The sequence below is a fragment of the Spinacia oleracea genome, chromosome 4 (assembly GCF_020520425.1).
Source record: "Spinacia oleracea cultivar Varoflay chromosome 4, BTI_SOV_V1, whole genome shotgun sequence".
Taxonomy (NCBI): Eukaryota; Viridiplantae; Streptophyta; class Magnoliopsida; order Caryophyllales; family Amaranthaceae; genus Spinacia; species Spinacia oleracea.
This window is the reverse complement of record NC_079490.1, coordinates 172,210,605-172,354,783: the sequence shown is the minus strand read 5'-3', so window position 1 is coordinate 172,354,783 and position 144,179 is coordinate 172,210,605. Positions and strand designations below refer to the sequence as shown.

General features: G+C 38.2%; 8 protein-coding genes and 1 long non-coding RNA gene across 15 annotated transcripts; 6 read left to right on the top strand and 3 right to left on the bottom strand.

Moving 5' to 3' along the window:
• The first annotated feature begins 5,452 nt into the window (after positions 1 to 5,452).
• Positions 5,453 to 16,535, top strand: LOC110786636 (putative disease resistance protein RGA4). Of its 5 annotated transcripts, none has more exons than XM_056842885.1 (3): positions 5,453 to 5,682; positions 6,374 to 6,680; positions 15,959 to 16,535. In XM_056842885.1, the coding sequence occupies exons 2-3, from the start codon at positions 6,389 to 6,391 to the stop codon at positions 15,964 to 15,966; spliced, it is 300 nt and encodes a 99-aa protein (XP_056698863.1). In that variant the 5' UTR covers positions 5,453 to 5,682; positions 6,374 to 6,388; the 3' UTR covers positions 15,967 to 16,535. The 5 variants fall into 5 exon arrangements, with proteins under 5 accessions (XP_056698863.1, XP_056698862.1, XP_056698864.1 ...); XM_056842884.1 differs by lacking the exon at positions 15,959 to 16,535 and adding an exon at positions 14,647 to 15,499; XM_056842886.1 differs by having other exon boundaries at positions 5,454 to 5,682; positions 15,962 to 16,534.
• Positions 6,799 to 11,287, bottom strand: LOC130472291 (uncharacterized). The gene is made up of 2 exons (XM_056842882.1): positions 10,894 to 11,287; positions 6,799 to 7,428 (listed from the first exon to the last, which is right to left on the bottom strand). The coding sequence occupies exons 1-2, from the start codon at positions 11,068 to 11,070 to the stop codon at positions 6,982 to 6,984; spliced, it is 624 nt and encodes a 207-aa protein (XP_056698860.1). The 5' UTR covers positions 11,071 to 11,287; the 3' UTR covers positions 6,799 to 6,981.
• Positions 16,536 to 61,381: 44,846 nt separating the features above from the next.
• Positions 61,382 to 63,223, top strand: LOC110786593 (uncharacterized). The gene has a single exon (XM_021991145.2). The coding sequence runs from the start codon at positions 61,382 to 61,384 to the stop codon at positions 63,221 to 63,223; it is 1,842 nt and encodes a 613-aa protein (XP_021846837.2).
• An 11,237-nt stretch (positions 63,224 to 74,460) lies between these two features.
• On the bottom strand, positions 74,461 to 80,497 carry LOC110786634 (uncharacterized). 2 transcript variants are annotated; one of them, XM_021991194.2, is made up of 5 exons: positions 79,985 to 80,497; positions 78,575 to 79,027; positions 77,907 to 78,044; positions 75,965 to 76,213; positions 74,461 to 74,983 (listed from the first exon to the last, which is right to left on the bottom strand). In XM_021991194.2, the coding sequence occupies exons 1-5, from the start codon at positions 80,408 to 80,410 to the stop codon at positions 74,861 to 74,863; spliced, it is 1,389 nt and encodes a 462-aa protein (XP_021846886.1). In that variant the 5' UTR covers positions 80,411 to 80,497; the 3' UTR covers positions 74,461 to 74,860. The 2 variants fall into 2 exon arrangements, with proteins under 2 accessions (XP_021846886.1, XP_021846887.1); XM_021991195.2 differs by having other exon boundaries at positions 74,550 to 74,983; positions 75,965 to 76,204.
• A 5,362-nt stretch (positions 80,498 to 85,859) lies between these two features.
• On the top strand, positions 85,860 to 88,718 carry LOC110786592 (uncharacterized). The gene is made up of 2 exons (XM_021991144.2): positions 85,860 to 86,602; positions 88,191 to 88,718. The coding sequence occupies exons 1-2, from the start codon at positions 86,250 to 86,252 to the stop codon at positions 88,447 to 88,449; spliced, it is 612 nt and encodes a 203-aa protein (XP_021846836.1). The 5' UTR covers positions 85,860 to 86,249; the 3' UTR covers positions 88,450 to 88,718.
• Positions 88,719 to 89,294: 576 nt separating this feature from the next.
• On the top strand, positions 89,295 to 91,564 carry LOC110786633 (expansin-A20). The gene is made up of 3 exons (XM_021991193.2): positions 89,295 to 89,810; positions 90,003 to 90,321; positions 91,035 to 91,564. The coding sequence occupies exons 1-3, from the start codon at positions 89,651 to 89,653 to the stop codon at positions 91,345 to 91,347; spliced, it is 792 nt and encodes a 263-aa protein (XP_021846885.1). The 5' UTR covers positions 89,295 to 89,650; the 3' UTR covers positions 91,348 to 91,564.
• An 878-nt stretch (positions 91,565 to 92,442) lies between these two features.
• Positions 92,443 to 99,677, top strand: LOC110786632 (glutamate--tRNA ligase, chloroplastic/mitochondrial). The gene is made up of 13 exons (XM_021991192.2): positions 92,443 to 92,797; positions 92,874 to 92,992; positions 93,626 to 93,747; positions 94,473 to 94,655; positions 95,516 to 95,634; positions 95,801 to 95,849; positions 95,973 to 96,074; positions 96,163 to 96,265; positions 96,374 to 96,437; positions 96,628 to 96,742; positions 97,723 to 97,823; positions 98,725 to 98,881; positions 98,971 to 99,677. The coding sequence occupies exons 1-13, from the start codon at positions 92,535 to 92,537 to the stop codon at positions 99,205 to 99,207; spliced, it is 1,734 nt and encodes a 577-aa protein (XP_021846884.1). The 5' UTR covers positions 92,443 to 92,534; the 3' UTR covers positions 99,208 to 99,677.
• A 1,163-nt stretch (positions 99,678 to 100,840) lies between these two features.
• LOC110786631 (brefeldin A-inhibited guanine nucleotide-exchange protein 1) lies at positions 100,841 to 115,995 on the top strand. Of its 2 annotated transcripts, XM_021991190.2 has the most exons (11): positions 100,841 to 102,158; positions 104,968 to 105,285; positions 107,513 to 107,849; positions 108,837 to 109,259; positions 109,446 to 109,738; positions 111,514 to 111,787; positions 112,243 to 112,745; positions 113,047 to 113,368; positions 113,614 to 113,974; positions 114,276 to 114,952; positions 115,128 to 115,995. In XM_021991190.2, the coding sequence occupies exons 1-11, from the start codon at positions 101,026 to 101,028 to the stop codon at positions 115,743 to 115,745; spliced, it is 5,259 nt and encodes a 1,752-aa protein (XP_021846882.1). In that variant the 5' UTR covers positions 100,841 to 101,025; the 3' UTR covers positions 115,746 to 115,995. The 2 variants fall into 2 exon arrangements, with proteins under 2 accessions (XP_021846882.1, XP_021846883.1); XM_021991191.2 differs by lacking the exon at positions 100,841 to 102,158 and having other exon boundaries at positions 105,108 to 105,285; positions 107,503 to 107,849.
• A 1,803-nt stretch (positions 115,996 to 117,798) lies between these two features.
• LOC110786591 (uncharacterized) lies at positions 117,799 to 119,635 on the bottom strand. Its single transcript, XR_008932361.1, has 4 exons — positions 119,199 to 119,635; positions 119,088 to 119,103; positions 118,916 to 118,990; positions 117,799 to 118,470 (listed from the first exon to the last, which is right to left on the bottom strand). It is a non-coding gene; the product is annotated as an uncharacterized lncRNA (long non-coding RNA).
• Between the last annotated feature and the right edge of the window lie 24,544 nt (positions 119,636 to 144,179).

The window sequence follows — 144,179 nt, the reverse complement described above, 5'->3', positions numbered from 1 at the left end:
TTATTTCATATAATTACTGAAATAAAAAAAAGAGTGACTATATCAAAAGTAAGAGTAATTACAACTCTTGAACAATAATAAGAAAACATTAACTACATGATTAATTATTTTTAGCTACGACATTCTAATTATTTACATCTATTCAATAAAGACACATTAAACTCAAATATTTTTGAACTAAAAAGTACCACTACAAGAAAAATAGGCTTGGGCGACGAGCTAGTAATTAAATTATGGGCGACGAAAATTATACTTGTAGCCCAAAATAGGACAAAAGGCGACAACGTATGGTTCCGTTGCCCAAAGATCTGATTTTGGGCGACAAGAACATTTTCGGTAGCCCAAAACATTTTATGGGCGACAATGTTGAAATCCGTTACCCAATTTTTTTTTTTGGGCCACAAAATTTTATTTTGTTGTCCTTGACCATGTTTTTGCAACAACTTCTCTTCATACCGTTGTCCATTGTAAATTAATGATCCAGCCAACAATTTCTCTTTCGTAAGATACTCGCAGAATTGCAGATATAGTTATTGTTATTGTTATAGTCATATAGTTACTGTCATAATAGTATAGTCATTTTTATTACTAATAACATAGTGTACAAAGAAAGAACATAAAAAGAACATAAAAGAACATAATGATAACATAGTAACTATTAAAAACATATAGTTACTATTATACATGATATAGTATCTCTTAATATTAATGATAGTCATATACGAGCAGGGTTCCAGATATAGTTATTTTTATGATCATATAGTTATTGTGATCATAACATAGTAACTCTTATACTAATAACATAGAGGACAACAAACAACATAAAAATAACATTACAATATACATAAAAAACTATACCAAACATATAGTTACTATAATACAAGATATAGTACCTATAAATATTATTGATGGTCATTTAGTCACAAAGTTGCAGACATAGTTGGTGTGATAATAATATAGTAACTCGATCCATAATATAGTAACTACATCACTAAAAATGTAGAATAAGCATAAAAAACATGCACATAACATAATAAACTAACATATAGTACATATTTCAAACATATAATAACTATATAAAACATACAATAACTATTGAAAAAAATAAACATATGGCAACAAATCATGATAAAATAAACATAATACCTATTTCAAATATATAGTAACTATATAAACCATATAGTAACTGTATAAAACATATAGTGACTACTCCCTCCGTCCCGGAATACTCGACCCGGTTTGACCGGCACAGAGTTTAAGGGACTTGAATTGACTTATTTAATTTAATAGACAGTTGTTGATAATAGGGTATTATTTAAATGTAGTTAGTGGGAGGTGGGTTAAGAGGTGGGGTTGGGGGAGAGTAGGGGTTGAATTTTTAAATATTTTTTGTATGGAGTAGGGGGTAGGTGGGTTAATAGGGGTGGAGTGAGAAATAATATAATATTGTTAGAATATAACCATTTTTAGAAACAGGTCAAGTATTAAGGGACGACCCGATAAGGAAAACAGGTCAAGTATTCCGGGACGGAGGGAGTATTATTATAATATAGTAACTATTGTACACATATAGTAACCATTATAATCATATAGTCACTATCTAAGAAGCGGGCAAAAACATACTCTAAATAACATAGTACATAATGTAATCGTATAGTAACTACTACCTCCGTTCCTAAATGATCTTTACGGTTACTATTTGCACGGTAATTAAGGAATTTTGGTGAACATGTGATGGTGGGGTAACAAATGGAAAATGAGTGGCTATAAATTGTCCAACAATGTGAGTGGGTGAAAACTAATATTAAAGTATTGTGAGTGGGTAAGTTATGGTGTGCCAAATAAGAGTAAAAATGGAATAAAGTAGGAGTGTAAAGAACTTTCAGGAACGGACTAAAACGGAAAGCGTAAAGAACTTTTAGGAACGGAGGTAGTATTATTTATCAAAAAGTCACTATAAACTGTTCATAACATAATAATTATCGATCTTAAACATATAGTTACTGTTTTAAACTTATAATAACTTTCTAAAAAATATAGTAACTATTTTAAACACATACTGTATATAGTTACGTACTGTTTTAAAGTTATAGTAACTTTTTAAAAAATATAGTTACTCTAAAAACTACTACTAACATAAATCGAACGAACATTCCAGTGACTATTAAAAACACTATTTCGCAACATAAATTAAATGTGACTATATCATTTATATATTAACTATGTGAAACACTAACCCTAATTTCAACAAAACAACAAATATTTCAAATCACTCAACAAAATAATAACTATTGTACACATATAGTAACTATTGTACACATATAGTAACCATTAAAATAATATAGTAACTATTGTACACACATAGTAACCATTAAAATGACATAATACCTCTTTAAACCATATAGTTACTGTATTACTCATATAATTACTATTTAAAATCGTGAATTCACTGATCGAATTCGCGAAGTGAAAACGATATTTCGGTAAAACACAAACATTAATTTCTCCAAAACAACACATATTTTCAATTTTAAATAAAAATAGACTTAAAATTCTTTAAAAAACAACAAACCGAGATGTGATCTCTAAAAATTCTTACGAAGATTTGTAGACGAGCGCAAATTCTTCGATTTGATTTCGGCAACGAAGAACCTCTTTCTTAATCTACTACTTCCTCCAATTTTTCCTCATCTAATAAATCTAATTATAAGAATTATAAGGTAATTACGAAGAAAATCGAACAAAACCTAGAAATTTGGGCTAAAATTTGAAAAGCATAGAGAGAAAATGAAGAGAGAGAAATGAAAGAGAAATGAACAGAATGTAGATCTGAAATTTTGAAAAATAAAAAAGTTTAAAACGTATATAAAGTGGATTAGACACAAATCGCATTGAAACTCTACAAAACACATAGTAACTCTTTAAAACACATAGTTACTGTAATACGCATATAGTTACTATATATTTGAAATCATAAAATAACTATCACGTGACAGTTAGACATGTTGCCCATACAAATTACTCCGTTGCCCAGGTTTAGACATGTTAGCGTGGACCAGGTTTATATTAGTGTAAATAAACCTCTTTCGCCTAAATGCTCATTTTTTTGGTTCTACTACAAGGAGTTCCCACTGCCTTCCGCGAGGTAATCTCCCGTGGGAGTTTGCATGGGTACCTCGATGGACAACATTCCTCCCAGTTGAGATTTTTTCCATTCCCAAGGCTCGAACCCGAGACCTTGCTTAAGAAGCAAGAGAACCTTAACCACTCATGCCAACCTCAATTGGTACGCCTAAAGGCTCATATTAGTACTTTTATCCGTTTATGAATTATGACGTTGTTTGGAAACTAATGGATAATTGTTGAATAAGTGGTTAATGTTTCACTCTGTAGTAAACAACTGATATAAATTACTCCTTCTATCATGAAAAGTTGTCCGATTGCAATTGTTTGGATCATACTTTGAAAACAAACTCCGACTGATTTACAAGTGGTATATAATAAACATTGTACACTAGAATAAAAAGTTAAATCAAAATACTTAAAAGTTACCATTATATATGTAAAAGACTAAAAGTTATCTATGTTTTAGGCCTGTTCTTTTTGGCTTAATTTCAGTTTCAGGACTTATTTGGCAGTTCAGTTCAGGAGCGTTCAGTTCAGTTCAGTTCAGGAGCATTAAGTCCAGTTCGGTTTAATTCAGTTTAATTAAATTCAATTTAACTTAATAATAATATTATTATTATTAATATTACTTATATTATTATTTATATTATTGTATTACTTATTATTATATTTATATTATTATATTACTTATTATTTATATTTACATTTATATTATTATATTACTTATTATTATTATTTATAACTAATTATTTATTAATAATTAATATAATTTATTTTTATTTTTATTAATTAGTTACGGATTACTAGTTATTAATTATTTAGTTATTAGTTATTAACTATGAATTATTATTAATATTTATCATTTATTGTAATTATTTAGTAATCAATTACAGATTATTATTATATATTATATAGTTATTAATTAATAATTATTCTTTAGTTATTAGTTAATTATTAATTATTAATTATTAATTATTAATTATTAATTATTAATTATTAATTATTAATTATTAATTATTAATTATTAATTATTAATTATTAATTATTAATTATTAATTATTAATTATTAATTATTAATTATTAATTATTAATTATTAATTATTAATTATTAATTATTAATTATTAATTATTAATTATTATTTATTATTTAATATTTAATATTCATTTTTTATTATTTATTATTTATTATTTAATATTCGTTATTTATTATTTAATATTCGTTATTTATTATTTATTATTTATTATTTATTATTTATTATTTATTATTTATTATTTATTATTTATTATTTATTATTTATTATTTATTATTTATTATTTATTATTTATTATTTATTATTTATTATTTATTATTTATTATTTATTATTTATTATTTATTATTTATTATTTATTATTTATTATTTATTATTTATTATTTATTATTTATTATTTATTATTTATTATTTATTATTTATTATTTATTATTTATTATTTATTATTTATTATTTATTATTTATTATTTATTATTTATTATTTATTTCGGTAATATATTAAGTCCAGTTAAGTTAAGTTCACTTCAGTTCAGTTCAGGAGCATTCAGTTCAGTTCAGCTCTAAAGAACAGGGCCTTAGTGATAAATTTTTTCATTTTATAAAAATAACTTTTTCAAAATCACTAATAATGTATAAAATTAGTCATTCAACCCTTTAAAATGTTTATCGATCGACTTTCTTCATAATATAAAAGTTAATCAAAACATATTACTCCCTCCGTCCCACATTACTTGTTTCCCTTTCTTTTCCGTCAGTCCCATGTTATTTGTTACACTTTTAAATTAGATATGACTCCACAATTATTATATTGTCACTCTTGCCACTATTTTTTTTTAGTCCCACACGCTATCTCATTCGTTTTAAAAATACCTCACTAACTCTATCACATCTAATTTTTTTTAATAAAATAACAACTGATAATCAAACAAGTGAAACAACCACTTATCATCTAAAACTTGTACAAAGATAAGCGTAACGAGTAATGTGAGATAGAGGGAGTAAAAATTATAAAAAAGATAAACTTTTTTTAAAAAATGTAAAAATTAGCACAATTAATTTCCCACAAACTTTTATATAAGACGGTCGAAAAGACCTCTTTGCTCAATTAGTTAAAAAAAAAGTTAAACACTTAAACTAATTAGTTAAGTACTAAAATCAATTAGTTAAGGAATGAAAATAATTAGTTAAGCACTAGAATTAATTAGTTAACTAATATAACCTATTAGTTAAACAATTAAAGTGGTCTTTCCGATAAAGCGGTCTCCAATAGTCGCCGTAAATTTCTTATCCTAGTGTCCACACAAAACACCTCTTGCTAAACAAACACCCCATTAGGGGTTCTCCTCCTCATTCCTTTGCTTCAATTTACATCTTCCCCAATTCTCGTCTGATCGAGTGCAATTGCTTAAAATAATTCGGTAGATCTTATTGTATTTGTGTTTTATTTCTTGTTAGAGATATGAATTACGCTTTCTTACAAGATCTAAAGCTCAAATTTCATAGGATCTAACATGCTGCTTAGATCAGGTACTGTCTCTTTGTTTTCAATTTTTTCTTCTTCTATTGTATAGTCTTCTCTTGAAATTTCGGAAACCGTCTTCGATTCCCCTCTTTTTCGGATCAATTTTCTGTTTTTTGGATGGTGTTCTTCAATTAATTGTTAAATTTCTATATTAGAGATCTTAAAAGATCCAAATTATGGAAGACATGAAAGGTAGAGTAGTCCATCCAAAAAGGGAAATTAGCGTTTTTGCATCAAACCGCTGTTACAAACCACTTGACAGGAGATGACGCATTTGCTTGTTCAGAAATTAGCGTTCTTGATTAATTTTATCATACAGCTAGTAATTTCATATATTATCCTTGCCCATTTTTTGCTAATTAATAATCAATAATCAATCAACCACTCTCTTGTTTTACTCCTAATCCTGATCAATCTAATACAAAAAGTCAGCCTGTCTTTTGGCAATCGTGCACACGAATGATGTACTGCATTGCAAGACTAGAGATTTTTTGAAGTAAATTACTACAAGCTGACGCATTATTATACTAATTAGATGGTGGATCAATGAGTTGCGTTTTCGAAAATTGAATTTCAAGTTGATGTAGGACATTATATATAGTAGGATAAGTGTGGAGGATAATCACCACATTACAACTTAGCTTTCTCATATATACCTTGTTTTCCCATTAATTACTTACCTGCTCATCTCACTAGAAAGTAGAAACCACAATGGCTGAGCTCGGAATCTCAATTGCTGCAAAGCTCATTGAGGTGATCGGGTCTGATGTCATCAAAGAGATTTGTGACATGTGGGGCTACAAGTCTCAACTCGAAAGCCTGAACAACACTGTCTTCACCATCAAGAATGTGCTCCTTGATGCTGATTCCAAGCGGGAGCTTTCCTACGAAGCACGCGGCTACATTCAGGAACTCAAGGCCATTGTTTATGATGCCGATGATTTGTTTGATGAGATCTTCACCCTTGCTGAGTTGAAGCAACTTCGACCCCTGACCAAGCGTGGTAAGCTCTTTGATAAGGTGCATTGCTTTTTCTCTTCTAAAAATCAGGCTGGTCAAGCTTATAAAATGTCTAGACAAGTTAAGGAGATCAGGAAACAGTTGGACGGTATTGTCAGTAACCATCAGAAATTCGGGTTTAGTGTTGACTATAAACCTATTTGTAGGAGGAGGGATGAAACTTGTTCCTACGTGGTTGCAAATGATATTATTGGGAGAGAAAATGATAAAAAAGCTATCATAGATATGTTGTTAGGTCCAAAAAGTGTTCATTTTTTTTTTTTGATAAGGAAATAAAAACCAAGTTAGGCCCTTTGGAAAGGACAACCTAAAGCATCCTTACGGATGATAAGGGAGAAGGAAGGATCAAAAGACGAAAACCATAACGACAAAGAAACACAAGAGCTTCCTTTAGCCGCCATTAAATCAGCCGCTTGATTGGCCTCCCGGTAGCAATGGTTGACCACGAAATCATCGGTGTTGGATAAGTCCGCCATTGAGTCTTCAATGAGACCATTAATCTCCCACGGAATTTGCCAGACACGATTCATGGAATTTATCACCACCAAATTATCTCCCTCGATAATTAAATTTTTGCAGCCCCACGCCAAAGCACTCTTGATGCCTTCTCTTAGTGCCGACGCTTCTGCAAACAGGATAGAGTCTTCTGGATGCAAAGCCTTTGCTCCCGCAAGGATGAGATCACCTTTTTCATCACGAATCACATAACCCAAGCTTGTGGAAGTAGAACCCTGTTTAGCACCATCAAAATTTAGTTTAAAATAACCTGGGGGTGGACAAGACCAAGCCACCTCTTTGACTGTAGAAAGTATTTTCTTAGTTTGTTAGGCAAGAGAGCACTCATGGTCATCTTGGAGGAAAATCTAATATGATTACAAATTAGGTTGTAGTTTTCATTGATGGTAATGCAATTATTACGGAAGACTAACGAATTTCTAGCAAACCAAATATGCCACCAAATTGTAACTATTCTAGATGTTTCCTCCCAACCTAAAGAATTTTTAAACTGAAGTAGGTTATCTAATAAGGAAACATTGGGGCTAGGGGATGGACTAGCCCACCCTTGAATCAGATGGAACTTTCGAGAAAGATCAACACCATAAGGACAATACAGAAAAAGGTGAGCACTATCCTCAGTGTGGTGAGAGCAAAATTGACATTGGAGAGGGACTGTTACATGACTCCGAAATAGTCTCTCTTTAGAAGGGAGAGCATCATTACAGATCTTCCAAAGAAAGTTCTTAATTTTTGGCACTACATTGAGTTTCCAAATCCAACTAAAACATACTTTAGTTTCCGGAGTTAAATCTATGCCTTGAACCAGACAAGCCGCTGTCTTCGTGGAGAAAGAACCACTAGAGTCTGGCCCCCAAAATCTTTTATCCGCAATTATATTAGTAGGAATTGGGATAGAGATTATTTTTTCTACTAAGGGTTGAGGTAAACTTTGATTAAGTTTTTCTTTGTCCCATTGTTTTTCTACTGAAATAAAATCTGCCACCTTTTGGTTATTACTGGAGGAGTAGTTACTGACCAGATTGGCAAGAGGAGAAGGAAAAGCCCAATTATCTTTCCAAAAATCGATAGCTTTACCATCCCCAACTTGCCAACGAATGCCTTTTAAAAGCAAAGGTTTAAGTTTCATGAGATTACGCCACTGCCACGAACAATTTGAGGAGGGCATATACTCATTTAAGGGCACGTTCTTGAGGTATTTTCTTTTAACTAGTTGAACCCACAAGTTTGACGGACAAGAGAGAACTCTCCATAGGAGTTTTAATTGCATAGCTTTGTTATTAACTTCGGCCTTTCTAAAGCCTAAACCACCAAGACATTTAGGTTTGCAAATCCTATCCCAACTTATTAGATTTGGGGATTTAGACGTAGGGTCTTTGTTCTAGAAAAATTGTTTATACACTTTGTCAAGCTTTGAGTTAATCGTACTAGGAAGAGTGAAACTCTGCATTTGGTAGTTAGCTTTAGAGGCTAAGTTGGCTTGAATAAGGACCGTTCTCCCCGCTTGGGAAAGAGAATTCGCCTTCCACTTTGGGATAAAAAAGATGAGAGAGAAAGAGAAAAGAAAACAATAGACAACCAGATAACCTAGTCCAATTTATCTGTTTCTCCGCCGCACTAGTAATAATCTCCATTGTCATTTCCACTTCAAAGAATGCGTTAATTCCTTCAAATACCCAAAATGAGACAAATATCTCACCCTTTAAAGCACGATATGATGGATCCCATCACAAAAAAGGAAATCTTGTATATATGCAATGGTTCACGGGCAAAAATAGCAGACATGGAGCTAAGTTTCTAATTGTCAAATCGCCGATCCACCGCAAAAGTAAGGTGAGATCTTCAGAGATTGTGTCTTTCTTTTATCATAAGCCTAAAATTAGGCAAAATCTCGATTCCATTAGTCTATTACCACTCATAAAAATCCAAAAGTTATTGAGTCTCCTCCTCCTCAAATTACCCACCACTCCACCTCCCTACCTCTCAGATCTGACCTCCCTCCATACCGTCCCTCTTGTCTTATGGCTCCAAGACCTACAAAAAAGGACTATAATCATCTGTTCACCTACTAGTTTGCTTCCGAAGTTGGGTCTGTTTCCTTACTGTGACAAAGTTATCTTGGAAATTGGGTTTATCAAGAGTAGAACCTTGCTCACGCAACAAAGGACAACAGAGAAGGTGATTGTACAAGATTACACTCATAATTTCAAAAGGGTGGTAAGCTTACTCAGTCCAATGGTTCCAATACTCCCCTATAAAAGGGATACTCAGGTATGTCATCAACACCCATCCTTTACCTTACCTCTCTTAAATTTCTGTAAGTTGAGCTTATTTCCAGCTTTAACTTTAGTTATGGCAGAAAAGTCTTTCAAAAATGTTATCCTTTCTGAGCAAGCTAAGATAGGAAGCTCTCCTCCTAATTCTAATATTAGGAATGAGGAGGTTTCTTCTGCTAAGCCTGTTGAGATCCCTCAATCTCCCATTTCCCCTCCTAAGCATGCTTCCCCTAGTAACCCCCCTATGGAAAATGAACTTAGCTTAGATGAGCTCCCTCAAGTCCAACAGGACACTGAGGAACTCTCTAAGTCTTGCCTTTTTGCCAAAGTCCTAGGTGATCCTCTAGACTTAAGGACGATCATGTCAAGGACTAAGGCAGACTGGAGGATGATAAGAGGAGATGTGGAGTACCTAGAAATGGGGAATCACTGGCTCCTCTTGAGATTTTCTAACCACAATGATATGCAGCTTGTTTGGAATGAAAGGCCATGGCATGTCCAAGGAGAGATATTGGTCCTCCAACCTTGGAGGCCCATTTTTGACCCTTATGAGGAGGAGATTAAGATGGTCGACCTATGGATTCGCATCCCGAGGTTCCCGTCGGAGCTGATCAACTTTGAGTCCATTGCCAATTTACTGGCAAGAAATAAAGTTGGCACCCTGGTAAGGCTTGATCAATGCTCCCTATTGCGTAACAAAATTCGTTTTGTAAGAGCTTGTATTACTGTTGACATATCCAAGCCTCTGAAAACTAATGCTCAGATTATGAGGTTTGGTGGACAAGTATTCAGGTACCTCATTTGGTATGAAGATTTCTCAGAGGGTTGTGCCTTTTGTGGTGATGATAACCACTCAATAGAGGCATGCCCTCTCCTCTCAGCTCCTCCTAAAATTGTCAAAATTATATTAGAAAAAGCTCCTGTTTCTGAGAAGAATAGGGCAGGGGAACCTTCTGCTGCTGAGGCTCAAAATGAATTCACAGCCCAGAAAGCATATATGATTCATGCTAAGCCAAAGCACAGAACTCAGGTTCCCACTGTCAATTCTTCTGCTAATTCAAAAGACCCTTTTGAATGGAAGGCGTCAAAGAAAAGAACTCCAGTCGCTCGCCCTCCGGTCCAAAAAGTGTTCATGAAGATATTTGTTTCGTGTCTATTGTGGGAGTGGGAGGGTTGGGAAAAACTGCTCTAGCCCAACTTGTGTACAACAGTAAAAAGGTTCAAAATGAGTTTCCAGAAGAATTAAGGTTGTGGGTTTGTGTTTCTGATCAAGATGGGGAGCGATTTGATGTTAGAGCGATCCTCTGTAAGATTCTAGAATTAGTTTCTGTTAAGCCTGATAATACATCCTCCTTGGAAATGGTGCAAACGCACTTTAAACAAAATTTAGGAGGAAAAAAATACTTGTTCTTGATGATGTATGGAATGAAGACCGCGAGGAATGGCAGAATTTGAGAACATTTTTGAAGTTAGGTCATGGGGGAAGTAGAATTTTAGTAACCACACGTTCTGAAATGACAGCAAAAATTGTCGGAGAAAAGCATACCTATAAGTTAGAAGGTTTATCTCGAGAAAATTCATGGCTCTTGTTTGAATCTGTAGCGTTTGATAAAGAACAAGAATATGTAAACCATCTTCAACTAGTTGAGATTGGGAAAAAAATTGTTGATAAATGTTGTAACATCCCTCTGGCCATAAAGGTGATAGGAAGTCTTCTCTTTGGCCAACTTATAAATAAGTGGCAGTTATTTGAGGAGAGTGGATTGGCTGAAATTGGAGAAGGTGATAATAGAATCATATCTATATTAAAACTTAGTTATCACAATCTTAGACCCTCTTTGAAGAATTGCTTTAGCTATGGTGCGGTGTTTCCTAAGGATTTTAAAATAACAAAAGGTCTTGCGCGCACAAGGTGTACAATAAATTTATTGTACACCAATATAACTTTTACCCATTTTTTTATAACTTTAACCTATTTTAAAGGGTAAATGATTAATTTTATACATTATTATTGATTTTGAAGAAATAAGTTTTACTAAAATGAAAAAAATTATCACTAAAAAATAGATAACTTTTACCTATATAAGCTTAACTTTTAAACATTTTGGGTTAACTTTTATTACGGTATACAATAAATATTGTACACCCTTTATAAATAAGAATTTGTGTTAAAATAATGAGGCAGGATTTGGTTAGCCTTTGGATGGCACAAGAATATATTGTGCCATTGGAAAGAGGTCAAAGCATAGAAGAAGCTGGAGAGGAACATTTTCTGATTTTAGTACGCAGATGTTTCTTTCAAGATATAAGGAAAGATGCTTATGGTAATATCGAATCAGTGAAAATCCATGACTTGATGCACGATGTTGCTCAAGAAATAGGGAGAGAGGAATTGGTGTAGTGACGCCTAATACAACCAAATTGGGAGATAAAGTTCGTCATGTGTATTATGTTGGTGGTAGTTGTCCACAAAGTTCCTTGTTTACGAGTAAGATTCGTTCGTTTATCTTTGGGCCTGTTCAAGAAATTGTGGTGGATAAACAAATAAACAGCTGGATGTGCCTAAGGATGTTGGATTTAAGTTCAGCAGATATTACAAGTTTGGTTGATTCAATATGTAGGCTTCTGCATTTAAGATATCTAAACTTGTATAATAATATAAAATTGGAGGCAATCTCTGATTCTATTACTAAACTACATAATCTGCAGACTTTAATTTTAAGTAATTGCGATAAATTTAGGGATTTGCCAAAAGATTTTAGCAAACTAGTAAAACTTAGGCACTTTGATATATCATATTGTCTTCAGTTAAGTAGTATGCCTTCAGGCATGGAAAAGTTGACTAGTCTTAGTGTGCTACCATTGTTTGTGGTGGGTAAGGGTAAGATAGTTTCAAGTAAGCAACAATATAGTGGAGAGCTCAAAGACCTAGAAGCTCTATCTCTTTTAAAAGGTGGCATTCAGATTAACATCGGTATAAATTACAGCGAAGTCATGAATGACAAAGGAGGAGAATATTTGAAGAACAAGAAGCATCTCACTGAGGTAAACATCCAATTTGATAGAGGTGTTAATGGTGTTAGATCTTTAGACGACTTTGAGGTGTTGGAAAAGCTAGAGCCACATTCAAATCTCAAGGGTTTGATCTTGAATTCTTACAATGGTAGGAAAATTCCAAGGTGGGGAAGAGCAGAGGGTAATTGGTCCATCTCTTTCCCAAATCTTGTCAAGATTGATCTTCTCTATTGTCCTAACTTGGAGCATGTACCATCAATGAGCAAATTGCCTTATCTGAAATTACTGCAATTTGGATCATTATATAAGCTGGAGTACCTGGAGAACAGAAGCAGCATCAACAATGACAGAGAAGAGTTGTCAACATTCTTCCCCTCCCTTGAACATCTGTGTATTCACACTCTCAAAAGCTTGAAAGGATGGTGGAGGGTGGAGGAGTTGGTTGAGGATAATGATGATCATATCTTGAGAAGGGGATTGATTTTTCCACGTCTCTCGAAATTGGAAATCCACTATTGTCATAACCTGTCATCATTTCCTTCTTGTCCAAGCCTTGAAGAAATGGATTTTAGTTGGAACAACAAAACATTACGAGTTGACTGTGCTGGATATTCACAAGATGGTGTCAGAGGAGGGTGAAAATAGATGACGTGAGCTGTCTTAAGTCAATACACTCACTTTGTCTTACTTTCCTTTGTATACAATACAATGGGAAGGTGGAGAATTTATCGGAATTTGGGGAAGAGTTTCAGAGGTGCGCTTCTTCCCTACGAAGCCTTGAAATCCGGTGTTGCTCAAATTTGAGGAGACTTTCTGGAGAAGGAGGAGGGTTGGAGCTTCTCACTTCATTGGAGTCCTTAGACTTAGACTCCAATAATCAATTGAGTTTCTGTGAAGACGGTGTCAATGACAACGACATGCCTTGGAAATCCCTTCATCAGAGTCTCCGTAACCTGCAATTTAGTTATACTGATATGATGAATCTTCCCAAGGGAATACAGTACTTGACCTCCCTTCAAAGCCTCAGCCTTGGTTCTTGTTGGAATGTCACAAACCTGCCTGAATGGATAAGCTGCTTATCATCTCTTCAGTCCCTGTCCATTGAAAAATGCAGTGCCATTAAATCACTTCCAGATTCAATGCGGAACCTCGCCTCCCTTCAGCAACTTGTGATCAAAAGCTGTACAGAGCTAGAAGAAAGATGCAAAGAACCCAATGGGGAGGACTGGCCCAAGATTCAACACATCCCCCACGTTGATATAAGGTGAGTTATTACATTGAGGTGTCCGTCATTTGTTCCATATTGATCGTTCAACGCTGAGTTATTACATTGATGTGTCCGTCATTTGTTCCATATTGATCGTTCAACGGTGAGTTATTACATTGAGGTGTTGTCATTTGTTCCATAAGCTTTTAAGTTCTTCCCTATTTTGAAACAGTCTGTTATGAAGTAGATTATTTCCCCACATTGATTTGAGCAGCTGCACTCCTAAGTCCTATCCATCCATCCTTTCCATTTCCATTTCCATTTCCATTTTGATTTTTCATTTTTTTAATCATAATGTTATATTGCTTTTGATTTCTAGTTTGCATCTCTCTTTCTACAAGAACTTTAAGTTAGCATGTGTTAGTTTTTCTAGTTCGTGTCCATTGGAAGATATAAATTCTTGGGGGGATTCATTGCCTATCTATTTCAGTATTGTAGTCATCCCTATATGAGAAACTTTGTCAAGACTCAAGAGGCTCAAGATACAATTTGTTTGCACTTTAATTTATTTCCGAGCTTTATAAAGTCTATCCAGGCTTTGTTTTTCTTTCAAATCAACAACTTGCCATTTGAATTTAAGTAACCATAGCATGTACTGATACGTAGTGTAATAAATTTAGTCTGATACAACATTTTGTGATCTTTATTTATTTATTTTAAATCTCAAGGTAGAGAGGTCATGGTTGCTGACCTAGTTGTGATGGTCATTTTCTTTCTTCCTGATCATGCTGGCATTGTCAGTTTCAGTATCCATAGTGAGATCGTGAGAGCCCCCAACCTTCAGGTTAAAACTTAGAATACAACTCACTTTTCTGTTCAGTTACTAGGCATTGTCTTCCATTGATCAATTTCAGCCGGTATGTATGCTTGTTCAGATAAACTTTTCTGCCTTTCTGGTGTAATTTGTGTGTATGAGCGGTTGAGTCGGGCACCCGACTGATGAGGAGACTGTAGCTGTGGAGCAGTTACAGCGTTGGATTATAGGAATGGATTTTCCACGTAAAGGTAATTTCTGCCAAATCTTACATTTTCCGATCCGTAGAAATGATTAACAGCATTAGGTGACTAACAACATGGTTTTTGCAATACTCCTGCTGGGATTTCATCACTAATAAGTTCTTAGTTTTCCTAGCAATGCTTTCATCATTGGGACTCTGTGAGTAGTCATGACTCAGTTTTCAAAAGTTTTTCCAACCATGTTGCTGGAGTCAATTTGGCTGGATGAATACCCTGATTGTTGATGTTGAAGGTGAGCAATACTCAGTGCTACTATCTAATATGTCTGCAAATAATAGTAATAGACTGTACTACTCAGTAGCCTCAAGTGACAGCTTGTTTAATCGAGCACTTTGTGATGATAATCCACATGTATGGAGCTTAAATTTGAAAGTTTCCTTGGTTATGATTTGGCTCTGCAGTCACAAATATGGAAGTTGAGATCAAACTTTCATTAGTGTATCATTCAAACTCCTGCAAGAAGGCTGGATAAAAACTCACGTCGCATTTAGCTTGCTAGTCAAGACATGGATAGGTAGAAGAATGCACACCATGAATAGCACTTCTAGTCTAGGGGTTCCGGAATTAAAATGGAGCATACTAATATCCCATGATATAATTAAAGGATGGTTTTGGTTAACTATATTGTTGATTTTTAATTTTTGGCAGAGGGTGTATAATTTGGCGTGAAAAATGGCTATAAAGTTCCAGTGCTCCACTCTTGCAGTGTTAGTAGATTCTTTCTTTCTTCTATATGCATATACATGTTGCCTGTTACATAACTATGCCAGTCTTAGAAAGATGTTTACGAAACCTTATACTTGGTATATATCACTTTCATTAAAAAGTTGATGGAACAAGCTAGATTAGACAGACAAATTATTGCTAGGCTATAACATGCATGTGTCACTGTGTACTAGTGCTATTTTTTGTTTCACAAATTTTCAAAGGTATATCATGCTTTTGCATTTGTTATAAGTTATGGAGCAATTCCAACCCAATGTATTCTTTCCTGATCAATTTATGCTTACCAAGCCCAAATGAAATTTATCTGTGACCTGTGTATTACTTGCTATTTTGAGTTTTAAGGGTTGTCAAAGGTTATCTGCTTTGCATTTCACTACTCCGTAATTTGCTTGTTGACTTTTTGTATATTACTGATATTAATTTACTCTTATTCTGCACAAGGAGAAGGTTAAGAAAATCCATCAACTGACAACTATTTTGGAAAATACAAAGAAGCAGCGCAGGATCAATGTAAGATTGCTGCTCCTGTTTGCATCAGAAGGTTCACTTCATTCACAATCAAAACTATTGTTTATATCTATTAGCTTTTACCTTGATAGAAATTTGAGGACGCAGGCGGAAGTTAATTAATATAACAAAATTGCATTGTGATCATTGATTACATTAATAAGAATTGTACATATTTGCTTTGGTAGAACAAATATTTCTACCCTCATATTTTGTGGGAGCTCTCTTGATTAACCCACCTCTCAACTCATGCACATCTAACATATTTATAGCGGTAGTAACTAGTTTCTAGATTTTTCCACACTTGTTATTTATCTAGATTTTTCTTAACTAGATATTTCTTAAATAAATTCGAGACATTATTTTAGCTAGATTTTTCTACCCACTTTACTACTAGATTTTTGTATAGTACATTCTAGATTTAGATTTTTCTAGATTAACATTTTAACATTGCTGCTAGAAAAATGTAAGATTGCTGCTACTGTTTGCAATGGTTTTTAGTTTTCTATACTTTTCGTACTCTTTTTTCGGCGCTTGGAATGGTTTTAAGTTTTCTATACTTTTCGTACTCTTTTTTCGGCGCAGATGAGACAGATATATTATACGAAGTAGTATTTCATTAGAATAATGTTTCATAAATACATGGTTCTATAAGAGGAGGGAAATATACTGTATGGAGTAATATAAATACTCAAGGAGAAAGCTTATACTATACAAGTACTGATAAGACAAGATAGAAGCCTATTGTACATTGTGTTATTAATGAGGCGTGTATGTTTTTTTTTTTTTTTTTTTTTTTTTGGGGAAGATAAGAGAAGTGCCCTACCGGATCGGAACTCTGCCCGGGTTAGCAGGCTAGATACTTTGAAAATGTGGGGGAATGTTAAGGGAATCCTCCTCAAAGTGCCCCTAGTGGGATTGAACTCCCCACCTTTAGGTTGAAATGTGGCAATCCTTGGCATTGTTTGATACTGATGTGTCGTGATATAGGTTGTATATAACACCAATTCAAGGAAATACAAAACTAAGGTAAAACATAACCCTAGAAAACTTATCAGTATAGTATTGTACCTGCATGCAATTATGCAAATGATAAGTATCAACTATGTGGCCAAACGAAATTAAAAGACCCAGTAATGTATATAATACATATATCAAGCATCTGATACAAAAAAAATAAAATAAAAAATACCATAGCTGCCCTAATTAGTCATGAATGGTTTTCCATTGATGTCAAGGTCGATATTAAACCAGTTAAATGTAACATCTTGGACAGTCGAGCCGCCGACTCAGACTACACCCTCGAACCACCTAGATCGACTACCACTAGACAACTTCTTTACCATACACTTGTTTTATACTAGTCACAGTTACACCCCCGCTGAAGAAGAAACAGTCACTTTTGTGTTGGAAAGAACAGTCGATTTCGACCATGAAGATACACGCGAAGAAGTTGAATGGCAGATAGAGGTAGTTGGCGTGGAGGAATATGGTGATGAGTGTGTCTATGGACTGATCCGAGAAAGCTGTGGACTTGTTCTTGAACAATGTTTAGATGGACGGCGTGAGTCGCTTGAATTTTTTGTCGAGATAGTTCAACAACAGATCATGAGTTCTGAGTCTGGTTCTAATTCTGATTCTGATGATTCCGAGTTTATGGAAGAGGACGAGCACAAGCACGAGGATAAGGACGAAGAGGAGGTTCGTGGAGAAATAAGGGTTCGACTAGAGGCGAGTGGAAATCAGTTTGTTAATGGTTATTCAAGCTATGAGGGTAATTGCTCAATCTGTTTAGATGAGTTTGAGATGTCTCACAACGTGACGAAGCTTACTTGCTCGCATATCTTTCATGAAAATTGCTTGATTTCTTGGATTTTCCATGATCGGAAAGAAACATGTCCGTTATGTCGATCCAAGTTATTAATGTGTTAATTCGTAGAGAAGCAGGGGTGTTCAAAATCCGGTCCGGACCGGATCTGTTGATTCCGGTCCGGTCTTCGGTCCTTTAAATTTGGGTTTTCGGTCCGATCCAAAACCGGAATTTTCCGTCCGGACCGGTTGACCCGGTTTATATTAAATAAATCATTAAAATCATATGTTATTTTATTTTGTGTTCCTACTCTTTAGTCTTCTATGTCCACCTCCACTCCCTTAAAAATGGAAAATTTTCTAAGAAAATAAATAACCTCCACTCCCTTGTACTTGGATGATCTTTTGTTTTTTTCTTAATAGATGGAATATTTTTATGATTTAAATTTCCATTTTAAATCTTGGATGTTCATTATTCCTAAAAACGTTTTATACAAATATAATACCTAGCCAGCTAGCCTGGTTATTGGGGTTAAGGGCGGGTTGTTGCAGGTCAATAACGGGACGGGTTAAATTTTTTTTTTTTAATAAACAAATTAATTCATTGATAAAAAGTCATACGACATCTACAAAAAGATTTAAATCTAACGATTGCATAACAATCGAATTGAATCAAATAAAAATTTCCTTTCACCATAGCTACGATCGTAGTATATCAAACATCCTGTATACCCTATTTTATGTTGCTGTGATTTACAGCCTTCATTGACGAGGGGTCTATAACGCCTGATTCGTCTAATTGTAGTCGAAATATTGACATCCTCTTCGATCCCGCATAAATCTTTACCAATAACCAAATTTTCGAAGAAAATTGGCTATTTCGGCCCTAAAAAACCCTAAAAAGAGAGAAAAAAAGAGAGAGAGAGAGGGGAGAAGCGGCAACGGGACGGGTTAATTGCATGCCACTCAAAATCATTAGAAAGGAAATGTAGATGAAATGTGGGCCGAATATTTGATGTATATAAAGCTATGACGTGTTATGCAAACACTGTCTTAGAAGCAAAATTCGCCCCGACTATGGTGCAATCGTAATAGGCGTTGCCCCCCAAGATTTTACACAGCGATTCGTTTTAACGTGCACTCGAATAAAACGAACTAGGAACTCATAATATGCTGAGAAGAATAGGAGAAGAGAGTTGGAATTTTTCGGTGTCTACAAAAATGATTCCCCAAAACTGATTATAAAGCAAGCAAGGGTTTGTAACCGAAATTAGAATTAAATTGGGCAATTAAACACTTGCAACTGCCAATCAGAATTGATCATGCAATTAACTGCCAATTAAACTGAAAATCAGAATTGATTTGGGAATTAAAACGGAAGCGAAAATCAAGGAACGGAATGGGCTACGTAACTGAACGGTCTCATAATAACTGGACCGTCAGTTACGACATGGCCTAAAAAGGAGGCCCCACCACACGTGCCACAAACCCGAACCGACCGGACGGACGGCGGCGGCGCGCGTGTGGGGATTCCCTTTCTAGCCCAAACCACTAGGGGAAGCACTTCAAAGTATAAACATTCCTTCCCTATATTTAAACAAAAGGAAGAGTTCATTTTCTTCCCATGTGGGACAATCCCCTTTACTTTAAATACTTCCCTTGAAAACCATACATTTAATTTCTATCAATGTGGGACATTTTCACAAATGGTAAAATACTTTCTGCATTATTTCCAACAATCCCCCACAAATGCAAAGACCCATTTTATTTAAAAGAAAAGAAGAAAAAGAATTCTGAGCACTTTTTATGAAGGTTTGATACTTAAATGTTGGTGTCTTTCGATTGAACCAACACATAGTGAAGATTAGGCAATCTCTTTATTGAGAAAGTGAACAAATCTGGAACTATCCCAATCAAGAAATAAAACCCAATAACACATACCATACCTTAGATTATTATGAGTTCCGCGATAGCCAAGCAACAACGTCCATTATACTTGGGATGCTCATGAGTGCTCTAGAAAAACTTTCCCAAGTTTTCCATAGAAGGTGGCCAAACCTTCATACTCAAGTAGGTGATTTCATCAAGTCTATCACATAGACCACCCATATCCTGGGATATGAAACCACTAAGAGTTGTTCCTCAACCTCTCAATATACATGCGGTGAATTCATCAAGTCCTTCTCATTAGGACCACCCAGACCCTGGGATATGAACTTCATTAAAAGCTAAGAAGCTTAACCTCACATAAAATGTACAAGTCATAGAAATGGGAAGTGTACACAAATGAGTCTTTCCATGGCTTCGTTAGACCACAAGAAACCTTGTGTGAACAAGGTCGGGTGTCCACCATGAATTCCTCAACTAACAGGCTTAAGCCCCATTCCCCTCGACGTATCAAGGACTAATCTTCTATTTAGTCCCTTGGTTAAAGGATCTGCTATATTCCTCTCAGATCTCACAAATTCCATAGTAATTACACCACTCTCTATTAGTGTTCTCACAGATTCATGCCTCACATGAATATGTCTCTTTTTGCCATTATAAGCGCTGTTTTTAGCAACACAAATAGCAGCTTGAGAATCACAATATAGAGATACAGGTGGAGCAGGACGCCCCCACAATGGAATATCGGCCAATAAATTTCTCAACCACTCCGCCTCTTGCCCGGCCAAGTCCAATGCAATAAATTCGGACTCCATAGTTGACCGGGCAATACAAGTCTGTTTAGAAGATTTCCAAGAGATAGCTGCTCCACATAAAGTAAAAACATATCCACTAGTGGAACTTACCTCATCATTATCAGATACCCAGTTGCATCACAATAACCTTCTAAAACAGCAGGAAATCCAACATAATGCAAACCCCAATCCATCGTGCCCCTAAGGTACTTTAATAACCTCCTAAAAGCATTCCAATGGTCTCTACCGGGGTTATGGGTATACCGACTAAGTCTACTAACTGCATAGGCTATGTCAGGCCGAGTGTAATTCATGAGAAACATCAAACTCCCAATTATTTTAGCATATTCAGATTGAGACACACTATTGCCTTTATTCTTTTTCAAGTGTATGCTAGCATCATAAGGAGTTTTAACAGGCACAACATCAAAACTGTTAAATTTCTTTAACACTTTTTCCACATAGTGAGATTGAGACAAAGAGAAACCATTACTAGTTTTGGTGACTTTAACACCCAAGATCACATCAGTTTCACCCATATCTTTCATTTCAAATTGAGAGGATAGAAACCTTTTGGTTTCATTAATAGCATCAATATGTGTACCAAAAATCAACATATCATCTACATATAAGCAGACAATAACACAATCAGAACCAAACATTTTTGAGTACACACAAGCATCAGCACGGTTCACAATAAATCCAAAACTTAAAATAGTTTTATGAAACTTTTCGTACCATTGTTTTGGAGCTTGTTTCAAACCATATAAAGACTTCTTTAACTTACAAACTTTATGTTCCTGTCCTGGAACTACAAAACCAGGAGGTTGAACCATATAAATTTCTTCTTCTAAGTCGTCATTCAAGAAAGCAGTTTTTACATCCATTTGATGCACAATTAACTTATAACTTGAAGCTAAAGCAAGTAAAGCACGAATAGTGGCGATCTTAGTTACTGGGGAGTAAGTATAAAAGAAATCAACACCAAATTTTTGTGTGAAACCTTTAATTACAAGTCTTGCTTTGTACCTGTCAACTGCACCATCAGTTTTTCTTTTCCTTTTAAAAATCCATTTACAACCAATGGCTTTACTACCTTTAGGTAATTCAACTAATTCCCATGTATGATTAGACATAATGGACTCTATTTCACTATTAACCGCCTCTTTCCAAAAACTAGCATCAATTGAACTCATGGCCTCATCAAAAGTTTTAGGCTCATCATCAAACAAGTGAAGAAATACAAATAACTCATCTATTTCATCCACATTATTGAGTTCAGACAAAAACACAGTCAAAAAATCAGGACCATAGCTAGTTTCAGTTCGACGCCTTTTACTTTTCCTAGGTTCTACAACATCAGTTTGAACAATAGGAGAAGATGAAGGTATAGAAGAAGAAGAGGGAACAAAAGTAGAAACATCATGTGAAGCATCATGGGAATTGTTATGTGAAACAACATTATTCTTTAAAGGGAAAATATGCTCAAAAAATTCAGCATCTCTAGATTCACACATTGACCTATCACTCAAACACATGAACCTATAAGCTGCACTATTTTCAGCATAACCAACAAACACTGCATCAAAAGTTTTTGGACCAATGTTTTCCCGTTTAAAGGAAGGTAAACCAACTTTAGCTAAACACCCCCACACTTTCAAGTATTTTAGGTTGGGTCCATGACCTTTCCACAATTCATAAGGGGTTTTGTCTAACTTCTTATGGGGTACTTTGTTCAACACATAATTAGCAGAAAGTACGGCCTCCCCCCACATGTTATCAGGTAAGCCAGAACTAATCAACATTGCATTCATCATTTCCTTAAGGGTTCTATTTTTCCTTTCAGCAATGCCGTTTTGTTGAGGAGTATAGGGAGCACTCAATTCATGAATAATTCCATTTTGCTCACAAAGTTCCTTTAAAAAGGTTGTACCATACTCACCACCTCTATCAGACCTAAACCTTTTAATCTTACGGTCTAATTGATTTTCAACTTCTGCCTTATAAATTAAAAACTTTTGTTCTGCCTCATCTTTGGTCCTTAAAAGGTACACTTTGGTATATCTAGAATGGTCATCTACAAAGGTGATATAATACCGTTTGCCGCCTCTGCTTTCGGTATTCTTAAAATCAGCTAAGTCTGAGTGAATTAATTCAAGCAATTCAGTTTGTCTAGAAGTAACTGGTCTAAAGTGAGTTCTAGAATGCTTAGCTTCAACACAAATTTCACACTTATTATGACCATTACTATTCAGATCATGAATTAGAGACATTGTTTGCAAACGTTTTAAAGAGCCATAATTAACATGTCCTAATCTACCATGCCAAAGATCAACAGACTCAAGCAAGTAAGCAGAAGTAATCTTATTCATAACATCAATAACAGATACAGTCTCTAAAATAAACAAACCACCAGATAAATATCCCTTCCCCACAAATTCTCCATTACGAGATAAAACAAGTTTGTCACCCTCAAAAACAAGTTTCACACCAGCTTTGTTTAGGAGAGCACCAGAAATTAAGTTCTTGCGAAGAGAAGGGACATATAGTACATTTTGCAAAGATAAAGATTTTCCAGAATTCAGCTTTAGGAGAATTTTCCCTTTCCCAAGCACCTCAGAACTACTTGAATTTCCCATAAAGACCTGTTCACCTCCCGTAACTTCTTTGAATTCTGCAAACAGTTCCTTATCTGAACAGAAGTGCTTAGTTGCACCTGTATCAACAATCCATTCAGTTTTATTATCAACTAAATTAATTTCAGAAATTACAGCAGCAATAATTTCATTAGTATCTTCTGCAACATGAGCTTGATTCTTGGTTTGATCCGGTTTCTGGCCATTTCCTGCAACATCCTTACGATTGTAGCATTGCCAAGCCTTATGGCCTGACTTACCACAAACATAACAGCCACCAGATCCTTTCTCTGACTTCCCATTTTTCTTGAAGTCTCCACCTTTCTTGCTTTGAACACCAAGTTGTTTTGAATTCTGATTCTTCTTCTTGAAGTTTCTAGAATTCTTGTTTTGTTTATTAAACCTGTCAGATTTTGGGAAAGAAGATTCCACAATGTTAGCTTTAACAGAAAGTGTTAGGTTATGATACATATGACAAAACATAAATCATGCGGAAAACCTTAATGCCAGGAAACATATTATTTACACATAATCATTTAGCATAATTTAGGAGCATACACTTTGTAGCGTGCCCTCCCTAGCTGCGCCCGAACCGAACAAGAACAAGTCTTTAGGACTCCAAATGTCGTCCCTCCGTAGATGTCCACAGTACGTCCGGATCCGCCTCAAGTTAGACCAACTAGAATCGCCCTTAAGGTTACTAGGAATTTCGGCTATTGTGTTTGCAAGTGTATAGCTGATTTTTCTTTCAAAAACTTACCCTTTGAATACTTCAATCGTGTCTATAAATTATGACCCTAGGCACTTATTTATAGAGGTATGGAAAAGGAATTCTAATCCTATTAGGATATTAATTAGTTTAATTAGAATCCTGCTAGAACTCTATTAAATAATCATTATCTAATAGTTTTAGGATTTAATCATATTTCGAATCCCGATTGCTTTAGGATTCCCGCACAAGCATTGCACGAGCACCGTACACCCGCGCAAGCCTTGCGGCCCACGCTAGGCGCACATCGCTCGGCCCACTGCTGCTGTGCTCTCGCGCGCGCGCCCTTGGCCTTGGCTGGGCCTGGCCTTGCGCTGGGCCTGGACGAGGCTTGGCGTGCGATGGTGCGTGTTGGCTCGCTGGGCGATGGCCTGGCTTCGTGCTGGGCCTTCGTCTAGCGGGCCTCGTCCGATGCTAATTCGTACGATACGCTTTCGATTAAATTCCCGAATCCGGAATTCATTTCCGATACGAACAATATTTAATATTTCCGATTCCGGAATTAATTTCCGTTTCGAACAAATATTTAATATATTTGTTTCCGGAATTTATTTTCCGATTCCGATAATATTTCCGATTTTGACAATATTTCCGTTTCCGGCAATATTTCCGATTCCGGCAATATTTCCATTTCCGATAATATTTTCCGATACGTACAATGTTTCCGTTTCCGGCAACATCCACGACTTGGATAATATTTATATTTCCGATACGATCCATATTTCCGTTTCCGGCAATATCATCGTTTCCGGAGTATTCATTTCTTGCTTGTGACGATCTCAGCTCCCACTGAAACCAAGATCCGTCGATTCCGAATATCCATAGATAGAGTATTTAATGCCATTAAATACTTGATCCGTTTACGTACTATTTGTCTGACCCTACGGGTTTAGTCAAGAGTAAGCTGTGGATTAATATCATTAATTCCACTTGAACTGAAGCGGCCTCTAGCTAGGCATTCAGCTCACTTGATCTCACTGAATTATTAACTTGTTAATTAATACTGAACCGCATTTATTAGACTTAAAATTGAATGCATACTTGGACCAAGGGCATTATTTCCTTCAGTCTCCCACTTGTCCTTAGGGACAAGTGTGCATTACCTAATTCCTTTGTCGCTCGATGTTTGCTCTTGAACATAAGGTAAGAGTTGTCATCCTTATTATGTCCAGAGATATTTCTCGGTTTCAGAGTTCAACTGATCAAATAAACAGATAATCATAGCCTATGATTCATCTGAGCACGACCATGCATTTCACAGTTTCTAGCTCTCCGAGTGGCCTTGTACAACTTTTAAGCATCTCATCCCGATTGATGGGAGGACAATCCCAATCTTGCGATCTTGAGATTAGACTTCGTTTGATAGGTGATTACCCGAGCGTTGCCTTTATAGCCTCCTTTTACGGTGCGACGGTTGGTCAACGTCAAAGCAACCAGTTCTCAAACAAGTAATCTCAAATCACTCAGGTATTGAGGATTTAGTGTCTAATAATTTTAATGAAATTTACTTATGACAGATTTTCATCTCTTACGGTAAAGTTTCATAGGTCTGTCCGACACTAGTCTTCCCAAAGTAAGTATCTATGCAAATGATTATGACATTGCCATGTCCACATAGTTTAAGAAACAGAACTACTAGTTATCTTGCATTCTAGTCGTCTAACGTTTTCTATGCGTCCAATTTTATAGAAAACTCCGACCATGGACCATTTTCAACTTTTGACATTCAAGTTCACTTGATAGACATTTCTTAGTCACAGGACTGGTCCTGGCAGTCTATCTTGAATATATCGTCAAATTGAAGGGACTCATCATTTAATAAACCACAAATTAAATGGAAAAATGAATTCTATTCATTTATTGTGAATGATTAACCAATAATGTTTTACAAAGATTTAAACTCTAAAACTTTAAAACATTAAATAAGGACATCAAAGCCATTCTCCAATATGCTTGATTCCCATGCCTGCAGTGTGCGAGTTGTGCTTCGCCTGCGGCAGAGGTTTAGTCAATGGATCTGATATGTTGTCATCAGTTCCAATCTTGCTTATCTCGACTTCTTTTCTTTCAACGAACTCTCGTAGAAGGTGAAATCTACGAAGTACATGCTTGACTCTTTGGTGGTGTCTAGGCTCCTTTGCCTGTGCAATAGCTCCGTTATTATCACAATACAGGGCTATTGGTCCTTTAATGGAGGGGACTACACCTAGTTCACCTATGAACTTCCTTAGCCATATAGCTTCCTTTGCTGCTTCATGTGCAGCAATGTACTCCGCTTCAGTTGCAGAATCTGCAATGGTGCTTTGCTTAGCACTTTTCCAGCTTACTGCACCTCCGTTGAGGCAGAAGACAAACCCAGACTGTGATCTGAAATCATCTTTGTCGGTTTGGAAACTTGCGTCCGTATAGCCTTTAACAATTAATTCATCATCACCACCATAGACCAGGAAGTCATCTTTGTGCCTTTTCAGGTACTTCAGAATATTCTTGGCAGCAGTCCAATGTGCCTTTCCTGGGTCTGACTGGTATCTGCTCGTAGCACTGAGTGCGTACGCAACATTCGGCCGTGTACATATCATATCATACATTATTGAACCAATCAATGATACATATGGAATCCCATTCATTCGTCTACGCTCATCAAGTGTTTTTGGGCACTGAGTCTTGCTTAGAGTCATTCCATGAGACACGGGTAGGTAGCCTCGCTTGGAGTCTGCCATCTTGAACCTATCAAGCACCTTATTGATATAAGTGCTTTGACTAAGTCCAATCATCTTTTTAGATCTATCTCTGTAAATCTTGATGCCCAATATGTACTGTGCTTCTCCTAGATCCTTCATCGAAAAATATTTCCCAAGCCAAATCTTGACAGAGTTCAACATAGGAATGTCATTTCCGATAAGTAATATGTCGTCGACATATAATACTAGGAAAGCAATTTTGCTCCCACTGACCTTCTTGTATACACAAGATTCGCCTGCGTTCTTGATGAAACCAAAGTCACTGACTGCTTCATCAAAACGTATATTCCAGCTCCTGGATGCCTGTTTCAATCCGTAGATTGATTTCTTTAGCTTGCATACCTTTTTAGCATTCTTTGGATCCTCAAAAACTTCAGGCTGTGTCATGAACACAGTTTCTGTTAAAACCCCATTTTAAGAAAGCGGTTTTGACATCCATCTGCCATATTTCGTAATCGTAATATGCAGCGATTGCTAACATTACCCGAATAGACTTTAGTATTGCAACTGGTGAAAAGGTTTCATCGCAATCCACACCGTGGACTTGCCTGTAACCTTTTGCAACCAATCTAGCTTTGAAAACTTCAAGTTTCCCATCCTTGTCCTTTTTCAGTTTGAAAATCCATTTGCTTCCAATGGCTTGGTAGCCATCTGGCAAATCGACCAAATCCTATACTTGGTTTTCAGACATGGAGTCTAATTCAGATTGCATGGCTTCTTGCCATTGCTTGGAGCTAGGGCTCGTCATAGCTTGTTTGTAAGTCGCAGGTTCATCACTTTCAAGTAATAGAACGTCATAGCTCTCGTTCGTCAAAATACCTAAGTACCTTTCCGGTTGAGATCTATATCTTTGTGATCTACGCGGGGTAACATTTCTAGATTGACCATGATTCTCACCAGATTCTTCTAAAGATCTCTGAGTTTCATCCTGAATGTCATCTTGATCATTCTCTAGAGTTTGTTGTTCGACTCGAATTTCTTCGAGGTCTACTTTTCTCCCACTTGTCATTTTGGAAATGTGATCTTTCTCCAAAAAGACACCATCTCGAGCAACAAACACCTTGTTCTCAGATGTATTGTAGAAGTAATACCCCTTTGTTTCCTTTGGATAGACCACAAGGATACATTTGTCAGATTTCGGATGAAGTTTGTCTGAAATTAATCGTTTGACGTATACTTCACATCCCCAAATCTTAAGAAAAGACACATTTGGAGGCTTTCCAAACCATAACTCATATGGAGTCTTTTCGACAGCTTTAGACAGAGCTCTATTTATAGTGAGTGCAGCTGTATTTAGTGCATGTCCCCAAAATTCTATTGGAAGTTCGGCCTGACCCATCATTGACCTGACCATGTCTAGCAAGGTTCTGTTCCTCCGTTCCGACACACCATTCCATTGTGGTGTTCAAGGAGGAGTCAATTCTGACAGAATTCCACATTCTTTCAGATGGTCATCAAATTCATAGCTTAGATATTCACCGCCTCTATCAGACCGCAGTGCCTTAATCTTCTTGCCTAATTGATTCTCTACTTCACTCTGAAATTCCTTGAATTTGTCAAAGGATTCAGACTTATGCTTCATTAGGTAGACATAACCATATCTACTGAAGTCATCAGTGAAAGTGATAAAGTAGCTGAAACCACCTCTAGCAATTGTACTCATTGGTCCACATACTTCTGTATGGATTAAACCCAATAGTTCAGTTGCTCCTTCTCCAACTTTAGAGAAAGGTTGCTTTGTCATTTTGCCAAGTAAACATGATTCGCATTTACCATAATCCTCTAAGTCAAATGGTTCTAGAATTCCTTCCTTTTGAAGTCTTTCTAAGCGTTTCAAGTTTATATGGCCTAATCGACAATGCCACAGATAGGTGAGATCTGAATCATCCTTTTTGGCCTTTTTGGTATTTATGTTATAAACTTGTTTGTCGTGATCTAATAAATAAAGTCCATTGACTAATCTAGCAGATCCATAAAACATCTCTTTAAAATAAAACGAACAACTATTGTCTTTTATTAAAAAGGAAAATCCCTTAGCATCTAAGCAAGAAAATGATGTTTTTAGTAAGACTTGGAACATGGAAACACTCTTCCAGTTCCAAAACTAGCCCAGAGGGCAACGACAAATAATAAGTTCCTACAGCTAATGCAGCAATCCGTGCTCCATTTCCCACTCGTAGGTCGACTTCACCCTTGCTTAACTTTCTACTTCTTCTTAGTCCCTGTGGATTGGAACATAAGTGTGAGCCACAACCTGTATCTAATACCCAAGAAGTTGAATTAGCAAGTATACAGTCTATAACGAAAATACATGAAGATGGAATGACTGTTCCGTTCTTCTGATCTTCCTTTAGCTTCAAGCAATCTCTCTTCCAATGCCCCTTCTTCTTGCAGTAGAAGCATTCGGATTCAGAAGTGGGTTGACTGACCTTCCTCTTTTCAGATTTGGCGCCAGCTGGTTGCTTAGTCTGGCTGGCCTTGTTGCCACCTTTCTTAGCATTCCTCTTCTTTCCAGATTTCTTGAACTTGCCCCCACGCACCATAAGCACATCTTGCTTATCACTTTTGAGCGTCTTTTCAGCGGTCTTCAACATACCGTGAAGCTCAGTGAGCGTTTTGTCCAGACTATTCATACTGTAGTTCAGTTTGAACTGATCATACCCGTTATGAAGAGAATGGAGGATGGTGTCTACAACCATTTCCTGAGAGAATTGCTGATCCAGCCGACTCATATTCTCAATGAGTCCAATAATTTTGAGAACATGTGGACTTACGGGCTCGCCTTTCTTAAGCTTGGTCTCAAGAATTTGCCTATGAGTCTCGAATCTTTCGACTCGAGCCAGATCTTGGAACATGTTCTTTAACTCACTGATGATCGTGAAAGCATCTGAGTTGATGACCGTTTTCTGCAGATTTGCACTCATGGTGGCGAGCATTAGACATTTCACATCCTTGTTGGCATCAATCCAACGATTGAGGGCTGCCTGAGTGACCCCGTCGCCTGCGGCTTCGGGCATCGCCTCTTCCAGGACATACTCCTTTTCTTCCTGCATAAGAACTATTTGCAAGTTCCTTTGCCAGTCAAGGAAGTTTTTCCCGCTCAACTTCTCCTTTTCGAGAATTGATCGAATGCTGAATGAATTGTTGTTTGCCATAATTAAAACTACAATTGAAAAGAATAAACAAATAAATAACCATTCACAGTTTCTCTTAATAAACTTAAATTCTAGCATACATGCATAATTCAATGTTCATTAAGCATTTTATTCAAGTTATGTGTTCCGGCAGGTGTGAATAAAATGATTCCAAGATCCTAAAATCCATTGAAGAATTAAGCACAGTTTGTCGACTCAATCCTAAAACATCTTAGGTAAGCAAAAACCTTTTGCTAATACTCTAGAAACTATTCTTGGTTGATAGGCACGTCTAAGAACTTATTAGGTAAACCTATCGATTTTGCCACGACATAAAAGGACTTCTTACTTATATCGTTGAGTTGCACCAAAACTAACATGTACTCACAATTATTTGTGTACCTTGCCCCTTTAGGACCAATAAGTAACACCTCCTTGAGCGAAAAATATTACTAGATTGATGTAAAGGATATCCAAGCAAGTGCATGTATATTTTGGCATGGCACCTTTTAACTCAATTTTTAAGTTTATAACTTAGGGCTCTTACTATGTTGGTTAGATTTTAAATGAACTAAAATCCTTAATCATGCAACATAATCAAGCCACAATCTCATGCATAATTAAGACATATTTAAAGCAATAAATAACTTAAAGCATGCATAAGATAAATGTGATCTAGTATGGCCCGACTTCATCTTGAAGCTTCAACTTCAAAGTCCGTCTCGAAAATCTCCGTGGAAGGCACCATTTTCTTCAAATAGGATAAGCTATAATTAAACTAATTGCAACTATTTGATGGTACGCAGACCATATTTGAATTGAAAAACAATTTTGGTACTTTAGACCAATTACATTCAAATTAATGGTACGCATACCATATTTTCTATCCTATTTGGGCTATACTAGTCACTTCATAACCTGCAAAACAGTACATATACAATATATATCATTCACCCATTCATTATCATGAATGGCCCACATAGCTGGTTAGTAAAACACGTTATGCATCACATAAATATTTGCAGCAATTAATCAAGGGCACCAATAATTTACAAATTATTCAGTCCTTATTAATTCTAATCAAGTTGTTTTAACCTTAAGGATTTGTAGACCTGGTCAAGAGTTTATGACTAAAAGGGCTCCCACTTAAACCAATAAATTCATATGCTTTACTAATTTTAAACATAAAAAATGTATTTCTAGTCTAACCGGAAACATACAAATTTAATTAAAATTTAAAGCTCATATTAATTTATAATTGAATCCACATATTTAATTTATTTTCAGTCGTATTTAAATTAATTCATGATTTTAATTTTAGTAAAATAATTAGAATAAAATAAAATTTATTATAATTATAATATTCAAAATTAAAATCCAAGAAAACAATTTAAATTATTAATTTTAAAATTAATTAAAATTACATAAACTGAAAATTTCAAATTAAAATTTTAAAACGATCTAATCGTAACTCAAGGCACGCAACATCACCCCGCAACGCACAGCCATAGGCCACACGCACGCAGCCATCGCTGGCCATGTGCGCGCAGCCTATGTGCTGCGTCGCATCTGCTGCTGCTCACCATCGCAAGGCATCGTCGAAGCACGCTCGCTGCTCACCATCGCTGGGCGCGCGCCAGCGCTCGTCGCACACGAGCCAGCGCTCGCTGCGCGCGAGGCTTCGATGCAGTCGTAGCGCTCGTCGCACGCGAGCCAGCGCTCGCTGCGCGCGAGGCTTCGATCGCTGCGCGAGACAGTGCGCGTTGCACGCGACTGCTCGCTGCCTTGCTCTCGCCCTTGCCCACTCGCCCATCGCACACAGCACACGACACAAGGCAGGGCTGCTGCCTTGTGCTCGTGCACCATGGCCTTGCTCGCTGCATTCGTACCGCATGGGCGACGAGCTCCCTTGCTCGTCGTCGCATGCGCGCACTATACAACACCCCTTAAGGGTAACACGTAGCGTCCATTGCTTTGTGCGTGCAAGTTATATGAGCGAATAGAATAAAAATTAAAAATTTTATTTTCAAAATTAATGACAAATTAATAAATCATATTAATTTCATAATTTTAGGGCGAAAAATCGAAAATTTATTAATTAATTGATTTCCGATTAACATGGATTCAAGTCTAGGTCATAAAAATTTAAAATTTAACACAAATTTACAATTTTTATGGTGGTTTTTAATCATAGGTATCTAATTAAATTATTAACTAATTATGAAAATCAAATTAATTCTAAATTATTCCAATTTTCAACAAATTAATCATAATTACAAATTAGATTGCATAATTAACAAGGCTAGGCATTCAAACTTGTTAAACATATACAGTAGGTCAATCAAAAATTCAAGATTTATCAACAAGAATCGCAAATATTTAATTTAACATCTTAAATTTACAAAATTTTGCGTTCGAAAAACTAAAACCTCCGAAAAGTCATAGTTAGGCTTCGAATTTGAGAATTCTGGGTTCGGCCGAAAAATACTAATTTTGTCAAAATTTTAGAATGCCTTTTACATGCGGAATGGACACAAAAATCACTCGATTTGGATGAGTAACGAAGAAACTGCCGAAAAATTGCGTACATATAATTAAATAAACGCAATTTGCAATTAATTAACAATTACGAAAATTAATCACCCCTTTTAATTCTTGCAAATTTGTAATATTTAACCATGTTTATGCAATTTAGATTATGAAAATAATAAGAGGCTCGTGATACCACTGTTAGGTTATGATACATATGACAAAACATAAATCATGCCGAAAACCTTAATGCCAGGAAACATATTATTTACACATAATCATTTAGCATAATTTAGGAGCATACACTTTGTAGCGTGCCCTCCCTAGCTGCGCCCGAACCGAACATGAACAAGTCTTTAGGACTCCAAATGTCGTCCCTCCGTAGATAGTCCACAGTACGTCCGGATCCGCCTCAAGTTAGACCAACTAGAATCGCCCTTAAGGTTACTAGGAATTTCGGCTATTGTGTTTGCAAGTGTATAGCTGATTTTTCTTTCAAAAACTTACCCTTTGAATACTTCAATCGTGTCTATAAATTATGACCCTAGGCACTTATTTATAGAGGTATGGAAAATGAATTCTAATCCTATTAGGATATTAATTAGTTTAATTAGAATCCTGCTAGAACTCTATTAAATAATCATTATCTAATAGTTTTAGGATTTAATCATATTTCGAATCCCGATTGCTTTAGGATTCCCGCACAAGCATTGCACGAGCACCGTACACCCGCGCAAGCCTTGCTGTTATTCCAGTAGGAACACGCACAAGAGGGGGGGGGGGTGAATTGTAATTGGAACTTTGGTAAAGTTTCTTGCGGAACTTAGAAACAATTAAGGAACTGAGAATAGAAAAGACAATAACAATAATTGTGAAAACTTCTTGACACTAATCAAGAAGAGAATTCCTTTTATTATAGTAATACCTCGATTACGATAATCTCTCAAACACAAGTTCCTCTCAAACTTGTGTTCCTCACAGTAATCTACTCTGATTACAACTCTTTTACTTCTCTCTCTCAGACTTAAACTCTAAGTCTAAACAGGATAACTCTATCCTCACTAATACAAAATACAATTCGTGTTTGAATAACTCTAGATATTAATGATGCTTTTGTGTGGATATAGGGCACTTAGGAACTTTGAATTAACTAGTACACAAACTGTTTTTTTTGAAAATCTTTGACAATACGTTTTTAGGAAAGCAAGAACTCTTAGAATGTTTGTGTAATTTTCCAGAAAACATACTTGCCCTTTTATAGGTTTATCCCTAGGGTTAGTTCCCTTCAAAGCCTCAACTGCCAACTGCCAGTGCTTTGTTCTTCACGTCCCTTGACTTGAGGAACAAGGGGAAGACCACTTCCCACGTTTCAGCAACAAGGCAGTTAGTGGTTTGACTCAATCAAACCCTAAAAGATTTTTTTCAACAGATTTTATTTGTTTACAAAAACTGTGGCAAATTTTTAGGAAAATAAGTTTTGATAAAATAACATAAAACGTAAATCTATTTTATAATAAAAACTTATTTTTATTTAATTACATGTTTTCATAAAAATTTCTTCCAGTAAAATAAAGGACCTAATTAAATCACAAGTTCCTTGAGTACCCTATATATCTTTTGCAGAATTAATATTTACATAAAATTCTAAGTACAGTAGACTACCTAGACTTTTATGTCTTCCTTTTGTCTGGAACTTGCAACTCAGAAGCTTCAGACGTTCCAGCTCAGGAACAGTGATGAGTTCCTCTGTGTCTATCAAAGGAACTCGTGGCCATGAGTCTGTAATAGTTCTTGTGAGTATTCGGAACTCTTGATATGTAACTGTGTTGCTCCTCTTGTGACTTCAAACTGGAACAGATACAACTTCCAGCTCTGGAACTCCAGTGACTGTTCCAAGTGTACATCAGGAACTTCACCATCTGATTCAAGTTCCTATCCTAATAGAAACTTGGGCATTTACCTGTCCAAAGTCATTTAGCAACCATAATCAGGAAGTTTGCAATATGTGTGTGTCATCAACCAAAACTTAGGAACAACACTTGCGGCCCACGCTAGGCGCATAGCGCTCGACCCACTGCTGCTGTGCTCTCGCGCGCGCACCCCAGGCCTTCCGATGCTAATTCGTACGATATGCTTTCGATTAAATTCCCGAATCCGGAATTCATTTCCGATACGAACAATATTTAATATTTCCGATTCCGGAATTAATTTCCGTTTCGAACAAATATTTAATATTTCCGTTTTCGAAATTTATTTTCCGATTCCGATAATATTTCCGATTCTGACAATATTTCCGATTCCGGCAATATTTCCGATTCCGGCAATATTTCCATTTCCGATAATATTTTCCGATACGTACCATGTTTTCGTTTCGGGCAACATCTACGACTTGGATAATATTTATATTTCCGATACGATCCATATTTCCGTTTCCGGCAATATCATCGTTTCCGGAGTATTCATTTCTTGCTTGTGACGATCTCAGCTCCCACTGAAACCAAGATCCGTCGATTCCGAATATCCATAGATAGAGTATTTAATGCCATTAAATACTTGATCCGTTTACGTACTATTTGTGTGACCCTACGGGTTCAGTCAAGAGTAAGCTGTGGATTAATATCATTAATTCGACTTGAACTGAAGCGGCCTCTAGCTAGGCATTCAGCTCACTTGATCTCACTGAATTATTAACTTGTTAATTAATACTGAACCGCATTTATTAGACTTAACATTGAATGCATACTTGGACCAAGGGCATTATTTCCTTCAGAAAGTTCATAAGGAGAAGAGTCCTTATCCTTCAATCGGTTGGCTTCTTCGATCTTCATGTGGATGACCAGTTCTTCAAGGGACATATCTTTCTTCTTGTGCTTGAGATGATTGCGGTAATTGGACCATGAATCAGGAAGCTTCTCGATCAGAACATTGGCTTGCAGCACCTCACACATCTTCATACCTTCTGCCAGAATGTCAGCAACCAGATTCTCGTACTCATGGACTTGATCCATGATTGGCTTGTCATCAACGATCTTGAACTGTAGCCACTTTCCCGTAGCATACTTCTTTTTGCCAGCATCATCTGTACCATATTTCTTTTCCAACGTCTCCCAAACAGATTTAGCAGATTTGTTATTGATGAAAAGATCAAAAAGAGAGTTACCCATATGACTGAGAAGGTGACCTCTAACGAACTTGTTGTGCTTCTCATACTTAGCGATCCGTTCATCAACATTTGGTGTGGCAGTAGCAGCATCGGATTGTTGAGGACAGTCTTGAAGAAGGACGTAATCAACCTCCAACTGCTAAAAAAAAATCAGTAATTTTTGAGACCAACGTTTGTAATTGGTACCATTGAGAGGTTCCAATTTGGAAGAGTCTTGATGAGAGATGAATCCATAATCAGATTTCACAGTAGGAAAATTTTGCTTCTAAATTGTAGGAAAGAATACTGTAAAATCCGAAAATGTAAATGAAATGTGGGCCGAATATTTGATGTATATAAAGCTGTGACGTGTTATGCAAACACTGTCTTAGAAGCAAAATTCGCCCCGACTATGGTGCAATCGTAATAGGCGTTGCCCCCCAAAATTTTACACAGCAATTCGTTTTAACGTGCACTCGAATAAAACGAACTAGGAACTCATAATATGCTCAGAAGAATAGGAGAAGAGAGTTGGAATTTTTCGGTGTCTACAAAACTGATTCCCCAAAACTGATTATAAAGCAAGCAAGGGTTTGTAACCGAAATTAGAATTAAATTGGGCAATTAAACACTTGCCACTGCCAATCAGAATTGATCATGCAATTAACTGCCAATTAAACTGAAAATCAGAATTGATTTGGGAATTAAAACGGAAGCGAAAATCAAGGAACGAAATTAATGCGACCGTTACGGAATGGGCCACGTAACTGAACGGTCTCATAATAACTGGACCGTTAGTTACGACATGGCCCAAAAAGGAGGCCCCACCACACGTGCCACGAACCCGAACCGGCCGGACGGACGGCGGCGGCGCACGTGTGGGGATTCCCTTTCTAGCCCAAACCACTAGGGGAAGCACTTCAAAGTATAAACATTCCTTCCCTATATTTAAACAAAAGGAAGAGTTCATTTTCTTCCCATGTGGGACAATCCCCTTTACTTTAAATACTTCCCTTGAAAACCATACATTTAATTTCTATCAATGTGGGACATTTTCACAAATGGTAAAATACTTTCTTTGCATTATTTCCAACAAAAGTGATATGAGTTGTGTAGTACTCCCTCCGTTCCTAAATAAGTGTCAAGTTCCCATAAATAGCGTTCCCTTATAAGTGTCCAGTTTCCATTTTTGAACATACACCTTTTCCACTTTTCTATACACTTTTCCCACTTTTCCACACACTTTTCCCACTTTTCTATAAATCATTATTATTTTTTCTTACACATTCTACACTTTTTCCACTTTTCAATCACCACATCCACTTTTATTTATACTTTACCAATAAAAAATTATCTACTTTTTCCTTTCCAAAAAAAAAAAAACATTCTCAATCATTACCTCTTACACACACTTCAGTTTTATTAAATCCCGCGTAAATGTCCAAAGTGGACACTTATTTAGGAACGGAGGGAATACTATTTGTTATTTCTTGCCGATTTTATTTTCTTTCAAAAATTAGGAAATTCAGGAATAATACTCCAACTTAGGCTACCTCAAACACAATTGCACATCTTATTGTGGATATATTTTTGGTACTTTGGGTGATTAGGAAGGATGGGATTGTTTCCTAAAATCAAGTTATATTGTTGCCTAGTTTGTTGTAAAGCAAATTTGTCAAAAACTACTTTATACAGAGTACAATTGAATTTTTGTGAAGATAGTTAATTATAATATTTTTTAAAAAAAAGGTAATTTTCCACAAAACACAATTTTATAAGGTAGTTTTTGACAAATTTGCCTTATTATAATTAGGTTTTCAGTGTCTGCCTTAAGCTACGAACCTATGAAGCTTAGTATATAACTAGATTATGATATTATTATTTTTTTACAAAATATTTAACTAAATACCCCCAATCTACTGCATAATTGTAAAAAAAAAAATTAAACATACTCATTTATATTTATTCATCTAATATGCATATTATATATGTGTAATATGCTACTCTGACCGACATTTCGAGTAAATATAATTTTCATTATTAATGTACCGATTTGACTAAAATATTATTAAAAAAAGTATTTAGCAAAATTATTATTATTACGTGGTATCTATTATTGTCATAAATTATAAACTAATATTTTTTCCATAAATAAATAGTTTATAAAAATGATAGAGAATAAAATAAAATAAAATTAGATATATATTTTAGGAAAATGTTTTAGGCGGGAAAATATTACACCAGGAAGTGACATGTGTCATTCCTGGTGTCTGTTTTAGTATATAGTAATAGATATAATATGTTTCCACTTCATTATAAAGTCAATTGACACAATAACAATTAGGAGGAGACTGAAATTTATCCACGGGTGAACCGGGTGCTACCAAAAAAAAAAAGTCACAATTAATTCATCCAACCATGTGGCCATCTAATTATCCACGAATGGTGTACAAAAAAGAAGGCGTAGAAGTTGTAACATCTTGGATTCCAATCGACCCAAACACTACTCATGGTAACCGGGCACCGGTCGACGATCACTTTAATGTCCACATGTGGTATCGCAAAGAATATGACTTTCGTTACGATTTCGAGTTTGAATTGGAGAATTACCCTGCCTTTCCAGGTTTTGACAGAGAAACCATTCATATGCGATCTGAAACAACTATCTTGCATTTGTTCCGTGATTTTTCCCTTGATGAACATGCAGGTTGGGGAACAGTTGTTGATGGTGTGGCTGAAACTTGTGAGTATTTACTCTGTGAAGTTCGTGATTCTGGACGTACATCACTCAAGATTTTTGTTGAGGTTCAATTGGATGATGATGCAGAAGTTGATGATGATTGTACGGGGTCATATCCGGCAAGGGCAGAACACTATTGGCAGAGCAAACTCTGACACCCAGGACACACCCAAGCCAAAGAAAGACTCTAAGTTCTAAACCAAACATACGCGATCCAGGCAGATCAAACCCCCCCAGATCACGTATAAAGACACAGAGCAGAGCTAGACAAAGCTGCATCAGTCCAAGAAGGGACCTGCAGGCTAAACGACAACGACGAGGAATAAAGTACATCGCCGTCATACACGTGGCGGCATCCAAGTAGGCCAAAGTACAGAATAGTACGCCTATAAATAGCACCCACATCATTCATGATGGGACACATTCTTACACACGGTACTTGCTCCACCTTCTCTCTATATTCCCTCTCTAAAGACTTCTTATCTATAAGCTGACTTAGGCATCGGAGGGGGTTTCCTCGGTAAAACCCCCGAGGTTAGCTCACGTTTGCTCTGCTTGACAGGGCCAAGGTGCTTCGGAACGTCCTCCCAGTTCCATACTCGGAACAAGTGGCGCTAGAAGGAGGGGGCTTCCCAGACCTTGCTTCTAAAAGACCTACCCTCTCACATAATGACTGAGTCAAGCGAACCGATAATCCAGCAGATAGAACCACCCACCTCAAAAAACAACCAGAAAACCACAAATGTACCCTTGTTCGGCATGCCTCAGAGTCTTGGTCCGCCAAGAGAGACACCACAACCCAGAGCTATGGCAACCCCTAGCCAGGGCCAGGGCATCCCAATTCCAACCAGTGCCTCACTAGCACGATTGGGGGCACAGTTCTCACCCGACCAGATGCGCACAGCCATAGAAGTCCTGACCTTCCTTACTCAAACAACACCACGAGCCCAGGTCATGAGGACAGCCCCAGAGGTTGAGGTTGAGCAGAGGAGAAAACGTCCCAGACCCCAAAACAGTCCGAACGTCTGGAGGAGGAATCTGCAGCAGGAGATGGAAGGGGCTGACAGCCAAGAATATGAGGCAGAAAGTATCACGCGAAGCAGAGCTCAACCCAGAGCAAGGACCGAACAAGCACCCAGTCAGAGGCACCACTCCGGGTTAGGTATGCCAAATCCCACCCGAGCAATAGTTAAGCCTGATAATTCCCCCTTCTGTGATGAGATACTCTCGGAAAAATGGAAAAGATAAAAATGCCCACCTGCAAATATTCCGGAAAGTCAGACCCAACGAATCACCTCTCTGCCTTTGGGGGACACATGATGCTATATACCAACACAAACTCTATGTGGTGTAAGGTCTTCCCTTCCACTCCGGAGGGGATAGCACAGAGCTGGTTTGGTAAAATACCCAAAGGCACCATAACCTCTTTCCGGCAGTTAGCTATCTTGTTTCGCACCCAATATGTGGCAAACATTGCCAGAGAAAGGATGACAGGGGAGCTGATGTCAGTCATCCAAGGACCTCAGGAATCTCTGAGGGAGTACATATCCAGATTTAATATGGAGGCATCGAATATACCCAAGTTACAGCAAGAGGTAGCAGTCCTGGCTATGATGACTGGTCTGCGGGATGGAGAATTCAAAAGCTATCTGGGCAGAAAGTCATTCACAACCCTGGCAGAGGTGCTGGGGAAGGCAAATGAATTTATAAAAAGTGAAGAGATTGGCAGAGCAACCTCACGACGATATGTGGCAAGTGAGAACAATTACGGTAGTCAGAGCAAGAAAGAGCCATACAAAAAAGAATACCCTGACAAAAGAGAAAATCAGCAGCCTAGAAAAGATTGGCACGGGCAGGTCAGAGGAAGAGGTAGTGAGTTTAAAACTGAAAAGCGAGGCAAATTCAACGAATACACTCCTTTGGTTGCATCCAGAACCCAGATTTTTGCTATCAGCAAGGAGGATGAGAAATGGCAGAGACCACCGAAAATGTACAACAAATACAGGGACACGAAGAAGTACTGTGATTTTCACAAGGATCATGGTCATCTCACAGAGGAGTGCACTCACTTGAAAGATAACATTGAGGACCTGATCCGAAGGGGGTACCTAACGCAATTTAAGGCAAAAAGCTCGTATAGCAGGACCTACGAAAACAGGGATGATGATGGTCGATTTGATAACAGAAAGACAGAGCAAAAGCAGAACCACCCAGCAGATCAGAAGAGGTCGAATGACATACTGGTCATAACAGGAGGACCAGTTTACGCTGGTACTACAGCCAGCGGTGCTAAGGCCAGTGTGAGCGAATTTAAACACCAGGTTAATTACCATAACTCAGGAAAATGGCCTGCCCCTCCAAAAATCCCACAGTGCACCTTTACGGAAGATGATTGTAAGGGCATAATTTATCCCCATGATGACCCAATGGTGTTAGCTCTGGATGTGGCTAACAGAAAAATCCATCGAATTCTGATAGACGGAGGTAGCTCTGCAAACATTCTATTCTGGCCAGCTTTCCAAGAGCTGCAGATTGAAGAAAAACACGTAAAACCAGTTAACTACCCAGTAATTGGTTTCACAGGGGCAACAGTGATACCAGAAGGAATAGTCAGCTTACCTGTCCAAATTGGGCAGGGGAAAGATATCAAGGATGTCATGGTTGATTTCATGATAGTGAAAGTACCCGCAGCATACAACGCCATTCTGGGCAGACCATTTATCCATGATGCAGGAGCAGTGGTGTCTACTTATCACCTCACCATGATGTACACAACGAATGATAACAGATCAGCTAAGGTCAAGGGAAACCAAGAGCAGGCCAAGAGATGCTACCACACAGCCCTGAAACAGCCACCCAAACCCCCACCCCTGGCAGAGGCAGACATTCCCTTGTCCAGAAAGAGAAAGAGAGCAAAGCGTAAAAAAGACGCACTACTGGACATGGAAAATTTTGAGCATCGTGAAGAAGGACTGTTAAGGCCAGCCCCAGCAGAAGAAACAGAAGAGATAGAACTGGAAGAAGGAGTAGAGGACAGAACAGTCCGAATTGGCACAGATATAGACCTTTCCCTGAGGGTAAATATCATCGATCTGTTGCGAGAGCACGCGGACATATTTGCCTTCTCTGCTGATGAAATGCCAGGGATTGATCCCAGCGTCATGGTCCACAGGTTGAATGTTAACAGAGAAGTCAGGCCAGTAAAACAGAAGAAAAGAACTTTTCCGACAGAGAAAAATGTAGCCATCCAGGAAGAGATCAGCAAACTGTTAGCAGCCAAATTCATAGAAGAGTGTGACTACCCAGAATGGTTGGCTAACGTTGTGATGGTAAAGAAAGCGAATGGTCAATGGAGAATGTGCGTAGACTTTACAGACCTAAACAGGGCTTGTCCGAAGGATTGTTACCCGCTACCCAGGATAGATCAACTGGTGGATTCCACCAGCGGGCATGCCCTGCTGAGTTTCATGGATGCCTTTTCGGGCTATCACCAGATCAGTTTGTTAGAATCAGACCGGAAAAAAGCCGCCTTCATTACAGACGCTGGAGTTTACAACTACAGGGCTATGCCGTTTGGTCTAAAGAATGCAGGGGCCACATACCAGAAACTGGTAGACAAAATATTCGCAGGACAAAAAGGCCGAAACGTGGAGGTGTATGTAGATGACTCCATAGTCAAGAGAAAAAAGGAGGTTGATCACATTGAGGATCTGAAGGAAACCTTTGCAACATTGAGGCAATTTGGTATGAAGTTAAACCCAAAAAAATGCGTGTTCGGTGTTAAGTCCGGAAAATTTTTGGGTTCCTGGTCAGTGAAAGAGGTATTGATGCCAATCCAGAAAAAGTAGAGGCCATACTCAACCTACCAGAACCAAAAAACATACGAGACATCCAGAGGTTGACTGGGAAAATGGCAGCACTCACCAAGTTCATCAGCAAGTCCGCGGATAAGTCTCTTCCCTTTTTCCAGGTGCTAAAGGGAAACAAAACGTTTAAATGGGGAGAAGAGCAAGAGAAAGCATTCAAGGAGGTGAAGAACCACTTGAAAAGCCTCCCAACCATAGCCAGACTAGAAGTGGGGGACATATTACAGCTATACATCTCTGCCTCCAAGAAAACTGTAGCAGCAGCTCTGGTAGTCGAGAAGGATAAAATCCAGCAGCCAGTCTACTTTGTCAGCCACATCCTCAACCCCGCAGAACAGAGGTACCCCCTGATTGAAAAAATGGCCTTTGCCATCATGATAGCTGCCAGGAAATTGAAACCATACTTTGATGCACATAAAGTGCAAGTGTTAACTAATCAACCTTTAGAGAAGTCATTGCAAAGGTTAGATACTTCTGGTTGACTCCTGAAATGGGCGGTGGAACTCTCGGAATATGACATCGAGTACAAACCCAGAACCGCCATAAAAGCACAGGCACTGGCAGATTTCATAGCAGAGGCATCATACGAGGAGGAGGAAGAGCCATTGGGGACTTGGTAGATCTCGGTAGACGGCTCCGCTGCAGTCACAGGGTCGGGTGCAAGTATCATAATGGTATCACCAGAAGGCAACGTTTTCGAATATGCCATAAAATTCAAATTCAAAGCTTCAAATAACGAAGCAGAGTATGAGGCGGCAATCGCAGGAATCCAGATGTGCAAAGCAGCAGATGCTAAGAAAATAGTGCTCAAAACCGATTCACAGCTGGTGGCCAGCCAATATAGAGGTGAATATGAAGCCAGAGAACCGTCTATGCAGAGGTACTTGGCCTTGATGAAAGAAGCAGTAGCCCAGCTAGAAAGCTTTGAGATTCAACTGGTTCCCAGGGCAGAGAACAGTCAAGCAGACGCCCTATCCAAATTAGCAAGTTCGACGCTACAGGACTTGGAAAGAACAGTGATGGTAGAGGTCCAGGAAGAAAAGAGCATTGACAAAAAGCTTGCAGTTAACTTCATTGACACTGAGCCACAATGGTATGACTAGACCTGTCAAACGGGTCGGTCGGGTCGGGTTGTAAAGAATTACTTTCGGGTTCGGGTAGAATCGGGTCGGTCACTTTCGGGTTCGGGTTTGCAAATGCTTGTTCAAGACCCAGAACTTTCGGGTTCGGGTTGACCCAACGGGTTGAGAGATTTTAAAACGCGCATTATATTTTCAATAATTTAGGTTATAAATATACAAATATTGGGACAAATTAACAAATTTTCCTACGAAAGTTTATATTTAGTCAAATTCAACCATAAAATGGCGTATAATTCAAATTAAAATCATATTACACACAAAAATAGTAAAAACAACGTGTCTATTATGCTTAAATTTTCTCATAATCTCATTTATTACTATAAATACAATGATTTTCAATCGGTCGGGTCCAAAACGGGTTCGGTCGGGTTTTGACCCATTCATTTTCGGGTTGCTCGGGTTCGGATAAAATCGGGTTACGGGTCACAAAATCTTGTTCAGGACCCAGTATTTTCGGGTCGGGTTCAGGTCGGTTTTCGGGTCGGGTCGATTTTTGACAGCTCTAGGTATGACAGTATAGTCTCATACAAGCTGGGAAGGGGCCTTCCCACAGCAGAGCAAGAGCAGAAAAAAGTAAAACGAAACGAGCATTGGTTCGTCATTTACCAGGGTAAACTGTACAAGAAATCCTTTTCGTTGCCTCTGCTGAGATGTGTATCAACAGAGGAGTCGCAACGAGTCATTGAGGAAATACACGAGGGAATATGTGGAAATCACATAGGTGGCAGGACATTAGCCTTGAAAGCTCTCAGAGCAGGATATTATTGGCCAACCATGGTAAGTGATTCTCAAGCATATGTTAAAAAGTGCGACAAGTGCCAGAAATTCGCCCCAGTGATCAACCAGCCCTCTAATGACTTGCAGCCAATCATCAACCCTATACCATTCGCCCAGTGGGGAATGGATATTCTGGGACCATTCACAGCAGCAAGCGGGGGAAGAAAATTTCTGATCGTGGCAGTTGACTATTTTACTAAGTGGATTGAGGCAGAGCCCACTAAAAGCATAACAGCCAAGCGGATGAAGGATTTCATCTGGAAGAACATCGTGACAAGGTTCGGCATCCCAGAAAGTTTAGTCTTCGATCATGGAACACAGTTCGACTGCACTCCTATAAAGGATTACTGCGCTGAACTAAGAATAAAATTCGCATACGCATCTGTATGCCATCCCCAGAGCAATGGTCAAGCAGAGGCAGCAAATAAACAAATCCTGGGAGCACTGCGAAAGAAGATAGAAGATTTTAAGGGTGCATGGGCCGACCTTATTCCAGAGATCTTGTGGTCCAACAGGACCACTGAGAAAGAAGCAACAGGGGAAAGTCCTTACAAACTAGCTTTTGGGGCTGAGGCGGTCCTGCCTGTCGAAGTGGGTCTACCTAGCTTTAGAGTGCAGTACTATGAGGAAGGCACTAATGAGCAGCGTATGAGGGAAGCATTAGATCTCTTACCAGAAGTCAGGCTGCAAGCAGAGCTCAAGTTGGCAGCAAACAAAGAAAAAATGAGCAGGGCATACAACAAGAGGGTAAAGCACAGACCTATGCAAGTGGGGGACCTGGTCCTCAGAAGAACAGCTGCCACTGGAAAGGGAAAGGCAGAAGGAAAATTCACTGCCAATTGGGAAGAACCTTACCAGATCACAAAAGAGGTAGCCCCAGGCTCGTACCATCTAATGACGATGGAAGGAAGAGAATTGAAGAACAGCTGGAATGCCAACATGCTAAAAAAATACTATGTATAGACACAAGAAGTTAATACTATAACAAGGCAATAGAAGCCAGAGTAGTTCTTTACTTTTGTAATTTTCCACGTTTACAAGCATAATAAAAATTGGCCCAGCTACATTCGATAAGAAGAAAGCGCGTCAGGTCTCTTGGAAAAGTAAAAGGTGAACGGCTAAAACTCGTAAAAAAAAAGAGAGAAACGCTATCCCCAAATAACTTGGTCTGATCAACCAAGTTATTGGGTAAGTTTTTTCTCAACGAGATTTAGGCGAAAACGTTTCTCGAGTTTTGTCAGGGCCAAAGCCAGGACAATTCAATAATGCGCAGCCAAAGTAGGCTGGAATAAATACGAAGACACTTCTTGAGTTTTGTCCTGGCCAAAGCCAGGACAATTCAATAATGCGCAGCCCAAAATAGGCTGAAGTAAATACGAAAACACTTCTTGAGTTCTGTTTTACTGGCCTGACTTCTCTGTTAACATTCAACCTGTGGACCATGACGCTGGGATCAATCCCTGGCATTTCATCAGCAGAGAAGGCAAATATGTCCGCGTGCTCTCGCAACAGATCGATGATATTTACCCTCAGGGAAAGGTCTATATCTGTGCCAATTCGGACTGTTCTGTCCTCTACTCCTTCTTCCAGTTCTATCTCTTCTGTTTCTTCTGCTGGGGCTGGCCTTAACAGTCCTTCTTCACGATGCTCAAAATTTTTCATGTCCAGTAGTGCGTCTTTTTTACGCTCTGCTCTCTTTCTCTTTCTGGACAAGGGAATGTCTACCTCTGCCAGGGGTGGGGGTCTGGGTGGCTGTTTCAGGGCTGTGTGGTAGCATCTCTTGGCCTGCTCTTGGTTTCCCTTGACCTTAGCTGATCTGTTATCATTCGTTGTGTACATCATGGTGAGGTAATAAGTAGACACCACTGCTCCTGCATCATGGATAAATGGTCTGCCCAGAATGGCGTTGTATGCTGCGGGTACTTTCACTATCATGAAATCAACCATGACATCCTTGATATCTTTCCCCTGCCCAATTTGGACAGGTAAGCTGACTATTCCTTCTGGTATCACTGTTGCCCCTGTGAAACCAATTACTGGGTAGTTAACTGGTTTTACGTGTTTTTCTTCAATCTGCAACTCTTGGAAAGTTGGCCAGAATAGAATGTTTGCAGAGCTACCTCCGTCTATCAGAATTCGATGGATTTTTCTGTTAGCCACATCCAGAGCTAACACCATTGGGTCATCATGGGGATAAATTATGCCCTTACAATCATCTTCCGTAAAGGTGCACTGTGGGATTTTTGGAGGGGCAGGCCATTTTCCTGAGTTATGGTAATTAACCTGGTGTTTAAATTCGCTCACACTGGCCTTAGCACCGCTGGCTGTAGTACCAGCGTAAACTGGTCCTCCTGTTATGACCAGTATATCATTCGACCTCTTCTGATCTGCTGGGTGGTTCTGCTTTTGCTCTGTCTTTCTGTTATCAAATCGACCATCATCATCCCTGTTTTCGTAGGTCCTGCTATACGAGCTTTTTGCCTTAAATTGTGTTAGGTACCCCCTTCGGATCAGGTCCTCAATGTTATCTTTCAAGTGAGTGCACTCCTCTGTGAGATGACCATGATCCTTGTGAAAATCACAGTACTTCTTCGTGTCCCTGTATTTGTTGTACATTTTCGGTGGTCTCTGCCATTTCTCATCCTCCTTGCTGATAGCAAAAATCTGGGTTCTGGATGCAACCAAAGGAGTGTATTCGTTGAAATTGCCTCGCTTTTCAGTTTTAAACTCATTACCTCTTCCTCTGACCTGCCCGTGCCAATCTTTTCTGGGCTGCTGATTTTCTCTTTTGTCTGGGTATTCTTTTTTGTACGGCTCTTTCTTGCTCTGACTACCGTAATTGTTCTCACTTGCCACATATCGTTGTGAGGTTGCTCTGCCAATCTCTTCACTTTTTATAAATTCATTTGCCTTCCCCAGTACCTCTGCCAGGGTTGTGAATGACTTTCTGCCCAGATAGCTCTTGAATTCTCCATCCCGCAGACCAGTCATCATAGCCAGGACTGCTACCTCTTGCTGTAACTTGGGTATATTCGATGCCTCCATATTAAATCTGGATATGTACTCCCTCAGAGATTCCTGAGGTCCTTGGTTGACTGACATCAGCTCTCCTGTCATCCTTTCTCTGGCAATGTTTGCCACATATTGGGTGCGAAACAAGATAGCTAACTGCCGGAAAGAGGTTATGGTGCCTTTGGGTATTTTACCAAACCAGCTCTGTGCTATCCCCTCCAGAGTGGAAGGGAAGACCTTACACCACATAGAGTCTGTGTTGGTATATAGCATCATGTGTCCTCCAAAGGCAGAGAGGTGATTCATTGGGTCTGACTTTCCGGAATATTTGCAGGTGGGCATTTTTATCTTTTCCATTTTTTCCGAGAGTATCTCATCACAGAAGGGGGAATTATCAGGTTTAACTATTGCTCGGGTGGGATTTGGCATACCTGACCCGGAGTGGTGCCTCTGACTGGGTGCTTGTTCGGTCCTTGCTCTGGGTTGAGCTCTGCTAGGCGTGATACTTTCTGCCTCATATTCTTGGCTGTCAGCCCCTTCCATCTCCTGCTGCAGATTCCTCCTCCAGACGTTCGGACTATTTTGGGGTCTGGGACGTTTTCTCCTCTGCTCAACCTCAACCTCTGGGGTTGTTCTCATGACCTGGGCTTGTGGTGTTGTTTGAGTAAGGAAGGTCAGGACTTCTATGGCTGTGCGCATCTGGTCGGGTGAGAACTGTGCCCCCAATCGTGCTAGTGAGGTACTGAATGGAATTGGGATGCCCTGGCCCTGGCTAGGGGTTGCCATAGCTCTGGGTTGTGGTGTCTCTCTTGGCGGACCAAGACTCTGAGGCATGCCGAACAAAGATACATTTGTGGTTCTCTGGTTGTTTCTTGAGGTGGGTGGTTCTATCTGCTGGATTATCGGTTCGCTTGACTCAGTCATTGTGTGAGAGGGTAGGTTTTTTAGAAGCAAGGTCTGGGAAGTCCCCTCCTTCTAGCACCACTTGTTCCGAGTATGGAACTGTGAGGACGTTCCGAAGCACCTTGGTCCTGTCAAGCAGAGCAAACGTAAGCTAACCTCGGGGGTTTAACCGAGGAAACCCCCTCCGATGCCTAAGTCAGCAAATAGATAAGAAGTCTTTAGAGAGGGAATATAGAGAGAAGGTGGAGCAAGTACCGTGTGTAAGAATGTCTCCCATCATGAATGATGTGGTTGCTATTTATAGGCGTACTATTCTGTACTTTGGCCTATTTGGATGCCGCCACGTGTATGACGGCGATGTACTTTATTCCTTGTCGTTGTCGTTTAGCCTGTAGGTCCCTTCTTGGACTGATGCGGCTTTGTCTAGCTCTGCTTTGTATCTTTATACATGATCTGGGGGGGTTTGATCTGCCTGGACCGCGTATGCTTGGTTTAGAACTTAGAGTCTTTCTTTGGCTTGGGTGTGTCCTGGGTGTCAGAGTTTGCTCTGCCAATAGTGTTCTGCCCTTACCGGATATGACCATGTACAACTAGTCCCTCAAGAGTAGATCTGACGTTTTAAGTCAGGTTTGCTCTTCTGCTCTTGCCGGATATGACCCCGTACAACTAGTCCCTCAAGAGTAGATCTGACGTTTTAAGTCAGGTCTGCTCTTCTGCTCTTGCCCCGGCCCTCTTGGGGCTGTAATGTTTTCTTTATTGGCCTTTTTTTTTTTAGTGTAGAATTTTTGGGCGGGCTTTTCCTGGGGTAGAATGGTAAAAGATCTTTGTGGATTTTAACCGGCATTTCCTTGTGCCACGTGTCCTCCATCTGAATAGTCAACTGGAATCGTCGCTCAATCTGGGCCGTCCTTCGTCAGGATTGAGTTTGGTCGAATTGGGGTTTACACGTGTCCTACACCCTGCTTATGTAGTTGTATCGTTGCTCGAATCTCAACCGTTCTTCTTTCTTTTTACAAAAGGTAACTTCTTCTTCTTCCTTTCATTTCCGTTTTTTACTTTCTCTCTCCTTAGTGCTTCTGAAGAGAGTTTTCGAGTGTTCCCGCTTTTCGTTGTTTACTAACTGCAAAAAAGCTTCCCAAAATTTGATCTTTTGCTCATTTTCGTGTTTCTCATCGCCTTTTTGGTCGATTGTTGGTGTTTCTGTTGCTTGCGGTGGCCGTTCGTTCTCCTTGTTTTTCTTTTCCATTTCGTGAAGGGAGGTTTCCGGTTGCTGTGTTCCTTCTGATTCTGACCCTGTTCTCTTTTTCCGGTAAGTTACTATCTTTTGGTGTTTTTTCAAATCTCTTTTGCAGTTTTCGTTTGTAACTTGCGTGGATTTAGTGTTTCTGGAGATTTTTGGTTTCGATTTCTGGTTTTTCACCATTGTTGAGTGGTTGAGCTTCCGCCATTGTTGAGTAGCTTAGGTTTTTCGTTTTTCCCCTTTTTTTTTTTTTGTATATTTACCTTGGTATCCTTTTTCTTTCTTGATGACCTCCAGCTCACTATGTCTGATGCGTCTGATAGCCAAAACCTTAGTATTCCGGAAACACAAAGCATTTCTTCTGTCTCTTATGTCACCTCTTCCCCTTCTTCTGTCTCTTTGTCTTCTGACGAGGAGACCCAGGCCTTTGCTGAGCACAGAACTAAGTCTATGCATGATGTATTGTCCCGTTCTGTGCCCGTTGCAATCCCTATTTCTTCTGATGACGAGTCTCCTGGGGAAAAATCTGTTTCCCCAGATGCGAGTGGTCCTGGGTGTACCACCTCTACAGCTGACCTGTCTCCTTCTCTCCGTCAAACTCTTAGGGAAATGCGCCATGACTATCTTTCCCGGATCGTTAGGATAAACCCGCCCTCTGATGCCCCCCCAGGGCTTGATGTTCAGCCTCTGACTGAAAAGGCCTGGCTGGACGATTTTGAGCAACTTGCTGGGGCTAACGAGTCTGACCTGTCTTTGCGTGTTTACAGACGTCGAGAATCTATTTTTCGCTCCATGATGGCAAATCATGTTACTATCTCTGTGGATGGGCAAGGTGATGGTGGGGATATTCTGGCTCAGATAAATGCGTCAAGGCCTTTTCCCAACTATGTAGAGGAGGACATTGTCCCTGGGGACTCCTCGCCTTTCTTGTCTGAGGCAGTTGCCTTTGGTCCGTTGCACGCGAAGTTGAACACCAAGTGGACCGATGATGCTCGGAAAGAGAATCATGCTGCTGTCGGGAAAGATTTCTATGACCTGCCTGATGGTTACCAGCTCATAGTGCCTGCTGATGATGCCCGAATCACTCATCCTCCTGATGGGTGCATAGGTGTTTATGCGTACAGCTTGGATTTTGGCTTGCGCTTTCCTCTGGATCCTACATTAGTGAAGATTCTTCGTGCTTTTAATGTGTGTTTGGCCCAACTGCATCCTTTTGCTGTAAGGACATTGATCAGCTACATTTAGGTCTGTCGATTCTTGAGCTTTCCCGAGACGCTTTCTTTGTGCAAGCGAGTACATCATCTGCGTAACAGTGGTACTGGTAACAAGATTGGTTGATTTTCTGTTTATTGCAATCGTGGGAGATTGACCTCTCACGGCATGCCCACTGGCCAAAAAGAGTGGAAGGACAGGTTCTATTGGCTTTCTGTTCCAGCCGACTTTCCTGTTGCCCGGGGGTTTTTCCGGCCCCGAACTCGGTTGGAGGGAGTTTAGATTACAGATGGTGCTGCTCTGGAGGAGAGGGCTTTTGAACATTTTGCATCTGAACCGAAGTTCAATACTTCTGGTAAGGAGGTTGGGCGGTTGCCCCAAGTGTGGCTTCCGCATTCAAGTTACATTTTGCGGAACGATGTGTTGTCCGCTATGTTTCTCTGCTCTACCCACCCTCAAGGTTAGATCTGTTTTCTCTCTTCTTCTTTTTTTTTTATTATTTTTTTTTTTTATATATATATTTTTTTTATGCTCCCAGGTCGTCAGTTTTTGAACCTTGAGGAATTGGGTGTTCGAGCTGATGGTTCTTTTATTTGCGCTGCCCCCCTGATCCTTCTTCGAATGGGTATCAAATCCTGGCTGACCAGATAGAGGGTAGCCGAAGAAGTTCTACACGCCGATCTGGTCGGGGTGGCGGTTCTGGCACCGTTTCTAGGGTGTCCCGGATCGTTTCCTCTTTGCCTACCAGCTCTGTGAGCACTTCTGGTCGTCGGGGGCAGACTTCTCGCGCTATCTCCAGTCGAGGGGCTCTGTCTGGCTCTCGTCGTGACCGAGCTGATTTTGAGGCCGGAGTAGGAGCTCCGACAGAGGCTGTGGGTCATGATTTTGGGGAGGTAGCTGAAGAGGTGTGCGACCAGCCTGGTCGCTCTGGCTCTGCGTCTGATCCTGTGGATATCGAAGCTGAGCAACCATTTGTGCAGCGTCCTGGAAAACAACCCAGGATTGAAAATGAGGCTGAGCTGCCTCGAGCTTCTCCTTCTGCGGCTGGCCCGAACCGTAGTAACACCTCTGGGAGTTCTTTTCGGCAGTTTTTAGAGCAGGAGCTTCAGGGGAACGACCTTGCTACTGATGACCTTGACCTGCATATCAGTGGTCGACATAGGGAGTTCGTTGAAAAAGAGTATCTTGACATTCGTCCTCAGGCCGATCCTTAACTGGCTGCTATTTTCTCTGGTCCCTCCGCTGAAGATCGTACTTTTGCTCCGAGCTGGGACGTATCGGAATCAGAGAGTTTATATGGGAATTATCTCGAGAAAGGCGGTACACTTGCCCTGAGGATGCTGAGAGGCCTGCAGTTGCCTAGTGACCTGCCTAAGGAGCGTCTGTATACCCCTGGTGCGAATGCATGCCAGAAAGTCATGGAGGTATACTTGGCTTACTTTTCTTTTCCTTTGGCATGTGAACTTGTTACATTCTTGCTCATAATGTTTATTTTCCCCCTCTTTTTTTTGTTGGTATGTCCTTTAGTGTGGGAACGCTGTGCGTGAGTTTACGGAGGTTTTCATAGTCTACCAAAAGCGACTTGCTGCTAGTGCTGCCCATATAGAGGCCCAGAATAAGAAAATTGAGGAGCTAACAGATGATCTGAAGGTGTCTTCGACTTGTCTAACTTCGGCCAATGATCAGTTGAAGCTTGTTACCGAAGAGCGTGACCAGTTGCAGAGTAGCTTTTCCCAGATCCAAGTTGATCTGGTTGTTGAACGGCAAAAAGTTGAAACTCTCCAGCAGGACTTCCTCCTTGTTGAGCAGACCCATGACAATGAAATGGCCCAGCTGCAAAACTCTATTGAAGATCAACTTGCGGCTGCTGTTCGTGATTTCCGCCGCTCCGACGAGCAATATGCTTTACGCACTCAGAGCTACGATGGTGGTTGGAAGGCTGCTTCGCTAATAGTGCAAGAGAAGCATCCTTATCTGGACTGGTCCCCTATCGAAGCTGCCTGGTTGGCTGGGCTTCATGTTGAGCTTTGAGGAAGAAAAGAGAGGCTGAACAGGAGTCTTTGGCTGCGAGTGGTTTGATACCAGAGGACGATGGGGTACCAGATCATTGTGTTGAAAACGTCCATCCTGGGGAGTTGCCTTTGTCTGATGCTGAAGATAATGCTGAGCAATAATGGCACAGGCGGCTGTCCCCATGTTCATCTTGCACTACCTCAGCTAATGCGTAGTCTATTTCTTTTAGTTGTTTTGTCCTCCCTGCGTGGAGAGTAAAAATTTGTTCTTGGAAATACTATTTATCGCTTTTTAGTTCTGATCAACAGTGGCCATTTTGCAAGGCTGTACATTGCGTAGGTTTTTGAGGTATAGCCGCCGGTCCCATTGTTTGTTTGCTCGTCGTGCTTATATTGTGTTTTACTTTGTTTTCTACTTGCTATGTTTTTATTGTTTTGCTTCCCCCATATTTCTTTTTGGCTTGCTTTGCGTGTTTGATTGTTCTGGCCTATTTTAGGCTGCACACTGTCATATTTACTTTGGCTCTTGCCATGTCCGAACTTATGAGGTGTTAATGCTTAGGGAGCATCGTCGTATTTTATTCCAGCCCGCTTTGGACTGCGTATTATTGAATTGTTCTGGCTTTGGCCAGGACAAAACTCAAGAGGTATTTCTATATTCACTCCAGCCTGTTTTGGGCTGCGTATCGTTGAATTGTCCTGGCTTTGGCCAGGACAAATCTCAAGAAGTGTTCTCATATTTACTCCAGCCTACCTTGGGCTGCGCATCCTTGAATTGTCCTGGCTTTGGCCAGGACAAAACTCAAGAAGTGTTTTCGTATTTACTTCAGCCTATTTTGGGCTGCGCATTATTGAATTATCCTGGCTTTGGCCAGGACAAAACTCAAGAAGTGTCTTCGTATTTATTCCAGCCTACTTTGGCTGCGCATTATTGAATTGTCCTGGCTTTGGCCAGGACAAAACTCGAGAAACGTTTTCGCCTAAATCTCGTTGAGAAAAAACTTACCCAATAACTTGGTTGATCAGACCAAGTTATTTGTGGATAGCGTTTCTCTCTTTTTTTTTTTACGAGTTTTAGCCGTTCACCTTTTACTTTTCCAAGAGACCTGACGCGCTTTCTTCTTATCGAAGGTAGCTGGGCCAATTTTTATTATGCTTGTAAACGTGGAAAATTACAAAAGTAAAGAACTACTCTAGCTTCTATTGCCTTGTTATAGTATTAACTTCTTGTGTCTATACATAGTATTTTTTTAGCATGTTGGCATTCCAGCTGTTCTTCAATTCTCTTCCTTCCATCGTCATTAGATGGTACGAGCCTGAGGCTACCTCTTTTGTGATCTGGTAAGGTCCTTCCCAATTGGCAGTGAATTTTCCTTCTGCCTTTCCCTTTCCAGTGGCAGTTGTTCTTCTGAGGACCAGGTCCCCCACTTGCATAGGTCTGTGCTTTACCCTCTTGTTGTATGCCCTGCTCATTTTTTCTTTGTTTGCTGCCAACTTGAGCTCTGCTTGCAGCCTGACCTCTGGTAAGAGATCTAATGCTTCCCTCATACGCTGCTCATTAGTGCCTTCCTCATAGTACTGCACTCTAAAGCTAGGTAGACCCACTTCGACAGGCAGGACCGCCTCAGCCCCAAAAGCTAGTTTGTAAGGACTTTCCCCTGTTGCTTCTTTCTCAGTGGTCCTGTTGGACCACAAGATCTCTGGAATAAGGTCGGCCCATGCACCCTTAAAATCTTCTATCTTCTTTCGCAGTGCTCCCAGGATTTGTTTATTTGCTGCCTCTACTTGACCATTGCTCTGGGGATGGCATACAGATGCGTATGCGAATTTTATTCTTAGTTCAGCGCAGTAATCCTTTATAGGAGTGCAATCGAACTGTGTTCCATGATCGAAGACTAAACTTTCTGGGATGCCGAACCTTGTCACGATGTTCTTCCAGATGAAATCCTTCATCCGCTTGGCTGTTATGCTTTTAGTGGGCTCTGCCTCAATCCACTTAGTAAAATAGTCAACTGCCACGATCAGAAATTTTCTTCCCCCGCTTGCTGCTGTGAATGGTCCCAGAATATCCATTCCCCACTGGGCGAATGGTATAGGGTTGATGATTGGCTGCAAGTCATTAGAGGGCTGGTTGATCACTGGGGCGAATTTCTGGCACTTGTCGCACTTTTTAACATATGCTTGAGAATCACTTACCATGGTTGGCCAATAATATCCTGCTCTGAGAGCTTTCAAGGCTAATGTCCTGCCACCTTTGTGATTTCCACATATTCCCTCGTGTATTTCCTCAATGACTCGTTGCGACTCCTCTGTTGATACACATCTCAGCAGAGGCAAGGAAAAGGATTTCTTGTACAGTTTACCCTGGTAAATGACGAACCAATGCTCGTTTCGTTTTACTTTTTTCTGCTCTTGCTCTGCTGTGGGAAGGCCCCTTCCCAGCTTGTATGAGACTATACTGTCATACCTAGAGCTGTCAAAAATCGACCCGACCCGAAAACCGACCTGAACCCGACCCGAAAATACTGGGTCCTGAACAAGATTTTGTGACCCGTAACCCGATTTTATCCGAACCCGAGCAACCCGAAAATGAATGGGTCAAAACCCGACCGAACCCGTTTTGGACCCGACCGATTGAAAATCATTGTATTTATAGTAATAAATGAGATTATGAGAAAATTTAAGCATAATAGACACGTTGTTTTTACTATTTTTGTGTGTAATATGATTTTAATTTGAATTATACGCCATTTTATGGTTGAATTTGACTAAATATAAACTTTCGTAGGAAAATTTGTTAATTTGTCCCAATATTTGTATATTTATAACCTAAATTATTGAAAATATAATGCGCGTTTTAAAATCTCTCAACCCGTTGGGTCAACCCGAACCCGAAAGTTCTGGGTCTTGAACAAGCATTTGCAAACCCGAACCCGAAAGTGACCGACCCGATTCTACCCGAACCCGAAAGTAATTCTTTACAACCCGACCCGACCGACCCGTTTGACAGGTCTAGTCATACCATTGTGGCTCAGTGTCAATGAAGTTAACTGCAAGCTTTTTGTCAATGCTCTTTTCTTCCTGGACCTCTACCATCACTGTTCTTTCCAAGTCCTGTAGCGTCGAACTTGCTAATTTGGATAGGGCGTCTGCTTGACTGTTCTCTGCCCTGGGAACCAGTTGAATCTCAAAGCTTTCTAGCTGGGCTACTGCTTCTTTCATCAAGGCCAAGTACCTCTGCATAGACGGTTCTCTGGCTTCATATTCACCTCTATATTGGCTGGCCACCAGCTGTGAATCGGTTTTGAGCACTATTTTCTTAGCATCTGCTTCTTTGCACATCTGGATTCCTGCGATTGCCGCCTCATACTCTGCTTCGTTATTTGAAGCTTTGAATTTGAATTTTATGGCATATTCGAAAACGTTGCCTTCTGGTGATACCATTATGATACTTGCACCCGACCCTGTGACTGCAGCGGAACCGTCTACCGAGATCTACCAAGTCCCCAATGGCTCTTCCTCCTCCTCGTATGATGCCTCTGCTATGAAATCTGCCAGTGCCTGTGCTTTTATGGCGGTTCTGGGTTTGTACTCGATGTCATATTCCGAGAGTTCCACCGCCCATTTCAGGAGTCTACCAGAAGTATCTAACCTTTGCAATGACTTCTCTAAAGGTTGATTAGTTAACACTTGCACTTTATGTGCATCAAAGTATGGTTTCAATTTCCTGGCAGCTATCATGATGGCAAAGGCCATTTTTTCAATCAGGGGGTACCTCTGTTCCGCGGGGTTGAGGATGTGGCTGACAAAGTAGACTGGCTGCTGGATTTTATCCTTCTCGACTACCAGAGCTGCTGCTACAGTTTTCTTGGAGGCAGAGATGTATAGCTGTAATATGTCCCCCACTTCTGGTCTGGCTATGGTTGGGAGGCTTTTCAAGTGGTTCTTCACCTCCTTGAATGCTTTCTCTTGCTCTTCTCCCCATTTAAACGTTTTGTTTCCCTTTAGCACCTGGAAAAAGGGAAAAGACTTATCCGCGGACTTGTTGATGAACTTGGTGAGTGCTGCCATTTTCCCAGTCAACCTCTGGATGTCTCGTATGTTTTTTGGTTCTGGTAGGTTGAGTATGGCCTCTACTTTTTCTGGATTGGCATCAATACCTCTTTCACTGACCAGGAACCCCAAAAATTTTCCGGACTTAACACCGAACACGCATTTTTTTGGGTTTAACTTCATACCAAATTGCCTCAATGTTGCAAAGGTTTCCTTCAGATCCTCAATGTGATCAACCTCCTTTTTGCTCTTGACTATGGAGTCATCTACATACACCTCCACGTTTCGGCCTTTTTGTCCTGCGAATATTTTGTCTACCAGTTTCTGGTATGTGGCCCCTGCATTCTTTAGACCAAACGGCATAGCCCTGTAGTTGTAAACTCCAGCGTCTGTAATGAAGGCGGCTTTTTTCCGGTCTGATTCTAACAAACTGATCTGGTGATAGCCCGAAAAGGCATCCATGAAACTCAGCAGGGCATGCCCGCTGGTGGAATCCACCAGTTGATCTATCCTGGGTAGCGGGTAACAATCCTTCGGACAAGCCCTGTTTAGGTCTGTAAAGTCTACGCACATTCTCCATTGACCATTCGCTTTCTTTACCATCACAACGTTAGACAACCATTCTGGGTAGTCACACTCTTCTATGAATTTGGCTGCTAACAGTTTGCTAATCTCTTCCTGGATGGCTACATTTTTCTCTGTCGGAAAAGTTCTTTTCTTCTGTTTTACTGGCCTGACTTCTCTGTTAACATTCAACCTGTGGACCATGACGCTGGGATCAATCCCTGGCATTTCATCAGCAGAGAAGGCAAATATGTCCGCGTGCTCTCGCAACAGATCGATGATATTTACCCTCAGGGAAAGGTCTATATCTGTGCCAATTCGGACTGTTCTGTCCTCTACTCCTTCTTCCAGTTCTATCTCTTCTGTTTCTTCTGCTGGGGCTGGCCTTAACAGTCCTTCTTCACGATGCTCAAAATTTTCCATGTCCAGTAGTGCGTCTTTTTTACGCTTTGCTCTCTTTCTCTTTCTGGACAAGGGAATGTCTGCCTCTGCCAGGGGTGGGGGTCTGGGTGGCTGTTTCAGGGCTGTGTGGTAGCATCTCTTGGCCTGCTCTTGGTTTCCCTTGACCTTAGCTGATCTGTTATCATTCGTTGTGTACATCATGGTGAGGTGATAAGTAGACACCACTGCTCCTGCATCATGGATAAATGGTCTGCCCAGAATGGCGTTGTATGCTGCGGGTACTTTCACTATCATGAAATCAACCATGACATCCTTGATATCTTTCCCCTGCCCAATTTGGACAGGTAAGCTGACTATTCCTTCTGGTATCACTGTTGCCCCTGTGAAACCAATTACTGGGTAGTTAACTGGTTTTACGTGTTTTTCTTCAATCTGCAGCTCTTGGAAAGCTGGCCAGAATAGAATGTTTGCAGAGCTACCTCCGTCTATCAGAATTCGATGGATTTTTCTGTTAGCCACATCCAGAGCTAACACCATTTGGTCATCATGGGGATAAATTATGCCCTTACAATCATCTTCCGTAAAGGTGCACTGTGGGATTTTTGGAGGGGCAGGCCATTTTCCTGAGTTATGGTAATTAACCTGGTGTTTAAATTCGCTCACACTGGCCTTAGCACCGCTGGCTGTAGTACCAGCGTAAACTGGTCCTCCTGTTATGACCAGTATATCATTCGACCTCTTCTGATCTGCTGGGTGGTTCTGCTTTTGCTCTGTCTTTCTGTTATCAAATCGACCATCATCATCCCTGTTTTCGTAGGTCCTGCTATACGAGCTTTTTGCCTTAAATTGTGTTAGGTACCCCCTTCGGATCAGGTCCTCAATGTTATCTTTCAAGTGAGTGCACTCCTCTGTGAGATGACCATGATCCTTGTGAAAATCACAGTACTTCTTCGTGTCCCTGTATTTGTTGTACATTTTCGGTGGTCTCTGCCATTTCTCATCCTCCTTGCTGATAGCAAAAATCTGGGTTCTGGATGCAACCAAAGGAGTGTATTCGTTGAATTTGCCTCGCTTTTCAGTTTTAAACTCATTACCACTTCCTCTGACCTGCCCGTGCCAATCTTTTCTGGGCTGCTGATTTTCTCTTTTGTCTGGGTATTCTTTTTTGTACGGCTCTTTCTTGCTCTGACTACCGTAATTGTTCTCACTTGCCACATATCGTCGTGAGGTTGCTCTGCCAATCTCTTCACTTTTTATAAATTCATTTGCCTTCCCCAGTACCTCTGCCAGGGTTGTGAATGACTTTCTGCCCAGATAGCTCTTGAATTCTCCATCCCGCAGACCAGTCATCATAGCCAGGACTTCTACCTCTTGCTGTAACTTGGGTATATTCGATGCCTCCATATTAAATCTGGATATGTACTCCCTCAGAGATTCCTGAGGTCCTTGGATGACTGACATCAGCTCTCCTGTCATCCTTTCTCTGGCAATGTTTGCCACATATTGGGTGCGAAACAAGATAGCTAACTGCCGGAAAGAGGTTATGGTGCCTTTGGGTATTTTACCAAACCAGCTCTGTGCTATCCCCTCCAGAGTGGAAGGGAAGACCTTACACCACATAGAGTCTGTGTTGGTATATAGCATCATATGTCCTCCAAAGGCAGAGAGGTGATTCGTTGGGTCTGACTTTCCGGAATATTTGCAGGTGGGCATTTTTATCTTTTCCATTTTTTCCGAGAGTATCTCATCACAGAAGGGGGAATTATCAGGTTTAACTATTGCTCGGGTGGGATTTGGCATACCTGACCCGGAGTGGTGCCTCTGACTGGGTGCTTGTTCGGTCCTTGCTCTGGGTTGAGCTCTGCTAGGCGTGATAGTTTCTGCCTCATATTCTTGGCTGTCAGCCCCTTCCATCTCCTGCTGCAGATTCCTCCTCCAGACGTTCGGACTATTTTGGGGTCTGGGACGTTTTCTCCTCTGCTCAACCTCAACCTCTGGGGTTGTTCTCATGACCTGGGCTTGTGGTGTTGTTTGAGTAAGGAAGGTCAGGACTTCTATGGCTGTGCGCATCTGGTCGGGTGAGAACTGTGCCCCCAATCGTGCTAGTGAGGCACTGGTTGGAATTGGGATGCCCTGGCCCTTGCTAGGGGTTGCCATAGCTCTGGGTTGTGGTGTCTCTCTTGGCGGACCAAGACTCTGAGGCATGCCGAACAAAGGTACATTTGTGGTTCTCTGGTTGTTTCTTGAGGTGGGTGGTTCTATCTGCTGGATTATCGATTTGCTTGACTCAGTCATTGTGTGAGAGGGTAGGTTTTTTAGAAGCAAGGTCTGGGAAGTCCCCTCCTTCTAGCGCCACTTGTTCCGAGTATGGAACTGTGAGGACGTTCCGAAGCACCTTAGTCCTGTCAAGCAGAGCAAACGTAAGCTAACCTCGGGGGTTTAACCGAGGAAACCCCCTCCGATGCCTAAGTCAGCAAATAGATAAGAAGGCTTTAGAGAGGGAATATAGAGAGAAGGTGGAGCAAGTACCGTGTGTAAGAATGTCTCCCATCATGAATGATGTGGTTGCTATTTATAGGCGTACTATTCTGTACTTTGGCCTATTTGGATGCCGCCACGTGTATGACGGCGATGTACTTTATTCCTTGTCGTTGTCGTTTAGCCTGTGGGTCCCTTCTTGGACTGATGCGGCTTTGTCTAGCTCTGCTTTGTGTCTTTATACATGATCTGGGGGAGTTTGATCTGCCTGGACCGCGTATGCTTGGTTTAGAACTTAGAGTCTTTCTTTGGCTTGGGTGTGTCCTGGGTGTCAGAGTTTTCTCTGCCAATAGTGTTCTGCCCTTACCGGATATGACCCCGTACAACTAGTCCCTCAAGAGTAGATCTGACGTTTTAAGTCAGGTCTGCTCTTCTGCTCTTGCCGGATATGACCCCGTACAACTAGTCCCTCAAGAGTAGATCTGACGTTTTAAGTCAGGTCTGCTCTTCTGCTCTTGCCCCGGCCCTCTTGGGGCTACTAAAAAAAAAAAAGGCCAATAAAGCAAACATTACAGCCCCAAGAGGGCCGGGGCAAGAGCAGAAGAGCAGACCTGACTTAAAACGTCAGATCTACTCTTGAGGGACTAGTTGTACGGGGTCATATCCGGCAAGAGCAGAAGAGCAGACCTGACTTAAAACGTCAGATCTACTCTTGAGGGACTAGTTGTACGGGGTCATATCCGGTAAGGGCAGAACACTATTGGCAGAGCAAACTCTGACACCCAGGACACACCCAAGCCAAAGAAAGACTCTAAGTTCTAAACCAAGCATACGCGGTCCAGGCAGATCAAACCCCCCCAGATCATGTATAAAGACACAAAGCAGAGCTAGACAAAGCCGTATCAGTCCAAAAAGGGACCTACAGGCTAAACGACAACGACAAGGAATAAAGTACATCGCCGTCATACACGTGGCGGCATCCAAATAGGCCAAAATACAGAATAGTACGCCTATAAATAGCAACCACATCATTCATGATGGGAGACAATCTTACACACGGTACTTGCTCCACCTTCTCTCTATATTCCCTCTCTAAAGACTTCTTATCTATTTGCTGACTTAGGCATCGGAGGGGGTTTCCTCGGTTAAACCCCCGAGGTTAGCTTACGTTTGCTCTGCTTGACAGGACCAAGGTGCTTCGGAACGTCCTCACAGTTCCATACTCGGAACAAGTGGCGCTAGAAGGAGGGGACTTCCCAGACCTTGCTTCTAAAAAACCTACCCTCTCACACAATGACTGAGTCAAGCGAACCGATAATCCAGCAGATAGAACCACCCACCTCAAGAAACAACCAGAGAACCACAAATGTACCTTTGTTCGGCATGCCTCAGAGTCTTGGTCCGCCAAGAGAGACACCACAACCCAGAGCTATGGCAACCCCTAGCCAGGGCTAGGGCATCCCAATTCCAACCAGTGTCTCACTAGCACGATTGGGGGCACAGTTCTCACCCGACCAGATGCGCACAGCCATAGAAGTCCTGACCTTCCTTACTCAAACAACACCACAAGCCCAGGTCATGAGAACAGCCCCAGAGGTTGAGGTTGAGCAGAGGAGAAAACGTCCCAGACCCCAAAATAGTCCGAACGTCTGGAGGAGGAATCTGCAGCAGGAGATGGAAGGGGCTGACAGCCAAGAATATGAGGCAGAAAGTATCACGCCTAGCAGAGCTCAACCTAGAGCAAGGACCGAACAAGCACCCAGTCAGATGCACCACTCCGGGTCAGGTATGCCAAATCCCACCCGAGCAATAGTTAAACCTGATAATTCCCCCTTCTGTGATGAGATACTCTCGGAAAAAATGGAAAAGATAAAAATGCCCACCTGCAAATATTCCGGAAAGTCAGACCCAACGAATCACCTCTCTGCCTTTGGAGGACATATGATGCTATATACCAACACAGACTCTATGTGGTGTAAGGTCTTCCCTTCCACTCTGGAGGGGATAGCACAGAGCTGGTTTGGTAAAATACCCAAAGGCACCATAACCTCTTTCCGGCAGTTAGCTATCTTGTTTCGCACCCAATATGTGGCAAACATTGCCAGAGAAAGGATGATAGGAGAGCTGATGTCAGTCATCCAAGGACCTCAGGAATCTCTGAGGGAGTACATATCCAGATTTAATATGGAGGCATCGAATATACCCAAGTTACAGCAAGAGGTAGCAGTCCTGGCTATGATGACTGGTCTGCGGGATGGAGAATTCAAGAGCTATCTGGGCAGAAAGTCATTCACAACCCTGGCAGAGGTACTGGGGAAGGCAAATGAATTTATAAAAAGTGAAGAGATTGGCAGAGCAACCTCACGACGATATGTGGCAAGTGAGAACAATTACGGTAGTCAAAGCAAGAAAGAGCCGTACAAAAAAGAATACCCAGACAAAAGAGAAAATCAGCAGCCCAGAAAAGATTGGCACGGGCAGGTCAGAGGAAGAGGTAATGAGTTTAAAACTGAAAAGCGAGGCAAATTCAACGAATACACTCCTTTGGTTGCATCCAGAACCCAGATTTTTGCTATCAGCAAGGAGGATGAGAAATGGCAGAGACCACCGAAAATGTACAACAAATACAGGGACACGAAGAAGTACTGTGATTTTCACAAGGATCATGGTCATCTCACAGAGGAGTGCACTCACTTGAAAGACAACATTGAGGACCTGATCCGAAGGGGGTACCTAACACAATTTAAGGCAAAAAGCTCGTATAGCAGGACCTACGAAAACAGGGATGATGATGGTCGATTTGATAACAGAAAGACAGAGCAAAAGCAGAACCACCCAGCAGATCAGAAGAGGTCGAATGATATACTGGTCATAACAGGAGGACCAGTTTACGCTGGTACTACAGCCAGCGGTGCTAAGGCCAGTGTGAGCGAATTTAAACACCAGGTTAATTACCATAACTCAGGAAAATGGCCTGCCCCTCCAAAAATCCCACAGTGCACCTTTACGGAAGATGATTGTAAGGGCATAATTTATCCCCATGATGACCCAATGGTGTTAGCTCTGGATGTGGCTAACAGAAAAATCCATCGAATTCTGATAGACGGAGGTAGCTCTGCAAACATTCTATTCTGGCCAGCTTTCCAAGAGCTGCAGATTGAAGAAAAACACGTAAAACCAGTTAACTACCCAGTAATTGGTTTCACAGGGGCAACAGTGATACCAGAAGGAATAGTCAGCTTACCTGTCCAAATTGGGCAGGGGAAAGATATCAAGGATGTCATGGTTGATTTCATGATAGTGAAAGTACCCGCAGCATACAACGCCATTCTGGGCAGACCATTTATCCATGATGCATGAGCAGTGGTGTCTACTTATCACCTCACCATGATGTACACAACGAATGATAACAGATCAGCTAAGGTCAAGGGAAACCAAGAGCAGGCCAAGAGATGCTACCACACAGCCCTGAAACAGCCACCCAGACCCCCACCCCTGGCAGAGGCAGACATTCCCTTGTCCAGAAAGAGAAAGAGAGCAGAGCGTAAAAAAGACGCACTACTGGACATGGAAAATTTTGAGCATCGTGAAGAAGGACTGTTAAGGCCAGCCCCAGCAGAAGAAACAGAAGAGATAGAACTGGAAGAAAGAGTAGAGGACAGAACAGTCCGAATTGGCACAGATATAGACCTTTCCCTGAGGGTAAATATCATCGATCTGTTGCGAGAGCACGCGGACATATTTGCCTTCTCTGCTGATGAAATGCCAGGGATTGATCCCAGCGTCATGGTCCATAGGTTGAATGTTAACAGAGAAGTCAGGCCAGTAAAACAGAAGAAAAGAACTTTTTCGACAGAGAAAAATGTAGCCATCCAGGAAGAGATCAGCAAACTGTTAGCAGCCAAATTCATAGAAGAGTGTGACTACCCAGAATGGTTGGCTAACGTTGTGATGGTAAAGAAAGCGAATGGTCAATGGAGAATGTGCGTAGACTTTATAGACCTAAACAGGGCTTGTCCGAAGGATTGTTACCCGCTACCCAGGATAGATCAACTGGTGGATTCCACCAGCGGGCATGCCCTGCTGAGTTTCATGGATGCCTTTTCGGGCTATCACCAGATCAGTTTGTTAGAATCAGACCGGAAAAAAGCCGCCTTCATTACAGACGCTGGAGTTTACAACTATAGGGCTATGCCGTTTGGTCTAAAGAATGCAGGGGCCACATACCAGAAACTGGTAGACAAAATATTCGCAGGACAAAAAGGCCGAAACGTGGAGGTGTATGTAGATGACTCCATAGTCAAGAGCAAAAAGGAGGTTGATCACATTGAGGATCTGAAGGAAACCTTTGCAACATTGAGGCAATTTGGTATGAAGTTAAACCCAAAAAAATGCGTGTTCGGTGTTAAGTCAGGAAAATTTTTGGGGTTCCTGGTCAGTGAAAGAGGTATTGATGCCAATCCAGAAAAAGTAGAGGCCATACTCAACCTACCACAACCAAAAAACATACGAGACATCCAGAGGTTGACTGGGAAAATGGCAGCACTCACCAGGTTCATCAGCAAGTCCGCGGATAAGTCTCTTCCCTTTTTCCAGGTGCTAAAGGGAAACAAAACGTTTAAATGGGGAGAAGAGCAAGAGAAAGCATTCAAGGAGGTGAAGAACCACTTGAAAAGCCTCCCAACCATAGCCAGACCAGAAGTGGGGGACATATTACAGCTATACATCTCTACCTCCAAGAAAACTGTAGCAGCAGCTCTGGTAGTCGAGAAGGATAAAATCCAGCAGCCAGTCTACTTTGTCAGCCACATCCTTAACCCCGCAGAACAGAGGTACCCCCTGATTGAAAAAATGGCCTTTGCCATCATGATAGCTGCCAGGAAATTGAAACCATACTTTGATGCACATAAAGTGCAAGTGTTAACTAATCAACCTTTAGAGAAGTCATTGCAAAGGTTAGATACTTCTGGTAGACTCCTGAAATGGGCGGTGGAACTCTCGGAATATGACATCGAGTACAAACCCAGAACCGCCATAAAAGCACAGGCACTGGCAGATTTCATAGCAGAGGCATCATACGAGGAGGAGGAAGAGCCATTGGGGACTTGGTAGATCTCGGTAGACGGCTCCGCTGCAGTCACAGGGTCGGGTGCAGGTATCATAATGGTATCACCAGAAGGCAACGTTTTCGAATATGCTATAAAATTCAAATTCAAAGCTTCAAATAACGAAGCAGAGTATGAGGCGGCAATCGCAGGAATCCAGATGTGTAAAGCAGCAGATGCTAAGAAAATAGTGCTCAAAACCGATTCACAGCTGGTGGCCAGCCAATATAGAGGTGAATATGAAGCCAGAGAACCGTCTATGCAGAGGTACTTGGCCTTGATGAAAGAAGCAGTAGCCCAGCTAGAAAGCTTTGAGATTCAACTGGTTCCCAGGGCAGAGAACAATCAAGCAGAGGCCTTATCCAAATTAGCAAGTTCGACGTTACAGGACTTGGAAAGAACAGTGATGGTAGAGGTCCAGGAAGAAAAGAGCATTGACAAAAAGCCTGCAGTTAACTTCATTGACACTGAGCCACAGTGGTATGACAGTATAGTCTCATACAAGCTGGGAAGGGGCCTTCCCACAGCAGAGCAAGAGCAGAAAAAAGTAAAACGAAACGAGCATTGGTTCGTCATTTACCAGGGTAAACTGTACAAGAAATCCTTTTCCTTGCCTCTGCTGAGATGTGTATCAACAGAGGAGTCGCAACGAGTCATTGAGGAAATACACGAGGGAATATGTGGAAATCACAAAGGTGGCAGGACATTAGCCTTGAAAGCTCTCAGAGCAGGATATTATTGGCCAACCATGGTAAGTGATTCTCAAGCATATGTTAAAAAGTGCGACAAGTGCCAGAAATTCGCCCCAGTGATCAACCAGCCCTCTAATGACTTACAGCCAATCATCAACCCTATACCATTCGCCCAGTGGGGAATGGATATTCTGGGACCATTCACAGCAGCAAGCGGGGGAAGAAAATTTCTGATCGTGGCAGTTGACTATTTTACTAAGTGGATTGAGGCAGAGCCCACTAAAAGCATAACAGCCAAGCGGATGAAGGACTTCATCTGGAAGAACATTGTGACAAGGTTCGGCATCCCAGAAAGTTTAGTCTTCGATCATGGAACACAGTTCGACTGCACTCCTATAAAGGATTACTGCGCTGAACTAAGAATAAAATTCGCATACGCATCTGTATGCCATCCCCAGAGCAATGGTCAGGCAGAGGCAGCAAATAAACAAATCCTGAGAGCACTGCGAAAGAAGGTAGAAGATTTTAAGGGTGCATGGGCCGACCTTATTCCAGAGATCTTGTGGTCCAACAGGACCACTGAGAAAGAAGCAACAGGGGAAAGTCCTTACAAACTAGCTTTTGGGGCTGAGGCGGTCCTACCTGTCGAAGTGGGTCTACCTAGCTTTAGAGTGCAGTACTATGAGGAAAGCACTAATGAGCAGCGTATGAGGGAAGCATTAGATCTCTTACCAGAGGTCAGGCTGCAAGCAGAGCTCAGGTTGGCAGCGAACAAAGAAAAAATAAGCAGGGCATATAACAAGAGGGTAAAGCACAGACCTATGCAAGTGGGGGATCTGGTCCTCAGAAGAACAGCTGCCACTGGAAAGGGAAAGGCAGAAGGAAAATTCACTGCCAACTGGGAAGGACCTTACCAGATCACAAAAGAAGTAGCCCCAGGCTCGTACCATCTAATGACGATGGAAGGAAGAGAATTGAAGAACAGCTGGAATGCCAACATGCTAAAGAAATACTATGTATAGACACAAGAAATTAATACTATAACAAGGCAATAGAAGCCAGAGTAGTTCTTTACTTTTGTAATTTTCCACGCTTACAAGCATAGTAAAAATTGGCCCAGCTACCTTCGATGAGAAGAAAACGCGTCAGGTCTCTCAGAAAAGTAAAAGGTGAATGGCTAAAACTCGTACAGAGAAAAAACGCTATCCACAAATAACTTGGTCTGATCAACCAAGTTATTGGATGAGTTTTTCTCAACGAGATTTAGGCGAAAACACTTCTTGAGTTTTGTCCTGGCCAAAGCCAGGACAATTCAATGATGCGCAGCACAAAGTAGGCTGGAGTAAACACGAAAACACTTCTTGAGTTTTGCCCTGGCCAAAGCCAGGACAATTCAATGATGCGCAGCCCAACGTAGGCTGGAGTAAACAAGAAAACACTTCTTGAGTTTTGCCCTGGCCAAAGCCAGGACAATTCAATGATGCGCAGCCCAACGTAGGCTGGAGTAAATACGAAAATACTTCTCGAGTTTTGTCCTGGCCGAAGCCAGGACAATTCAACAATACGCAGTCCAAAACAGGTTGAAGTGAACATAAAAATACTTCTTGAGTTTTGTCCTGGCCAAAGCCAGAGCAATTTAACAAAACGCAGTCCGAAATGGGCTGGAAGAAAATACGGCAATACTCCATAAGCAGTAACACCTCATAAGCTTGGACAAGGCAAGAGCCAAACTGAAAGTGGCAGTGCGCAGCCTAGAATAGGCCAGAACAATCAAACACGCAAAGCAGGTCAAAAGGAAATATGGGGAAAGCAAAACAATAAAAACATAGCAAGTAGAAAAACAAGGTAAAACGCAACATAAGCACGACGAGCTAACAAACAATAGGACCGGCGGCTATACCTCAAAAACTTACGCAATGTACAGCCTTACAAAATGGCCACTGTCGATCAAAACTAAAAACGATAAATAGTATTTCCAAGAACAAATTTTTACTCTCCACGCAGGGAGGACAAAACAACTAAGAGAAATAAACTATGCATTGGCTGAGGTAGTGCAAGATGAACATGGGGACAGCCGCCTGTGCCATTATTGCCCAGCATTATCTTCAGCATCAGACAGAGGCAACTCCCCAGGGCGGGCATTTTCAACACAATGATCAGGTACCCCATCATCCTCTGGCACCGTACCGCCCGCAGCCAAAGACGCTTGCTCGGCCTCCCTCTTCTTTCTCAGAAGTTCAACATGGAGCCCAGCCAACCAAGCAGCTTCGATAGGAGACCAGTCAAGATCAGGATGCTTCTCTTGCACTATTAGCGAAGCAGCCTTCCAACCGCCATCATAGCTTTGAGTGCGTAGAGCATACTGCTCATCTGACCGACGGAAGTCGCGAACGGCAGCCGCAAGTTGATCTTCAATGGAGTTCTGCAGTTGGGCCATTTCATTGTCATGAGTCTGCTCAACAAGGAGGAAATCCTGCTGGAGAGTTTCAACTTTTTGCCGCTCAACAACCAGATCAATTTGGATCTGGGAAAAGCTACTCTGCAACTGGTCACGCTCTTCGGTAACGAGCTTCAACTGATCATTGGCTGAAGTTAGACAAGTCGAAGACACCTTCAGGTCATCTGTTAGCTCCTCAATTTTCTTCTTCTGGGCCTCTATATGGGCAGCACTAGCAGCAAGTCGCTTTTGGTAGACTATGAAAACCTCTGTCAACTCACGCACAGCGTTCCCACACTAAAAAGACATACCAACAAAAAAAAGAGGGGGAAAATAAACATTATGAGCAAGAATGTAACAAGTTCACATGCCAAAGGAAAAGAAAAGTAAGCCAAGTATACCTCCATGACTTTCTGGCATGCATTCGCACCAGGGGTATACAAACGCTCCTTAGGCAGGTCACTAGGCAACTTCAGGCCTCTCAGCATCCTCAGGGCAAGTGTACCGCCTTTCTCGGGATAATTCCCATATAAACTCTCTGATTCCGATACGTCCCAGCGCGGAGCAAAAGTACGATCTTCAGCGGAGGGACCAGAGAAAATAGCAGCCAGTTCAGGATCGGCCTGGGGACGAATGTCAAGATACTCTTTTTCAACAAACTCCCTATGTCGACCACTGATATGCAGGTCAAGGTCATCAGTAGCAAGATCGTTCCCCTGAAGCTCCTGCTCTAAAAACTGCCGAAGAGAACTTCCAGAGGTGTTACTACGGTTCGGGCCAGCCACAGAAGGAAAAGCTCGAGGCAGCTCAGCTTCATTTTCAATCCTGGGTTGTTTTCCAGGACGCTGCACAAATGGTTGCTCAGCTTCGATGTCCACAGGATCAGACGCATAGCCAGAGCGACCGGGCTGGTCGCACACCTCTTCAGCTACCTCCCCAAAATCATGACCCACAGCCTCTGTCGGAGCTCCTACTCCGGCCTCAAAATCAGCTCGGTCACGACGAGAGCCAGACAGAGCCCCCCGACTGGAGATACCGCGAGAAGTCTGCCCCCGACGACCAGAAGTGCTCACAGAGCTGGTGGGCACAGAGGAAATAATTCGGGACACCCTAGAAACGGTGCCAGAACCGCCACCCCGACCAGATCGGCGTGTAGAACTTCTTCGGCTACCCTCTATCTGGTCAGCCAGGATTTGATACCCATTCGAAGCAGGATCGGGGGGGCAGCGCAAATAAAAGAACCATCAGCTCGAACACCCAATTCCTCAAGGTTCAAAAACCGACGACCTGGGAGCATAAAAAAAAAAAAAAAAAAAAAAGCGAGAGAAAGAGGTTAAAAAACACAAAGGATAAGAAGTAATAAACAAAAAAAAATAATAAAAAAAAAAAGAAGAGAGAAAACAGATCTAACCTTGAGGGTGGGTAGAACAGAGAAACATAGCGGACAACACATCGTTGCGCAAAACGTAACTTGAGTGCAGGAGCCACACTCGGGGCAACCGCCCAACCTCCTTACCAGAAGTATTGAACTTCGGTTCAGATGCAAAATGCTCAAAAGCCCTCTCCTCCAGAGCAGCACCATCTGTAATCTCAACTCCCTCCAACCGAGTTCGGGGCCGGACAAACCCCCGGGCAACAGGAAAGTCGGCTGGAACAGAAAGCCAATAGAACCTGTCCTTCCACTCTTTTTGGCCAGTGGGCATGCCGTGACAGGTCAATCTCCCACGATTACAATAAACAGAAAACCAACCAATCTTGTTACCAGTACCACTGTTACGCAGATGATGTACTCGCTTGCACAGAGAAAGCGTCTCGGGAAAGCCCAAGAATCGGCAGACCCAAATGTAGCTGATCAACGTCCTTACAGCAAAAGGATGCAGTTGGGCCAAACAAACATTAAAAGCACGAAGAATCTTCACTAATGTAGGATCCAGAGGAAAGCGCAAGCCAAAATCCAAGCTGTACGCATAAACACCTATGCACCCGTTAGGAGGATGAGTGATTCGGGCATCATCAGCAGGCACTATGAGCTGGTAACCATCAGGCAGGCCATAGAAATCTTTCCCGACAGCAGCATGATTCTCTTTCCGAGCATCATCGGTCCACTTGGTGTTCAACTTCGCGTGCAACGGACCAAAGGCAACTGCCTCAGACAAGAAAGGCGAGGAGTCCCCAGGGACAATGTCCTCCTCTACATAGTTGGGAAAAGGCCTTGACGCATTTATCTGAGCCAGAATATCCCCACCATCACCTTGCCCATCCACAGAGATAGTAACATGATTTGCCATCATGGAGCGAAAAATAGATTCTCGACGTCTGTAAACACGCAAAGACAGGTCAGACTCGTTAGCCCCAGCAAGTTGCTCAAAATCGTCCAGCCAGGCCTTTTCAGTCAGAGGCTGAACATCAAGCCCTGGGGGGGCATCAGAGGGCGGGTTTATCCTAACGATCCGGGAAAGATAGTCATGGCGCATTTCCCTAAGAGTTTGACGGAAAGAAGGAGACAGGTCAGCTGTAGAGGTGGTACACCCAGGACCACTCGCATCTGGGGAAAGAGATTTTTCCCCAGGAGACTCGTCGTCAGAAGAAATAGGGATTGCAACGGGCACAGAACGGGACAATACATCATGCATAGACTTAGTTCTGTGCTCAGCAAAGGCCTGGGTCTCCTCGTCAGAAGACAAAGAGACAGAAGAAGGGGAAGAGGTGACATAAGAGACAGAAGAAACGCTTTGTGTTTCCGAAATACTAAGGTTTTGGCTATCAGACGCATCAGACATAGTGAGCTGGAGGCCATCAAGAAAGAAAAAGGATACCAAGGTAAATATACATATATAAAAAAAGAAATTAAAAAAAAAAAAAAAAAAAGGGGGGGAAAAATGAAAAACCTAAGCTACTCAACAATGGCGGAAGCTCAACCACTCAACAATGGTGAAAAACCAAAAATCGAAACCAAAAATCTCCAGAAATATTAAATCCACGCAAGTAACAAACGGAAACTGCAAAAGAGATTTGAAAAAACACCAAAAGATAGTAACTTACCGGAAAAAGAGAACAGGGTCAGAATCAGAAGGAACACAGCAACCGGAAACCTCCCTTCGCGAAATGGAAAAGAAAAACAAGGAGAACGAACGGCCACCGCAAGCAACAGAAACACCAACAATCGACCAAAAAGGCGATGAAAAACACGAAAATGAGCAAAAGATCAAATTTTGGGAAGCTTTTTTGCAGTTAGTAAGCAACGAAAAGTGGGAACACTCGAAAACTCTCTTCAGAAACACCAAGGAGAGAGAAAGTAAAAAACGGAGATGAAAGGAAGAAGAAGAAGTTACCTTTTTAAAAAAAAAAAGAACGGTTGAGATTCGGGCAACGATACAACTACATAAGCAAGATGTAGGACACGTGTAAACCCCAATTCGACCAAACTCAAACCTGACGAAGGACGGCCCAGATTGAGCGACGATTCCAGTTGACTATTCAGATGGATGACACGTGGCACAAGGAAATGCCGGTTAAAATCCACAAAGATCTTTTACCATTCCACCCCAGAAAAAGCCCGCCCAAAATTCTACACTAAAAAAAAATAAAAATAAAAAAAAATAAAAAAAATATATATATATATATATAAAAATAAAAAAAAAAAAAAAAAAAAAGAGGGCCAGGGCAAGAGCAAAAGGCCAATAAAGCAAGCATTACAGCCCCAAGAGGGCCGGGGCAAGAGCAGAAGAGCAGACCTGACTTAAAAAGTCATATCTACTCTTGAGGGACTAGTTGTACGGGGTCATATCCGGCAAGAGCAGAAGAGCAGACCTGACTTAAAACGTCAGATCTACTCCTGAGGGACTAGTTGTACGGGGTCATATCCGGCAAGAGCAGAAGAGCAGACCTGACTTAAAACGTCAGATCTACTCTTGAGGGACTAGTTGTACGGGGTCATATCCGGCAAGGGCAGAACACTATTGGCAGAGCAAACTCTGACACCCAGGACACACCCAAGCCAAAGAAAGACTCTAAGTTCTAAACCAAGCATACGCGATCCAGGCAGATCAAACCCCCCCAGATCACGTATAAAGACACAGAGCAGAGCTAGACAAAGCTGCATCAGTCCAAGAAGGGACATGCAGGCTAAACGACAACGACGAGGAATAAAGTACATCGCCGTCATACACGTGGCGGCATCCAAGTAGGCCAAAGTACAGAATAGTACGCCTATAAATAGCACCCACATCATTCATGATGGGACACATTCTTACACACGGTACTTGCTCCACCTTCTCTCTATATTCCCTCTCTAAAGACTTCTTATCTATTTGCTGACTTAGGCATCGGAGGGGGTTTCCTCGGTAAAACCCCCGAGGTTAGCTCACGTTTGCTCTGCTTGACAGGGCCAAGGTGCTTCGGAACGTCCTCCCAGTTCCATACTCGGAACAATGATGATGAACAGGAGCCCATGTATATGGAGGCGGCGTTTCAAGAAGAGGAGGCAGAGGCAGAGGCGGCGGTGGAGGCGATCCAAGAAGAGGATCCAGAGGTTGAGGATGAAAATGAGGTTCGTAGTGATCTAAGATTCCGACTAGAGGCGAGTGGAGTCAATTTCTTTAAGGGTTATGAATAGAATTGTTGCTCAATATGTTTAGATGACTTTAACAAGTCACACGATTTGGCTAAGCTCACTTGCTCTCATATCTTTCATCAAGACTGTTTGCTTTCTTTGACTTACAAGAACCAGGAAGCCACTTGTCCATCATGTCGATCCCAGTTATTGATGTGTTAATTACTTAATTTGTAAACAAGTAATGAATTAGAGATTAAATTAAGTTTGTGATAATTGTTATTAGGGCTAATCTCATAAATATTTTTGGTTTTCCGACACGGCGTTAGGGTATTGGGATTTGAGAAGGCCCTACCTTCTGGAATACGTTACTTGACATTGTTCAATGTTGCAAATCTACATTCAATCAAGGTCCTTTTTATTTAATTTTTTGGATAATCTATATGGATTGCGCAACTTGCGTTAAAATTTTATGCAATATAAACGTGTACGGAGTAGTACTTTGATCTTGTCCAACATCAGGGCATTGGCACCTTACTGTAATTTAACCCCCTGAATTTGTGCATAAATCGATGGACACCTCTCAAAACAATGGTTTGATATTATAAACACCTGAATCGCCTACGGATACATGAACATATATATATAGAGAGAGAGAGAGGAGGGTTGTTGACTCCCGGGTTTATTCCCTAAAACGTGTATTAAGGCTCTGTTTAGTATGGCGTAAAACAAATTCCAAACTAGTTTTTCTTTGTTTGGTTTTTTACAAGAAAATTCAAAGAAAAGTGGAAAATGTGATTTCCCTTCCTTTCAAATGGAAAAAGGTTTCTCCACCATTGGGAGAAGAAAACTTGGTTTTCATTCCTTGTCAAACCAAACGTAAAATAATTGAAATTTGAAAAGGCGAAAATTATTTTCCATAAAAACCTTTTCAAAAGGTCTTGCGCGCAAATTTATTATACACCAAGATAACTTTAACCATTTTTTTTGTAACTTTAACCTAATTTTGATTAACTTTTATATTAATAAAAAAAATTGATAGATAAATATTTTAAAGAGTTAAATGATTAATTTTATACATTATTAGTTATTTTGAAGAAATAAGTTTTACTAAAATGAAAAAATTTATCATTGAAAAATAGATAACTTTTACATATATATGCATAACTTTTAAGCATTTAAAGTTAACTTTTACTCCGGTGTACAATATTTATTGTACACCCATTGTAAATAAGAATTTGTGAAACCCCATTCTAGTGTGGTTGAATACCTTTCATTCCCTTGTTTCGTCGTGGTCGTCCGTCCTACAGCCGCCCGAAAAGGAACTGCAGTGATTGTATTCGGCTGGTGGTTGTGGCGAAATGATAGGTGCTTTGATCGATCCCTAGGTTGCAGCACGTCCGTTCGTTGACTTCTGAGTTCTAGGTCTTAGAAGCACAAGCGGAAAAGGCGGTTAATCAAAGAGGAAATGAATAGCAGAAACTCATCGAGCTAAAACCCCTAAACGACAAGAATAAGAATACCAGCGAGTTTCTCTTTCTATCGATTTAAAGGCATCGCATCAAATGTGCAAGCCAAAAACAGCAGGTGGGCTCAATTTGAAGACCTTACTTTTGCGATTACTCGACTTTTGCAAGTCCTTATCAAAATTCCTCTTCATTCTGTTGTGCTCAGCGTCGGATCGCCTCTCTCTAACTCGAAAACTTATGCACTCTACTCGCCGCGCCAAGCTAAAGGAATAGCTTTGATTGAAAGCTTGCAGAGTTGCAGCTATTAGGCTATTAAATCATTTGAATATAAAAAGTAGAAACTTTTACACCAAACCAAACCAAACACTCCCTTAGATTTCTGATTTACCTGTATTATATACATTTTCTTCGCAATCATTGAAATCTGAAAATTATATGGAATGAAAGGAACTTTATACGCACTGGTAAGTGTAAGTCAGTGAGTTTAGTTTTGCCACATTATTCACAACCCCAATAAAAACTGTTAAGTTTCTCTGAAACCTAAGTGTGAAGTTCCAACTTTACACAAATACAGTAATAGTATTTTACCAGGCTGATAAAATAAAAAAAAAATAAAAAATAAAAAAACTGACCTTATTTCTCGATCGAGCAAATCAATTCTGAATTTCTGATAATGTTATTGGATAGAAAGGACTTGGAATTGGAAGAGTGCAATTGTCTGCAGAATAGTGATGCCGAGTTCTTATAACTCATCCCTGGAGCTGGATTCTTTTGTAGCCTCTGCATGCTCGTCATAGGATGCATAAGCTTTGATGATAGACACATATATGTCGACTCCTTTTAGATACTCTGCTTGGTTTAAAAACTGTGAAAAAAAAAGGGAAAAGTTGTCGGAAATCGAGAAGTCGATTGATTGTACTGACCAAGAAACTAACTCAGGTAGCCTTGAAATCATTCCAAAATGGAATTCAATAGAGGGGGGCAGGAATTGGTTGCTATTTCTGCCAGCACTTTTGAGAACAAATGAACAATTAAAAGGTTACTTGTTATTTTTGTTAATCAGGAACATGAATTCTAACTTCTGTCGTCTCTGTCTGATATCTACTTGTTGCACGGCTTGCACCAGAAAATATGTTATCTTAGTCTTTGTTCTATTCGACTTATTTTGTCTGAACTTATATTATCTGACAAAAAACTTATTTTGTCTGAAACAAACTTATTTGTGTGTGAAAATGTCTGAAAAAAATGTATTGACCTATGTGAATCCCATGAACCCACCCACTCAACCCCCCACCTCCCCGAAAAGAATGAAATTAAAAATCCCATGAATGAATGTACTAACTTGCTAGACTATGAGATGGAGATAGTTGGTCATCCCTTCCATCCCAAATATACAGATGTCAAACAGACCAACATTCGTGATAAATTGATAGAGGGAAAGCAAAATCTTCACTGGTTCGGGTTTTAAGACTTAAGGAAACCATTTCACATAGACAACAGATAGGGTTCTGAATATCATCATGGGATTGAGTCCAGGCATGGATCTCTTATGAACAGTCACAGAAATAGAAATTACATACAAGTAGACCAAAGTAGATTTATTGCACTCAATACTGTTAAAAGTTATGCTCAAAATTAGTGTGTTAGTAATCCTTAATTTTAGGAACATGATCAGTTATGAATATTATTAGTGGGCACTGGGCAGTAATGGGTTATTCCACCTCTAGCAATTATGTTTATAATTGCCTATAAAAGGTTTTTGATGTAATTTAATTAGTATAATTTTTCTATTATAATTTCAACAAAGACAAGGAAAGGAATAGAAGAAGACAATACTGTTCCGTACCTCATTGTGGTCATGTAGTAGAATTGGAGTATTTGCCATAGGCGAGAAACCAATAGCAGGCAGGCCTTGTCGCCTGAAGTAACGACAATCTGTAGAAGCAGGAAAAATTTCCGGCTTTTCAAGTTGTGCACCAGCACTGCGAACAGCCTCTTCTAAAAGGACCCACCACGGGTTCGAATTGTCAGCAGCAGTCAGAGCTGGGTTGCCAAAATTGTCAAGAACAGATTGCTTCTGCTTAAACTGGCCATACTAAATTTGTATTAGTCAAGTGGCAAAAGCAAAATAATATCAAAAAAAAGCTCATTTTTACTCTATATCATCTTCAATATACTTTGGGTCTGTTTGGTGAAGAGCAAATAATCCAGAGCATTAGTAATTTAAGCATCAACTGCAGCACATTGCTTTAATATGTTTGACAAACAGAAAATAACAGTAGATTTACTAACAGGAAATAACAGTAGATTTACTAACAGGAAATAACAGTAGATTTACTAACAGAAAATAACAGTAGATTTACTAACAGGAAATAACAGTAGATTTACTAACAGAAATAACAGTAGATTTACTAACAGGAAATAACAGTAGATTTACTAACAGAAAATAACAGAAGATTCTACAGAAAATATTCAGTAAGTTACCAGTTGACAATTAACAAACACAATTTTAAGCATGAAAAATATAAATTTTAGGCGTGATGTAACTTTACGAATTGTGGACAAAGTTATCTCTGCACACTTAAGGATAAGTTTATTTTAGGCGTGATGTAATTTTAGCCCAGTCTAAGTTTAGAAATGCTGATAGGAGCAGTATTTGGAAATAAGTTCAGTAAAGCAATACTCATTCAATTTACACTTTGCCAAACACTATAACTCTACAAGTCACATACATTGAAGTATTTCAAATCTACTTAAGGCTCCGTTCTATTGGACTTATTTTGACTGAACTTATATTATCTGAATTTAACTGAACTTATCTGAACTTAACTGAACTTATCTTAACTTATTTTATTTTATCTGAAATAAACTTATTTGTGTGTGATAACGTCTGGAAAAATCTTATTTTTGCTGAACTTATATTATCTGAACTTATCTGAACTTAACTGAACTTATTATGTGTGAAATAAGTCAAAACAAGTCGAACAGAACAGTTGTCAAATATACTCTTGACCAAATAACCCTAATACAACTGTAACATCTACAGTACAAAGTGACCAGCTCGTACAATACGATTTCCTCTTTCAATTTATTCTCATTGGATTCAAAATCTTAAACTGTTGAAAAATGGGACTTCTGCCATTCTTTTGTCCTTTAGGCACTACGATCATACTGGAACGTGAAATCTAAGAAGAAAATTCTAGAAGATGTAGTACACCAAAAGGGTGGATAACCTAAAACAAGCCGTGGCGATCAAAACAAAAACCATTTGATACAGACCACAGAGGAAGAATCCATAGTTTCCGGCGCCCTCCCAGGCTCACAGTTTAATCACTAGCCATGACACATAGCTACCCATATGGCTTGTTATCGAAATGTTAGGAGTACTAAACTCTTGTCGTATAAAGAAACATGAAATAAACAAATCACATACTTCCTCCTTTTCTTAATAAATGCATCATATTGACTTTTCACACAATTCAGTTACTAACTTTGACCACATTTATTACTACTACGATATGATATGAAGACAGATTTTGTATTTTTAATTGTTATTGGGTTAATCTCAAACATATTTTTCAAAATATCTAATTCTTATCATTTTTATTTATATGTAATTAAAGATATAGATGATCATAGTTAACATAGTATAGAAAGTCAACATGATGCATCTTTGTGAAACAGAGGAAGTATAATTCTTCAAAGATTTTGGAGGAGGGGAGATTAATAGGTTGATGTTTTATAGATTATCAGGAAAACCAGAAAGTCCTTCAAAAAGTAATTACAACCTCAAATGTCATGTTACGCGATGCAGGGGCCCACTCCTCAGCAATACGTTTCAAAAGGGCTTCTTGATCAGCTGTTGGTGGAACCCGAATATCAAACCCTGCTTCAGCTTCAGAAGGTTGCAAGTTCATGACGAAACCCTGATAGACAGGAAGGAAATCTCCACATTAGAACTTGAACGAAGGTATAAAATATTATGGTCGATCATCCTACTATCGAGTACTATAATAGTAATTCAACATTACTTTGTCCCTGTCTCTCTGACCTTCCCCAGAAATTAGACCCTGCAAAGGTGTCAGAATCGCATTTTTCAACAAGCAAATTGACGCTGACATGAAATGCAACTTCTGGTGGATAATTTGGGTATATCACTAAACAAAGAGTACTGAAGTTGTCACTATGAGCTACAACAGGCATCCTTCAAGTATGAGAGACAAAATTACCTATTTGGTTCCTAAGAAATTATATAAGCACTTTTATGTCTAGATCCTAAACCTCCCCTCATCGGCATAACTAGTTTCTCCCACATGCTCCATGCTTCCATCCAAAAGCTTTCATAAGGAGAAGAAAGAAGATGAAAAGAGCAGGATAGAAGGCCTAATAAGCTGAACTAAAAATTCCACATTCAAAGAAGATAAAAGGAGGAAGATAAATCAGGACAGAGACTTACAGTTGGAGTTTGAGTGCCAGCTTTCAGAAACACCATATTCACCGAGACCACTTCTCCTTCAGCTTTCAAACCAGCCTTTACCATATCAAATTGTGAAGCTCGAAATCTTCTTATAATCTCAATACTCTTTAACAAATTCTCCATTGCTGTATTATCATACAACTTAGCACCATGTCCGGGTGCCCCAGTAGCCTTTATCACAGTCCACATCGGTGATCTCTCTGCATAAAATGCCCGGTACTTCTCTCCTGGTGAGGCAAGTCCCTCATCCAGAACAAAGGCCACATTCATTTTTTTATAAACATCAGACTCGGCCAACTTTTCCACCCCATCATGCCCTCCAATCTCTTCATCCGGCACAAAGGACAAATAAATGGTACGAGTGGGCTCAAACCCAGAATCCTTCAGCTTCCGAATAGCTTCCAAGTACTGCAAACCTACACATTTCATATCCTACACAGGTCCCATACAAGGTAATTAGCAATCTATACAACAACAACAACAACATTACCTATATGTCTCTAAAAAGTTCCCATCCTTGAGAGATTTAGGGTGTGACAGATCATAGATGTACGCAGGTTTAACCCTGCGATTAGAAGGTGGTGGTTTCAAATAGGCCATTATTCCGATATGCAGCAGGTGTTTGTTACTTTACAACAAACAAGTAAATGCAGTTTAACAACCCATTTTAAGACATTATAACTCAAAAGTAAAAATAAAAAAAACAATTTTTTTTACTCCATTGGAAGTGAACACAAGGCTCATAAGCAATGTATCACAATTCATAAACATTGATAAACAAATGAGTAAAGAACAAGATACATCTTGCACTTTCTACAAAGACAAAACCTTAATCAAAAAGAAACTATTTCAATGCCTTCGCTTCCTTGTAACTCGAACTCCCTAACATAACTTCAGGAAACAAGTATACAGTATTCAGATTCAAATAAAGTTCAATCCTGTTACAACCAGCAGTTCTCATTACTAAACACAACATTTTCTCTACAACCCTCCTCTTACACCTTCAAACAGACCCACAATCTCTTCCTTGTGATCAACTCCACAACCCACTATTTCAAGCCATTATAAAACGTACTCCCTCCCTCCAAAAGTAATAGTCCGTAGATAGTGAAATTTGAACTAGTAATGCAACAACCAAATCCGGAAAGAAGAAATACATGTTGACATTCATTGGTTCAACTACATTGTTTCAATCATGTCAGCGGCAACAATAAAAAGTCAAAGATTAATAGACCCACAATCTGACTACACACCACAAGGTTTATCTCCAAAAATTCCAAAACAATAAACCATAAAAAAGGCAAGCATCCCTATATTTATGAAATTATCAACTAAATGAAATTAATTACACGATAGAGTAAGAGAAAATAAATTAATTGGAATTATTACCTGAGAGCCTCTGGCATAAATGTTGCCCTGAGAGTCGATATGGGCACCAAAAGGGTCATGAATCCACTTCTGGGATTCCACCGGAACGACATCGGTGTGAGAATTAAGAAGAACTGAGGGTAAATTTGGGTTTTTCCCAGGCCATTTGATCAAAATTAAGGGTTTATTTTTGACAAATTCAATAGTCTGGGATTCAAGAGATAACGATTTAGCTTGAGAAAGGATGAAATCAGCAGCTACATAGTAATTGGGGTTTGGTTGAGCAGTGTTAATTCGAAGGTATTCTTGAAATCTGGAGATGATTGATGAAGAAGATGATGATGGATTTTGGATTGCTGTGATTGCAGTGAAAAGGAGAGATAGAAAGTAGAGATTGAAGAAGAGGAAGAATATGGGTCTGGTTCTGCAGCTTATTAGAGATTCCATTTTAATGGAGTTTTAGTGGGGTTTTTGCTTAGTTTCAGGTGGTGTATCAAGGGGATAGGGGTCAACACTCAACAAAAATTGACAAGGGGATTATTAATTTCTCTTTTTATTGACAAACCATACCTAATTATTTATCAAAAGGTCTTGCGTGCACAAGTTGTACAATAAATTTATTGTGCACCTACATGACTTTAAATCCAATTTTCTTTAACTTTTACCCATTTTTCTCTAACTTTTATACTAATAAAAAAAATTAATAGATAAATATTTTAAAGTGTTAAATGATTAATTTATACATTATTAGTGATTTTGAATAAGTATTTTTTATTAAAATGAAAATTTTTATTACTAAAAAGTAGATAACTTTTACATATATAATGGTGACTTTTAAGCATTTTACGTCAACTTTAACTTCGGTGTACAATATTTATCGTACACCTCATGTAAATAAGAATTTGTGATTACCTATGGCTATGCTTCAATTTATTTTGACTCATTTTAATAAGTTCGGATAATTTTAATTGAAGTTCAAATAATATAAGTTTGTAAAGAATTAGTTTTTTTCCAAATATTTTACACACAAATGAGTATATTTCAGACAATAACTTTTTTTAGATAAAATAAGTTTTGTTAAGTTAATATAAGTTCATAAAAAATTAATTTGAATAGAATGAAACCTATATGCCTAAATCAGTCTACATGACCGGGTTGTTAACTGATTCAAGACCAGGCCACATCAGATCGAACAAAATCGGAAAATTTTCAAAAATTCAAGATTTGAAGAGTTGGCTGATTTTTCTTGGATCAATATCGGGCTGGACCAGAATAGCGGTCTCATAATGTATCTCACCGGCTTGGACCTTTCTATGTTTATTACTCTGTATTTTTCAATAACATTACGGGGGAATTAAAGAAAGAAAACTAACGCGTTATTTAAAATCCCAATATAAATATGTACTTTGTATTACTTAATACCCCAAGATTCGGAGTACTTGTAAAGTTGTAATATGGAGTAGTATCTTTTGAATACATGTTTGGAGAAAAATAGATTTGTCTCATGTGAGCACAAATATTCTAAGATTATTATTTCACAAAAAAAATTACAAAATATGTAACTGAAACATTTCTCTCCATGAAGCTACTGCACAATTAATAAATCTTGAAAAAACTTATTTAATCATCTTTTATATGCAATTTTTACATATTTTATAGGCTTAATATGTTGGTTTGACCAAAAAAATATTTAATGTGTTTATTATGTTAATTTGACCAAAAATATTGAGAAAATACATTTTCTATTATCAATATAACTATTTGATTAAAATATTACCAAAAATCCCTTTTAGCAAATTATTACTATTTGGTATCGATTATTTCCATAATTTGAAAACCAATATTTTTTTTCAATACATATATACTTCGTAGTTTATAACATAGGATAATGAATTATGTACGTAGGTTTTTGGAGAGAAAATTGTGCACCAATAATTGATATATGTCATTCTTGTTGTTTATTTTAGGTCATATTCGGCAAAACTAGCAGTAGCGAGTAACTTTTAGCGGTTGAGTAGCGGGTAGTTGTGAATAATATCGGGTAACGTTTAGTTATCAAAGTAGCGAGTAATTAGTATGCATGTTCGGTAAAAGTAACGGTTGAAATTGTAAAAAACAATAAAAACTATATTTTGTTTAAAACTTTACGTATTAGAATTTAGCAAACTCTTTCGGCCTGCTACTTTTGAACGTTACTATCTTAATGTTTGAGAAAAGCTACACAACTGTTACCTCAACTGTTAACCGCTTCCTAAACCACCACCTTACCAAAAACTTACAAATTTTACAAGGAATGTTCTGAATAGGTCAAAACGCTACTCGCTACTTTTGAACGCTACCACTGAACACACCCTTAATAGCAAGTTATAAATTAACCATCTTAATTTTACATATACACTATGTATAATCTATACCTAGTATTTAAAAAAGAACACCATGGACATGTGTCACGACTGTCACCCATCTTTCAAAGATCATTAGATAACTCGTGTCACCTCATCTTTCCTCCATAATTTTCTTTTTTCATTTTTTTGTTTTGTTATACGAAATATTTTACAGTTTCAACACCTCATCCCCTTCATCTTCCCCATTCAACATCAATTCATCATTTAGTTCATATATTCATTCAACCTCTTCCACTCCATCTCCATATTTAACACTCAATATTAATTCACCATCTAATCTGTATGTTTTTTAATTTAAATTTAACTCATATATAAATTATATTATTCCCATTAATCAAGATCACAAACCTTCAATAAAATTAACTCTTTAAAAGATGGCTTAATAACCACTAATATAATTGTCCGTTTTTTGAACGGGCTCAATAACTAATTGTAAACTTAAAATTGATCTCGTCAAATACCAAATTTAAAGGATATTGGACCTACTGGAAACATCAATGAGACGGAGACCGAATTGGTTGTTTTTTGTCCAATGTGGTTCAATCCAACCCATTTTCTAACCGCTTTTTTACACCCCCAAGTCCCTGACTATATGGAGTAGTTTCACACTTAAATTCTACTTCATGTGTTCTTATTTATATGACACAATTGAGTTTTGAACACTATTTACACAAGTTCCTTTGACTTGATTTTGTGGTTTATACTTAAGAAAAAACATAGTCGTGTGAGATCTTATTAGATTCGTCTCAATAAATATTTTTAAAATATCAATTTTTTATAATTTTTTCTTATTCAAAATTGGAGATATTAATGTTTGAAATCGTACATTAGCAAACGTGCCTAAGTAATTGTGTCATTTAAAAAACAACGGATGAAGTATTTGACTAAAACTATTACGGATTGCTTGTATTCCGTATATTTTATTTAGGATAAAATTGGCCTTAATAACATCAAGTCGTCAACTATGGTCTATGTTTATGAAACTAATACAAATTAACAAGGGAATTTAGTATTACCCTAGACCTTATACTGTTCGAAGAGTCGTACGTAGTGACCTAATGAGACCATATACCAGAAATTTGATAGAAAATTGAAATATTTACTCCTATTAGTTTATTTTGTTTTTATAGTGATCAATTTGTTCTTTCATCGTTACCATCAATATATTTCCTTACTGTTTCATGCTTAAAATTATGTTTGTTACAAAGTGAGCAATTCTAAGCTATCCATAAAATCTATAAAATTACATACTTCGTACTACCTCCGTTTCATAAAGTTCTTTACAGTTACTATTTGTACGGACTCCAATACAATATTTAACTACTAATATATCCAATTTCGTATGTGAAAAAATATAAAAGGTTGATATTCTAAAAATACATACCAAAACCAATCTAACAAGATCTTACATGTAACGTTTTGATGTATATAATAGTGAAAATTTACGGTTAAAGTTTTCATACTTTGGACTCATATTCCAAAGCATAAAAAACTTTCAGAAACGGAGGTAATATATCTTTAAGTTAGATTCTTCATATATAAGTCCAAATTGAGCATTACTCCGTAGTAATTTATCATGTACGGAGGAGTAGTATAGAGTATATTGTACTCTTTTATAACTATGAAACATCAGGGACATAGAAAGACAACGTGAATTTCAAATGTTAAGATAATGGGCATTCAATTAATAATGATATTATGGAGCTTTAAGTGATGTTATCTTCGTACATAGTATTGTACTTGATTAATTGCTTTCAATAATTTTACAAACATGGTATCTAACGTATCTAAAACACTTACTCGATTTTTTTAAAAATTTATCTCTATAGTACAAAAAAAATCACCAAATTTATCTATCTATTACTATATACACCAGAAAATCACCAAATCTATCTATCTATCTAAAAGACGTTTTTGGATCCTCTAGAGTTCTAAAATAACTCTACAAGGAAGAGTTTGAACATATCAACCATTGAATGAAAAATCAATGGTTCATATATTATCTTTCCAAAATTCCCCCTATTTTTTCTCATCAATATGTGCCATTGATTTTAAAATGTATGGTTTAGATACAACTCTACCTTGTAGAGTTTTATTAAAACTCTAGAGGATCCGGACTCCTAAAAGACACACCAGAAATGACACGTGTCACGTCCTGGTGAGTCATTGGTACTTTTTTTTTTTTAAAAAAAGCTTTTAATTTAAGAATCTTTTGAAATATCTGATTTCATGATTTTTTTTATTTTTTTCTTATTCTTTCCTTCTACTTAATATAATAGAAGTATATATGAAAAAAAAAAGTTATGATGTCATGTATTACGACAAGGATAAAAAATATATATATAATTACTGATTTAAAGAAATGGAAAAAAATCACAGTTTTTTTTATTTTACTGTTTCTATAATATACGTAGTAAACTATTACGAAAACTCCGTAAAAGCAAAATAGCAAAATATTTTTTTGATTTTCATATATAATTTTCAAAAAAATGCATTATACTCTTAACCTACCATAGTTAATAAATAAATAAACAAATTACACTGAAATGTGTTATTATACAACCATACCCAAACCAAAAATAATTATTTAATTTTTATTTTATGTAAAACAAGTGTTAAAAGTTGGGTTCAACAAAATTACTTATAAACCTGAAAGCCTGTTATATACCCAAATCTAGAAAATAGGGTATTATAACTGATATGATTATCAAATCAATACCATAGCCAAAAATTTAGATAGATCGAGGGTACGGGTATGGTTACGGTACGTTACGGATATTATTCAATTCTAAAAGAAAATGATATATAATAATTGTCTGATAAGTTTTTTTTCTTATATTTTCCCAACTTAAGTATTTTTTTCGAAACGCTAAACTCCTAAAATTGCACTAATCAATTTACAATCAAAATAAAGTAATAATTTTCTCTGATTTTTCCAACATCCATTGATAAAAAAAATGGTTTTATTTTATTAAAAACTTCGTTTAAATAAATTATTCAGAACAGATAAAATATATTTAGTCTCATCCGTACATTGCACGGAATCTAACATAGTATTAAGAAAAATATACACCAAATAGTACTACCTCTGTCCCTTAATACTCGCACCTTTTTGACTTTTTGCACTATTCACATAATTCACTTTGACCCTATTTTATTTCTAGTATATTAAAACAAATGTTAGTGTAGAATATATTGTTGGCTTCATCTTAATATATATTTTCAAAATATTAATATTTTATAAGTTTTTATAATATGTAGTTAAAGATATTGGTGGTCAAAATTGTGTGATAAGGGGGGGAGGGAGTATCACTCAGCAAAATGACTGCCTGGTTTTTTTTTATCACTGATCAGTTGAACGTGTAGCTTTATTTGCACATCAATCAAGATACATACATGGTAGACTTGGTAGTACATCAATCGAATTCTGAAACTGGGCACATTTGATTATTTGGACCTTTCCACAAGCTGTTTGGTAAAACATCAGCAAGTGACCGAGTTCCGATGACCTGTTCTTTTTGATTGTTCAATCCAATTATGGTGTATAGCGGATCCCTATATATAAAAAAAAATCCTTGATAAAAGAAGTAATTACCATAATTTTTTTTAATTAAAAAATACGGAGTAATAATTAGCATAATCCTATTCCTCCCTTAAACCTCTCTTTATCTCCCAAACTTTCAAAATTCTCACCAAATTCAAACACCTCCAAAAAAAAATATAAAAATAAAAATAAATCATCACAAAATCAACCCAAATTTAAAGAACCCAACTTCCAATCACAATTCCGCATAAAAGGAGACTCCACCATATCAAATCCAAAATATTTAAATCAAGAACACTTAATAAGTTACCGTTTTAGAGGGAGAAAGAGAGAGAAGATGGAGGCATGTATGATCGAGTGTTCAAAAAAGTTAGCGTTATGGTGTACAATAACATTCAAACCTATAATGACCCATGAAGAGTTGGAACCCATCATGGCTACATTGGGTTTTATGGTCCAATCAGAGACCCCCTGTGTAAACGGTGTCGTTTGGAAGGAGTATACACACCCCAGTGGTGGTTGTCAGAATTTGTCTTTGTTGTCCCCGCCGCCAAAGGTGAAACTTCCTAGTCATTTAATTAACGGTCGACATAGAATCGACGGTCTACATGTATACACATATCATGCTTTCATCAAGGGCGTGAAATTTTACCTTGGGATGGATGATATCTCTAATCTCTTTCATGTCAGGTTGTCTTTCTCTCTCCTTTGTGTTTTGCGTACCTTTTTACTTATTAATAAAAATGTGTTAACTTCTACGTAGTTAAGGTAGAGAACTATAGGATGATTTTCCCTTGGCTAAAATAAAATCGCAGCCACTATAATGGTACTAAATCTCAACCCTTTAATTAATTATAAGGATTAATCTTACAGTTTATTTATTTGACCATAATAAGTAAAAGAAAATTTAAACAAAAACTTTTTATTGTTTCCATAGGGGCCGAGGAAATTGAATGAGTAAGGTAAAGTACGGTGCAGTATTTTCATCTAGTAATCCATCGTAATTTTTGTTAATCAAAATAATAGAGTAAGGTAACGTATGTTATTTTCTGCCAAATTGAATGAATATTGAAAATACGGGAAAAGAACGGAGTGGGTTGTTTACTTTTCTTTGACTAAAAACTTTGGCTAGCACTTGTCAAGGAAGAAATCTTAAATCAGTTATTTTTTCTTTTCAATATTGTTATTTTGTGGACCCAAATGCCTTGTTAGTTTCGAATTTATTTTAATAATTTAATGTCATCTTCCTTGATAAAAAAAAAAGTTCACACTATGAGAATTACGGTATCATCGTATCAACTATCGAGCAGTGATAAATTAATCTTCGTGATTATCAAATCTCGACAACATAAATACACATGTAAATGAAACGATAATTTAAATATATTTTTTTGCCATTTTTTTTCCTGTTGCACCAATTAATTAATTTTAACTAGTGGTAAACGAATTAGTACTTTGATTGACAATTTCAAGTGTTGGTGATGAGATATATTTTGGAGAGTTTGGTGTGATTAGAAAAGCTAAGATATGTTTCCTAATTCTCCTAATATTATTTATATCTTATTCCTTGTTGAGCAAGAACTTGTAACAATATACTATAAGCTCCACTAAAGTTAACGAAGAAGGCTAAGTTAATTCCATAATTGTACGTTTTTTTTTATAGTAATCATACAAATAGTAATGATGGTATCTCAAATGATAATCAAGTGTTAATACTAGTCGCCAAAAGTCTTGGATTTTGTAACATCAATTTTGAATGAAAGCCCCATGGTTCATATACCTTGTTAAAGAAGTGGGTCTTACTAGATTAGTAGATTATATTAAGTTCATGAATATGAAGTTCATATTTTAATTTGACTTTGCCCATTTAAAAGTAAATTTGCGCCTGACACCATTTGAGAGGCAAAAAGAAGTGAAAGAAGGATGAGTACTTGGTTGAGGCTCGATAATACATTTTTTTTTAAGGAAAAATTGATTTTAAAAATACAACCTTTAAGCGATCTACTTATAAAGGACGGACTTTATGTTTATATAAGAATAACACAACCTTTTGTATCTATCTTCTTTTAAAAGGCTCCTCTCTATAATAACATGTTAAAATAGGTAATATGCTACAATATTTTTAGAGCCCTTTAAAAGAAGACAGCTCTAAAAGATTGTGTTATTCTTAGTTAATTGAAAAGTCGGCCCTTTTTAAACAGATCGCTTACAATTTGTATTTTTAGAATCAATTTTTCCTTTTTTTATAACACTTTTGAAACAATTTTGTTATGTGCAGGGGAATGCCGCTTCAACCGATGTCAGACCGGAACAAGAAGTTTCGTAGAATGGAGGAAGATGAAAGTGTGTTTATTTACAAAGAAGGAACCCTTGATCAATCTGCCTACAGTCTCTATCAATTGGACAAGAACAATGTTAATAGTAGTAACAATGATGAGCATAAATCCATCCACATTCGTGACAAGGGTAGCAACATTACTATCGGCAACGTTATACCCTTGAAAGATATAATTGGTTTTAAGGGATTAGCTCCGTAGATAAACTGCATAGTACATTTTCTGATATGTAGATTTGTAGAGATAAGAGTTAGTCAATTTATGAATTATTTGGATAGTTGTTTTTAGCTTAATACACATGAAACTAAACCATGTGTGTGTTATTCTCTTAGAGAGTTAGAGGTAAATAGAATATGGAAAATGAAGTTTTGTTTATGGATTGATCATTGGTGTACTAATTAATGCTAGTAGTCCAAATAAGTTCGGTTATGAAGCCCATTGGGCATTGGACCAATACAAATTGACTTCAACAGTAAACACCTGATTGTTTCAATAACTTTTTGTGGAAACATTTTTTTATAGTACAACACAAATCAATAATCACCTCGTCTCCTATTAGACTGTCTGACACACTTAAGTACTTAACTACTCCGTATCTGTCTAATACTCAGTAGTTTGTTAAATGGGTAGGAGACTAGGATGTGGATGATATGACACATGATCTAACAGTTAATTAATTATCATAAGACATTTTACATGAACTTGTATTTAACTACTCCATATTTTATTGGTGTCAAATTTTATTTATTGTAGCGTGTCACTCTGAGTCTGAACCGTGTCACGATGGGTCTAAACAATGCGACACACAACCGAATCAAAGACAATCAATGTGTCGTATTGTGCCTATCTCGTATCGTACTTTTTACGTATTGGATCGTGACATACTTTTTTCCTACTGGGCCGGTGCAGTACTATGGTCCGGCCTAGCCAGTAGCCAGTAGCCAGTGCCATCTTTACGAGTGGGGAATGCATTGCACAACCAAAATGGAGTAATTTCCGCATAATAATTTTACACTCCAAAGTTCCACATTTTCTTCAACATTTTGGCCCTACTACTGAGCTACTGATGAATTGATGATAGTACATTGATACCTTCTCCTCAAAAGAAGAGTTGAAATTTCTTCCTTTCAAGTTTCAAGTATAAAACCCCAGAAAAAACCCCAAATTATTTCTTGTCACCTTGTGTCTGCCACCTCAAGAAAAGCTGTTGCTGCTCCTAAAATGTACTCTAAATTACTAATTAATCAAGTTCTTAACCCAGAAAAATCCCACTTTTTTTGACTCATTATTACAACCATCCCCCTTTTCCTGAACCTCAAATTCGAGAAAACGCTCTTTTTCTCTCAAAAAGCTCTCATTAATCCCTAAGAATAGATAAAGAACATACCTTTCTCTCTCAAAAATGAGGAACTCCCTTCAATTAGCTGCATTTTTCTGCTTTATTTTACTGCAAACCTCCATTTTTACTGCTTTAAGTTATGATGATTTTGAACCTCCAGATGATGAATGGGAGTCTGCTACTGCTACTTATATCAAAGAAGCTAACGGGTCTATCATTACAGGTAACATTTACTCTTATTTCCTCAAATTATTTCTCTGATCTTGTAGATTTGTAATTTTGCACTGTAGAAATTTGATTTTTTTTTTTTGAAAAACGAGGAGTATATTGACTGCATTACATGTAATTTGAACTAGTAACGTGTAAATAATTAAAATAAATGTAGTAACATTGAGTCAATTGTGTCCTTAAACAGAAGGGGCATGTGGGTATGGTGACCTTCACAAGACAGCATATGGAAATTATGGAACAGGATTAAGCACAATATTGTTCAACAGAGGGAGTAGTTGTGGAGCTTGTTATGAGGTGAGGTGTGTTGATCATATAAGATGGTGTGAGCCTGGGAGTCCTTCAGTTGTTGTTACTGTCACTGATTTCTGTGCTCCAAACTATGGTCTTTCTACTGATTATGGTGGCTGGTGTAACTTCCCTCGCCAACATTTGGAAATGTCTGAAGCTGCTTTTACTGAAATTGCTGTCAAATCTGCTGATATTGTTCCAATTCAGTACAGGAGGTATCAATTTTTACTCAACCCATTCTTTTTATTTGCCCTGTAAATGTATCTGTTTTCCGGAGTGGTGTTTTGTTAGAGCTGGCAGAAACTGACACGACAAAAAACCAATTTGGGGAAAATTTAGTTGTATGGCCTAAAACTGTAACAAATTGAACTCACACAATCAACAAGTGGCTCAAATACTAGCAAAATTAGCTTGATTGGAAAATCCCTTTGAAGAAGTTGGTTTTTTTACGCGATTTTAAGACAAAAAGCTCCAAAGAAACTGGCTAGATAGGATGATTTTATGAAGTAAGTGTAAGGATTATAGATCACAATGCTTCTTAATTCTTTGGTTTACAAATGAAGTAACTTCTCTTTATTGTTGCAAGAACTATGATTTTGCTGAAAGAAAAGAGGAAACTGTGGAATTTGATGCTGTATGGAGTGTAAAAGAGATGGTGGAATGAAAATTTTGGTAATTTTTTACGCGATTTCAAGACAAAAGCTCCAACTTGCATAAAACCAATTTGTCTATACAGGCTATACTTTGCAACAATATATACTAGGGTGTGTTTGTTATTAGTGTAATTATGAACTTGTGTAAGGATTATAGAGCATGATGCCTCTTAATTCTTTAGTTTAGAAATGAAGCAGCCGTTGTTAATTAATTGTTGCAAAGAAGTAGTATGATTTTGCTGAAAGAAAAGAGGAAACTGTGGAACTTGATGCAGGGTGGAGTGTGAAAGAGATGGTGGGATGAAGTTCACGATAACTGGAAACGCCAATTTTTACCAAGTACTCATAACAAATGTGGGATTGGATGGAGAAGTAACAGGAATGAAAATCAAAGGGTCAAGAACAGGGTGGATCCCAATGGCAAGAAACTGGGGACAACTTTGGCAATGTAATATCAATCTCAAAGGCCAATCTTTGTCTTTTGAGGTCACTACTAGCAGTGGGAAATCAGTGACTTCTTACAATGTGGCTCCTGGAAACTGGCAATTTGGTCAGATCTTTGAAGGCAAACAAATTTACAATTATTAGCTCAAAATTATTGGAAACTGTTTGGTTGTTGCATTTTGAGCTTATTTGGCTTCAAAGAGGCCTGAATTTTGTAAACTAAACAAAGTCCTCCCTCTGTAATCTCGGAAAAACCCAGAAAAGATTACGGGAAGAACAAAAAGATAAGGAGAAAGGGAATATCAATGAATTGAACTTGTGGTAATTAAATGAAAATCTATTGATTAACTCAACTTTACAACTTTTCTTCTTCTTCTTCTTCCCATTGTTGCTTTATTCTGCTTTACTCATGGGACAGAATGTTCTTAAAGGTTTGTACCTCATTATGAAAACTCCACTTAGAGTCTTAGAAGTTGGCTACTTTGGTTACTTTTGGCTCCACCAAAGTGAAGATATGTGCTTTGATCCGAAAAGAAAAAGTCTATATGGCGTGATGTCTTGAATATGTTTAATGAGCGCTTGTAGTTAGAGTGTTAGACTCCACTCTCAAGTAATGGCACTATCGATATTTCACCCTCTCTCTCTAGTTAACGGTTAGCTAGGCGATATAAACATGTTACATATATCATCCTTGAAATGTGGTAATGATCAAGTAGTGCATGTCACAATAAAAGAACACTTAGTGATAGAAAAATAAAATACAGTTTAAAAATAAGAGAATATGGAGTTATGATAAAATATCACGAAATTGTGTATTTCGAATGACGTAACAATATGTACAAGTATTTGTTTTCTCTTTCTTTAAGTCTATGTCCAATTATTTGAACCACATATAATTCATGTTTTTCTAGAGGATATCTCTCTCGATAGTTCAGAGCCTACTAGACTCCGACTAATTTGGATTCGAGCTAAGTCAAATCCTATTGATAAAAGCTCTCCCAATAAATATTGTTGCGTTGCTAAGATTAGAAAGCGAGACCCTGGTTAAGTCGCAGCGACTCCTTTTCCATGATCCAAGTACTTTTTGGTATGTACTCATCATGTTGTTCATGTTGTTTATATGTTGGACCTAATGTGTGACTAAACACATCGTATAGCTGCAATCTATGTCTACAACGCAACGTATAGCCAAATAGTCACCTCCGGCAAGACTTGACTCTTGAGTCTTGACCGTAGGCCCTTTTGTTATCCTCCAAAATCCTCTCCAAACTGGCCAACGAGGAGAGAGAGAAAGACGAGTGTGGAAAACTTCAACATATCCCTTAGCAAAAATGGCGACCATGGTAGGAACGCCATGGATAAGAATCAAGGTCATACCAGACTTCCACTCCCCTATTTTCCGGCAATCCCCACTTTCTCTCCACCGCACCTTCCGTCGTCACTTCCGCCGGAACTTCTCAATTTATGCTTCTTCTGATTCTCCTTTTCCGAAGAAGAATGACGGCGAAGTCAGAGTTCGCTTTGCTCCGTCCCCCACTGGTAATCTTCACGTTGGCGGCGCAAGAACTGCTCTCTTCAATTACCTTTTCGCTAGGTCAGTTCATTAACGCTGTTCATTTCTAGCGAATTTAATTTCAACTTTTTTTGCTGAAAATTTGGGGGTAATATAGGTCGAAGGGTGGGAAGTTTGTTCTGAGAATTGAGGATACTGATTTAGAGAGATCGACGAAGGAGTCTGAAGAGGCTTTATTGCGTGATCTTACTTGGCTTGGTCTGAATTGGGATGAAGGTATTTCACTCTTTCTGCATTTCGATTCTAGGTTTAGAATTTGCTTATTCTGTTTGGTTATTGATTTTGGTATAATTAACTTTGCACTTAAAGTATGCATCTTGAGTCCACAAGCTTGTGCGAAAATTTATGATTTTATGTGTGTATGCACTTCTCATAAATGGTGTTGGATATATGCTTCTTAGTTCTTACATTACAATTAATGAGCTTCAGATTATCGGGACATGAGAATTAAGTTAATGGTTGAGTTCCTACTTCCTCGGCATCCTCGTACCAGCGACTTTTTTGCTCCTGTTTTACTTTTTCTTAACATGATAATTTTATCCTTGATACTTTGTTGCGTCGTAAATTTGTTAGAAATGGCTTTTTCACTACCTTTCTTCCATTGTTTTGATAATTGAATTATGTTGGTGATTATGGTTTGGCATTCAATCCCTTAGATATGTTTTTAACTTTGTGCAATTGCTTTGCTCTGGATGAGTTTGTAACTTCCACAGATTCTGCCCTGTTGTCATGCTAGTTATGGTTGTGCATATTCATTGTTTAACTATATCACATAGCTGCTGCCTTAATCATGGTTCATCCCCGGTGGGATTTTTTTTGACGATTGTGATGCCGCTTCACTATTTGCAGGTCCTGGAGTTGGTGGGGACTATGGTCCTTATAGACAATCTGAAAGAAATTCACTGTACAAACAATATGCTAATAAGCTCTTAGACTCTGGTTATGTGTATCGGTGCTTCTGTTCCAACGAGGTAACTTTATCTTGGTTATGTGAGCTATTGAGTTAACCTGGCCATTATTGTCCTTCATTGTGGATGGTGACATGCACATGAAATTGACGAGTCAAATTAGTTTAAATGTCGAATTACTAATGAAAGGGAAGTTGTATCTGAGAAATGCTGTTAGAAGGACTCATAAGAAAGGAGATAGAAGTGGCAGAAAGAAAAGAAGGAAATTTTTTTATCCCTCGGATTTTTTTTTCCCTCGATTTTTTTTTAATCTCATAGCATGCTTAACAATGTATGCAGAGAGTGGCTCAGTTAACTTAATTAACCTAACTCTGGCTCCCTAACAACCTGAACTGACTATAAAAGGAGAACATATATTTTGTACTTCGTAGTTTCTGCTATCATTTGCAAGAACAAAAAAAAGATGTAAATTATTGACACGCACATGAATATTACTCTTCACTACTACTCTGGAATAATATACTTCTGAATGTCATCTATGACGAGTAACTGCTGACTCATCAGGGAAGAACTTAAAACAGAAAAACAGGTTTCAGTGAGTAGTATTTACTATGTAATTTTTTGTTTTGGGATTGAACTCCATATTTTAGCTGTAATATATTTTTTCTGAAACTCTGAATTGTATTTTTTTCCTCCATGTTTATCATGCAGTTGCACTTTTCTTGTGTTGTTGCTGCTTTGAAGAAATTTTGAATTCAGATTCTAAGGCTGTGTATTACATTCTTTAGGAACTTGAAAAAATGAAGGAGACTGCAAAACTGAAAGGACTGCCACCAGTGTACACTGGAAAATGGGCCACTGCTACTGATGCAAATGTACAGGAAGAGCTGGAAAAGGGATCCCCTTTTACATACCGATTTCGTGTACCTAAGGAAGGGAGTCTCAAAATTGACGATCTTATTCGAGGAGAAGTAAGTAATTTATTTGTTGCCCTAGAAGGCTAGAATTTTGTCAGCATTTTGTCAGCAACCGCATATAGCTATAATTATTTAGTCCTTTTGTCCGTAAACAATAGTCATGTTATGTATACAATTTTTTATGTCAGAAAAAAGCGTCATACAAAGTAGATTCTATATTATCATTGATTTCTGAATATAGTTCCACATAAATGGAGTGGTGAAGAGGGTGGGATGGAGACAACAATTATAAAGGTATTAATTTGGAATTTTGGGTTGGGTTGGGTTGGGAATTCGTGACTTTAAATTCTAGACAGAGAGGGAGTACTATAATGAATTAGCGACTTGTAAAAACTTGCCTTGGAATCATGGTCCATGTTTAAACCAGCTTTGGTTGAGTTTTGTTTTCCCTTATCTCTTGTTATCTTTTTGTCTCTTTCTGTATCTTCATTTAGTTCTATGCTTGATTGTCCAATTTTTTTTATTTTTTTTACTATTAGGTTAAATTGCCTACTAATAAGAGACTAGGAGATACTTTTTTTTGGTTGCAATAGTTTGCCTTTTTTTTTTTACTAGTCACATGCTTTACTTCAACCGTCAATGGTGATTTATGCATAAGAAAAAACATAGTAATTCGTTTTAAATATATTTTATACAAATATCAATTTTTCAGAACTTTTACTTTTAGATATTTGGAGATATAAGTAGTCAAAGTTGTGCGTTTACAAACATGAGAGTCATTTTTTGCAACATGGAAAAGGATGAAGGAAGTATTAAATAAGCTTTAACAAGCAGATTTCTGGCCTCTAGGAAATACTAGAGTAAGGCACTTTGTTGTTTCATAAGGTGTTAAAGTGTTTGATAGCATCATGAAGGTTAGGTGGAACTTGGATACTCTTGGAGATTTTGTGATCATGCGGAGCAATGGGCAACCTGTGTACAACTTTTGTGTCACAGTTGATGATGCCACAATGGCCATTTCACATGTCATCAGGTGAAGTTATTTTAGATGTTTAGGGCATATTATGATGTCATGTTGTCCTGGGTGTTTCTTTTATCTTGCCCTTAGTATTCTTCTTGCATTTTGTTAAAGTGTGATCCTCCCGGTCATTAGCAAATTGAGGCTATCAAATGCTTATCGTTTCAAACCTGGTTTTCAGAGCGGAAGAGCATCTACCTAATACCCTGAGGCAAGCTTTAATATACAAGGTGATGTTTAAATGTCTAATGGGTCATTTATTAGTTTCTCTTGATCTCTGATCAGAATGTCCATGTATCTGTTCCTACTTCGAGGAAACTGAATATTAGAATCATTTCATGCTGTACTTACAGGCCCTAGGGTTTCCTATGCCTAACTTTGCACACGTCTCTTTGATTCTTGCACCTGATCGAAGCAAGCTGTCAAAGCGTCATGGTGCAACTTCAGTGGGTCAGGTTTGTGGTGAATAAAATAGTTTTTTAATGCAAGCATATTGTCTGGATTGATAGTCATTACAATCCCATTCTTGCATGTAACAAACAGTTCAGGGAGATGGGCTATCTGCCACAGGCACTGGTAAACTACTTATCACTATTGGGCTGGGGGGATGGTACAGATAATGAATTTTTCACTATTGAACAACTTGGTAAGTTACCCTTGGTCTTTCTCCATATTAGTTTGCTGGACTGCTGTGATAGATGCCTTTTTTTTCTCTAAATGACTGTTGAGTGATTATATTTTCGTGTGGTTGCAGTTGAAAAGTTCACTATAGAACGTGTAAATAAGAGTGGGGCTATATTTGATTCTACTAAATTTAGGTAAATATTAAGCTAGTTTTCATTTTGTTGGCTATGTGCACTGGATCTTCCATTTTGATCTAGTTTCTTCAGTTTCTTGTTTATTTATATAAGTCACATGGACTCTGTAGCAGAATAAAGTTGTTGGGATAAATTGCAGTACATGTTTACTGGCATCTTTTTACTTGGGATCTTTTTCATGACAATATAGGTGGATGAATGGGCACTATTTACTAGCTCTGCCATCAGATGAGTTAAATAAAGTTATTGGTGAACATTGGAAGACTGCTGGCATCCTCAATGAATCTGAGGGACACTTTATAGAAGTAAGTAAAACTGTATCTTGGAAACGGAAAAGGGGGAGAAGTTAATCTGATATGCCTGCATTTTATTTACAATATATGATATTTACTTCGTGTTTCTATTTTATAGCAATGTGAATTCTCTGGTGATGCTGTATTATTTAACACTTCCTCCACGCGGAAATAATCACATAAACGAAGTATTATCTAAAGGTTTTTTTAAAACAGAAGTGTCATGTTACCTAAATGAGAAAGTGATGATGAATCTTGATTGTGTTTCATCACGTACCCTCATTTTTATTTTATTTGAGTGATGGGCGAGAATGGAAAGAACACAATTATTACAAAAGGTACTTTGGTGAAATCAAACGATTCCTTTAGTTTTAAGGGTTGATACAATGTGGTACTTATATCCATATCGAAGTATCTAATAGTGGTGGTAACCGTGTGTTCCTTTACGCTTCTGGAAGAAAAACCTGAGTTTGTTTGTCAAAAAGGTAGTTGGATTGCTAAGTACACAAGTGCTCAATATAAAACGTAAGAGTCTACTTATGTGTTTGTTATGCATGTTTTTGTGGACTGTAGGAAGTGTAGTTATTTTGTGCAATCTTTAGTGATTGAACTTTTAGTAATAAGCAGTTTCACCTGATACTCCCCCCCCCCCCCCCCCCCCCCATTGTGTTGTGTATTAAAGCGGGTAATAAGGGGTGACTTTGTGTGATATCATCAAACAAGTACTGTGGCTGGGCATGCCTGCTTTGGGTTGAACTAGCTTTTTCTTAATTGGGAGAAAGAGGGCAAATAGTTTCTAAGGACATGGAGCTGCAATTTAATGTCTGCCTTATAGAGTGGGGTAAAAAAAAGCTATCCAACTTATTTATTAATTGTTTCTACCAGATGTCTAAGTTACTGAGATTGTTAAATTGTGCAATGTTGGCTATGCAACTTATCGATTAATTTGTTCTATGAGATGCCAAAGATACTGAGATGGTTAAACTGTGCAGGATGCTATTGAATTGCTTAAGGATGGGATTGACCTGGTACCAGAGTCTGACAAATTGCTTTCAAACTTCTTGTCATATCCCTTAAGCGATACTCTTTCAAGGTGCTTTCTGAATTTCTAACACTTGAATGAAAATTGGTATAGTGATACGAATGTTTGGTGGTGCCTTTTAATTCGTGTCCAGTGGGAATTCTTGGACATGTTTCCTGGTTGTTGTTAGTCTTGTTACCAGTCCTCTTTAGACGCCCTTCAAGTAATCGTGTTTATCTACTGCTTAGACTCTAATCTCTATGATTTCAGCTGCTTTTTATTTTATATTTATGGTACAATTCCAGCCTCTATATCTTTGTACGAATGTTTGGTGGTGCCTTTTAATTCGTGTCCAGTGGGAATTCTTGGACATGTTTCCTGGTTGTTGTTAGTCTTGTTACCAGTCCTCTTTAGACGCCCTTCAAGTAATCGTGTTTATCTACTGCTTAGACTCTAATCTCTATGATTTCAACTCAACAATTCCAGCCTCTATACTTTGTATGGAAGTTATACTGGTTGTTAATCCTAGTGTTGTTTTATTAAAATGGGTGAGTAGCAGGAGTTCAACAGACAGACGATCAAGATTGTTGTTAGCTCGTCCTATGTAATGAATAGAAGCTTTTACATTGATTCTGAATACTCTTCTCTTATTTATCATTTGTCAGCTTTGAAAATAATCATCACTGTGAATTGAAAAATTATGCCTAAAACCGACGAGTGATGAGTGATGATTATTATTTTGGAACCAGGAGGAGACAACTAGTGTTTGGTTCAGCTCTTTTAAAAAAAGTTGTTGAGTTGAGTTTGTTCACATGTAAAGAGGTGTGATGGTAACGAGTCAAGTTATTGAACTTTTATGCTATCACTTAGGATCTGAGATAATGCAGGATAACCTTTCCATAGAGTACTTGCTCTACTGGTTTTGCCAGGGTTGCAAGATGATTAATATTGTTGTGTAACATATGCTTTGCAGTCCTGAAGCTAAGCCAGCTCTTGAAGATGGGCTCTCTGATGTGGCAACCAGCCTCTTAGCAGCATATGATAGTGGTGAGCTCATTGCAGCTCTGCAAGAAGGGCATACTGGCTGGCAAAAATGGGTCAAGGCTTTCGGGAAATCATTGAAGCGCAAGGTTATTTTTCCTTTCTCTGTAGCACTATGATGTTCTGTCTTCCAACTCCTCTATCTCTATTGTTATCTGATTGGAATATGTCATGGCAGGGAAAAGGCCTTTTCATGCCCCTCCGAGTGTTGCTGACAGGCAAGCTCCATGGTCCGGATATGGGAGCTGGTATTGTTCTTTTACATAAAGCTGGGACTACTGACATTGTAAATCCTCAGTTTGGGTTCATTACATTGGATGAAAGGTTCAAAATCCTGCGGGAACTTGACTGGGAGTCGTTTACAGCAGCAGACTCTGCTGCAACCTTAGAACCAGCTACAACTGTAGCGCATTGAGATATAACGGAATTCTGGTTAACTGTGTGTGTGCAATTTTGACCTTGAAGAGTAGTCAGTGCCTGTTTGCAGTTTGAATTTACCAAGCTCTTGGTTTGAGGCTGACTGATAGAAATTACAACTTTTTGGATCTAGAAGTATCACTCAGCAAATGACTGCATGGTTTTTAAACACTGATCAGTTGGTCGTGTAGCTTTATTTGCATATCAATCAAGATACATATGATTATTTGGTAGTACATCAGTCAGAAATCTGAAACTGGGCACATTTGATTATTTGGATCTCTCCACAAGTTGTTTGGCAAAACATCAGCAAGTGATGGCGAATTGATAATGACCGAGTTCCGATGACCTGGTCTTTTCGACTATTCAATCCAATTTAGTGCAACAGGTTTTTTATTTATTTTATGTGGCTTAAAGATTCTCATAGGTAGACCAAATTAATGAAATCAATTTTATTGGATGCGAATACCTGCCCGTTCAACATATGAACACTGGAATAAGTTGATACAGTACATTGCTTGACCAACTCAAAAAGGGTGACCAAATACGAGCCTTATGACTTAATAATCATACTCGTAGTTAATACAATAACGTAGTGTGTCGGTTTGAAGTATCCAGTAATGGGACTTCCTTTAACAAATGACCTCTAAGTGAAGTTATTTGTATGATTAAGAATAGAGTTGGACATGGGTCCGACTACCACGAAGGCTGCATGAGCCCAGTGTAAACCTGGGACAGCGGTGATAGGCCGTGTATAGAATTATAGATATCATTTTAGAAATTTGGCACGAGCCTGACACGAGTACGACGGGTTGACCTGCACGTCAGTACGTTTATTTTTTAAGCAATTGACAAAAAATGTTAATTAGTAAGATAGTCCGTTAGCAGAACACGATCCGGCCCAACACGTCATTTATGCAAGAGAGGCATGGGCCATGACACGACTTTATCTTGGCTCATTTAGGCATGACCTGTTAAGGCATAAGGCACAAGAGATCCGACATGTATACAGTCTACACAGCCCGACAAATGCCCAACTCTAATTAAGAATGTTGTTAGTTAGTAACAAGGAAATAGTTTAAATACACTTTACACGTGAAATTAATCACAAGTAAAAACGGTTATTCAGATCAATTTCGTGGAATTTCTTACACTTTGTTCAATCGTCTTCTTGAATTGCTTACCGATTAAAAAGGACTTCTAGTCATATATTGTGTTTGAGTGTTTGACCTTTCCATAATTGGTCACTATTTGCTAATCTAATCTATATCAGCAGTATAGTATTAATATTTAAAATTTCATTAATTTTTTTACTCAATGATGAATTGGATAAAGGGGTTTTATATGTACTTTTTTTAATTAAAATCCTAAGCTACGTACTAATATTAGAATTACTCCTAATATTCAGAATAACATTTGATAAGAAATTGATTCAATGATAATCTCCCAAACGAAATTTGCATTAAGAAAAAGTCAACAAATCACAATCTCCTTTCACTGTTCCACATAATTTCATTCAAACTTCATATTGAAGTCTTAATCAACCCATTAATTTTTTTTTTAAGTATTGTATAATGACAATTATAATGTTTATTTGGGAATTAAATACCACGTGTCTGCTTAAACTTATTCATTTTCTCTCTTCAGACCAACGCCAACACCAACAAACTTCCCTCCGATCATCCCTTTCTTCACTATACTTTCAGGCCATCAGAAAGCACCTTCTCACCTCCCATCCTCTCTCTCCTCAATCCTCCCATGCCGATCTCCATTTCAGATCTCTGATATCTCACTTTCTCTCTCCTCCTCATCATCAATGGCGTCGTCACAATCCCTCGGCGGCTCCACCCGCTGCGGCAAAATCCTCGGCCCTTCCTTCGACAAAATCATAAAAAACGTCGCATGGCGGAAGCACAGTAACCTCGTCGCCGCCTGTAAATCCGCCATTGATAAGCTCGAAACCCTAACTGAACTCCCTTCCCTTTCTCTTTCCTCTACGATCCCTACATTATCGCCTACCGACACCGACGCTCTTCTGTCTCCTCTTCTCCTCGCTCTCGACACCGCCTCGCCGAAGATTATTGATCCTGCCCTCGAAGCTCTCTTCCGCCTCTTCTCTCACAACCTTCTGCGCTTCGAGCTCAATCGGTCTTCCGATGATAACAGCAATTCGCTCAATTTTCAGCTGATTGAATCCGTTTGTAAGTGTTGCGGTTTGGGGGATGAGCTGGTTCAGTTCTCCGTGATGAAGGTGCTGCTTTCAGCGATTCGATCTCCGTATATTGAGTTCAGAGGTGATTATCTTAACCACATTGTTAAGACTTGTTATAATGTATATTTAGGGGGTTTGAATGGGACTAATCAGATCTGTGCTAAGGCTGTTTTAGCTCAGATTGTGTTAATTGTTTTCGCTCGTGTTGAAGAGGATTCTATGTTTGTTAGTAATTTTAAGACTGTTACTGTATCGGAGTTGCTCGAATTTACTGATAGGAATCTGAGTGAAGGGAATTCGGCTCAGTTGGTTCAGAATGTTATGAACGAGGTTATGGATTCTAATGGAATGGTTGAAGATATTAAAACACAGACCGAGAACCTCCAGAATGGAATTATGAATGGGAATGGGAATGGGAATGAGAATAGGAATGATGGTGATGGTTCGGAGGTGAAACCAGAGGAAAATGTCAAAGCAGGGGTGAATCCGGAGGAAAATATCGAAGAAGACGTGAAGGTAGAAGATAAGAGTGAGGGATTGGAAGCATCAGGGGAAAGGGAGAGTTTGCTCAGAGAAGATGGATTTTCGCTGTTTAAGAACTTGTGTAAATTGTCGATGAAGTTCTCTTCACAAGAGCATTCTGATGATGAGATTTTACTCAGAGGGAAAATCCTATCTTTGGAATTGCTGAAGGTGATTATGGATAATAGTGGTCTTGTTTGGCGATCAAATGAGAGGTAAGTTCCTGAATTATTTTTGTTATTCATTGCCTAGCAATCAAGTTCGATTTTTCCTGAAGTTATTAATTTAGGTTGTTTTTGAAGTTTCTGGGCTTGATTCTGTGGCTTCTGTAAAGTATAATTACTACTTTGTATAATGATATTGGAACGGTATGTTCTGATAAAACTAGTTAGTCGATTTGAGGGACCCCTTTCACATTATTTAGGCTCTGGTTCAATATCCAATAATAAATACTAAACAACACAGTTCACAGCACCCAAAAGATATGGAAGTACAATTCTTAGGTGTAAATTGTGAGAAATGATGAGAACTTCTTTTGAAAGAACCCAATCGTAGGTGCAGTTGTGTTTGTGTATTTATATTTTGATTTGATTTGATTTAGAGAGGAAACTAGGTTAACCCTTTCATAGACCAACCTGAATCATTACAAACGAGGACATAAACCATGTTGGATAGTGACACCATGAAATTGACCTGTGTCTAATGGAGTATCATCAATCATATTTTGTTCCCCTCAAATTCTCACGGAACCTTTAAGGCTTCATTGGTGCAAAGATTGTTTTCTTCAACCTTAACTTTAAAAAGTTCACCTCGAGCGACCTTAGCTCGAGGCATGTGAGGTTTAGCTATTAGGTATTTAGGTGCACTCAAGGTGTGTGTATTAGGCACACCCTTCATTTTCCCTTTTATTTCTTTTGTTCCTTTTTTTTTTAATAAAAAAGAGTAAATCTCTCATGACACTGCCTTACGGCTGCTAAAGTCAGCAATAAAAAAATATAACTATACGATGACAAAGTGTAACTATTTGATTACAAAGAATAAATTTTTGATTGATATAAATTAAACATAATAATTTGATCACAAATGTGTAATTATTTGATTAGGAAGTGCAACTATTTGGTAAGAAGTTGGTCATATACATGAGAACGTAATATATAAGTTTTTGTACATGAAAATACCCATCACTTTATAATAATTGATGTAATGCATGAGTCTGTAATTGCCAAAAGCCAAGTTATTAGAGAGATGTGTCGTTGAGTTGTTAGTGGTTGGAACATGTGAGGTAAATAAAACGAGGTTCAAACTCTTGTCATGTTGAATCAAGTACTCCCTTCATGGATTCAACCAATTTTGTAAGTCACGGATTAAAAGGTAAAGGTTGAAAGAAACTGGCCTAATCTGTAATCTAGTTTTCTGATTAGAGGGAAGCTTGTCCGCTTTCTCTATACTAATTTTTACAGCTGATACCTGGTAATATATTTTATTTTCTTATTATAAAAAAGAAGTCATGATTTCGACTGCACTTCCGTATCATCGTGAACTTCACATTTTGAGCTGGGAACAAAGGTTAGGAATAGTTGTTGAGTATAGATTCAAAAATTCAAAAGTGGAAGGAGAGAGGAAAAAGGGTGCCAGAATGCGTTGGGAATTCAAGAGAAAAAGATCGATAAGATGGAGAGAGATAAGGAAAAGTAGGTCTTGTAAAAGGATTTGAAGTTTATTTTGGACATCTATGATGGTATGCCGTATATATTACTTCATTATTGGACACAGGGAGTATAAAAATAAGGAGTGGATGGAATTTCACAAGTATTCTCCATTTCAAAATACTCACCCAATTTGGTTTGGGCCCAAAGATTAAGGAGGGAGTAGGTCGGCCATTCAGTGGGTACTGGTATTGAAAAGTGAACTTTTCTTGAATAATTTGGTCATGCACCTTTTTGAGAGTGAGGGCTAATTTGGTAAAGTTAACGAGAAGGCTTTAATTTTAAGAAAAATTCACATGAATAACCCAAACTATGAGGGCACTTCCTATAATAATCCCAATTTGTTAGAGCCGGTGAACTGGTTTATGTGGCTTAGTTAGTTGGACGTATGATCTACACATGACATTTTAGGAATTTTCCCATTTATAATAAAGACATGGTTTAAACTTCCGGGTGTTGAAACTTGTGGGCAGCCATAACCGTCAGAGAGGAAGGAGAACATCTAAAAGTCCAGCCACCCGGGGATGATAATAACACCAATGATGATTTTGAGATAAGCAAGGGGATGCAAAAGATGTTAATTTGATAAAATCCAGGTAAACGATGGGTTTGTGAAGTAGAAAGGAAGTATCATTTCCCGTTTTCTTTTATCAAATGACATAGACATTGCCTAGAAAAGATGGATTTTCCCGGATGAAATGGAAATTGGATTCATGCAAGAGGAGAAAGATTTTCCACATTTTCTTTGCAAGGGTAGATTAAGGAGTAATTTATTTTGGAGGTTTTAGATGGGGAAATAACCTTGTTTGAAGGAATTTGTTACACCTTTTCAATTTCTTTACTTGGACAAACTGGTTTCCATGTAATTATTCCCAGCCCCAAAAAGAAATTTGAAACAACACAAAATAGAATGAGAAATGTATTTTGAAATGGAGGGAGTAAGTTTACTGTGTTAGCTGATCTCCAGGAACATAGATTCCCGGTATTGGAAATTCAGAGTTGAAGGCATGGGCATAAGAGGTAAAACAGTTGGAGACGGGTAGTGGGGTTCTGAAGGAGGGAATCAAGTGAACTAATATCTGGGGAAGAATGATTCTCGAGACTAACTACCTTTGTTATTCTGGCTCTCAATATCCTAGGTTTTAGCGATATACACAAGACTCTCAGGATCACTCACAGACAGCTTACTGTAACACTGCTTTCTAGTGTATTTTTCCTTACCTAGTTAATTGTTGTGTTAGTGATACATAATTACGGATTATAAACAACTTTTTAGGTTTCTGTTTTAGTATTTATTGATCTGTACTCTTTTTTGCAGCTTCCTGAACATTATCAAACAGTTTCTCTGTTTGTCGTTGTTGAAGAACAGTGCATTGTCAGTGATGACCATCTTCCAGCTTCTATGTTCGATATTTATGAGCTTGCTATCTAAATTTAGATCAGGGTTGAAAGCTGAGATTGGAATTTTCTTTCCAATGCTTATCCTTCGTGTCCTGGAAAATATACTTCAGCCTCGTTTTATACAAAAAATGACTGTCCTCAACCTTCTGGAGAAGATTTCTCACGATCCACAGCTAGTCATTGATCTTTTTGTCAATTATGACTGTGATCTGGATGCTCCAAACATTTACGAGAGGTACTTCTGATGTCTAATTCTTCATTTTGGTTTTAAATAGAAAAGAGGTTTGTTATGTTTGCTTTTATAAGAGTCTATCTGTTTCCTATTTTCTAAAGATCTTTTCTATATAGTCTTCTGCATCGTGGGTGTTGAATTGTTTTGTCTCTCTGATCCACATGTGCTGACTCATTAGTAAATGAATAAATGATTGGCTTTATACAACATGCCTGGGGCTGTTGCCAGTGTACGAAAAGGCGAGCCTAAAAGGAAAATCACGAATCTAAAGCTTGGCCCTTGTTGCAGATAAACATGCAGGAAAAAGGAAAATCATGAATCTAAAGCTGTGATGAATTGATTTATTGGAGTGAATTACATGAATTCTTTTGAGCATTAAGTAGTTATGTAGTTGGATCACTTGGATGGGAAGATTTAGTACAAGATTTCATTGCACAAGCTTAAAAGGTGGTGGCGAGTATTTCTATGATGAGTCCGTTGTTGTCAATTTAACCTTTTAGGGTAGGAAGAAAATTCAGGGTACTCATTATTGGCTGTCTGCTTTACTAAACGTCTATTCTTCCACATCTGACAGTTTTTCACTGGTAAATAATAAACATTTTTTTTTTTTGTTCTTAAGAAAGAAAAAAGATTTGCTGATTACTTTGTCTGATCAACATTTCACGAGTTTTAGGGGACTTCCTAAAACAGAAAATGCACCGCCACCTTTGAATGAAGTATATTGCTACTATCTAGTCAAATAGTTAGTGTGAGTATCACTATTCACAAGATTCACAACAACCGCCACTACAAAAGGGATGCGATTGGCAGTCGGCTACACTGACCAAGCTGTCATCCTCATGTAGAGCTTGTGTGGATTCTTCTCCTCCTCTCACCTCTATCCATGTTATATGATTCTGGATACCTGATTGAATAACATATTCCTTTTCATCCCCATAAGGTCATCTTTGGTCACCAACAACTTTTAATATTTTCGTTTGTGGTCTTGTGGACTCAACGGGTGTTAAGGAGGACGTATATTTGCAGTATATTAATGGCAAACAAATGGGTCTTCGTGCTTCAGTTTACCTCATCAATAGCGCCTTGAAAACCTGAAGCATGGTCTTTGCACTGTAGTTAGCTTACCAAATTACCAACCACATCTTGGTGCAAAATTATTCATAAGGTGATAGTTGTTGAAAGTATAATTGTTGAATGAACTTATACTGTAAAACGATTCTTAGGTATGATTTGGGACTTTGGGAGTGTATATACTATATAGTATGATGATGTCACTTAGGCGACATAAGGATGAAGCACGATATCTTCTGTTTATCTGTTTATTCATTCTAGATGTAGTGTGTAAATTCGAGCTGTGGCATTTCTTTTAAGAACTCATGATCTGCGGTTAGGATATAAGTTCGATCATATTTCTTATGATTTGTGGAAAAGTTCTTTTAACTGACCCAGAAAGAGTCACTAGTTTCTGCCTCCAGAATGATATGCTAAAGAAGAATCCTAATAGTACAGATAAATGTCCTCCACTTATTTTCTGTGAAGTAGTAGAACCTCTCTGCACATCTGAACCCTTCTACAATAGGTGTGGGCCTCATCAGAGATAATTTGACCAACAGCTTGTTTTGAGCAGAACCCCCAACTGGCCATGGTTGTAATAAAAGGGTAGGATCTGAAAGTTGTAATTACATAAAAACTGTTTGGAAGATTAAAAAGTGGCACAGCATTAGATTGTTTGCTGGATTCTTAAGCTACTGATAAGCATTCTACACAGATCATTTTTGTTCACGGGCCCGAGTCCCAAAGCTGTTCTCAAAAGAATGCTAAAGCTCGACCAGACCGCGTAATCCAAAAAGGGAGCGGGAATGGTCCGGGGGGGGGGGGGGGGTGGTGGTGGTGGTTATGATTTTCAACACCCATGTTTCATGAAGCGACAGAACATAGAATCGAGTCATTGTGAATGCGCAGAGCTAGGTGCTCTTATTTTACAATGGTAAGGGCGCTCAATAACTAGCCTTACCTCCTTAAAGATTAGTATATTTGTTTTTCAACGTTGATGAGTAAAAGTACAGGAGGCTTATTATATTGGACCAGTTGCTGGTGACGCTAAGTGTAGAACATATTTCCCCGTTGACTCCTTACATCTTTTGCATTTCATGACCATTTGATGATCTATTATATTATGACAGATCTGAAAATCTATTTAAGCTCTTATAATTCCATCAGATGTTTGCAGGACGGTTAATGGCCTTTTGAAGACAGCTCTTGGTCCACCATCTGGTTCTACTACACTTTTGTCTCCAGTTAAGGATCTTACTTTTCGAGTTGAATCAGTCAAGTGCTTAGTTAGAATTGTCAAGTCAATGGGAGCATGGATGGACCAGCAACTGAAAATAGGGGAATCTTCTTTGTCAAAGAGATCTTCTGTGGTGTCTGGTTCAGTAGACATACATTCTGCCCTGAATGGAGAAGAGGGAATAATTGCAGAGTATGAACTGCATCCAGATTCGAATTCTGAGTCATCGGATGCTGCAACACTTGAGCAACGTCGAGCTTATAAGCTTGAAATTCAGGTTTTTGTCTCGAATTAATGAGGTTAAATAGTCTTCATTTTTGCTTACTAGTGCTATAAGTACTTTGTATACTTGTCTATCTTTTCAGCAATCACTTGGTATGGAACCTTGTTAATTACTAATTTCATGAACTTAAGAAACTTAATATAGTCTTGTCACCTGTCGGATAATCCTTTAATGTATCAATGTCTAATGTTGACTTCAGAGGTTGAAAATAGTCACATCGTCGTGAAAACTATATTTTGACTAACATCTCATTCCCGTGTCTCTCACTAGTACCTGAGTCCGTGTTACATAGCTTGTGCACTTTCATGTTCCAAGCAGTGGCGGATCCAAGGAGGGGGAGGCGGGGGTCGCTATCTAGGCCAAGGCCCACCCATTGATGAAATTCTGTATTAGTGTTAAATGGTTTATTTATAAGACATGAAAATATCCTAGCTAAGTTGGTTAGGCTGGCTTCATGGGTTCAAACCCCCATTATCCTAAATTTTTTTCCTTTCCAACATAATTGGGTTATTAACTTTTACACTCTAGTAATACTCCCTTTGTCCCTTCTTGTTATTTCCTTTTCCTTTGCGAAGTTTTATTTTTAAGTATGTATTTCAATATTATATGAATCTTTTCATTTCTTTTTTTAGTTTAATCAAAGTATCTTCCATTCACATTATACTACTTGAATATTTTCACTTACTCGTGTATTTTTTTTTAATACGAAGTATAATTATTTGCGCCAATTTACATAATAAAAAGTAGTTAAAATAATTTAAAGATAAAATTCGCACATTTAGTTTGGCCCACTGAATAAATATATTCTGGATCCTCCGCTGGTTCCAAGTGTACGTGCTGATCATTATGTGTGGCTCCCATCCAAACGCATTAGGCTTGTTTTCCTTTTGTTATCAAGTGTGTTGCTCATCTTATAATAAATTCTTAAATTTTTTTGTTTAGTCTCTAATTTTTATTGACAACATTCTTTTATATTTGCAGAAAGGCATCACATTATTTAACAGGAAACCTTCCAAAGGTGTTGAATTTTTAATTAACACCAAAAAAGTTGGTGGTTCTCCCGAAGATGTAGCCTCTTTTCTGAAGAACACAGCTGGCCTGAATCCAACTGTCATTGGGGACTACTTGGGAGAACGAGATGATTTTCCATTAAAGGTTATGCATGCCTATGTCGATGGATTCGAATTTGAAAAAATGGATTTTGGTGAAGCTATCCGTTATTTTCTGCGGGGTTTCAGATTGCCAGGAGAAGCTCAAAAGATAGACCGGATTATGGAGAAGTTTGCTGAGCGCTATTGTAAATGCAATCCTAACTCCTTTAAAAGTGCAGATACAGCTTATGTCCTCGCCTATTCTGTTATAATGCTTAACACCGATGCTCACAATAACATGGTCAAGGACAAGGTGAGCTTTTTGTTTTAAATGCTTGTTTTCTATCTGTAATCAATCTACCTGTGGGATGTTGGATGATGTTTTAATAGTCTCCTTCCCTTATGTATATAATATATCTGGCAACTCCAAACCTTATACAGAGTATATACTTGTGATCTAGATTACTAGAATTATTGTTTTTAACGAAATGTTCTCCAGATGACGAAAGCTGATTTTATTCGAAACAATCGAGGAATTGATGATGGCAAGGACTTACCTGAAGAGTACCTAGGTGTTCTATATGATCAGATTGTGAAAGACGAAATCAAAATGAGTGCTGAAAATTCTCAACCACAGAGCAAGCAGCTCAATGGATTTAACAGGTTATTGGGCTTGGATGGAATACTGAACTTAGTCATGGGGAAGGAGCCAGAAGAAAAACCTTTGGGTACTAATGGCCTTCTTATCAAGAACATCCAGGAGCAGTTCAGGGCAAAGTCTGGAAAATCAGAGTAAGTCCTTCGCTAAATAAAGCTATTCCCTGAATCATTACACGTACTGCCTCCATTTTAAATCAATATGCAACTTTTCTATTATTAGATGCCCAGAAAAAAGAGCCAATTTTACATAATGCAATTTATTTGAATAATCTTGTTATCTATTTTACATATTACTTCTACGTTAATCCGAACTCAAGACTTACCCAAACTTTCTTTCTTATTCCTTCTTCCAGTCTTGCTTGTTATTTACGAAATCATTGTTCTCTCATTATCCCGAGAGTATGACATGAATATTAAGTGACCTCTTGCATTCCATAAATGTTGCAAAATTTGAACTTTTACACTATTTACTCACTCTCCTTTGACTGTCTATTGTGATATATGCGCAAGGAAAAATATAGTCATGTGGGATATTGTTAGATTCGTCTCACTTTATACTTTCAAGTTTCAAGGTATCAACTTTTACATTAAGAATTAAAGATATTGATGGCCGAAGTTGTGAGTTGGAAAGCATGAAACACTAAAACTCTAGAATTTGAAATATTTATGGAACGACACAAGTATAAGGTAAATTTTGTTGAGGTTTCTATTAATTGGAATTATATATCGAGAATAACCATAAAGTATGAGATTTTATCTCTTTTAAAAACAAATATGTATATGCTAAATTGGTGATAGATACAATACAATAAATAATTTTTTCTAAAAAAACATTTGAACAATAAACAAGCTTATTCATGAGCATAAGAAAACAAGTTTGTTCATAAACATAAATAAACGAGTTGTTCATGAACATATAGGCACTAGTATAATTTATGTTCATGTTCAACCTAATTAATTAAGCGAGCTTCACAAATTGTTCAAGCTCGGTTCATTTATTAATAAACAGACATAAAAACTTTAGCAGAGCCGAGTTGTTTATTGAGAGTATCGGCTCATTGACACTCCTACCAATCACTACTCCCCATTGCTTAGTTACCACAAGACCCAACTGCTACAAGCAATCTTTGTCCCTGATGGTTATTCCATACAATACTTGATGGCAATCGGGACCAATCAGCACCACTACTTGGTTAGTTGGTTATCCTCCGAATTCATGCACACATCATTTCTTCAGCATGACCTTAACCAACCAACCATAACTACAAATAAATCTTGTAACACTGTATTATGAAAGAATAAGAAAAGAATATTGTAGCATTATGGCATTGTGCAATTTTGCGGGTCAAGCCCTAATAATCTTTCAAAGCATTTCACATAGTTACTGGTTGTCTGTTAATAGTTTGAAACTGGCCTATTGGGCTAGGCAGGTAGCAAATGTCCAGCATCAATATTCTTGATTCATAACATTAGTTTGAGATTATGAGAAATTGAGAATCAAGGAGAGAGCAAGGTCTCTCTCAGTAAGTATTTTTTTTCTGCCTCAGTAAGGTTATGTTCCTACTAATGTATTCAGTCACTAAATAGTTCCATACTGTCTTATATCACTGTGTTTAGCTAATGATTGCTCACTTAAGGCCTTTTCTTTTGTCCCATAATATATGCCTTTCTGAAACTTGTTAGGCCAAGTTTTTTTACTTTCACCTTATATGTGTGTTTTTCGGTGAAAGAGGCCTTATATGTATGTGAAATTGCGTTAGAATAATATTATAAAATTCTTGTAAAGGTAGTCCTGTACAAGGTGAACTTTTCAAAAAGATCAAGAACTATAAAACTGAATTTTTACATGTTCTTTTCTTGACTCCTGTATGAGAAAGGATGCTAACCGTCTCACTGCTTTGTTGCAGGTCTATTTTTTATACAGTTTCAGATGTTTCGATATTGAGGTTTATGGTGGAAGTTTGTTGGGGTCCTATGCTGGCTGCATTTAGTATGACACTTGACCAGAGTGATGACAAGTTAGCTACTTCAGAGTGTTTGCAAGGCTTCCGATATGCTGTGCATGTGACAGCAGTGCTAAGTATGCAGACCCAAAGAGATGCCTTTGTGACCTCTTTAGCCAAATTCACGTATCTCCACTGCGCAGCAGATATGAAGCAAAAAAATGTTGATGCTATGAAGGTAAGCCTTGTTTTGAGTTTTTGAAGAAGAGACCGTCAATGTTTATGTGAAAAGCTGCTTAGCTAGCAATGACACTGTTCATGTACTAAGTATTGATAAAATGTATTCAATTTCAAAATTGATAAAAACACATTTAAAAGCACAATGAAGGATACGCTGTCTATTCTCAGCTAGTAGCAGTATATAGTTTCACAAATCAATGGTACTGTTTATACAACTACGTTTTCAATGTCAAGTGCTCAGGAGAATATGAGAATTTGGGTGCAAACTTCAGATCCATATTAGTTGATCTTCTGCTTCTTTGTATGTAGTAACAGGAATCCGCTTTAACCCAATTTTGTTGAAAAGATGTCTATCTGAGCACTCTCGTGATGGATGTTGTTTCTGGTGCAAACATATTAGATATTTTACCCGATGTTATTCTTCCGTTGACCTTAAGATACTTGTTTCTGCAGACCATAATGTCTATCGCTATTGAAAATGGGAATTATCTTCAAGAAGCATGGGAGCACATTTTAACATGCTTGTCTAGATTTGAGCATTTGCAACTTTTGGGAGAAGGTGTTCCACCTGACGCATCATTCTTAAGCATGTCTAATGCCGAACCTGAACAGAAATCGCTCAAGTCAAGTGAATTAGCTTCGTTAAAGAAAAAAGGAGCTCTTCAAAATCCGGCTGTTGCAGCTGTCGTTCGAGGTGGATCCTATGACAGCAGCGCACTTGGTGCTAACACTCCCAAACTGGTTACTTCAGAACAGGTCACTCACTTCATTTCAAACTTGCATTTGCTTGATCAAATTGGGAGCTACGAATTGAACCACATCTTTGCGCATAGTGAAAGGATGAACAGTGAGGCAATAGTGTCCTTTGTGAGAGCTCTTTGCAAAGTTTCAATGGCAGAGTTGCAGTCTCCAACTGACCCTCGTGTGTTCAGCCTCACTAAGATTGTTGAAATTACGTAAGACTGGCTTTTTCCTTGAGATTTTCATCACTGAGTTTTCTTTTTTGGTTGAAATGTGTTGATTGTCTAGATTGTTGTTTCTGTGGATGGCACATTTTGGAAGGTTCTAGATGCTGTTGAATGAAATTTCTGTTATTACATTGGATATTTCGATTTTCTTGTATTTTATCCCCATGTTTTGCGAAGGATTGGAGCATCGAGCAACCCTCTTAACTAGTGGTTGGTTCCACCGGCTGCTGTTGTTGCACGATCTTAAACAATTATCTGGACCAAATCATAACCATGATTCTTTTTGCAGGCACTATAATATGAATCGCATCAGACTAGTGTGGTCTCGCATCTGGAATGTTCTTTCAGATTTCTTTGTGTCCGTTGGCCTGTCAGAAAACCTCTCAGTGGCAATTTTCGTCATGGATTCATTACGACAGCTTGCTATGAAATTCCTTGAGCGTGAGGAGTTGGCAAATTACAATTTCCAAAATGAATTTTTAAGGCCTTTTGTCATTGTAATGCAAAAGAGTAGCTCTGCTGAAATCAGGGAACTAATAGTCCGCTGCATTTCTCAGATGGTCCTTAGCCGTGTCAGTAATGTGAAGTCTGGATGGAAAAGTGTTTTTATGGTAACTTCCTGGCTTATTTCATTTTCTACATTGTGTCATCATATGGTTTCAATCTGTGTCGTCTGACTTATTGTTCATGTTCTGTATGTATTTCATTTATTGAGCATATTTTATCCATATACTTCGTATGATTCAACTTTCCCTTGAAAAAGAAGAAGAAAAGAGATGGACTGTGAGCATTTTGGTTTGGGGTAGATTATCAATGTGTAGCTGTTTGTTGCTTAATCTTCTTTTTCTTTTCTCAGGTTTTCACAACAGCTGCTGCTGATGAACGGAAGAGTATAGTGTTGCTGGCCTTTGAGACTATGGAAAAAATTGTTCGGGAATATTTCCCTCACATAACAGAGACAGAGTCTACAACTTTCACAGATTGTGTTAGATGCCTCATTACTTTCACAAACAGCAAATACGACAGTGATGTCAGCTTCAATGCCATTGCATTTCTTCGATTTTGTGCTCTTAAGCTTGCAGAAGGGGGATTGTTTTGCAACGAGGATCGTCAAGATGCCAATTCATATGATTTAAGTGACAGTGGAGAAATCTCTGATAGACAAGCTTTTATTAGCAAAGATGAAAACATTTCCTTTTGGATGCCTTTGCTTACAGGTAAATACGCTGTTTTATCTTTTGACCTCTGTTTTTTATTGCTTGTTGATGTTTGGGCTTGAAAGTTGAAACTCTCCTGTTTGTTTTTTGAACATGATTTTGTTGTCTAAAAGCTTTTTTCTTTTCATCTTAAAAAAACAAGTTTCAGGAAAAATAAGTTCTGATTAGTTTCAACCAAGTTCATTTCACAAACTTGAATAAGTTCTGATAAGTTTTGAAAAGGTAAAACTATTCAACCTTGATGTTCCTTATTCTGATTATTCTCTGTTTTCTGTTTATACCTCTGTTATAATAAACAAAGGATTATCAAGGTTGACATCTGATTCAAGATCAGCCATCAGAAAGAGCTCTGTTGAAGTGCTATTTAACATCCTCATGGATCATGGCAGCCTGTTTTCACGGCCGTTTTGGAATGCTATTTTCAAATTTGTTGTTTTCCCAATTCTCGGTTGTAGAGATGACACGGATGAAAATGAGGTGAATGATGACAAGTCACCTCAAACTACTAAAGACTCTTCTCCTCGTAGAAGTCCATGGGACTCAGAAACTTCTTCAGTGGCGGCAGAGCGCCTTGTTGATCTCTTTGTTACATACTTTACTGTCGTAAGGTCTCAACTACCAAATGCTGTTACTGTGCTTGCTGATTTCATTAAGAGTCCAGGTCCTGGTCCTGCTAAAACTGGTATAGCTGCATTGGTACGTTTAACCAATGAGTTAGGAACCAGGCTTTCTGAAGATGATTGGAGGGGTATGTTACTGGCTATAAAAGATGCTGCTGCTTCAACTCTTCCAGGATTTTTAAGGATCTTGAGGACTATGGATAACATTGATATTCCTGATGCTATGCAATCCTATCATGGTCTTGATTCTGACAATGAAATATCCAACAATGATTTGGAGGAAGACGACCTACAGACTGCTGCATATGTGGTCTCAAGAATGAAAGGTCATATTGCAGTTCAGTTGGTCATCATACAGGTTTGCTTTGGCTCTCTCATTTGTTTACTACCTTTTTTTTTTACCTTGTACTCCGTATGATTCTATTGTGTCGAATGGGTTAATGGAAGTAGGTTGCTAACAAGTTGGAAATTGCAAAAGTTTTTATATTGAGAGCCTGAATATTGCAACTCACTAGTTTTTCCTCCTGTTACAGCTTGTAACTGACCTTTACAAGACTCACCATGATGGTTTCTCAGCTGATAATCTGAAGATCCTTGTAGAACTATTTTCAATGATTTCATCTCATGCTAACCAACTAAGCTCTGAAAGTACCATACTGAGGAAGCTTCAGACAGTGAGCAATATGCTAGAGCTCACTGACCCGCCTGTGGTTCATTTTGAAAATGAGTCTTACCAGAGTTACCTGGATTTTCTTAGTGACTTGCTTTTGGAAAGACAATCATATACTTCAGAAGATATCGACTTAGAAGTACAGGTTGTAACCGTTTGTGAGAAAATATTAGAGATGTACGTGGAGTGTGCTGGGACTCATTCCAGCAAGAAAAGGCCTGGAGATGAGCCTGAAGCACATTGGACCCTTCCATTGCTTTCAGCCAAAAAGGAAGAACTTGCAGCACGAACTACTTTGCTTTTATCAGCATTAAGAACCTTGATTCGCTTGGAGAAAGATTCTTTTAAAAGGTACGTTTCACGTTTATTTCCGTTGTTGGTTGATCTAGTGAGAAGTGAACACAGCTCAAGAGAAGTACTGCCTATTTTGAGTGATATGTTTAAAACCTGTATAGGCCCTATTATTGTTGAATTATTATAATAGTTTAGAAATACAAGTTCAATTTCAAGTTCATCTCCCTCTCTTTCACTGGCTTTTCTTGTGATATAGCCTTTGAGGTCATTGATACCAAAATTTTGTACCTAAAATAGATAGTAGAATGTGTTACCGATATGTATAACTGAACATTTTAGAGTCCACATATTTAGCGAATTTTTAGCTGGAAATTTTCCCTTAACTTGTTGTGATGCTTGTAAATTTCAATAATGGTCTCATTTCTTACTTTGCTATATATTCTGGAAATGTTTTTTTAACATTATTCTTATTCTTTGTTTTCTCATTGGAAAATTTCCGAACTTTCAATTGATTATACTCCGTACTATGGTTCTTGAATATATAACTTTTTTTTTTTTATTGTATGATTGTTGTAAGATAATGACTTTATATATATCCAAAATATGAGCCTACAATGCTGGCAACTATGACCATTAATCCATTATGCAACTTTTTTTCCCGTACTTATCTTCAATACTGAATTGCATTGTAACGAAACTGACAGCTCAAAACTCACATGAAAATTCTTGGTGCACATGAAAACATGACCTTTAAAATGATTAAGCCTTCTGGAGTTTGTGGCCCCTTGATTAGGGTTGATACCACTTTCATGAGCTGCGAATAATCAACTTGTCTTTGTATTATACTACTGATACTTTGTAATAACTACAGTCCACTTAATTTAATTTATTTTATTATTGTTTAGAAGTCTTTTATTCTTTGATACGATCATCTTTTGAAAGGGAGATGGTGATTCTAGAATGCCAATCATGTTTGTGGGGAAGGGACAATGACACATTTGCTTCTGCAATTAAGTAGACAATGAAAGAACTACTCAGCCCATTAGAATTCAAACACCCATCTAGGGTGTCAAATCGGGTCATCGGTCGGTTACAGGTCGGGTATAATCGGATAATGTAATTGTACGAGGCCACTATGCTTATGCGGATTGAATGTACGAATTTTATTTTTCGAGTCACTTTGGTTTTTGTCAGAAATCGCCGGGTCAGTTTTTGACAACCCTGTAGCGATTTAATAAGGGCTGGCAGTTTTAGTGGGCCCTTGACAACATGGTACCAAAAGAACAACGATAATCCCAATTACAAATCTGTGCCCATGGAAACACTCAGACTCCAGTCTATGGCCTAGCAATGCCTCCCCTAGCCTCCCTCATTGAGATCTCTGATTTTGCCATCTTTGGCGTTGTTTCATCTCTGCCTTCACTTTCATCAAATCAAAGTTTGGGTTAGGGATGTTAGTGGGGCGGGTTTTGTGTGAGACCCGTCGCACATCCGCCCCAAGAAGGCGGAGATGGGAGTAGGTTTGGCGGGTGATGGGGCGGGAACGGTATAAAAATCGTACCCGCCATGGGTGACGGAGCGGGTGTGAATTTATTTGTTTGTAGATGATAATATAAATTTAGGTGATGCTTTTAAATTTTTTTTTGTTATGATGAGTGAATTTTTTTAATTATTATATATGTTACTTTTAGTCCTAAGTTACTTTTTTAAAAGTTAATTTTTAGTTACTCTGTGTATATGGTAAATGCTTGCTAAATAAGAAAAATTAGGCGGGTATGAGGCGGGGATGTGGATGAATTTTGTATCCGCCATGGGTGATGGGGGCGGGGAAGGGGATGTAGGGATATACATCTGCATTCGCCCCGCCCCATTAACATCCCTGGTTTGGATGGTGTTCAAACAGCTCGGGATAAAACACCAATATTTAACCATGGTAAGTTAGTAGATGGATAAGGTGTCTGAGGATATGATCATGGACACATGTGTACAATGATCCTTAGTTCTTATATATTCCACGGTTTGCAAGGTTGTCTACTTGTCTTGGGCATCACCAAACCATCACTTACATGGTTTAACACCCGCTAATTCATTCTCCTATCTCAAACTAAAAACCTGCATCTATTATATACACTTTTCTAAGAATTCCGCTTCAGGCGATTTTTACTTTTGCTTCTTTCCCAATTCAATCTTCAGCTTCTCTAAAGTGTAATCGGATTCATTCATTAAAAACTACACAGATTTTAGACTGTAAATTTTGTACGGATGTCCATTCTTGCATCAGGATGTAATCACATTCTGTTGTAGAGAAAAGAAATAAAATACCGCAAAAAAAATAAGAATGAATTTTAACTTTTTACGTACAAATATAGCCATAAGCTCTTAGTGGTTTTGAGAAGACTAGGTATGCATTCCTTGTAGGCTTGTAGCTATTCCACTTACCGAAGTGCATCTACATCTACATGGAGGAAGTATGTTCGGCTAACGGTGATGTATGAGCAAATACATAACTAAGAACTAGCCAACAAAAGAGGTAAACGACAAGTAATGGAACAATGGTATATTTTTAAAAAGAAATTGTATTTTTTTTTAATGAAATGGTACATTTTTTTTTTGAAGAAATGAACTCTTTTTAACGAAATGGTACTCTTTTTAACAAAATGGTACTGAAATTGTACTCTTTTTAACGAAATGGTACTGAAATTGTACTTTTATCCTTTTTTTTTATTTTCCTCCTACCATCCTTCCTTATTTTGTCGTGTTTTTTGCACGCACAACCGGTAGCCGCCTCGCCAACCTCAACTACCGAGATTCCGAAATAATGCATCAATACCAACAATGGAAAGAAGAACAAAACTTAAGTACGTCGACTGTTCCCTCCCAGCATCCACTTGAGCCTTCCGCGCATTGTTTTCCTGGAGGCCATGTTATGAACCAATCATTTAAATCCAGAAAGTCGGTCACGGAATAAATATTGCCTAAAAAATTACGAGATATAACTTGAAGGATTTTTTCAAAATTATCACCTTATAAAGTCTATTTTTTAAAACTTACCACTTTATAAAACACAAATCTTTAAAGTTACCACTTGTTCACGAAAAAGTTGACAAAATATGTTTCTGTGTAACTTTGAAGGTTTGTGATTTTATAAGATAGTAATTTTAAATTAAAATTTTATAAGGTGGTAAGTTTGAAAAGGTGGACTTTGTAAGACGGTTATTTTGAAATTTTACTAACTTGAAACCAAACTATTCTTTTGTGAAGCAAACATTCAAACTAAAATGTCAACATGCATCCAGCCCAGAAGCTCTAAAAAATGATGGCAGAAGACAGAATTCAACGAGGGTATAAATTACTTACTTCCTCGAGTTTCCTTGTAAGACTGTTGTTTTCTGCTTTCTGATTAGCAAGTTCATCGCGTAAAACCAATATTACCTGAAAATTTACAAGTTTGAGTAAATGAAAGGTTTTAAGTTGTCACCCTTTTTCATTTTCTCAAGATTTAAATCCAAACGTTTTGTCCAGCGGTTACCTTTTCAATATCATACCTGTTCCAAACACATCACATAAGCAAACAACTGATTAACAACCATTTTTTTTTAAAAAAGGCAAAAAGTTATACATAATGATCGATATAACTCACTTGAGCTCACTACGCAGCTGTTCTATATTACCCTGGAGCTTTACAGTGTCTCTTTGCAACAAGGAAAAAAGATGGTCCTACAAACAATCAAACGGTAGTTCAGAGTAATAAATAAGAACATTACATTTTGAGTCTTCCTTAAGAAACCTTTCACCTATCACACACATTAAGCAACCCAGAAAGAACTTCACCCAAATACCCAATTAAGTTGGCATAAAAGTGCAACAAAGTTGAACTGTGAGTTGGAGAATTTTCAATTGGAACCGCTTGGAATGAATGCTTAAATTCTTGGAGGAAGTCAAAACCTCATGCTGTGATGTACCACAAAAAACATAACAGCAACAAAGAGACAAAATAGGAAAAGACAAAACTACTTGCTGTCATATTTACATGTACTATATTCTATTTTTTCATCATCAATGTACTATATTTCAATTTTTCACACACTACATTCTACTTTTTTTAAATCTCTATTTTTAGTCAAACAGTACTATAATTTTGGGAGGGATAGAGTAGTTAATACCCGCAAAAGCCTTGGATAACTATAAATCCAACAAATATCAACTTCAATTGTGAGAGTACTGCTAATTAGAAGAAGCAAGTGCAGACTGCAGTCGATTAGTACATAATATTGCAAAAATTGTTCCATTTTATTAAAAAATAATTACACTCCCCAAAATCTTTATCAAGATAACTTGTGGAGTGGCCAATTCTATATACCACAGACCCAAATAAATTAAGGGGTTGTTTGGTTCACACGGGGTAAAAGTAATGGAATCTATAAAAGGGTATGGAATGGAATGGAAAGCAAATCCCTTTGATTTTGTGGGTTGTTAGGTGATATTTTCATTTCATTCCCTTCCCTTCCCTTCTCCCTTCTTCCTCTCCTCCCTCCTCCTCCCGCAGCCGGAACTGCTTCTCCTACCGCAACCGGCTCCGCCACCGTCTCCTCCCACCGTTGCCGTATCCTCCCTCCCCTTCTCCCTCCTCCTGCGGCCGTTTCATTTCTTCCTCTCCTCCCCCACCGCCGGAACTGTTTCTCCTCCCACCGCCGCCCTTCGCTCTCCCGCCTCAACTTCTCCCTCCTCCTACCGTCGTTCCTTTTCTTATCTCTCCTTCCTCTCCTTCTCCCTCCTCCTGTCATCGTTCCTTTTCTTCTCTCTCCTTCCTCTCCTTCTCCCTCCTCTCGTCGTCGTTTCGCCGTTCCTCAACAGGTGTTGCGGGTGGTGGTGGTTGATTTCGAGGTGTTGCGGGTGGTGGTGGTTTGTTTCGGGGTTGTTACGGGTGGTGGTGGTTTGTTTCGGGGTTGTTACGGGTGGTGGTGGTTTGTTTCGGGTCGTGGTGGTTGGCTTTGGGGTGGTTGCATGTGGTGGTGGTTGCGAGGGCGGCGGTTGTGGTGTTGGAGTTGGGTGGTGGTGTGGTGTATAAGTTGGTCAATGTTGGTCAAGGAAGATGTGTTGAAGAGGATTTTGGGGGTAAGGTTAATACCCTGGGGGGGTGGGGAATCATGGTAGAGGTAAATTGAGGAATGAGAGGGTAAAGGGAATGATTGAAATGGACAAACAAACCACAACAAAGGGAATGAGAGGTGTTGATTCCCTTTCCCTTTCCTGAAGACCCCAACCGGCCAAACGCCCCCTAAATGAATTGTCTACTTGAAAAATAAAAAAATAAAAATCTCTATCCCAATTCACAATCTCATACTCCCTCCGTCCCAAATTTATAGTCTTGTTTGATTAAAAACACGAATTTTAAGAAAAGTGGTCGCAAATGAGGGTAATAAGTACATGGGGAAGTTTTCTATGCGCTTTTTTTGTTTTTTTGATCTAAAATGAGGATAATATGAAAAGTATTTTATATTCAAATAAGGAAACAAGACTATAATTATGAGACGTTCGATTTGAAATACAGGACTATAATTATGAGACGGATAGAGTAGATTAACAAAAGAGAGAGAAGATTAAAAAAAATTGCAAAACATATACCAAAGGAGGCGGAACCAATTGAGCAGTCAATGACAGATTTCAGGTAGCACAAATCAGGTGGAACATAGCACATTAACATTGTTAACAAAACCTAATTCCTCTCCAGGACAATACATTCAATTGCTCAAACATGACATTAATGTTCCAGACTATAGGTACGGAATTGCTGAAGGGGTGATGATAAAGGTCACAAGTTGCGACAACATTTAGTTGTCGCAATCTTACATGTCGGAGTTTAATTGGTATATATAGGCGTCACGTATGCTATGCGTCATCAGAATAGGTTTACTATGAATGCAATATTTTTACTATGAAAATACGTAAATAAGGTAGTCGATATAAAGAAGGAAACAAATTAGAATATTAAGATGTTCCTACCTTTTTTTAAAACATGTATAATATGTTATATAAGTTAAATATTTTAGTTTACAATTTAAATCATGACACATAAGCATGTCATGTCATAATTGTGACACGGCTTAAAGGTCGCAATATGCAACCTTTGTTATTTTCGTTGCTAAAGTAATTTTAGATCAAGTTAATACGTATTTAAGTCAACCAAATTCCAACCAAAAACACATCAACCAAATTCATGCCGTTAACATCTGGCATGAAATCTCTCCTATACAAAAGCAGTTCAAAGCAATGGTAAATGAACATAGTTCTCAGTAATGATAAAGTTTCTCTTCTAATGTCATTTCATGCTTTATCTTCAAAAATATGTGTAAAGCAAACAATCACAGAGTGCTAATAGCTTGTTTCCGTACCTGAGAGCTTTGTACGTCACCTTTAAGTCTAGAAATGTTTGAATCTTGAAGCATTTCTTTCTACACATTCATACAAGAAAACATCAGTAAGTTCTACAGGAAACAGAAACATTGTATCCGTAATAGTAGGGGTGAGCAGAAGGTCAGGGTACCCTGGATCGGAACTGGAACCGGAACCTGTTGCAACAGGTTCCGGTTCCGGTTCTCAATTTTTTGGAACAGGTACCTGTACACACTAATTCTAACATGAGTACCCAAAATAAGGAACCAGGCCATATAAAAATTTTCAGCATATATATATATACATATATATATATATATATATATATATATATATATATATATATATATATATATATATATATATATATATATATATATATAGGGTCCCCCTCCAATGAGAAGGACATTAAAATGGGAAGAATAGGAAGCCACCGTAGCCGTCCATCTCGCGAAATCTTGAGTCGTTGATCTCGCGCGTGAAAACAACGCGACAAATCCCCAACAACCAAAACAACGCCACATTATTTCCCCCAAAACCCCGACATTCTCTTTCTTCTTTCTAAAATCCTTCAATGGCGAAAACCTACGAAATCCAAGAAACAAGAATTAAAGAAATCACGAGAAATTCGTCCATGGCTGAAACCAAGAATTAATTCTTCCAACTCGATTTTATCATCCTTCTTGCTAAGCTATTCAATTTCTGCTTCTCCTAAAAGAAATTCGTCCATAATGGAAGGTACTTTTTTTAATTATTGAACAAATTACAAATTGATTGAGAAATTGAATTGATTGATATTTTTGATTGAAAATTGCGTTAATTTTGAATGAATTTTGCATAAATTTTGATTGTGTCTTTGGTTGTTCATGAGATCGAAAGGGAGAGTAAACCCCTGTTTTTAATTGCGAAAATATTAAAATTAATGAAACAATAATTCATTTATAGTGAATAGAGTTGATTAGTAATTTCGAATGAAAATTGCGAAAATTAGTAAGTAAATTGCATAAATTTTTAATTATTCATGTTGAGTTTTAGGGGGGGGGTTTAAAGTCCCTGCTGTTCGGTTTTTGAAGAAACAAAAAAGAGATTGCAACTGATAATAAATTGAGCAAATGAGCAAAATTGTTGCAACTGTTTAGGGTGTGAACCAATTGAGCAAATGAGCAAAATTGTTGCAACTGTTAGGATGTGAACCAATTGAGCAAATGAGCAAAATTGTTTCAACTGTTTAGGGTGTGAATCCCCAATTGAGAAAATGAGCAAAGTTGTTACAACTATTTAGGGTGTGAATCAATTTTACTCATTTATGCTAATTTTTGAGAATGAGCAAAATTACAGAGCTGATTTTTTGGAAATTATTTGCTCATTTGTGTAAATGAGCAAAATAAATCAACTGATTTTTTGATTATATACTGCTAATGCAGCTTTACATAAACGAGCTACAAGTTGCCGAAATTTATGAGGCTGAGAAGTTTTTGATGTGTGTTCTTTCTGTAGATTCCTAAATGTTCCATTCTTCCATTCCATTCCATGGTTGCTAGAGCAGAGGTGTCCTCGTCTGATATTCTGTTAAATGGGGATTTAAGGTCTGATATTCTGTTAAATGGGGATTTAAGGTCTGATATTCTGTTAAATGGGGATTTAAGGTTAGACTGTTTACCTGGAATCTACTCCAAAATACATGACAACATGATATACGAAAGGATCTAAAAATTCTTGATTGTTTTTCGCTCATTTGTACTAAATGAGCAGATTTTCAGAATTTATGTATGTCGGGGACCTGTTTGTTGGTTTGTACAAGTTAGTACAACAGACGTAGGAGCTTCCGAGCTTATCGCCTTAAATTTGTGGTTGCTGCTACTGTTGGGCTTTCAAGGCTTTTTAGGCAGATTTTTTGGCGTAAATCACTTTTTGTTGTGATGGACGATGGTGGTTGCAGCAGGTGGGGGTGGAGAAGAGGACGAGAAGAGTTAAAAGGAGAAGAAAGCGGTGAAGCTGACACCAATTTATCTATAGAGTAGATGCTTAATGTACCCAAAGTTGAACATTGATGTATCTGGCTCTAAGGTGTTATGAACGTAGTTTCTTTACTTGTAATTAGTTATAGATGATCTTTTGCTCAGTTTTTTTGCATTTTCTATCTCCTCTTCATTTCTCTGTTTAATAAAGTTGAGATGATGTTGATTAGGGTGTTATAATATGAATAATATGAATTTCAAAAATAAATTTACTCATTTTTTAAATGAGCAAAATAAATTTACTCATCTGTGTAAATGAGAAAAATAAATTTACTCATTTATAATATGAATAATATGAATTCAAAAATAAATTTACTCATTTGTGAAAATGAGAAAAATAAATTTACTCATTTGTGGAAATGAGCAAAATAAATTTACTCATTTGTGCAAATGAGCAAAATAAATTTACTCATTTGTGTAAATGAGCAAAATAAATTTACTCATTTGTGAAAATGAGCAAAATAAATTTACTCATTTGTGGAAATGAGCAAAATAAATTTACTCATTTGTGTAAATGAGCAAAATAAATTTACTCATTTGTGTAAATGAGCAAAATAAATTTACTCATTTGTTAAAGTGAGCTAAATAAATTTTCTCATTTGCTCATTTGGCTAATTTATAAAAATAATGTGCAATTTTTTTGAATGTTAAAGTAATCGAAGATTTTAAAATATTTGCTCATTTAGACACAATGAGCAAAAGTTTTGAATATTAACAAACCCAAATTTTAAAATTTGAAAAATGAGCAAAAATATTTGCTCATTTGTTTGAACTATATAAAATGAGCAAATATATTTTTGCTCATTGTGTCTAAATGAGCAAATATTAAAGTTCGGATTTTAAAGTTTTTGCTCATTGTGTCTAAATGAGCAAATATTAAAATCCGAACTTTAAACCTTTGCTCATTGTGTCTAAATGAGCAAATATTATAGTTTCAATTTTAATTTTTGTTCATTGTTTTTAAATGAGTAAATATTAAAGTTTGGATTTTAAACATTTGCTCATTGTGTCTAAATGAGCAAATACTAAAATCCGAACTTTAAACTTTTGCTCATTGTGTCTAAATGAGCAAATATTAAAGTTTGGATTTTAAAATTTTGCTCGTTGTATCTAAATGAGCAAATTTTAAAGTTCGGATTTTAAACATTTGCTCATTGTGTCTAAATGAGCAAATATTAAAGTTTGATTTTAAACTTTTGCTCATTGTGTCTAAATGAGCATATATTATAGTTTCGATTTTAATTTTTTGCTCATTGTGTCTAAATGAGCAAAAGTTCGGGTTTTAAAGTTTTGCTCATTGTGTCTAAATGAGAAAATATTAAAATCCGAACTTTAAACTTTTGCTCATTGTGTCTAAATGAGCAAATATTAAAGTTTGGATTTTAAAATTTTGCTCATTGTGTCTAAATGAGCGAATATTATAGTTTCGATTTTAATTTTTTGCTCATTGTGTCTAAATGAGTAAATATTAAAGTTCGGGTTTTAAAGTTTTGCTCATTGTGTCTAAATGAACAAATATTAAAATCTGAACTTTAAAGTTTTGCTCATTGTGTCTAAATGAGTAAATATTAAAGTTCGGGTTTTAAAGTTTTGCTGATGTAGTCAGTCAGGCAAGTTCGGTTTAGTTTTCTATACAACCATTTAGTCATGCTCAGTTAGTTCTAACAGAGATCGGTTTACTGTTATGTTCAAGTCTGCCTAGAAGGGGTCCGTTTTAATCCTACCTTGGTTAATTTGGCCCGAGTTCCTCTGCTGCTGTTTGGACCTACATTCTGGTATGTGCAGACTGGTTGTTCTATAAGTGGTGTTTGCAGGATGTTTGTACTGATTTCTGTTGTTGCAGTCTACTGCTGTGGTTTCTGGTTTGTTCGTTGTCTTCTGCTGTGATTCTACAGTGTGCAGTATGAGTGTGATTGTTTGTTGCAGCTGCTACTTTCTGTTGCTGGGTTGTTCTGCTGATTACAGGTTGTTTAAAGTGCAGCTATTGCTTCTGTTTGTCTAGCAGTTGCTAGTTGTTAGGGCTGCTATTGTGGAGTGACTTGTTGTGTTGTGTTCTGCTGCAGTTGTTCCTATTGATTCTTGTTTGTGCTACTGGCTGCTCTCTCGCATCTGCTAGTTGTGTTGTTTTGTTAGGGTTGCAAACTGTGCACCCTTTTCTGCTGTTTGTTGTTTGTTTTCTTGGATTCTGCTATTTTCTACCTTTTGGAAATCAAGTTTTCTAATTTACCAAAAAAAAGAAAGAAACATAATAGTTCAAAAAGAACGTGAAGTGATAATAAGTAAATAACATTAACCCAGAAGTAAATAAAACAATACGAAAAGTAAAGATTAACCTACGTGGGATTCGAACCCACATCTTTTGTGCATTTGCACAATGCTCTACCTATTGAGCTAGTAGGCTAGTGTTTTTAAATAGAATCAAATGAGCAAAATAAATTTACTCATTTGTGCAAATGAGCAAAATAATATAGTCTATCTTGCCAACCCCTCCACAAAAAAAAGACAAACAGGAGAAAAGGGATGAATAAACAAGTGATGTGAGCCCAAGAATCCCTGTTCCATGATAAAACAAAGAAGACGACATGTGAAAAGTTCAAACATATGATGCAAGTAATCAAAAGAGGACAAACAAGCATGCCTGATGCAGCTAGCTAGTATTCAGTGGAACTAGTCACATACCTAACTGCTATGAATTATTAAGTGCCCCTATCCCCCATATTGATGCTTAGCAATAACCTTCAACATAAGAATCTGAGTTCCAGGGAATATCAGACAGAATCCATATATTTGAGAAGCTTATTTTGGTAAGAACAAACCAATGTTAAACGGCAGCCCATTGCCACTACAAAGTTTGTCTAGGAGAAACTACAGGATCAATGTTTCAAAATTTTAACCCTGCAAATGAGAAGCTACGAGTCCTCCCAAGTGCCCAACTTAGAGCCTACAGTGATCATAAAATGGAAAAAAAAAACATTCTTTTGCAAATGGGTGTCAGCGACGAGAATAGAAAAAGATGAGGTTCTATAGCAAATGCAGAAATGCAGCAACACACCTCAAGGCATCAAAATCGAAAGTGCCAAGTGCCAACATCACCAGTAAAGAAGAAAACTCAAAACTTCCCAACAATGGCAATTGGCAGCAACTCAGTTCACTAACTTAATAATGAGCTAAATGGATTGCACAGCCTTCTAAGTTCATTGTCAGCTGCAGCAATTGGCCTGATTGATTCATAGATGGCTTGTTTCTATTCTTTGTAACAGATTATATGTGGCTTGTCCTGTTCTATGTAAACACTTAAATTTGCTCATTTGCACAAATGAGTAATTATAATCGGAATTGCGGAAAGGAACATAACCAGGCAAAATTCAACATCACATATTTCAAACATTTGAGGACTTTCAAATTAATCAATTTAATTGAACAACACTGTAATTATCAACACAAATCACAGGAAAGAACTATCAACAACCTACTCAATTGCAGCAATTTTCAACAGGAGCTTCAACCCTAAAATTTAATAAAACCATAAAAATCACTCACAAAAGGAAAAGTCATAGATATGGCGGCAGTCGGAGATGGAAGGGTGGAGATGGAGGCGGCGCGGTGGATGGTGGCAGCGCGGTGGATGATGGCGGCGCCTGAGGAGACGGTGGCGGTGAGGAGAGCGAACGAAAATGGAGGAGAGAGAATACGAAGTTTCTGAGAGGGCAGGGAGGAAACTCGCGAGGAGAGAGAGAAGGAAGCACCGAAAGTCAGGAGAGAGAAAACAAGTGTTTTTTTTTTAATATTTACAATTATGCCATTATTGAAACGCGGCAGGAGTTATTAGATCTGATCTTAGTGAACGCACAAGATCGCTTCTCATTCTTCTCATTTTAAGCTCCCTTCTCATTTGAGTGTAAATATATATATATATATATATATATATATATACAACTTAAGCTCAAACTATAAAATCAAAGCCCAAACCATAAAATAGATAGTTTTTCAATAAAATATCAATAATTTATTTATATTTATTTTTAAAATGACAGGTTACCCTGAATCGGATCCTGATGCAACAGGTTATGGATCTCATTTTCAGGAACCTATTGCAACAGGTTCTGATTCCGGTTTTCATTTTAAGGAACTTGTTGCAATAGGCTCCGGTTCCGGTTCCTTAAATTTTAACAGAGTATCTTGTTGTGCTCAACCCTACGTATTCCGTAGTACTTAACTTCTCATATTATATACGCCCAAAGATTTATTGAAATAAAATAAAATTATATACCTTTTCCATTTCTAATTTAGAAACAAAGGATTGTGACATATTTTTCCCAGTTATCAACCCAAACATGAAGGACTGCAGTCTGCAGATGTAATTGCCTCAGCCTGCTTTTGCGGAACACCTTGTTTTTCTTCTCACCTATATTCATCAACAACAGGTATACTAATTCAAGCAAAAGAAACTTTAATGTCAAAATAATGGCAATATTCCGCAAATCAGCGAAACAAAATGCTTTCAAACAGCAATTCGTTTGTACTACTTTCTTATTCTTTTTCTCCTACAACAAAATCAAGAGGAGCCTCAAATCTGCCAAATAAACGGTCAACGTGTGTATGGAGAATATTATTGACCGGTGTTACTTTGACTTTCTATACTGGTGTTACTTAAATATTATATCCGATGTTAGTTATCTTGTTTCTTGAATTTCATGCTATAAGTTCTTTGTATAGACCTGTGTTACTTATACCTTGCATTCGTTGTTACTTTTCTTATTTTATTGCAGTTTCATGTTAGGAGTTCCTTGTATAAACTGGTGTTACTCGAGTTTGTATAAACTGGTGTTACTTATTCCTTGTATAGTTGCATAGACGGATGTTTTTATAAGTGTAAACACGTCACACCATCAAATTGATGGTATAAGACTTTGAGGATAAAAAGTTCCTTCCAGATAGCAATTCGGAATAGAAATTCTAGCACTTAAATTGACAACAGGCAAAAACAGCATTATAGTGAAAAATCCAATTAACATATGAATCCAGAAAATATACATAATATGAAATTTACCAGTGTTGAAGTATCGAAAGTAATTCCACCCTGTTTTGCATTAGAAGCTTGGAGATCAGAATACTGCCGCAAAATAGGATTCAATCGGCTAATCTGCGGATTCACAGGGGCAAAACCTCTCGATTTAGCGAAGAACCTACTTGAACTCAAACCAATTTCAATCGCCCGTCTAAAAGCCGACGCCATTGATCGAAGCACTATTATGATGGAGGAAATTTTTAGAGTAACCCTTAGAATTAATAACCTCTCAATTTTAAATTATGAAAGGTTACAAATATATTAGACTAGTATGAAGCCCGTGCGATGAGAAGTATTGCTATATTGAATAAAAAAATATTAGTTTGTCAATTACAATAAATGGCCAATAACTGGTAAATTATGAACTTATGATAAGATAAAAATAAAATTTTATCTTTCGCCTTAGCCAAACAATTTTTTAATACGTCGTACCTGTGTTTTTTAATATAATTTCTATCTTGTAGAATTTCACTATTATTAGGAACTTGCCCATGACGAATTTTATCTTTCGCCAACAATCACCCCGTTAGCCAATACTCGAAATAAGCTAATTGATAATAATCCTAATGTTATGATATGATGCAACCCAAAATTATTGGGACTAATTGATTGATCACTTGAACAGGACACAAATCAAAACCTGATACGAATAATATTTCCAAGTGCTTATACTTATACTTTCTACAATATGATATATATTGCATTACAAAACATGAACTTTACATCTACAACATAAAAATATAGATTAATTACGTCAAAATATTATTATACTTCGTATATAGCCATATCATGTGATATGTTTTTTTTTATAAGTAATAAAGAATTATATTAGAAAGACTGAAAGACACCTAGGGGGTGTTTACCGTCCTTTTTCTTGCACTATATTCCCCTCCTACCCCTATAAGGAGGGCTAATGAAGTATGTTTTTCTTAAGGGGAAGATCGATGCTTGCATTGTGCACCATACCAATTTATGTGACCTTACACATTTAGGTAAATGGAAGTTAATATACTTGCATTTGTCCTAGAGAACTTGCCTGCGGGTGTTTAATAATAAACTGGTGAATATCAGCTTTTAACGTTGAAAACGAATGAAAAGGAGTAGAAGGGTTACGATTAAGCCTAAGAAAACCAAGTCTATTTATATTTTTAAAACTAAAATTCTATGTCATGTTAAATTCTGAATAAAGTTTATCTTTTAAAAAAAATACTTTATCTCATCGAATTTAATTAGAATTGTATTTATCTTTCGGTTTATGAATTGTATTTATCATTCGGTTTATTCCATTTGTTAGTTAATATCTATATTAGATTAATTGTTTTTTTAACAAATCTAAAATATTATCTTTTTGTTTTTCTAATAAATCTGAAATATTAGTTTATTTATATTATGTATTTGATGACATGGAAATATTATGTGGTGCTCCGAAATCTCTTGAAAAAACTCCCCTTTATATATATATATTAGATTTTATGTTATACGTAGTATGTATTATCATAAGGGTTTAGGACTTTAGGGTTTTATGTTATATATGTATATTATTTTGGTTATCATAAGGGTTTAGGACTTTAGGGTTTTATGTTATATATGTATATTATACTCCCAATAACTCTTTTAATTCTACAAAATCCGGTATTACACCGGTCAAGAAACTCTAAAGAATACAAAAGAGGAGGGGCAAAAAAGGGAAGAAAATTATGGTGCCGCTGATAACAATTTAGTTAAGCATGTGACCAGGGGCGGTGTCAGTATAGGTTCAGTGGGTTTAACTGAACCCATATTCGAAGATAAAGTCGGCAATGTTACCGAAAAAAAAAAAACTATGTATAATTTGGTTCACGAAAATAATACGTTGTAGCTCAGTGGTAATAACGGAAACCAGAAACGCATTTGCATTAAATTGTCGCGGGTTTCGACTCTTGTGACTGACTTATTTTTGTTAGTTTTACTGTATTCATAACTTTTGATATATTTTCATATATATAAATCACTTTTTAAATATGAAATTTCGTTAATAACTTTTGGTATACTTTCCTATATTTTTTTTTCACAAGGTAAGAAGAATTACAAACATTTAGAAAAGTCCGTCGGACCTGTCAGACCACCCAGCCCATGGGTGTGTCGCGGGTCAATATACGCGGATACGGATTGTAGGCTTTAATTTTCGTGTCGTATAAAACCCTAGTTTTCACCAAACTTCAGACCATAATTTACTTTCTCTCTCCTCAAGATTTCTCTGCCCCTTCTCTCTCCCTCAATATCTCGCCGCTCTCTCTCCCTCTCTCTGTCGCCTCTCTCTCTCTCCGTCGCCGTGAGCTTCTCCCTCTTCTACAGGAGATATTTTGTGGCTGCAACAACAAGGTAATTCTAACATCTTTCTCCTCCATCTTAGTTTTAGGTTTTTGATTTCAGTTCCTTTCTTAATTATTTTGGTTGATTTTACATTTAGGTGCTTCAATTTTTGTTTTGATTTTGTTTTTGTTTAGGGTTTCGCGAATGATTTGGTAACATCAACAGTAGCCGTTGTCGTGGCCGGCGAACAACGATCGAGGAAGCGAAAGAGCGGCGAAGGAAGGAGACGAAAGGGAAGAGCCGCCGGCACAACCACAACCACCGACAGTGTTTGAGGCGGCTGCGACAGTGTTGGAGGCGACTAGGTGAGGTGGTTAGGGATGAGGTGGGAAGCTTCTCGCCTCGAAGCCGCCGCCTGATGCTAGAGGTTCCAGTGCTCGGTGCTGCTCGCCATCAGATGCATCAACGACTATCGTACTCTTATTTGCCTACGTTTCTGTAGCCGCCGCCGCCGCGACGTGGTTGGTCGTTGCTCTTGAGCAACGGTGCAGGGAACATGCTTTGGCGTTGTTTGTTCTTTCAATTAGTTATACTTTAAAATAGTTCTGGTTGTTCTTCAATTAGTCATTCTTCACAATAGTTATGAATAATGTCGTTTTTCACAATAGTTATTAATAATGTCGTTTTAGTTATGATTTATTTCGTTTTAATTAATAATAATAATTTTGCTTTATTTATTATAATTTTTTTCAGTTTAGAACATTATTTTTTGCTTTTGTTACCGGTTCTTGAGTTTTAGTTAACTAATTGGTTTAAATGCTTAACTAATTAGTTCGATTGATTAACTAATTAATTCCAGTGCTTAACTATATTGGTTTCCTTGCTTAATTAATTGGTTCAAATGCTTAACTAATTAGTTCGATTGAATAACTAATTAATTTCAGTGCTTAATTAATTCGTTTCATTGCTTAACTAATTCGTTTCATTGCTTAACTAATTGGTTCAAATGCTTAACTAATTGGTTCAAATGCTTAACTAATTGAATTTCAACGTTTCACTAATTGATTTAATTGCTTAACTAATTGGTACCAAAACTTAATAATTGAATTTGGGGCTTAACTAATTGAATATTAGGCTTAACTAATTGGTTCAAATGTTTAACTAATTGAATTTCAACGTTTCACTAATTGATTTAATTGCTTAACTAATTGGTACCAAAATTTAACTAATTGAATTTGGGCTTAATAAATTGAATTTTAAGCTTAACTACTTGAATATTAGGCTTAACTAATTGGTTCAAATGCTTAACTAATTAGTTCGATTGCTTAACTAATTGGTTCAAATGCTTAACTAATTCAATTTCAACGTTTCACTAATTGATTTAATTGCCTAACTAATTGGTACCCAAACTTAACTAATTGAATTTTGGGCTTAACTAATTGGTTCAAATGCTTAACTAATTGAATTTCAACGTTTCACTAATTGATTTAATTGCTTAACTAATTGGTACCAAAACTTAACTAATTGAATTTGGGCTTAATAAATTGAATTTTAGGCTTAACTAATTGAATATTAGGCTTAACTAATTGGTTCAAATGCTTAACTAATTAGTTCGATTGCTTAACTAATTGGTTCAAATGCTTAACTAATTGAATTTTAACGTTTCACTAATTGATTTAATTGCTTAACTAATTGGTACCAAAATTTAACTAATTGAATTTGGGCTTAATAAATTGAATTTTAAGCTTAACTACTTGAATATCAGGCTTAACTAATTGGTTCAAATGCTTAACTAATTAGTTCGATTGCTTAACTAATTGGTTCAAATGCTTAACTAATTCAATTTCAACGTTTCACTAATTGATTTAATTGCCTAACTAATTGGTACCCAAACTTAACTAATTGAATTTTGGGCTTAACTAATTGGTTCAAATGCTTAACTAATTGAATTTCAACGTTTCACTAATTGATTTAATTGCTTAACTAATTGGTACCAAAACTTAACTAATTGAATTTGGGCTTAATAAATTGAATTTTAGGCTTAACTAATTGAATATTAGGCTTAACTAATTGGTTCAAATGCTTAACTAATTAGTTCGATTGCTTAACTAATTGGTTCAAATGCTTAACTAATTGAATTTCAACATTTCACTAATTGATTTAATTGCTTAACTAATTGGTACCAAAACTTAATAATTGAATTTGGGGCTTAACTAATTGAATATTAGGCTTAACTAATTGGTTCAAATGCTTAACTAATTGAATTTCAACGTTTCACTAATTGATTTAATTGCTTAACTAATTGGTACCAAAACTTAACTAATTGAATTTGGGCTTAATAAATTGAATTTTAAGCTTAACTACTTGAATATTAGGCTTAACTAATTGGTTCAAATGCTTAACTAATTAGTTCGATTGCTTAACTAATTGGTTCAAATGCTTAACTAATTGAATTCAACGTTTCACTAATTGATTTAATTGCTTAACTAATTGGTACCCAAACTTAACTAATTGAATTTTGGGCTTAACTAATTGGTTCAAATGCTTAACTAATTGAATTTCAACGTTTCACTAATTGATTTAATTGCTTAACTAATTGGTACCAAAACTTAACTAATTGAATTTGGGCTTAATAAATTGAATTTTAGGCTTAACTAATTGAATATTAGGCTTAACTAATTGGTTCAAATGCTTAACTAATTAGTTCGATTGCTTAACTAATTGGTTCAAATGCTTAACTAATTGAATTTCAACGTTTCACTAATTGATTTAATTGCTTAACTATTTGGTACCAAAACTTAACTAATTGAATTTTGGGCTTAACTAATTGAATGTTAGGCTTAATTAACTAATTGAATATTAGGCTTGACTAATTGGTTCAAATGCTTAACTAATTAGTTCGATTGTTTAACTAATTGGTTCAAATGCTTAACTAATTGAATTTCAACGTTTCACTAATTGATTTAATGGCTTAACTAATTGGTACCCAAACTTAACTAATTGAATTTTGGGTTTAACTAATTGAATATTAGGCTTAACTAATTGGTTCAAATGCTTAACTAATTGGTTCAAATGCTTAACTAATTGAATTTCAACGTTTCACTAATTGATTTTATTGCTTAACTAATTGGTACCCAAACTTAACTAATTGAATTTTGGGCTTAACTAATTGAATGTTAGGCTTAACTAATTGAATATTAGAGTTAACTAATTGAATATTAGGCTTAACTAATTGGTTCAAATGCTTAACTAATGAGTTCGATTGCTTAACTAATTGGTTCAAATCTTAACTAATTAGTCCGATTGCTTAACTAATTGGTTCAAATGCTTAACTAATTGAGTTTCAATGTTTCACTAATTGATTTAATTTCTTAACTAATTGGTACCTAAACTTAACTAATTGAATTTTGGGCTTAACTAATAACAAATTAGTTAAGCAATGATACGAATTAATTAAAGCAATGGAACCAATAAGTTTACAGATACTATGTTTTTATGCAATGATGGTGACAAAATGTGGAAACCAGAATATTTAGTTATAGTAGTTAATGTTGTGTTTACTTATGAATATGTTCATGCTTTTGTTGGGATAGTTATGATTTTATTGTACTTAGTTATGCTTTTATTGCATTTAGTAAAAATTAGTTAATGTTTTGCCATATTTAGTTATACTTTTGTACTCTATAGTGAAGATTAATTTGTTAAGCAATGGAACCAATTAGTTAAGCAATGGAACCAATTAGTTAACCAATGGAACCAATTAGTTAAGCAATAGAACCAATTAATTAAGCAGTGGAAACAATTAGTTAATATATAACCAATTAGTTATCCAATAGAACAATTAGTTAGCCAATGAAACCAATTAATTAAACAATAGAACCAATTAGTTAACCAGTGAAACCAATTAGTTAATAAATAAAACCAATTAGTTAAACAATGGAACCAATTAGTTAACCAATGTAACAAATTTGTTAAGCAATGGAATCAATTATTTAAGCAATGAGGCTAATTAGTTGAGCAAAGAAACAAATTACTTAAGCAACGAAACTAATTAGTTAAACATTTAGTTAAATAGTTATTAAAATAATCAAATTTTAATGTTAAATAGTAAATATTAATAACAAAAGGAGGGTCTTTAGTTATACATTTTAGTTGAAGGAAGTACTTTTTTTTAGTAGTAAGTAAATAATGGAGCTCGCACAAATCCAATCACGTGAATTTACTCTCCACTAAAACCTCAATCTCAAGACACTAGCTAGTAGACTAGTAGCTACTTTCCAATCTTCCCCGCTACAACCTCCCTCCTTTTGCAGTAACATTGTCTCCATCAATCGATCTTCTCTATTCATGCTCTCCTCGCCGATCTTCAGGTTCTAGTTCTTCGCCGACTCTCCTTCCTTCAGCGCCATTCTCTTTCCTCTCTCGTTGTTCGCTGGCCACCGCACCGCAAGATCTCCGGTCGAAAAGGGAGGAGCTCAGGTAGCGATGATTCTCGATGGGCAGTCGGCAGCTGGTCAATAATCTAAATCATAAATCAAAATCAAAATCCTAAAATCAAAAACCTAAATCAAAATCTTAAAATCAAAAACCTAAAATTAAAAACCTAAATCAAAATCCTAAATCCAAATCAAATCCAAATGAACGGCGAACTTGACGAGGGAGAGAGGTCGGCGTCGAGATCGATGTAGCCGGAGAAAGCTTCCATGGAAGGCGACGACTTTGAGGAGAGAGAGGGGAAGCGCGCAGGAGGAGGAAAGAGGCGGAGGCTTTCAGTAATTTTGAACCAGGAGAGAGGAGAGGGGAACTTCAGGCTTGAAATGAATTATTTTTTTTAAAAAAAAAATATACTGCGCGTGTTCCCACTCGCGCATGGGAAACCAGGTGGTCTGACAGACGCGTGTGCGTCAGGCCGTCTGACAGGAAAGTTGCTGAAGAAGAATAGTATATTAGGAGCCCCTCCGCACGAGGAGTTCTCCTAAGTAATCACTATCTAAAATGGAAATTAACTGGGGACTATTACAAGCTTCAATACACATGGTGCTGCTAACTAGGTGACCCACATTTACTATCCAATCTGCTGCTCGATTAGCTTCTCTGTATACGTGCTTGATATTCCAAGTGTCGAAACTTTTGATTATTTCCAGGATATCTTGTATACTTTCCTATATGTAAATCACTTTTTAAACATGAAATTTCGTTAAATGTTGCTACAGCTCTCTCCCCTTAATATAATGTCAGTATTACTTCTAATTTTGGGGTTTACATTGGATTTTTAGACTATGAAATTTGTTGGTGAAATTTTTGGATGGTATTAAAAATACAGTTTAATGTTTTGCGTAAAAAAATTAGCCTATGTATAATTTTTTTGAACCCATACTATAAATTTCCTGGCACCGCCATGTAACATACTATCAATTAGTGAACTACCTCCTATCAATTAGGGATGAAAAAGGACTGTACATGAGAAGATACTATATACCCCCTCCGTATTTATTTCAAGGATACACCTGCCTTTAATTTTACGGTCGCATTTATTTAAGAGATACACTTGCCATTTTTAGTAATTCGTCAACCCCATCATCTAATTTTCCCTATGACCCACTATCCTATTAAACAAACTAGATTAGATCCCGCGCACGCACGGATTTTGATCATTTTTTTCTCAAAATGTTTAACTGAATATCTCCTAAACTACTGCATACTTATAACATTTTTAACATACTCGTTTAAATTTATTCATCTAATATGCATATTTAAAATGCTAATATGGTAATTTGACCAAAATATTGAGTGATATATTATCCATTATTAATATAGTTATTTGACTAAAATATTACCAATTTAGAATAATTATTATTACGTCGTATCTATTATTGCTATAATTTATAAACTAAATTTTGTTTCCATACAAAAATAGTTTATAAAAAAGGTAGAGAATAAAAATAAAATAAAACAGATACACTTTTTTGGGAAAATGATTTTTGGCGGGAAAAATCACACCAGGAGTTGACTCGTGTCATTCCTGTGTCTCTTTTAGTATATAGTAATAGATAGATAATTTCAGAAACCCACCTTACCTCCCACTCCCCAAAATGACATGGTCCCCACTTGTTTACTTATTAAAATATCTACCCAACTCCAATTGCTTTATTATTTTATTTAATTTAATTATTCTTCTTAATACTCGTGTCCGGCCAAGTGTATCCCTTACATAAATACGGAGGGAGTATTACGGTTGTGAAAACTCAATTGCACACCAACCCAAACCATGTTAGTGCTTCTGGCTGCTGGGCTAAGCCCTTTGCCAGTCCAACCAACAGTTGCAAGACCAGCTGCCACAACTGGTGCTTGGCTGGTCATTTGGCCCATAGCAATTGCTGGTTGCCCAGCCCACATCAGATTTATTTTTTTGACGTTTGTCCTCTTTGCGACACTTAAAACAAAACAATTAATCATTCAGTGTCCAAATGCGAAGCAGGTTTGGACACTTGAACACACTAAAACCTTGTTAGATTCCTCTTACACTAATCATGATTTTTTCAATACCATCCTGTATCTTAGAAAATTTTGAACAAACCCTCTACAAATTTTTATTTATCATTTGGGCTCTTTGAAAATAAAAAAATGATTGTATTTTTCGAAAATGGCCATTTCAATGCCGCGCGTTACGAGTTTTCTTTAAGGCTAGTATAGCCTGCAATGAATGGCACATGAAAATTGCTCTTGATCTTCATCAACTTAAGGGTATCTCTTTCACTTTACACACGATAACAACTCGTCACACTCCTCCCATTCAAGTTCGATGGTACCCTCCCCAATTGGGTACCTACAAGCTCAATTTTGACGAATGTTGCAAAAATTCATCAGTAGCACTCATTTTATCATTCGCGACAATAATGGTATCTCTATCAGTGCCCACGCCTACAATCTGGGATCTTCCGAAGATTTCGTGACAGAAGCTTGCGCTCTTTGCAAAGGTATTCAAGAAGCCAAAACGCCTCAACATCAAAAACATATGTATCGAATGAGACAATTTGATGGTAATCAACTCAGTACAAGGTACTTGACAAATCCCATGGAAGCTCCACTTCATCATCCAGGCCAGATATCAAAAATATTCTCATCTTGCTTGATCATTGGGATACTAAGCACGTTTACGGAGAAGCTAACTGAGCAACAATTTGGATAGCAAATGTTGGTCACTTAATTAACAACACTACGTGTATTGATTCTTGTAATAGTCCTCAGTTACTTTACATTTTAGATAATGATTATTTAGGAGTGACTCTCGAGTGGAGGGGATCCTAATACACTATATAGTTTATTTTATTTATATTTTATTTTATTTTTTAAAAAAGAATCCACCGCCCAAACATCCAATGCGGAGTACTCCCTCCGTATTTATTTAAGAGATACACTTGGTTGGGCACGGGTATTAAGAAAAAGAATTGAATGAAATAAAGTAATAAAACTTGTGGGGTTGAGTAGATATTTTAATAAGTAAAACAATTGGGGATCATGTCATTTTAGGGGATGGGGGTGAGAGTGGGGTGTAGATATATTATTTAATTTTTTTTTGGATAATTAGTCGTTTTATTGACGTAATTTTCAGTAAACAGATACAGCTAAATAGATCAGTTACATCAAATCATCATAAATATCATAACCATGCAATAAAATCATCACTCCATTGTAGGCCTTGTTTTGCGAGGCAGTCAGCCACAGTGTTGGAGGCACGCCCTTTGTGTACTATGGTGAGGTTCTGCTCGTTGCCACGGGCATTTCTGATGAAGTTCAACTGAAAGTTCAGGTTCCAAGGTCCCCCGTATCAGCGTTACACCACGACACTGTGTTGGCAGAGTCAGATTCTAGGATGGTTGAGAGGTTTTGTAGACTTTGGTTGGCTCGAGAGATGGTGATGGCCCTGTGGATGGCCAGAACTTCTGCACAATTGATCTCCATTGGTGGGATGGGTGATGAGAATATGCAAATAAACTTTCCTTGATGGTCTCGAAGGACACCGCCGATGGCTGATCTACTTGTCAATGGGTTCACAGAGGCATCAATATTCCATTTCAATGTTCCGGGCTCCGGGGCAGCCCATTCAGCTTGTAGTGTGGGCCTGGTTTGTAGGTAGGGTCTTTCTCCCCCCCACCTCAAACAGCATGGGTTTTTTAGGATATCTGTAGGGGAGTACGGGAATGCCTCATTCCAACCACGTATCCACCACCCTAGGCGTAGTAGGACCATATCGTTAAGGTGGGATAATGAGCAGGATGTGTTGGTGAAGATGCGAGCATTTCTCTCATTCCAAATAGTCCATATGATGATAAAAAAGGTTGCTGCCCAGTCTTTTTTGAAGAAGGGGTTTGAGTGAGGAGGTCGCCATTGATCGAAGGCAGCCCTTATATGCAGCGGGTGAGACCATTTGACGTCCCACAAGTCCAACCAACGTGCCCATAGATTGGAAGAGAAGGGGCAATGAAGGAGTAGATGATCATGAGTTTCGGGGGCTGAGTTACAGAGTATACAAATATCTTCCGAGGGTGGGAGGATACCCATCGTCACTAGCTTGTTCTTGGTGTTTATGCGGCCAAGGAGAGCAGTCCAAACAAAAACCTCTATTCGGTGAGGAACCAAACCACGCCACAAACCTTTAATTGCATCTGAATGTATGGGTGGATTTGATCTGGCTAGCTCGGCTGTGAAAGACTTAGTAGAGAAGATACCCGATTTGTGGTGAGTCCAAATAAGGGAGTCTGCTCTCGAGGATGATAAGCAGGCATGGTGAAGGAGTTGTAGTAGTTCATTTTTTTCCTCGATATCTCTTGGCCTAAGGGGGCGAAGCCAGGAGAAATTCCATGACCAAGTCAGGCCGTCCCATGTGGAGTGGGATGCCACCGCGGCAGCTTGATCGACGGCTAGAAGAAAGAGGCGAGGGAAGCGGGTCTTTAAGGCCGAGTCACCAATCCATGTTTCGTGCCAAAAGAGAGTATTCAAACCATTACCAGTGGACTTTCAAATGCCGTTGAGGGCAATTTGCTTGGCTGCGGAGTGGCGGAGGATGGCAGATTAGATACCTTTCCACGGCCCACCTGCTTTAGGGATGGAGAGGTCCTTAATTGTGAACTCAGGTGGGTATTTATATTTCTGCTGGATCAGATTCCTCCATAAGGTGGATGGGTTAAGGAAGTAATTCCAAACCCACTTAAACAGGAGAGCAATATTTTGGTGAAGAATATTTCCCACATTCAGTCCACCCATGTTCTTGGGGAGCTCCACAATTTTCCACGCAACAAGAGGAATTATTTTTTTCTCCGATGCCCCACTCCAAAGGAACTGTCTCTGCATTTTTATTATCTGATCAATAACACCTTTCGGTATTGGAAAGAGCGACACATAGTAGATTGGCAGACTTGTCAATGTTGATTTGATCAAGGTCACCCGCCCTCCAATGGATAGCAATCTCCCCTTCCATGAGTCAAGACGTTTCCTCATTCGACCAATGTTAGGATCCCAACTTGCAATCCTAGTCGAATCCCCCCCGATAGGTAGGCCGAGGTAGGTGAAAGGTAAGCTTCCAACATTGCATAACATAGTGTCTGCCACATGATTTAGCCAGGAGTCCGGAACATTGATCCCCATTAGGGAGCTTTTATGGAAATTGACTTGTAAACCTGAAGCAAGCTGAAAGATGATGAGAGTTTTTTTAATGTTTAACAGGTATTCCATGCTTGGTGGGCAAAAGATGACGGTTTCGTCTGCGTATTGCAGATGTGTGAGCCTCGAACCACCATTGCAAAGTTCGACACCCTCCCATAAGCCTTGTGATGTTGCTGTTTGTATCAAAAGATTGAGGCTTTCGGCTACCAAGACAAACAAGAATGGTGATAGGGGATCGCCTTGTCGCAGACCCCTCTGTAATTTGAAGGGGGTTGTTGGGGAGCCGTTAATGAGAATGGAGGAGGAGGCTGACATTACGCACGACCTGATCCAGTCGCGCCATAGGGGTGGAAAGTTCATTTTTTCGAGAGTCCAATCCAGGAACTTCCAGGAGACACTATCGAAGGCCTTGTGGAAGTCAATTTTAAGGAGGGTGGCAGGGGTTTTCCTCCTTTTGCAAGAGTCAATCAATTCACTCGCAATTAGGGCTCCGTCGAGGATCTGACGGCCTTCAATAAATGATGATTGTAGGGGCCCAACAATAGAGTCCATAACGGTTTGGAGGCGTCGGGTTAGCAGTTTAGCAATGATCTTGTATATACACTCAATCATGCTTATTGGACGGAAATCCTTGAACTCTGATGGGCAATCCGATTTTGGGATAAGTGTTATGTATGCCATATTGCACCCATGGGGGATGCGGGCCGAGGCCCAAAATTCATCGATAATGCCATATACGTCCACCTTGATAATCTCCCAAGAATGTCGAATAAATTTAAAATTGAACCCGTCGGGTCCCGGGGCTTTGTCCGGGCTGCAGGAAGCCATGGATGCGTCAATTTCCACCCTTGAGAAGGGGGTTATGAGGGAAGCTGCCTGGAGGGGGGATAGGTGTTTGAATACGAGGCCATCGAGTGTGGGTCTGTTATGAAACTCCTCCGTGAAGATGTTTTTGAAAAAGGCCACGGCCTCTCTCTTGATTCCAATGGGGTCGTCAATCAAGCCCCCATTTACAGTAATGGAGTTGATGGTGTTTCTTCTTTTTCTGTTTGAGGCTACTATATGGAAGAATTTGGTGTTTCGGTCTCCTTCTTTGAGCCACTGATTCTGGAGTTTTGGGCCCAATATACTTCCTTTCGTTTGGCCCACTTCCATAAGTCAAGTTGAGCCTCTCTTTTTCTTTGCAACTCGATTTCATCCAAGTCTCTGATATTTGAAATTTTATCGAACTGTTGGATTAGTTTTTCTAAGTTTTTGATGTTGGTATCAATATCTCCAAACTCATTGGAGTTCCATTGCAAGAGGTCAGCTTTAACTGATTTTAATTTCCTTGTCATCGGCTGTGAGGCTGACTGCAGCCATGCTTCTTTGATGATTCTAAGGCATTTCGGGTCGGAGAGCCAGCAGTTCTGAAATCTGAAAGGTTTCGGCCCCAATTACGATCATGGGAATGGATGAGTAGCGGGCAATGGTCTGATAACCCGCGTTAGAGTAGGGAGGTTCGAAGATTTGGGGTGAGTGAGATTAGTTCAGGGCTAACAAATACTCTGTCGATCTTGCTTTTAGAGTTCCCGCGGAACCATATAAAGTGGGCATTGCTGGGAATTTCGATCACTTGCAGTCTTGAATGAATGATTGGAAGTTCGTCATGCCAGTTTGGGATGCGAGACGACTGCCACGCTCCCTTGCGGTGAGTACCTCGTTAAAGTCTCCCATGAGGATACATGGAGTGTTGAAGTTCTCTCTGTATTCGATTATTTCATTCCAAACCACAGCTCGACCCTCAACTGAACAAGGGTTGTATATGTTTAGGATTGTGCATTCGTGGTTTCCTGCTAATATGGTTCCATGGATTGCAATCCAGTTTCTGTTGATTGTATTCGAGGTCATAGTGAAGGCAGTTGATGACCAAAGGGATGCAATACCACCTGAGCTACCTATTGAGGGGCAGAAAATCCATTCAATGCCTATGTGTTTCCATATTGTGCGGATAAGTTTGGACGGGATATCCTCCAATTTCGTTTCCTGGATGGCGACGAAAGTTGGTTCGTTTGTGGTGATGAGTTTCCTGAGTGCGCTTCTTTTGACCTTTGCACCCAATCCTCTGATGTTCCATGACAAGTAAATCATTAACAGTGTTTAGGTTGATGGGAGGGGTTTTACCTTTGGCTGGCGCACCAATTGGTATGTTGGGCTAATAATATGTTGTCAATCTTCTTCTTGATGATGTCAGAATCATCGAATGAGAGACCGAGGGATCGAGCCAGCTCTAGGATATTGTCAGCTGATATGGTTTGACTGTTGGGGTTCATTGCACTTGGGTTTGTGGTTTTGGACTTTTTGTTCTTCAATTTTTTCTGCCTTTTCCTCAATTTTGCCATTTTGATCGATGAGGGGATATAATCCTCAAAACCTGGGGGGAACATTGGGCCTGAGGTTGATGAGCTTGGTGGGCTGAGTTTATTTGTTCTCATGAGGGCACTGAATTTGTTGAATGTTACAATTGGTTGCGTAGGAGGGTTGGGCTGGAAACTTTTTGTGGTTGGGCTTGAAGTAGTTGATTGCTGGGCTGGGGGAGATGTGGGGTTTTTTTGGGATAGCCCATAATGATTGAGTATGTTTTGGGAAGTGTTTCCTTGGGAGGATGAGTTGTCAGGGGTTTTATTGAGGTCAATGTTGGGAGCTACCAAATTTTGAGCGGTGGGTTGATTGTGTTGGTTTTCGAGGGAGATGGGGGTGAATCTGTAGATTGGTTGGTAGATGGATCGATTGGGCTTGCCGCCCCCTTTTGTTCGTTGGCATTCTCGCTGGAGGTGGCGGATGCTGGTGTTACTGCGGTGTTACTGCTCATCGGGATCGTGGTGGAAGGGGGCAGCAATGCCGGGGGTTGTTCCCATATGAAGAGTCTCGATTTTTTTTCCGTCAACGTCGAGGCCCATTTTGCAGTTGATTTTGAACAGGCAATCCGTTATTACCAGGATTTTGGTGCATTCAAAATTGATGTGATTGACTGACAGAACTTTACCGAATACACACCCAATTTTGGAGAAGTTTTCATATGACCATGCCACTAATGGAACTCCGTAAAAAGAGATCCAAGTTTCCCTCCATTTTGTTGCACTGCGGTCTGAAACATCCCTGAGTTCCATGAACCATCTTGCTAACCATTGGCTTTCCATCATGGCCA

What these genes read in the sequence shown, in the direction of transcription:
- LOC110786632 (XM_021991192.2), top strand. Translation starts at nt 92,535, where the DNA reads ATGGCGACCATGGTAGGAACGCCATGGATAAGAATCAAGGTCATACCA. An exon ending in GCCATTTCACATGTCATCAG is followed by an intron (nt 95,635 to 95,800) that starts GTGAAGTTATTT and finishes CCTGGTTTTCAG; the next exon opens with AGCGGAAGAGCATCTACCTA. An exon ending in TTAAGCGATACTCTTTCAAG is followed by an intron (nt 97,824 to 98,724) that starts GTGCTTTCTGAA and finishes TATGCTTTGCAG; the next exon opens with TCCTGAAGCTAAGCCAGCTC.
- LOC110786592 (XM_021991144.2), top strand. Translation starts at nt 86,250, where the DNA reads ATGGAGGCATGTATGATCGAGTGTTCAAAAAAGTTAGCGTTATGGTGT. An exon ending in TCTAATCTCTTTCATGTCAG is followed by an intron (nt 86,603 to 88,190) that starts GTTGTCTTTCTC and finishes TGTTATGTGCAG; the next exon opens with GGGAATGCCGCTTCAACCGA.
- LOC110786633 (XM_021991193.2), top strand. Translation starts at nt 89,651, where the DNA reads ATGAGGAACTCCCTTCAATTAGCTGCATTTTTCTGCTTTATTTTACTG. An exon ending in TAACGGGTCTATCATTACAG is followed by an intron (nt 89,811 to 90,002) that starts GTAACATTTACT and finishes GTCCTTAAACAG; the next exon opens with AAGGGGCATGTGGGTATGGT. An exon ending in GTTCCAATTCAGTACAGGAG is followed by an intron (nt 90,322 to 91,034) that starts GTATCAATTTTT and finishes AACTTGATGCAG; the next exon opens with GGTGGAGTGTGAAAGAGATG.
- LOC130472291 (XM_056842882.1), bottom strand. Translation starts at nt 11,070, where the DNA reads ATGAATTTTCTCGAGATAAACCTTCTAACTTATAGGTATGCTTTTCTC. An exon ending in CCATACATCATCAAGAACAA is followed by an intron (nt 7,429 to 10,893) that starts GTATTTTTTTCC and finishes GGTGCTAAACAG; the next exon opens with GGTTCTACTTCCACAAGCTT.
- LOC110786593 (XM_021991145.2), top strand. Translation starts at nt 61,382, where the DNA reads ATGCGCACAGCCATAGAAGTCCTGACCTTCCTTACTCAAACAACACCA.
- LOC110786631 (XM_021991190.2), top strand. Translation starts at nt 101,026, where the DNA reads ATGGCGTCGTCACAATCCCTCGGCGGCTCCACCCGCTGCGGCAAAATC. An exon ending in CTTATAAGCTTGAAATTCAG is followed by an intron (nt 107,850 to 108,836) that starts GTTTTTGTCTCG and finishes TTATATTTGCAG; the next exon opens with AAAGGCATCACATTATTTAA. An exon ending in TTCAGTTGGTCATCATACAG is followed by an intron (nt 114,953 to 115,127) that starts GTTTGCTTTGGC and finishes CTCCTGTTACAG; the next exon opens with CTTGTAACTGACCTTTACAA.
- LOC110786634 (XM_021991194.2), bottom strand. Translation starts at nt 80,410, where the DNA reads ATGGAATCTCTAATAAGCTGCAGAACCAGACCCATATTCTTCCTCTTC. An exon ending in TTTATGCCAGAGGCTCTCAG is followed by an intron (nt 79,028 to 79,984) that starts GTAATAATTCCA and finishes GGACCTGTGTAG; the next exon opens with GATATGAAATGTGTAGGTTT. An exon ending in TACTACATGACCACAATGAG is followed by an intron (nt 74,984 to 75,964) that starts GTACGGAACAGT and finishes TTTTTTTCACAG; the next exon opens with TTTTTAAACCAAGCAGAGTA.
- LOC110786636 (XM_056842883.1), top strand. Translation starts at nt 13,422, where the DNA reads ATGCCTTGGAAATCCCTTCATCAGAGTCTCCGTAACCTGCAATTTAGT. An exon ending in ATCCCCCACGTTGATATAAG is followed by an intron (nt 13,769 to 14,443) that starts GTGAGTTATTAC and finishes ATCTCAAGGTAG; the next exon opens with AGAGGTCATGGTTGCTGACC. An exon ending in TGAGAGCCCCCAACCTTCAG is followed by an intron (nt 14,556 to 14,646) that starts GTTAAAACTTAG and finishes ATGCTTGTTCAG; the next exon opens with ATAAACTTTTCTGCCTTTCT.